Source organism: Adiantum capillus-veneris, chromosome 19 (assembly GCF_014529385.1).
Source record: "Adiantum capillus-veneris isolate H3 chromosome 19, ASM1452938v2, whole genome shotgun sequence".
In the NCBI taxonomy this organism is placed as follows: Eukaryota; Viridiplantae; Streptophyta; class Polypodiopsida; order Polypodiales; family Pteridaceae; genus Adiantum; species Adiantum capillus-veneris.
Window position 1 is genome coordinate 153,433,422 of NC_140949.1, and position 144,179 is coordinate 153,577,600.

At 43.5% G+C, this 144,179-nt stretch overlaps 1 protein-coding gene and 1 pseudogene across 1 annotated transcript; one reads left to right on the forward strand and one right to left on the reverse strand.

Moving 5' to 3' along the window:
• Nucleotides 1-22,776: 22,776 nt before the first annotated feature.
• LOC147435105 (CLP protease regulatory subunit CLPX1, mitochondrial-like) lies at nucleotides 22,777-83,514 on the reverse strand. The gene is made up of 15 exons (XM_086491456.1): nucleotides 82,380-83,514; nucleotides 68,570-68,649; nucleotides 68,359-68,462; nucleotides 68,197-68,276; nucleotides 66,466-66,516; nucleotides 66,307-66,381; nucleotides 66,146-66,223; nucleotides 25,083-25,139; nucleotides 24,926-24,996; nucleotides 24,678-24,777; nucleotides 24,406-24,510; nucleotides 24,263-24,325; nucleotides 24,051-24,173; nucleotides 23,344-23,493; nucleotides 22,777-23,119 (listed from the first exon to the last, which is right to left on the reverse strand). The coding sequence occupies exons 1-15, from the start codon at nucleotides 83,223-83,225 to the stop codon at nucleotides 23,039-23,041; spliced, it is 2,064 nt and encodes a 687-aa protein (XP_086347582.1). The 5' UTR covers nucleotides 83,226-83,514; the 3' UTR covers nucleotides 22,777-23,038.
• LOC147435106 (uncharacterized) lies at nucleotides 60,253-62,856 on the forward strand (annotated as a pseudogene).
• Nucleotides 83,515-144,179: the final 60,665 nt, after the last annotated feature.

The window sequence follows — 144,179 nt, forward strand, 5'->3', positions numbered from 1 at the left end:
ATGGAAGCTTTAAAAAATTCAACAGTAGGTGTTGAGCCGCACCAATACGCCCGATCCAAGGTGGCTCATAACAATTGGATCCGTCAATAGATTGGCCAAGGGGGCGTGTGACGACACCCCCTCTGTCAGGTGGGATCAATAGTCCTTATTAATTTTGGGGGGGGGGGGTGGATTGTTTTTGCACCATCCAATGGCGGATTAATCCCCAAGTGATCACAATTGAAGTGAAGCCCAAGTAAATTTGATGTGAACATCAAGTGATCCCCGTGTGAATCAACATGTGGTCACCTTGAGAACCCACCCATTACAAAGTAATTCTAGTGTGACTCCGACCATCCCAAAGTGATCTCCAAGTGAACACCATATGATCCCCACCCTGCTATATGATGCAATGTTCACACCGTTATCTCAAGTGGCGCGCGATAGCTTAATGGAAGAGCCATGGCCTTCGGTGAAGTAAGTGGTGGGTTCGAGTCATGGGGAGGGAATGGGAAACAATATCGAGGTTTTTGTTTTACCTGAGCCATTATAGTACCATATAGTACCTTTATTTTGTCGTTTTTAAAAAAGGGCAAATGACAAGAATCTTTCGCATATGTGTAGCTCTCTCTCTCTCTCTCTCTCTCTTTCTACATAACAATTTGTGACGAAGAATGGAAGAATTCCAAGTGCCAAGTGAGTTTATGCTTGCGGCTTCTCAAATCTATGAGAAGGTGATTTTTCAATTGCACATGAGAAGAGAAATTTCAGAAATTTTTCTAAGCACTACTGAGGTTAAACAAAGATGTCCGTTGTCACCAACTCTCTTTGGTCTATGCATCGATCAATTGGAACAAATGGTACTTGACTTTATGCAAGAAGAAGGCATTGAAGAAGTCATTATTTGCAATGCGATAATCATGCTTTTGTTATATGCAGACGATGTAGTGCTTCGAGTACACACTTTAGAAGATGCACAAAAGCTTATGGTTGTCCTTGAGAACTTTTGCTTGTATAGTGGGCTGATTGTGAATGAATCCAAAATAAAGGTTATGCTTGTGAAAAACAACCATAAGAAAAAGCCATGCATTGTGTACAACAAAGAGACACTTGAAGTTGTGAAAGCTTTAAGTACCTTGGCCTTGAGGTTCCGTCCAATCACAAGTGGCATGAATGTGCTATGTCTCATTTGGAAGCGGGAAAGAGAACATATTATGCATTTGAGAACATGTGTAATGCGAGAAACATCAAGTGTTGGGTTCTCAAGAAGTACCTTTTTGATGCATTGGTCACACCGGTTCTTCTTTATGAAGTTGAAGTGTGGGACGGGAGTATCTCAAAGTCTACTTGAAAAGAGTTTAAGAATGTCCAAAAGCGTTTTCTTACAAACTTTCTCCAAGTTAAAACACAAACACCATATATGCTCCTCCTCCTTGAGTCGGGATCTCTTCCAATTGAAGTTATGGACATGGAAAGGATTGTGGAGTACATAAATAAAGATGCATCAAAACCCCTCACATCGACTTCCTACAATTGCATGGGAAGCAAGCAAAAAAGTTTAAACGATGCATAAAAGCAAGATCTTGAGCACGAGATGGATGCAAGACATAAAGACGTGGTTTGGGATATGGGATGCATTACACTTGCTACATGATGCTTCAATTGACTCCCAAGTGAATGAAGCTTTTCTACAACGCCAATGTATTACGACTTGGGAGAAATCCGGTGGGTCACAATTCATACATTACACCACCCATATTGCCCCCAACTACAAAACCATGTTCTTTGCTGAAAGAGAAAACCATACTCACTTACATGCTTGAGCCAATTCCCTTGTCGGCAATGCGCACTATCGCATCCATTCGGCTTAGTTTCTATTCCCTTCGATGCGAGAAAGGGCGTTGGGGCAATGGAGAAGTCAAATCGATTGTGCACATTATGCTCACTGCAAGTTCAAGAGTCTGAGTACCACATACTACTAGAATGCTCAGCTTTTGGTAACATCCGAACTTACTTCTCTCACATTTTCAGCCACGACTTAGACCTACACAGTTTCCTCTCCCAGCCACAGTGTGGGCTCTTTATTGCGACTCTCATCACGACAATTTTGGAGCGTCGAGAGTCACTCATCAGTCATACACATACTACATCACATGTAACTTTGGTTCCATAGGTCATATTTGACCTCTGAGGACGATAATAAAATATCTCTCTTTTCTGACACTTGGTGGAGCTCTTCAAGAAGTGTGTTTGAAAGGGGAATGAGTGGATGATGCTTCGAAGGAATACATAGGGCAGTAAGGGTGGTCGTATGGAGCAACAAGTGGTGGCGAAACGATGAGCCGAACGTTGTGGCCATGTGGTTCTCTCTCTCTCTCTCTCTCTCTCAAGCCGTGCGAAGGCTGTGGACGGTCGCTTGCTGACCTCACTCCTATCTATAAATAGATGCACTCATGCATGTGTCGTCTTGGTCAAGCTCCTTTAGGGACACCAACGGAGGGGAGGATGCAAGGAAAGGGGCGTAGGCAAGAGGGGTGGGGTGGGGTGGGTGGGGTTCTCTCTCTCTCTCTCTCTCTCTCTCTCTCTCTCTCTCTCTCTCCATGAGCCTCAGCTCAGTCGGCTTAGATAAGGCCTGATGGAATCTGGACCTACGAACTAGCTGATGCAGGGAGGGTTGCTGTTGCGATGAGCTGCAAACAATTGAGGGCACATGCGGGAGATGCAGGATGGATGTGAGGAGGGTGGGGACGAGAGCATCTCCGGAGGGAATGTGTACTCAATTTTGAAAAAATCCAGAATGAATTGAATCTTTCGAAGATACTTGGGTCTCTCTCTCTCTCTCTCTCTCTCTCTCTCTCTCTCTCTCTCTCTCTCTCTCTCTCTCTCATAGTGCGCACATTGCACCTGACCATACGTTCGCACCCTCCACATCAAAGGGGCCCGCCACACTCTTCAGCACGTTGAAAAACGTTCTATGTTCATGCGGCGAAAAGAAGGCAAAATGACAAAATGACAAAATGACAAAATAAAATACTATGGAATCCTAAACTGCTAGGTGTGAACTAAGCAGCTACTTGGGATAGCTAGATCACAAGAGATCCAGCATCGGTTGCTGTCGGATCTCATCAATCTCCTCCATGGTCAGTAGTCTGATTGGGCGTCGTGAGTGTCGGGCCAAAGTGATCTGAATCCTCTGATGCAGCCTATGTCGATGCTGTGTAGTCCTCTGCAGTCATGGACATCTGGATCTCCCAAGCTCGGTCGCTCAGTCGATCAGTGTGCCTCTGGTGTGAGGCGACGAGCTCTGCTGTGGTAGTAGCTCCTCCGGATGTCCAGTGGCAGCTCTAAATAAGTCTGTGATCTGTCTGTGAGACTGGCTAGCCTCTCCTCTCATCAAACTCTCTCTATGTCTGTGCAGCTCGAGCAAAAACAGACCCAGGCATCTCTGACCCTCGTACCGCATGACTCTGGAGAGTGGTCCAAAGCCCTCTCTAAACAAGCAATGGAAGCAGCCTCGTATCTCGTAGTAGACGGGGCAGTGGCATGTGTAGTGCAACTCTGTCTCAGGCTCGATCTCACACAAGGGGCATGTCCTGGCCTCTGCTCGTACTCCGCTGTATCTCCCAGTCTCGATCCGCAACTGGTCTGAGATGTGCGTATCTGGCCAATAGCACATCGTATCCCATGAGACAAGTGGGTGTCTATGTATCTGGGCCTCGTCACAAAACCGTCCTTCGTAAGCTGGAGAAGATGCTCTCTGTAGAAAGCCATCTTCGTGCCCAGCTCTTGTGCTGGCTGTATCCATGTCCTCCTGGTGTCTAGCTGAGTCAGGTCCTGGCGGATGAGCCTGGTGATCTCGGACTGTGTAAGAGTCATAGAGGGTGCATCGAGTGAGTACTGGAAGGAAGGCAATATGTCTATGTTGAACCCATGCGCCTGAAACCATGATGTCATCTCCCCATACCAGCATGTTGTATCTCCCTGCATGGCTAACTCTCGAGAGGGCTCAAGTGCAAGGCGGGCATATCTGTCTATGGGAAGTTCCCACATGAAGTGTATGAAGGAGACAGATCTGGTGAGCACCTCCACCACTAGTGGAGGGGCAGCTAGCTCTGCCCAGACAAAAGCACGTGGTACTGAAGCCTTAGCTCTAATGAGCCGCGAGATCATAGAGACCAAAGGCTTCTCCATGTCCCCCCATCCATCAATGCGGCATGTCCTCCCGTAATGATCCAATGAAGGTCCCCAAATCTCAGCTCCATAAAGCAATGCAGAAGCCACCAAAGTGTCAAAGAGCCAGAGCTTCGTCCGAGGCTCCTGAAATTGAACCTGTGAACACATCCTTTCCAATCTACCTAATGCTGCATGGGCGCTGGTCAATCTAGTCTCTACTGCCCTCCTCAATGAAAATGCTGGCCCACTAAAAACCACTCCAAGGTAAGTGTAAGCATCTGTATACTCCACTGTCTCCTCACCGTATGTGAATGCGGGCGCTGACCTCCTGATCCATTGTGGGGTGGTATTAAATACCATGACCTTGGTTTTACCAAGGTTGACGGACAGACCACTTTCCTAGGCAAACCTATGCAAAGCATCCAAGTGATGTTGCATCCCCTCCGGAGAGTCGAAGATCAACACAATATCATCAGCATATAACAATAGTGGAATCCATGTCCCTGCCAGTTGTGCACCTCTATCACCATCTCTCTCAATGTAGTCACAAACCGCATCCACATACATATCAAATAGAGTAGGAGAGAGCGGGCAACCCTGCTTCACCCCAATAGTTGAGTGAACCGGTGTGGATAGACCCTCTGAGGTGCATACATGCCCCACTACTGACCTGTATAAATCCATGACCCCCCAAATGAGCTCTGTGGGTACTCCCATGTGCTATAATCTGCGCATCAATCTAGTTTTGGGTACTGTGTCAAATGCTTTGTGGAAATTGTCACCAGCGTGTGACTACTATCTATCCTTTTTGTTGATTTCTTTCTTATTATCTATTTACTTTCACTTTTTGGAAACACCCCTCGGGAAATCTAACTGTCCTGCATTGCATAGCTAGTGTGGAACTGTCCAGAGGGAGTCCAGGCCTGAGGGCAAGAGAGCACTAAGGTTGGACAAGGACTATGGTTAGCCAAGTGGGGTCATTGACTAGCCAAAGTGGAATCCTTTGCTACAGAGGCTACATTTCAGTTCTGGATGTGGCCGCAGTGTACAAAGAGGGTCGGATGACCTAGAAAGATACAATGGCAGCATCTCCTAAAATTTAGGGAACTGCTATTTTGGGACCTGAAAATGTGTTGACGTCATCACCTCCGGAATGACAAGGGGAACATTTTCTTACTCTGCCGTGAAGTCAACTAGGCAACCGGTTGGGAGATTTTTAGGCGGCAATCCCGAAACGGGAAAATGCTTGTAAATGTGCCAAGTGGCACATTCTGGTGCACTTGCCTCATGCAACAAGAAGTGGCGCTGAATTTAGGAGGGGGAGAGCCTCATTTTCAGATTTGTCACAGGTTAAGAGCTATGGAGTGCTTGCTTTCCCTCTTATGCACAGTGCGGTGCCAGGAGTGATGCCCTGCACGCTACGCACTGCCCTCTCTCTCCCCTTTGGCAGTAAGTTATGCTCCTCTAGTGGGCTTTTCATTTGACCAATGTACAGTTGTCTGGGTTCATGCCCGATTGCCGAGGCAAGAGCCTCTTGCACAGGTACTGGATTAGCTAGCGGCTAATCCCCCCGTAGGTACAGGTGGATTCGGAGAGGTTTCACGCCAGAAATCTCGTCCGATTCAAAGGGCAAGTAGCCCTACAGGTGCGGGAGCTCGAGGACTTGCTACGGATGCGACCGGCACGCGAAACGGAGCCCGAAACAGTGAATTACAGCCTGCTGTGTATTTTTGCAGGTTTAGGGTTTTGGCCCTAAACGGACCCTAATACCCCCAGGAGGTTCGGGGACGCAAGGGGACCGCTGTACAGGTGATCTGGCGCATTTTCAGGGCTGAAAACAGAGAATTCAGCGTGCTGCAGATTCTCGCCAGGTCTTGCAAAGTGCCCGTATGCGTCGGGAAAGTCAGTCAATGCGTGGGAATACTGACTGTGAAGGGTTCTAGTACAGTTATGCTGCCGAAATCGGGCTGGAACAGTGGAAATTCAGCCGAGTTTGTGCGGGGCAGCTTGTAGGGAACCACAGCGTTTATTCCCTCTTTTGAACAATAAAGAAATACCGAAAGGGGCGCCTAAGTTAGGGGCCAATCTGGTGTCCGTCTACTCATACAGGTGCAATCTAGCAGCCTGTATCCCTCTCCCCTTTGTTGTGTCTTGAAAGTACAGGTAAAATAGACGACTAATAATGGGTGAAAGCTAAATCAAGGTTTGAAGTAAAGTCTACCGCCCTTTTTGGATTGAACAGGCCGGTTTCATGGTTCCATCGACGGGATTAAATCACTTTTTCCCATAGAAGTGAGCCTTGGTCAGTTTTGGGCTTGAAGACACAGGGGATCATAGACCAGACACAGGGAATTGCAATTATGGCTGACAGACCAGATGATGTGACTGAAGAGGTTTCCTCTTCACAGGGGCAACAGACACATGAAGTGGGTGAGTTGTCAAGACCACCACAGACAGATGACGATATATTCAGGACCCAGTTGGCTACTGCTGTGGCTATGTTCACACAAGTAATGCAGAACCTGAGGCTTTTAGCCTTTCTGCAACCTCCTGTTCCGTCTCAGCAAGTTGGGTCACTGGATCATATTCAAAAGCCTGTTAAGGCTCGAGCACAGGTGATTCATACCGCACAGTCAATGGAAACACCTGTACACTTGACGGAGAACATGCAGTCTCCACAACCTATGCCTAAGGTGCAAGAACAGGTGGCTGAGATGCCAGTATTTCAAGCTCTACCAGTTCAGCCCGCCACCTTTCAGCACCCTATAGCTGGTTCTAATGGGCAGGGAAGCAACCTACAGGCTATGCAACAGGTCTTCCCACCACCTTCAGTACACCCTGGCTATTTTGGAGGTGGATCGGTATTCCAGAGCATGGCTGGTCATGCACCTGGAAATCAGTTTTACACGCCAGGAACAGTGTTTGGGGGTGCTCAAACGATGATGCCTAACCCCATGTATGGTGTCACGGGCATGCTACCAGGGTTTCAGAGCACTCAGGGCCAATTTGGGATGCCACAGGCAAATTTTGGTATGGCTGGAATTACAAATCAGCAGCCAAATATGGCATTTCCAGGTCAAGTTAATAGCGGCCAAGGAACACAGATGAACCCTAATAGTGTTCCCATGTTTCAGTCACTTCCATATGACAATTTAACGCCGCTGGAGAGGCCAACTCCGTACAAAGAAGGTGGCAAAGGTGTGACTTTCACGACCTTTTCAGGGTTTGATGACAGGAAGAAGGCTCTCTCATTCCTCCAGCAGTTTGACAAGGCCTATGCAGGGGGAAACTTTACAGAGGCTTCAAAGGTCCGCAAGGCAGCCACTTTCTTGACAGGGAATGCGGGACAATGGTGGACAACTTTATTGCTTCAAGGGCAAGCTCCGTCCACATGGATTTACTTTAAGCAGATTTTTGCAGCAGCATGGTTATCTGATGATTTCGAAGCAGATGTCATGACAGAATGGCACCAGCTAAATGCTGCAACTTGCAGAAATCTGGATGATTACAATCGGAAGTTTTGGAAAGCTCTACTTCCAGTAACTTCCTATAGGTTTGTGCCATTGACAGAACAGATTGAAAAATACTGTTGTGGCCTACCCAAAGGATTGAGAAAGTACTGTACAAAGACAAAAGTCACTACTTTGACGCAGCTCATCGAGGTAGCAAACACTGGCAATGGTTTGCTCAAGGGAGAAGATTGTGAATTTAACACTGGCGTCAAGGCAGGATCAGGCATGAAAAATTCAGCCAAGAAGCACGTTCCCAATGAGGCTCCTAAAGGGACTCAGGAGTCGGCCAACGCAGGGAAAGACAAAGCTACGGCTGAATCAGAAAAAGGACCAGCAAAGAAATGGAAAAGACGTTTTCCTCGCAAGTCAGAAGAGCAAAAGAAGGTCCTGAGGACAGAAAACAAATGCTTTATATGTGAGCAGCCTGGCCACATTGCTTACAACTGTCCTACAAAGAAAAGGCCAGCTGATTCTGATGACAAGGAAGACAAGAAAGGAAAGAAGCCCATGGCTGTTCTAGTGCCAGATATGGTGGGCGACAAGCCAAATTCAGATGCAAGTGAGCTTTGCAGAGCATGGGGAAAGGTCAAGGATCAAACAATGCTTATCTTCTTTGATCCAAGTGCCAAAGCCAACTTCATTTCCCCAGAATTGGCTTCAAAGTTGGGAATCAGACCTGAAGAGATGGGGTATACAGCAGAGGCAGGTTTGGCATGTCCTGGCCATACAGAGGCTGTGACACCCATCATTGGAAAGTTGCGTCTACATATCCAGTCCTATGTAGATGCTGAAGAATTTTACATCATGCCACTGGACGGATGTGATGTGTTGTTAGGTATTCCTTGGTTGTTTCGTGTACAGGGAATCATGGATGCCTACAACAAAAAGATCACTGTACAGAGCAGGGGAAAGACTCACATTCTGGATGTAAAGCTTAAAGGGGAGTCTATTCCTACTGTATCAGCTTCTGCTATTACTTCTGTAATGAAAAAGCATCTTTCTGCGTACTTGGTTTTTGCACGTGAAGTGTCAGATTGTGATGAATCAAATTTATCTGTGCTAGATAAAGAAAGGTCAATGTTTTTACAACAGTATAGTGACTGTTTTTCCGATTCATTACCGTCTCAATTACCGCCAGAGAGACCCGAGGACCATGCGATAGATTTGGTGCCAGGCAGTAGCCCACCAAATAAGCCTCCGTACAGGGTTAGTGCGGCTCAGCAGAAAGAGATAATGGGCCAAGTACAGGAGCTGTTAGAAAAGGGGCTGATTCAGCCCAGTTCATCTCCATTCTGTTCTCCAGTGTTGTTGGTGCAGAAAAAGGATGGCTCATGGCGTATGTGCATCGACTACCGTGCACTGAACAAGAATACCATCAAGAATAGGTTCCCTATACCTAGAATTGATGATATTATGGACAAATTAGAAGGAGCAGCTATGTTTAGCAGGATAGATCTAAAGAGTGGGTACCATCAGATCCGCATTAGATCAGAGGATGTGCACAAGACTGCTTTTAGAACAACGTTTGGCCTTTACGAATTTTTAGTGATGCCCTTTGGTCTCACAAATGCTCCTGCTACGTTCAATAGGATGATGAACAGAATTTTCCGTCCACACCAGCAGTTTGTTGGTACATTCTTTGATGACATGATAGTCTACTCAAAGAATGAAGAGGAGCATAGGCATCACTTGGCCATTGTGTTCAAAGAGCTACGCAGTCATAGGTTGCTCATCAATGCAAAGAAAAGTGAGTTTTTTCTGGAAGAGATTCACTTTCTGGGACACATTGTCTCAAAGGATGGTGTCAGAATGGATCCTGCAAAAGTTGAAGCGATCAAGTCATGGCCAAATTTGAAGACGGTGCATGATGTCCGAAGCTTTTTGGGACTATGCTCCTATTATAGAAGGTTTATCCGAAATTTCGCTGAGATTGCTTCACCTTTACATGCTCTTCAAAAGAAGGCAGTCACCTTTAGATGGACACAGAAAGAGATTTCAGCTTTCAATCTCTTAAAGGAAAAGATGACTTCAGATCCAATCATTGTGTTGCCAGATCTTAGGAAGTCATTTGTGGTCCAGTGTGATGCCTACGGTAGTAGCATTAGTGCTGTGCTAATGCAAGATGGCAGGGTAGTAGCCTATGAGAGCAGAATTTTGCAAGGGCCAGAGATGACCATGCAGGTCTATGAGAAAGAGTTACTGGCTGTGATTCATGCGCTCTTAAGTTGGAAACACTACCTGCTAGGTGCAGATTTCGTTGTCCAAACGGACCATCAGACCTTGCGATACTTCTTGACACAAACAAAGTTATCTGAGAAGCATATGCGATGGGCAAATATCTTGTCCATGTTCCATTTTTAGATTGTGCATGTGGAAGGCAAGAAGAACGTTGTGGCTGATGCCTTGTCAAGGAAGCCACAAATTTCAGCTGTGTCAATTCCTTATCATCATGAACTTGATGATATGAGAGAACAGTATGAAAATGAAGAAGATTTTGCAAGGGTCTTCGAGCAGCTATTGCAAGGACAACGTCATGTACACTATCTTCTTAAAGACGGGTTCATGATGATGCATGGCAGATTGTGTGTGACAAAGCCATTGCGACGCAAAGTTATGGAAGAAAGTCATGTCCCACCGTATGCAGGGCATCGTGGTATTGATGCTACAGTTAAAGCGGTTGAGACATTCTTCTATTGGCCTACATTGAGAAGGGATGTGGATGCCTTTGTGCGAGAATGCCTAATATGCCAAAAGGTCAAGTTTGACAGGCAAAAGGCACCAGGGTTATTGCAACCACTACCTATTCCAGATAAACCATGGAAAAGTATTGCTATGGATTTTATCTTTGATCTTCCGAGAACGCAGACAGGAAACGATGGTATTTGGACCATTATTTGCAAATTCAGCAAACAGGCTCATTTTATTCCTGTCAGGAAGAAGATAAAGCCAGATCAGATGGCACGCTTGTTTATGAGCAATATTTTCAAGTATCATGGCATGCCACAGTCGATTGTTAGCGACCGTGATCCACGCATGACAAGTTTGTTCTGGAGAGGCTTGTTTGAGAATATGGGCACCACACTCAAATTCTCTTCGTCATTTCATCCTCAAACAGATGGGCAGTCAGAAGAGGCAAATTCTACTGTCCTAGATCTGCTGAAGTGCTATGTGTCAGAGCATAAAGGAAAGTGGGAGCAGTATTTGCCATTGGTGGAGTATGCATACAATAATACAGTGCATTCATCAATTGGCAAGGCACCCTTTGAGATAGTTGAAGGTGGCAAGAAAGTTCCTCCCATACTGCATACAAAGGACAAGATATTTGAAGCAGATAAGTATGTTCAGGACATGGATGAAATGTACAAGAAGGTCAAAGTGGCCTTAGAAAGGACTCAGGCAAAGCAAAAGAAAGCAGCTGATCGTCACCGTCGTGAAGTGGTATATTCACTTGGTGATTGGGTGCTTTTACGCTTTGAAAAGGCAAGGTTAAAGAAGATGAAGGGCAAGGAAAGACTGTTTCCAAAGCTCAGCATGCGTTACTATGGGCCTTTTCAAGTATGCGACATAATCAGTGATGTTGCATATAGGCTGAAATTGCCTGACAGTTGGAAGATTCACAATGCGTTTCATGTGAGTCTTCTCAGACCCTATGTGGGTGATGTGCCAGAAGATATGCCAGCTGAAGATCAGCCGGAAGTCGAGGAACTTGACGAGATCTTGGTCCACAAAGCTACAATAGATCCGTTTCCCATGTGATCTGCCCTCCTCAATGATGGCTCTAAGTGTGAAGATATGGTCAAGAGTAGAAAAACCCCTCCTAAATCCTGCTTGCCCGGCTGCACGTATCCCCTCCCTCTCTGCCCATCTACTCAACTGCTGCTCAAGAATAGATGCGTACAACCGGGCCAATGTGTGTCCAATCATGATAGTGCGATAATTCTCAAGCTCCATAGGGTCTCCCGACTTGAAGATAGGTACAATCGTAGATAGGCTCCAAGTATTAGGCCAGCCCTCACACATGGCACGGTTAAACATAACTGCTAGAAGCTCTGCTAGTAGATCTCTGGCATGCGTGAAATGCTCAGCCACTAAGACATCATGATCATATGCTCTCCCAATCCTCATCCTGTCAATGGCCTTCCTCACCATCTCCGCGGTTAAAAAAAGCACATGTGTGGGGGCATGGATCGGAGGGTTCGGAAAGGGGGGGCTGCTCAGGAACTGTGTACAGAGATGATGCGTACTGGCCCCATGCCTCTATAGAAGTGATGCCGGGGGGCAGGGGGGTGCTCATGAAAGAGCCGTCGTGCCTCACGTGAGTACTGACTCAAGAATAGCTGGTATAGATCCTGCTCTAGGCGAGCCAAAAATGCCCTCTTCTTCAGTCGCACCAGGAGTCGGCAGTCAATCTGTGACTGTCTGTGAGTGATGTCCCCCAAAAGCACCTCTCTTTGAAGTCGACCTCTAGTGTCATGGCATTCCTCATCATACCAACTATTCTGAGGCATGCTCCCCGAACGACGTCTCTGCTCAGGCTGGTTATGTGGATATGCCTCTACTGCTGCATCATGTAGTGTCTGTGTCAGTATAGTAGTAAGCTCCTCCAGAGGTCGCCCTGGCTCCTCTGTGCACAGGCGTCTGTAGATCCCATCTATGTATATAAAGTCCGTCTTCTGTGTGAAGGTGTAGCGAGTATGGGCTGCTGCCCATGGCCTGTGTGCTACACTAAACTGAAAAGAGATGGTCAACAACACAAGAGCATGATCCACTGCCACACCAACAATCTCGGTCCAACCGTGAGATCCTGGATACTAGAGATGAGGCTCGGCTGTGCCATGACATAATCCACTGTGCTGGATGTCTGTGTGGAAAGCATGTAAAACCCCCCGCAGCGGGAAATCTCTGTAGGCCATTCAAGATGGCCAATCCATGTGCAGTCCCATGTCTATCAAGTGTCGTCCATACTCAGTGTGTTCCCCATCTTGCGATAGTCTGGATAGGCCCGTCTCTGCAACATCTAGCTCTCTCAGCATCTCCTGTGAAGTATCATAAAATATTGTTTGATGGTGGGCAGTCCGAGCATTGAAATCCTCTAGAATGATGATGTCACCATCTCTAGAGAACTCCCAAATGTCATCATCCAAAATAGAAAAGGAGGACTGTCCTCTGGGTGGTGCATAAACTCACGTACTCGGGGGAAAGTAGCAAATAGCAATGTAAAGATATCTGACTGTCTCTGCTCTCAATCTCACCAACATGTACCTAGCTTGCTCATCCTTGCGGGCTATATGTATCAATGGCTGCAACTTCTTCCTGAATAACATTGCCAGTCCTCCTGAGCCCCGCCCTCTGTGCTCTGATCGTGTCTCCTGTCTACAGGATGTCTCCCATCTATATCCACTAATGTGAGGCATAGACTGTCCAAGGGCCTGATGTGTCTCAGAGTAGAAGAGATGTCTCTTCCCGTAAAACTATCCTCAAAAGCACCCACATCAAGGCGCATATATCCATTACCATTCCATGTGGCAACTTTGAGTGTGGTCCCATAGGTCTCGCACCGTCATGGTGGCATTACCTCTCTCATATGCGCAAGCTGTGTGAGAGTGAGGTCATCTCTAAGGAATATGCCCATTTTCTTTAGTGTAGGACGTCTCTTCAAGAAGTCCTTTGCCTCCATGGATGGGAAATGGATGATTAAAGCTCTCTCTTTTGAAGTCTCCCCATTTCCTTGTGTCTTCTTCCCTACCCTCCATGCCTTTGTATGAGTAGCCTCCCTACCCATCATGCGGAGAAGTTCTGCGACTTCCCCTTCCACATCATCTCGGTCTTTTAGACCGGTTACTCTTATATGCAAAGCTCTAGTTTTCCTTCGCTGCTCTTCTTCTAGAGTCATGTTGATTATTGTGGGAGTGGAGACAGATGTGGTTTCTTTCCCTTTCCCTTTCTTAGCGACTTCTATCCATTTCTCGGCCTCATCCGACTTCTTCTATGTCTTCGTGATCACATCCATCCACGAAGACGTCTTTACCACATTCTGTTTCTCCTCCTCTTTGATCATCCATGACCTTGATTTCCTCTATCACCGAGGGCTCGAATTCCCCTTCCTCTAGTCCACTGCATGCTCTATCAGCAAGCTCTCGCTTGAGGGCTCAGACCTCTTCTTTAAGTGCTTTTGAATCCACCTTAAGTGCTTGTAGCTCTTCGTGCAAGTCCTATTTCTCCTCCTTCCATTGCGTGCCTTCATTGAGAAACATTTGAAGAAGGTTGGCCTTCTCTTTCCACCATCCCTCCGTATCTGCTTTCCATTCTTTCATCTCCTTTTCCATTTGTGCTATCCGCTTGTTTGTAAGCACAAAGGTTGCCTTCGTATGGGGCTTACACACTGGCGAAGCGCTCATGACCTCCATCACAAACACAATCTGAACTTCTGCAAGAGAGGCCAACCCATTATATCCAGATTACGCATACATCCATGTCCCGCATAATGCGCAAGAGTCTCTCTCTCTCTCTCTCTCTCTCTCTCTCTCTCTCTCTCTCTCTCTCTCTCTCTCTCTCTCTCTCTCTCTCTCTCACGGAGGCGAAGCTGCTATTGGGGGCTTCTCCAAGCATGTGCAGAGGCGATCTATATGCTGCAGGTGCGCGAGAAGAAGGCCAAAAAAGAGGTGGTTACGCACCGAGAAAGAAATAAAATTTCTTCTAAGTATGCCAGTAGTAGCTTTTTCCAAGAACCATGAAGCAACGAGGGAGACTTTACCATGCACCTACATGAAACCATCGATACCAAAGCCTCTAAGCACTTGTTTCAAGCCTATCAATGACCTACCAGTGCAAATATTGTGCCTACCAACAACTCCGAGACACTTCTAGCTCCAAAATCTAAAGGACTATCATGATTGGCCACACATTAGCCAATCTCCATTGGGCAATGTTGGTGATAGATGCAAAGTTGAGCTCCTATGCAAAGAGTGAGGTCATACAAACCCATGGGTAAACCAGCTCTCTCTACCATTGGTCACATCTTCACTTGCACAATAGAGGAGACTACATTGCTGCTTTGTGGATTTTTAGCAAAAATGACACGATGAGAGAGAGAGAGAGAGAGAGAGAGAGAGAGAGAGAGAGAGAGATTCTTAGGGCCTTTAGACCATCCTTATGGCATTAGGGGCATATACCCCCTTCATTAGCAAGTCTTAAGGCCCTAAGAATCAATCTCTCTCTCCCTCTCTCTCTCTCTCTCTCTCTCTCTCTCTCTCTCTCTCTCTCCGCCATGCAATATGGAGCGCAAATATGGGGACCCTCAATAGATGATTATAGTGGTCAGCAGGACGTTTAGATGGGTAGCAAGACATGCAAAGACCACTTCTCCATGATCTCTAGGAGGATCAAGGCTAAGACCTCGATTCCCTATGCGATCATCCAAGCACAGCTGGGCTACCCTGGTGGTGGAGGCTCTTACAAGATCAGTGGCATTCATACACATCTTATGGGGGCTCCCATGAGATCGTTATGCTCAACCCGCTTTGGAGCCCTCACGGCAGTTGAAAGCACAAGGAGATACATCATATTGGTATGCATAGATGGTAGCATGGATCGAGTTACATGATTTCTCTATGGATAGGTTCCCCCGCTTTCAGTATTCTCTCTCTCTCTCTCTCTCTCTCTCTCTCTCTCTCTCTCTCTCTCTCTCTCTCTCTCTCTCTCTCACACACACACACACACACACACACACACACACACACACGGAGAGAGGTCACTAGACTTGTACGACGGGATCTATTTCAATTGGATACCTAGAGGACATGCATACAACCTACACAAGAGCTGGGCGTGAAGATGAATATATACAGAGAGCATTTTCTCCAACTCACAGAGGATGGGTTCTTATCTAGGCCTGCTTACGTGGACACTCGCTTGTCCCACGACGTACGATGTGCTATTGGACAAATTCAAACATCATCACACCAATTGGAATCTCATCATCACACCAATTAAAGATTGAGATTGGCTGATTTCGAGGCATCTCGAGCTGTGCTAACTATGTCAAGGAGAGCCAAAGACAGAGAGCTCCACTATATATGCCACAATGTGGCATACTATGAGATACCTGACTACTTACACTACCTCTTTATAGAGGGTTTTGGGCCTCTATCTAGAGTTATAAGATACCATGATCAGAGTTATCTTGAACTTTGTCTATTGGGGATTCAACGACATTGAGAAAGTTTATTGAAGGAAAGGAGCTCACTCACCAAAGACACACCCAAACACAGAACACATTGTTCTTCCTTCCACTCACAAATTGAGCAAAGACGAGAGCAACCAGAGATACATGACATATCACTAGTAGAGGTATACTGAGTGATCGAGCAACAGAATCAAGAGACCCAAGAGCCCATGAGGCCCAAGATGAGGGCATGCTCCCATCATCGAAGGAACAGAGGATTAGGTCTATATTAGCGAGACATAGGAGACGCCCTGTGCAAGCTCTCTATAGAGGACATGGACACGATCATGCACCGTCTGATGCCAACCATCTCCAAATTCTGATATACACATCCACCATTTTGTATATGTTCACTGAGATACACACCCACCTTTTGTATGTGTACCCACGCTCTTGATGCCCACCCTTTACAGCCTCTAGTAGTGTATTTGTTCAATTAGTTTTTCTTCTTTTTATCCAAACCTCTTATCAGATTCATCATGATGTAACCCTTTGGTCTCATAGGTCATTTTGGCCTTTAGAAGACGTTAATACAACATTTCATTTCATTCCTCTCTCTCTCTCTCTCTCTCTCTCTCTCTCTCTCTCTCTGCCCCCCGCCCTGCTCCCTCGCGCCCCCTCGCCCTGCTCGCTGCCCCCCGCACCTGCCCGCGCGCCACTGTGCCCAACTGCAGCCTCGCGCGCTGCTGAGCCTCTCTCTGTGCTGCTCGCTGCTCGCGCGCGCTGCTGCCTTGCTTGCGCCCTGCCCCCCCGCCGCCCTGCACCCCCGCCTCTACCCCGCGCGCCCGTCGTCCTGCACCCCCTGCTCGCGCGCTGCCCTAGCCCCCCCAACCTCTACGCGTAGAATGTCTCCCCCCCTTTCCTACGCGTAGCATGTATTCCCTCCCTTTTTTTCTTTCACGCGTAGGACGTCCATCCTCTACGTGTAGGACGCCTTTTTTCTTTTTCTTTTTTTCTTTTTTTTTTTTTTTTTTTTTTTGCGCCCCCATTCCCCCCACTCATACTTATCCCCCCCCCCCCCCCTCTCTCTCTCTCTCTCGTAACTAACGTTTTCACCCCCGGGTCGTACCGCCTCCGCTCTACCAGTCGCCGAGACCGCTGCTAGTGTGGGTGCATACGTGCATCTAAACCCCCCCCCCTTGCGGACAGCGATCAAGCATGAGGAAGACAAACGATAAAGCCGACCCCCTAGAGGATGCGAAAATGCAAAGAGGAAATGACGAAGACCATCACCAAGTTGAACCGCAATCTCTGGGGCACAATAAACATTCTCGAAGGACGTGTGCTGATCCAAGAGGGCAAGATAAGCACGCTGGAAGACCGAGTGACGACCCAAGAGGAAGAGATCGCATCACTCAAGAAAGAACTCGTCGAAGCCCGATCAAGAAACACACTCGAAGAGGGCGAACTGCAACCCTCAGTAATTGAAGAAATCAACACGATCAAGGAACAAGTACGGGCCATCAAAGAGGGAGAAGAACAGCACAAAGAAATGACGACTTCTTGGGTGGATGTTCTTACCAAAACCCAACAGAAGGCGGACGAAGCCGAGAAATGGATCAAGGTGGCCAAGAAAGGGAAAGACAAGGAGATAACGCCCACGTCCACACCCAACAACATCATTAACCAGACACTAGAGGAGGAGCAGAGGAGAAGGGTGCGCGCTTTACATGTGAGAATTTGCGGTCTTAAAGACAAAGGCAATGTGGACGAAGAAGTAAAAGAACTCACAGCCCTGATGGGGATTCATGAGCCGACACACACAAGGGCATGGAGGGTGGGCAACATAAAGAAAAATGGAGGCAGTGGAGAAACCTCAAAAGAAAGAGCACTCATCCTCCGTTTTCCCTCCATGGAAGCAAAGAAGTCTTTCTTGAAGAAAAGACCAACTCTTAAGGAGACTGGCATCTTTCTCGGGGACGATCTCACCCTCTCGCAGATTGCCCATATCCAGGAAGTAATGCAGGAGATAAGAGCGGCAAGGGGGAAAGGCAAGATCGCTTTCTGCCGAGACGGAAAAGTAGTAATACTGGAGCGACGCTCCACATGACGGTGCGAGACTTATGGGACCACACTCAAAGTAGCTGCCTGGAATTGCAATGGATCTATGCGTCTTGATGTGGGTGCTTTTGAGAATAGCTTTACTGGAAGAGACATCATCTTCTACTCTGAGACACACCAGGCCCCGGGGCAATCCATGCCTCACATCAGTGGATATAGGTGGGAGACAGCCTACAGACAAGAGACACGCTCAGAGCACAGAGGACGGGGCTCGGGAGGAGTGGCAGTGTTATTTAGAGAGGATCTGCAGCCATTGATACATATAGCCCGCAGGGACGAGCAGGCCAGGTACATGTGGGTGTGACTGAAAGCAGAGACAGGCAGATACCTCTATCTAGCTATTTGTTACTTTCCCCCGAGTACATCAGTTTATGCACCACCTAGGGGACAATCCCCTTTCTCTATTTTGGATGATGACATATGGAAGTTCTCTAGGGACGGTGACATTATCATCCTCGGGGACTTCAATGCTACGACTGCCCATCACCAGGTAGTGTTCTATGATACTTCAGAGGAGATGCTAAGAGAGATAGATGTGGCAGATACGGGCCTTTCCAGACTATCACACGATATGGAATATACCGAGTATGGGCGACACCTGATAAACATGGGCATTGCACATGGATTGGCCATCTTGAACGGCCTACAGAGATTCCCTGCTGCGGGAGGTTTCCCATGCTTCCCACACAGACATGGAGCCAGCACGGTGGACTATGTCATGGCACAACCGAATCTCATCTCTAGTATCCAGGATCTCACAGTTGGGCCCAGACCGGTCGGGGTGGCAGTGGATCATGCTCTGGTGTCAATGACTATCTCTTTCCAATTCAGTGTAGCACACAGGCCACGAGTAGCAGCCCCTACTCGCTACACATTCACAAGGGAGACGGACTCTGTATACATGGACGGAATCTACAGACGCCTATGCACTGAGGACCCGGGGCAACCTCTGGAGAAGCTAACTACTATACTGACACAGACATTACATGAGGCAGCAAGAGAAGCATACCCACACACCCAGCCTGAGCAGAGCCGTCGATCTGGGAGCAGGCCTCAGAACAGCTGGTACGATGAGGAGTGCCGCCAGACTAGAGCCAGACTTCAGAGGGAGGTGCTGCTGGGGGACGTCACTCACAGACACACAGATGGACTTTCGACGCCTGGTGCGACGGAAGAAGAGGGCTTTTTTGGCCCGACTCGAGCAGGATCTCTATCAGCTATTCATGAGTCAAGACTCGCGTGAGGCGTGGCGGCTCTTTCATGAGCAGTTCCCCCCCCCCTGCTATTTCCTCCACAGAGACCTGGGGTCAGTACGCATCATCTCTGTACACAGTACCTGAACAGCCGCCGCTCCCCAACCCCCCCGACCCATGCCCATATACATGTGTCTTTTTCACCGCTGAGATGGTGAAGAAAGCTATTGACAGGATGAAGACTCGGAGAGCATATGATCATGAGGGCCTAGTAGCTGAGCATTTCATGCATGCCAAAGACCTACTAGCAGAGCTTCTAGCAGTTATGTTTAACCGTGCCATGTGTGAGGGCTTACCGGACACTTGGAGCCTATCTATGATCATACCTATCTTCAAATCAGGAGACCCCATGGAGCCTGGGAATTATCGCACTATTATGATCGGGCACACACTGGCACGGTTGTATGCATCCATTCTTGAGCAAGAGTAGATGGGCAGAGAGGGAAGGAATGCGTGCAACTGGGCAGGCAGGATTCAGGAGAGGCTTCTCTACTCTTGACCATATCCTAACACTCAGGGCCATCATCGAGGAAGGCAGATCTCATGGGAGACGGATCTATTGTAGCTTTGTGGACTTCCGCAAAGCTTTCGACATGGTACCCAGAGCTAGACTGATGCGCAGATTACAGGAAATGGGAGTACCCACAGAGCTCATTTGGGGGATCATGGCATTATACAGATCAGTAGTAGGGCATGTACGCACCCCGGAGGGACTCTCAATACCGGTTCACTCCACTATTGGGGTGAAGCAGGGTTGCCCGCTCTCTCCTACTCTTTTCGGTATGTATGTGGATGAGGTTTCTGACTACATTGACAGGGACGGGGATAAAGGTGCACAGTTGGCAGGGACATGGATTCCACTTTTGTTATATGCGGACGATATTGTGTTGATCTCCAAATCCCTAGAGGGAATGCAACGCCAATTGGATGCTTTGCATACGTTTGCCCACGAAAGTGGTTTGTCTGTCAACCTTGGTAAAACCAAGGTTATGGTGTTTAATACCACCCCACAATGGATTAGGAGATCGGCACCTACATTCACATACGGCCAGGAGATTGTGGAGTACACAGACGCTTACACTTACCTTGGAGTGGTTTTTACTGGACCCACATTCTCACTCAGAAGAGCAGCAGAGACCAGACTGACTAGAGCCCACGCAACATTGGGTAGATTGGAGAGGATGTGTTCACAGGTTCAATTTCAGGAACCCCGGACGAAGATTTGGCTCTTTGACACCTTGGTGGCCTCAGCATTGCTCTATGGGGCTGAGATATGGGGACCTTCATTGGATCACCACGGGAGGCCGGGTCGCACAGACGGATGGGGGAACATGGAGAAGCCTCTCGTCTCTATGATCTCGCGGCTCATTAGAGACAAGGCATCAGTACCACGGGCCATTATCCGAGCAGAGCTGCTGGCCCCCCCACTAGTGGTAGAGGCGCTCACCAGATCAGTCTCCTTCATAAACCGCACATGGGAACTTCCCAGAGACAGATACGCTCGCATTGCACTTGAGTCCTCCCGACAGTTAGCCATACAAGGAGATACAACATGCTGGTATGGGGAGATGACATCATGGTTTCAGGCGCATGGGTTCAACATAGACAGGCTGCCACCATTCCAATACTCATTGGACGCACCATCTCTCATTCTCACACAGTCGGAGATCACCAAGCTCATCCGCCAAGACCTGACCCAGCTAGACACCAGGAGGACATGGATACAACCAGCACAAGAACTGGGCACGAAGATAGCTTTCTACAGAGACCACCTTCTCCAGCTTATGGAAGATGGTTTTGTGATGAGACCCAGATACATGGATACCCACCTGTCTCATGGGATACAGTGTGCTATTGGCCATTTACACACATCGTCTCACCAGCTGCGGATTGAAACCGGGAGATATAGCGGAGTACCAGCAGAGGCCAGGACATGCCCCTTGTGTGACATGGAACCTGAGACAGAGCTGCATTATACATGCCGCTGCCCCGTCTACTACGAGATACGAGGCCGCTTCCATTGCTTGTTCAGAGAGGGTTTTGGACCACTCTCAAGAGTAATGAGATACGAAGATCCAAGATGCCTAGGTTTGTTCTTGCTCGAGCTGCGCAGACACAGAGAGAGCCTGATGAATGGCGAGGCTAACCAGTCTCAAAGACGGATTACAGACTTCTTCAGAGCAGACACGGGACAGCCGCAAGAGCCACTCCCATAGCAGAGCTCCCCCCCGTCTCACACCAGAGGCGCATTGATTGACCGAGCGATTGAACTGGGGAAATCCAGGCGCCCACGACTGCGCAGGACTACACAGCATCGATGGAGGCTACGTCAAAAGGTTCAGAGCACGTTGGCTAGGCATGCACGACGCCCGGTCAGACTACTAACCATGGAGGAAATTGATGAGATCCGCCAACGACCGATGCTAGATCTTTTGTGATTCAGCTATCCCAACTAGCCGCCCATTTTTGCTTAGTTTTTCGGCTTAGCTCACATCGACCTATCTAGAATCCCATAATATATATCTTTGTTTTGTACTGTTGATTAGGTTATTTTGTTACTCTGACTTTGTATCAGATCCACCACCTTGTAACTTTCTGGTCTCATAGGTCACTATGGCCTTTTGAAGACGTTAATATAACATTTCATTTCATTTCTCTCTCTCTCTCTCTCTCTCTCTCTCTCTCTCTCTCTCTCTCTCTCTCTCTCTCTCTCTCTCTCTCTCTCTCAAAATATATATATATATATATATATATATAAAACTGCATTTCAAAAGTTAGCTGCTTAGAGTACATATATACTCTAAGCAGTTAACTTTGGAAGTGCAAATAATGCTTTGATCAAGAAACACCAGCAATTTTATCCTTACATGCCATAGAAGTTGGAACCCAACTTTTTAAAAAATTGCTCATATAGAGACTTTGGAGCACTATGTACATGTAAAAGGCAAGAAACATATCCAACATACTTGCCCATTTAGAAGGGAGCCCCTCAAAGCTTCCATGACCCCTACACAAATACAATTACACACAGTTTTACAACAAGCAACACATAACATAGACAGCCTCCCTCACCAGAATCTTCATAAAGCAAGAGACAAACAAGTATATCAAGTAGCTCATCTCGGTGATGTTGAATTGCAAACGGTCAGAGGGTGCAGAAGGCGGACTGGGGGATCTGGCACATATCCCCCATTGCCTTGCCCTGTAACCAGGTTTGTAATTTCAACATGTCCAGTTTGCCAACCATTGCTTCATTTGATGTGCCATTTCAAGTTTGTCAAAAACCAACCTTGTGGTTCAATTGTCCAAGGTGTTTGAGACGATTAGCTTGGGGAGCTTGAAGCAATTACATCATCTTCCAAGGCGATAGGTGTTGCTTGTTGGTGAAAGAAGTTGCAAACATATCCTCAGCAACTTCATAGAGTATCAAGCACCAAAGGTGACTGAATTACTTCTGCCGGCTGATAAGACTACCAGATCAAGATATGATGATTATTGCGATAGCCATTTTTGAATGGCTCCAGCACAAACTGCAAAGCACTCTAAAGATGAAGCCAAAGTAAGAGCCTTCTCAAAACACAATGCAAATTGGAGCCTCTTTAAAATTGTGTGAAACTGTAACAATTGCTGACGCAAGGATTCCTTGAGAGATGGAACTTTATGTAGACACTATGATATTTTTCTAATTTGTACACAGGACTTCAAGATTCAAAGACCAGGAAAGCTTGTCGATTTCATCACATTCTGTGACTAAGGTAAGTATATGCAGAAAATAGGTAATCAAGCTCGTACTCTTCGCTTGACCAAAGAATGTGTTAGGATGACCACAGCCTCAATTAAACACTTATCGCCTGAGTTGATACATCTTGCTCTGCGTCAACTTCTACCTCCTCAGAAGAAGCCTTTGCCCCACCAACCTGAACAAAACAAACAGCAGTTCTCAATGTTTTTGTAATTTTTCCTGCCATAAAACTGATTATGATAATCCATACACGAGTCCATGTAAAGAATAATGTGTGAAAGCCAAATTACTTGGAAAAGCATTCACAACACCATGTGTTTGTTCAGTAGGGAGACAAATCAAAAGTTTCCTAAGCACTACCTGGCCAACACAGATATATTGATCCACACACAAACCTACCCGGCCCTGCTTTTGCATGAGATAGTTATTAAATGCACCCTTGCCCCTTAACACTTTGGCTCCATTCCCATGTTCATCAACCAAGCCCACTGACTCTTCGTCGAGAACTACAGCATCAACCTTTTCTGCAACCGTGGTGACATCAGGAACCTGAAATTTTGCGCAGATAAAAGTCTTCAGTATGAGCATCAAAACGGCACCAGACTTGTAAACTTCAGTGCCAATATGCCAACCATGCATGCACAGTGTCTGAGCACAAGATTAAAAAACACATTAAACAAGGCTTAAAAGACCGCCTTTTCGATTCCTCTCCACCGTCTCTTCCTCTTCTCCTCCTCGTGTCTACAAACAAGTCTATGAACCATGAGGTAAGAGTATGTTTGAAGGTGTGAATGACCACAGAGGATGGTGGCGTCTGTGTGCCAGGTGAGCAAAAGAAGGATACCCACACTCCCCTCCCTCTCCCGCCTCCCCCAAATTGTGTTTATGCACCAAAACATAAGATAGCTGTGTGCATGACCACACCGAGGAAGGTGGACTCCCTAATGCTGTGTGGGCAAAAGAAAAATAGCCCAAGACCAATTCCCAATTCCCCTCCCTACTCTTCCTCACGCAGGTATACTGCCCATCCTGCTGCTTCTCTCCATCCCCCTGCGCACCAACCAAAGACATTTTGTGCGGTAGGTGCATCGGTATCGCTCTATTACCTCGTACATAGCCTCCATTAGTAATTGTTCCAGAATAGATCGCAAACCACGAGCCCCAGTACTCTTCGCCAAGGCTTTTTGTGCAACTTTTTTTAATGCACCTTCTGTGTAATGTAATTTCACCTAAATGGATAAAAAGTTCCGAAAATCAGGAAAATAGCTGCAATCACATGCAGGTCTCCTGCCAAAAAACGCTTAACTACGGATCCCACATTGTTCATCGAAAACATCTTCTTGTACTGCTTCATTAACGCATTTCTGGGTTCTGTAAGAACCTGGCCAAAAGTTCACATGAATTAGAAGTCTATTTGAAGATTCTAGGAAAACCAAATCTTACTTAGGAAATGTGGCGCACCTGAACCAGCTGATCCTCGTTCAGTGCACAAAGACTAACCAGCACTGGAAATCTTCCAATAAATTCGGGTATCAACCCATATGTTATAAGATCACTGCTCTCGACCTAAAACAAGGGGTGTAAAGTTGAAACAAAATAACTCGAAAGAAAAGTGGATTCTTCTGAAATGATAGAAATAAATTATTCAAGAATGTGCCAATAGGGGCATACAAAGGATTAAATCCAATGGCTGCGTATACGAAGTGCAGCTACTTGAAAACAAGAAATCTTACAAACTGCAGGAGGGACGAAGTGAGGGCAGCATCAGTCAAACCCTGAGTCCTCATATTAGCATGCACAGGTGCACCAAACCCAATAGAGGACTTTTGCCGCCTGCAAAACAAGGCATTAAGAGGCAAAATCAAGAATTAATGAAGGTAAGTTGCCATCATACAATGTAGATTTTGGACAAGAAAGTTTGAAGGTCTGAAAAGCAGCTAAAACAGATAACACATACAATCAATCAAGGAAAGAAATTTGCCTTTCTGCAATCGTCTTCTCAAGATCTACAAAGGCTCCCCCACAAATAAAAAGGATATCCTTTGTGTCAACCTGGATACACAAACAATCCCTTCAAACTACGAAATTGAAAATGCTCTCTGATGAACACAAAGAACCTATATGATGGGAGTGTGCACCTGAATAAATTCACCACGAGGGTTCTTTCTGGCACCCTTTTCAGGAACATTTACTATCTGAAAGGGATACACAAATTGTTAACTGCATGGAGAGGTTGGCATCTGTTTGAACTTTGACTAGCATCATGGACCCAAAGTTGTCAGGTCCATTGCTGGGTATGGGATGTAGATGTACAGTAAGAAATCAAATGTAAGTGAAGAAGAAACAATCCCTATAAGGGCATTAAAGAATGACTTTAAATAAAAGCCGACATAAAAACATAATACAACGTTCATGACTGTTGGCAATCAAACATAAAAAATGATAACCATTGGAATTTGGAAATAGTGCTATGGCCCATTAGCACAAACCATGTGACAACTCATTCTGATGCGTCATAGGATGGGTGACACAGAGCAATCCTAACGAGTTGTTCCATAAGTTCTGTAAGTAAGACTAAGTAATGGAAATTCCTGATGCGTCACATGATCGGTGACGGAAGCATCGAATAAGGAATATTCAATAGTCTGAGTTAATTCCGGATTGAGTTAAGAGTTATGCGTAAGAGGCAAGCACTTGAATGAAGATGGATTCTGGGCAGCTTTGAGGAAATGCAGTATCCTTCCAAAAAAGAAAGTTGCTTTTTGGTTGTTTTCTGCAAAGTAGTTATGTTAGCATTGCATTTGTGCATGCGAGTGCATCCGAGGACGCGTGGAATGTGTGTGCCCAATAATTTACTAATAAATTTCAGGTTTTTGCGGAAGATTTTTGAAGGTCAAAAGGTCAACTGCCCACTTAATAAGTGGGAAGCCAACTACATAAAAAGCTGGCCAGAAATTAGGCCCTCCCTTTTTCCTCTATTCAAGCAGATGAAACCGATTTCTCTCTCTTTTTATCTGCAAAAAGCAGCTGCCCCTTATTTTTGCTTCCAAGAAACCCCCCAAATCAGCCCTATTCTTGTGGGGAAAAGCAACTCTACCTCCCTCTATTCTAAGTAAATCTCATCAATCGGGTAATCCTTCAGGTGTTTTGCAAATCTTGAATCTCTGGAGTACTTGATCAATCTTTTCACACATGTATCAACCTGCAATTGACATTTGTACTCTGCTCTGGCAAACTTTTCCGCCAAGAATTTGTCAAATCTTCGTTCTTTTCTTCAATTCCCGCACCGGATTTTCAATTTTTCTTTGCCTACCCACCAAAGGTGTTATCTCTGTCAGATTCTACACGAGGACCCATGTGTAATCTGGGATTCTTTATGGCTTATGCCTTGTAAGATAGAGCGATGAAGACGGGAGCGCACCCGATGCGCGATGTACGAAGGGTGGGAGAGGCTAATAAGTCCCGGGTTGGGCCACAAAGATTCTTTCACAAAAACCTACGTGTGCTGCAAAAAGGATCAAACCCACTTCTTTATGTCCTTTTGAATGGAAATATGGCTTACAATAGGAAATAGCCCATCCCCAGCATCAGCAAAACTTTTAATGTTCTTGCTCTCATGCTCAAAAGCGAAGGTCTTTTCCACATAATCTAGGACCGGTTGCATATGGTAATGCCATGGCATACCCAAGATGATATCACATCCCTCGGTGGGTGCCATCAAAAATGATTCGCAGTCCTTGTACTTGTCAATCCCAAGATTGAGCTATCCTTGCACAAGAGTTGCATTGGTAGTCAACCCCTCGAATGCCGATCCGGAAGTGTAACAAACTTGGACACCCCCAAGTCTAGAATCTGTCGCAACATGAGAGATTCACTTAAAACACTTGACAGAATCAAACCACATTTAAGTTGAATCAACACAGCCCGACGTAGTCCTGTGCCAAGAAAGATTGGCCCAAAAGACGGGTGCCCCTTCCGATATTTCTTTTTGTATTAATCTTTGAGCAAAGTACGACTCCAAAGGGTCCTCTGCTCTCAGACTCTCCGTCAAAATTCTCTACAGAGTGAGGCCCTTGGGTTCCTTTTATTCTTACAAGGGATGCCAAAAGCACTAACTCAAAAGCAATAGGCCAAAAAAGTTAAAACAGCCAACGTTGCTCACGGAAATCCGTACAAATGTGCCATGTCGGCTTTGTCAACGCAATTTACGGAAATCTGTACGTTTTGACACATCAGCAGCCAGTGCAATTCACGGCGTTCGTACAGCCAGTAGCATCCGTACAGCCAGTAGGCAGTTCGTTTTTTAATGTCCTAGTGTCCCAAGGGCCCCGTCGGCTATAAGTTAGAACACTTCTAAGGTCATGCCACGTCATCAATTTGTGACATACCCCCCCTGTTGAAAGAACCGTAATCGCCCTCGATTACGTGTAAGGTGCAGCGGAAGTGAATGTTGAACTTTGCTCAAGATGAGTGCTCCGAACTGTGCTCAAGGTTCCTTTTACTTACGGAAGGGAGAGCCTTCCGTTCCTTTAGTGAGAGAGTGCAATGATCACAAACAAAGTGGTAAACATTGTGAATGAAGGTGCATGAGACTGAGAGATAGAGAGAGAAGAATACGACACCAGAATGTTGTCAAACCCACCTCTGAAGGCCCAATCTCTATGGCGAGAGCGGTCTACTATTGATTGCACAAATCTCTACAATGCTTTGGACTTGCCGACGATGTCAACGACGATGAGGACGACAACAAGACAAGCTGAAATCTGAAAACGCTAATGGCTGAAATCTGCAAATCTTTATCTGCTGAATTCTAACTCTATGTCAGTGACAACGGCATTGACGACGACGCGCTGAAAATGCAGATGCTGAAATCTTCGTTTTCCGGGCTGAATCTGCAAACTTGGCTGATCTAACCGTGCGGCGAGAATCTGCTGCAGGAAGGTGAGATCTACAAGGTTCGGGCCTTCTACTGCGGGATCTGACTGCTGCAAACTGAAAACGTTGATGCTTCTGGGGGTTCTGTCGCGAAGGAACTGCAAAACACCCGGCTGATGTGCTGCTCCAAAAACGCTAGGCTTGATTTGGGAGTCTGTTGCACAAACGCTAGGTACCTGCTAAGTCTGTTGTCACCAAGCTGCTGCAAATGCAAAACGCTAGGCTGATTTGCAAAGCTGAAAACGCTAGGTTGGTTCTTGAAGCAAAAACGCTATGGTATCTGCTTGGGGGGGGGGGGGGGGGGGGGGGGGGGGGGGGGTTGAGAAGGTGCACTGCCGGATGTCTGGTCCCTACTGCCTCTTCTGCCAGAGAGTGCTAGCGCTAGGGTTTCTTATATACTTGCTTAGGCAATTTGCCCTACCCAGTTTCCCAACAAAAGTCACTTAAAAATAATAAGTGAAAAATGGCTAAAATAGGGAAAATAGGTTTTCTGCACTGTAAAATGCTCCTGATGGAATCTGATGCCAGAACACTTCCTAGGCTAGATTGACTAAACTGAATTGAACTCTAGTCATGAAGTAGCTTGTCCACGTATACATAGGGTTAGATGTGCACGTGATATTACACTTACAAAGCAAACAGAGGCCATAAACCAGTTTAGTAGACACTAACTCTAAGTATCGACGCACTAGACACGACACATCTAGCACTTGTACAAAGACGACAGTCACATGACATCACATCCAAATCAAATCAATCACATAAAGATCATTCCAAATCTCAAGCCATGACTGCCACCAACGTATTTAGTAATCGCATATAGATCCATTCCGAACCTCACTGATGTCGGATTAACTAATCCTTATTGCGATCATGTCTAAAGAGATTCTCAAGACCAAAATGTTGCAGTCATTTCGTCTTTAAGTCCTTGCACTCAAACAAATCACATGAGAGAGTACTCATCGTTCAGGTTCAATTTCGGGAAATCCCATTTTCATCATTCATAAAGTCATACTGCAGAATACTGTCAGCACATCAATATCCCTGAAATCCAAAGGAAAATCAATGACTCTATTCCATCCAGGTAATCTGTGACAAAGGAGCGGAGTGATCTGTGACAAAGGAGCGGAGTGACTCCCCTCTTGTGCAGTCTTGTCTGCACCAGATACAACCTTGCTGATCCATGGGACTTTCCGAGTAGACACCATAGTTACCAAGGAACGCCTGTGTATGGCTCTGGAACGTCGGAACGCCATTCCGACAGGCGAGGATGGCATGGAACGTCCTAGAACGGACAGGCGTTCCAACAGACACTGGCAAACCGGAACAGACAAGCCGGAACGGGAGGAACGGCAGGATTCAGGCCAACGGACTCATTTCCGGCCAACGATCAACTACAAGCGTCATTGCAAGATGTGGGTTTTCAAATCCAATGACAAGGATGTGAAGTTTGACAACTACACAGGACGAAACGATATCTCCAAGGCACTGTCTTCCATCGGGTAGTTTGAAGTTGCTTTTGCCAACAGGACTTCACCAAAAAATCCAAGTTGCATCATGTTGGGATGCATCTCAAGTAGACAACAAGCAACTGGTGGTTAGCCAAGATTTTGGAAGGTACACAAGTCAGAACGTGGGCTCAATTCAAAGCTGAATTTTATGAACAATTTCTTCCGCCCGACTTTGAGAAGGACATTCGGAAGAAAATAAGACTGGCTCGCCCAGAAGGAACATGAGAAAGTCATGGCTTATGTTGACAAGTTTTGGTCGGTTTTTGAAAGTTACGCCTTTCATGAAGATTTCCGACGACGAAAAGATGTGAAAGTTCGAAGCATGCCTTCAACCACCGCTTCGGAAGAGCATGAAGGTGTACCCACACGACACCCTTCAGCTGATGATGGAGTCGGCAATCATTGCCGAGTATCTAGATTCCACTGGTATCCCCAGACGGATGGAACATAGCACGTACCGTGCAAGACAAAGAGCCGGTAAAAAGCATCCCCCAATGGACCCGGATCAGCCTACGAGCCAGAGGGTACCGGAAAACAGCTCAAGTATCTCACGCCGAATCAAGTACAAACCTTCAAAGAGCAAGGAAGGTGCTTCTATTGCGGTGAGAAAGGACACATGAAGACCGACTTCCCTGTTTGACAGCAACGGCAAGAACAAGCATCTTAGAAGAAGGAACCCACTCCACCGAGCTTGAATTCCATTCATGATGTGCAAAGGAATATAGAAATTGAGAAAGGGAAGCGTCAACTCCTTAAATATTGGGCATCTGTGAATAACCAACGGGTGTTGATCCTCTACGACCTTGAACCTACGACAACTTCACTTCACTCTAAACTGCAGAACGCTTGGGCCTTACACCGGCTCAGCTTGGAACTCCAGTCACTTCCGGATCGGCAGTCGAGGGGTTGACCACCAATGCAACTCCCGTGCAAGGACAACTCAATCTTCGGATTGGCGAGTACAAGGACCACAAATGCTTTTTGATGGCACCCATCGAGGGATGTGATGTCATATTGGGTATGCCATGGCACTACCATATGCAACCGGTCCCAAATTATGTAGAAAAGACCCTTGCTTTTGAGCATGAGGGCGAGAACATTAAAATTTTTGTTGATGCAGGGGATTGGCTATTCCCTACGCCATATCTCCATTAAGAAGGAAATAAAGAAGTGTGTTTCTCCTTAATTGATTTTCGCACGTGAAAAAGATAAAACTAATGAAGGTTCGCTCTCTAGTTTGGAAATTAAATGTTTTCAATTTCTTGAAAAGTGAAAAAACCGTTTCACGTATAATATACGGGACAAGCTACCTCCGGAACGTCCGGAAGATCCATCACATTGATCTCGTACCAGGTAGCTCTCCCCCAAACCAACCCCCTTACAGGGTTAGTCTTGCTCAGTAAGAGGAAATTTTGAAGCAAGTCAACGAGCTTCTGGAAAGAGGTCTAGTACGACCAAGTACTTCGCCCTACTGCTCTCCAGTTCTACTAGTGCAAAAGAAAGATGGCACGTTTTGAATGTGCACAACTTACCAATCTCTAAACAAGATCACTATCAAGAATCGCTTTCCGATTCCTTGAATTTATGATATTCTAGATAAATTGCAAGGTGCAAGCATCTTTAGTTGAATTGTAACAAACTTGGACACTCCAAGTCAAGATTCTACCGCGACACAGCAGAGATTCACTTCAAAACAATTCACAATTCACACTTGATTCCAACACTGCCCGGCGTAGTTCCGAGCCTAGAGATATCGGCCCCAAAGACTGACGCCCTTTCGGTATTTCTTTTTGTATTAATCTGTGTTCAAAGTACAAGAGAGTGAAAGGGTGCTCACTCTCAGACTCTGCGTCCAAATGCTCTGAGAAGTGAGGCCCTGCCCACTTATTTATTGGTTACAAGGGATGCCCAAAAGCAGAGCCCCAAAATCAAAAGCTCTTAAGCTTTTCAAAATAAAGCAATTTATCCCCAAAAGCTGTCAACTCAGCCATCGTAATTTTCAGCCAGCGCTAAAGCAGGAATTCCGTACACTGTCAACGTAAAAAGCGAAAATCCGTACGGCGGGCCACGTCAACATGAAATGCGGCAGAAAATCCGAGACTGCCACGTCAGCCTATCTCCGCGTTTTACGGGCCTGTCCAGCCAATGTGAGTGTGTCCATGCATGCCACGTCACCAATTTGTGACATACCCCCCTCTTGAAAGCATTGTAATTGCCCTCGATTACGCCTACAAAACAGACAGAGGCCATAAACTGTCTTAGCAAACACTGACTATTAGTACCGACGCACTAGGAACAACATATCTAGACATGTACCAATCGACAGTCACATCACAAGACATCACATGACAAATCACGTTCAAAAATCATTCCAAATCTCACACCGTGATTAATCGGCAATGTATTTAGCAATCGCATCTAGATCCAATCGGGACCTGACAGATGCTCGATTAACTAATCCATATTGCAATCATGTCTAGAGAGATTTATGAGAACGAAATGCTGCAGTCATTTCGTCTATCAGTTCCTGCACTCAAACAAGTCAAGTACAAATCAATCAGTATCATTTTCATTATCGGGAATTCAAGTTCATAAAGTCATACAGCAGAATATTGTCAGCTCAACAGTATCCCTGAAACCCAAAGGGACATCAGTGACTCTATACCAAATCAAAGTATCGGGGCAATCTCTGTCGACAAAGGAGCGGAGTGACTCCCCTCTTGTGCAAACCCGCTGCACTAGATTCGCCCATGCTGAAATCGGGGTTCTATTGGAGTAGAGTATGCTAAACCGAATGCTTCAAGGTAAAGTTTCACAATCTGAGGATTATCAACTAGGTCCTCCTCCTCCATCCACTTCGCATCCAATGCGGGATAGTTCTTGAATTTAACCAAGAACCGCCTTATCACTTTACCTTCTATCTTTCTATCTTTATGTGCCAGTACTTGTTCTGGAACGAGTATCTTCTCGCTTTCCTCCACTTCGGGTTGCTCATCTGGCTCCCCATCATCGGGTACATCGCCTTTAAAAGACTTCAAGAGACTCACATGATAAGCATTGTGAATTCTCCAAGTATCGGGCAGCTTCAATCTAAAAGAGACATCATTTATCTTTTCTTGTATCTGGAAAGGTCCATAGTATCTCATGTTCAGCTTTGAAAAAAGCCGCTCCTTTCTCTTTTTCTTTCTCAGACGTGCCTTCTCAAACCGTAAGAGCACCCAATCGTTCTCCTTTGCTTTCAAATCGCGACGATTTCAATCTGCTACCTTTTTGTGTCTTTCCTAATATTTCTATAAAGCCTCCCGGACCTTGGCAAAAGCAATGTCCAAGTCCCTCATGTACTGGTCGGCTTCAAAAATCTTACCTTTCGTGCTTAAGAAGGGTGGAACCTTCGGAGCACCTTCACTAATCTCAAATGGCGCCTTCCCCATCGAAGAGTGAATCGTGTTATTGTAGGCAAATTCCACCAAAGGTAAAAACCTTTCCCATTGAGTCTTTTGATCCGAAATGTAAGACTTCAATAAATCTAGTACGACTGAATTTGCAATCTCAGATTGCCAATCTGTCTGCAGGTGGAAAGATGACGAGAACTGCAACCGTGTGCCAATGTTCTCCCAAATAGCCTTCCAAAACAAACTCGTGAATCGGGGATCTCTATCAGAGACAATTGTCTCAGGCATGCCATGTAATCTGAATATCTGGGCAATGAACAGTCTCGCTAAGTGATCCGGCTTGACTATTTTCTTCACTGGTATGAAATGAGCTTGCTTGCTAAATCTGTCAATAGCAGTCTAGATACCATCGTGCCCACTCTTTGTCTTCGGGAGATCAAAAATGAAATCCATAGCAATACTTTCCCAGGGGCGGGTGGGAATGGGTAAAGGCTGTAACAATCCCTACGCTTTATGCCTGTCAAACTTGACCTTCTGGCATACCAAGCAACTCCGTACAAAATCATCCACGTCCTTCTTGAGTCTCCGCCAAAAGAAGTTTCGCTCCACACCTTTCAAGGTGGTGTCAATGCCGCGGTGACCCGTAAATAGTGGACAGTGGCATTCCGTTAGAACTTTTCCCTCAACGGCTGTGTAATGCACAACATCATTTTCTTCATCAAGCAACCATCCCGAATGGAATATTCCGCTACTACCTCCCCATTCTGTATTCGACCGAATACATCTGCAAAATCTAGATCTGTGGCGTTGATCGACCATGTCCTCGAAGCTTCTATGATGTATCGCGGAAATAGCCAAGACCAACGGCTTCCAGGACAAAGCATCTGCCACCAAGTTCTTCTGTCCCTGCACATGGATAATCTGGAAGTGAAAATGTGACAAGATGTTCGCCCACCGCATCTGCTTTTCTGATAGCTTTTCTGATAGCTGCTTCTGTGACAAGAAGTAGCGTAAACTCTAGTGATCTGAGAAGACCGTAAAATCGGCTCCGAGTAGGTAATGTCGCCACTGAGTAAGAGCATGGATAATCGCCAAAAGCTCTTTCTCATATATCTGTGGTGCTATCAATTCCGGCCTTGAAAACAATCGGCTCTCATAGGCAATGACATGGCCTTCTTGCATTAAGACCGCACCCAGACTACGACTACAAGCATCACAATATACTTTGAATAACTTCTGCAAATCCGGCAAAGTCAAAATCGGTCCTGTAGTCAATTTCTCTTTCAATGTCTGAAAGGCAATCACCTCTGTGGGTCCCAACGAGAAAGGAACTCCTTTCTGCAAAGGGGAAGCAACCTCTGCAAACTTTCTAATGAACCGCCAGTAGTACGAACATAAGCCCAAGAAACTTCAGTGACATTCTTCAAATCGGGCCAATCTCGTATAGTCTCAATCTTGGCCGGGTCCATCTGCACTCCTGCTGCTGCTGAGACAATGTGTCCCAAAAAGTGTATCTCGGGTAGGAAAATTTCACTTTTCTTTGCATTAATCACCAACTTGTGATCTCGTAATGCCTGAAAGACCTGTAACAAATGTTCTCTATGTTATGCCTCATCCTTGGGGAAGACAATATTGTCATCAAAGAAAGTGCCAACAAAAGATCTGTACTCTCTGAAAAATCCTGTCCATCATTTGGTTAAAGGTCGTTGGAGCAGTGGTAAGGCCAAAAGGCATCACCAAAAATTCAAATAAACCGAAGGTTGTCCGAAAAGCTGTCTTGTAGACATCTCCCGGCACGATTCGGATTTGACGATATCCGCTCTTCAAATCGATCCTGCTGAAACAAGAGGATCCCTGTAGTCGGTCAAGAATATCATCAATCCTCAGAATCGGAAATCTATTCTTGATGGTGATTTTATTGAGAGCTCTATAATCAATGCACATTCTCCAAGATGCGTCTTTCTTCAAAACCAACAACACCGGAGAGCAGTAAGGTGAAGTACTCGGCTGGATAAGACCCTTTTCCAAGAGGTCTCTCACTTGGTTCATAATCTCTTCATTCTGGGCTTGGTTAACACCGTAAGGTGGCCGGTTCAGTGGTGTGCTTCCAGGTATCATATCAATGGTATGATCCTCAGGACGAGCTGGTGGCAGGCCCTCAGAAAAGCAATCGGCATGAGTGTGGAGAAAATCTTGGCGTTCTTTATCAAGTTTAGACATATTTGTCCTATGTTCATCATTCAACTCTTTCAAAAAGATCGAGTAAACAAACAAACTGGATTTCATTAATTTCGAAACGACCGAAGCCGATACAATAGGGACAGACTCACCCTTCAGTTTCACATCAAGTACAATGTTTCGGCCCTTTTCAGTAGTCAATGTCGCTTTCTTAGCCCGATAATATGTGAGTGCGCGTGTTCGGAAGCGTGAGAGAGAGAGAGAGAGAGAGAGAGAGAGAGAGAGAGAGAGAGAGAGAGAGAGAGAGAGATGGTGAAGAGGGGGCAATCAACCTCCCATGACTACCATGAGCAGAACACCCAATACACAATGACCATGTGTGATCTCTGTGAGATGAGATGTAGAAGTGGGTATCTCCCTGGCCCCATAAATAGGTGCCCAAGGGCAGGTAGGGCACGGCCTCATAAAGATCCCCACGACCCAGCAGAAAAATAATTTATAAAAATATATATGCGGACACCAGGACAAAAATAGGCGGCCGGTCCCAAACTCGGGCGGCCAGACCAGGAGAAACCTAGGCTATGGGTGGCCAGAGCAAAGCGCAAACATTCATTCCGCTGCACCTTACATGTGCGGCTAGTATGTCTCCGGGCTGCGAACTGTGCTGAAGGTTCCTTTTGTTCTTATGGAAGGGAGAGCCTTCCGTTCTTAATGAGAGCATGCTATGATCACAAACAAAGTGAATGGACACTGTGCGTGCAAGTGTATGAGACTGAGACATAGAGAGAGAAGAGAGATACGACACCAGAGACGTTGTAAAACCCTCCTCCGAAGGCCCCACTCTCGTCGGCAAGAGTGGTCTACTTATGATTGCACAAACTGGTACAAATGGTATGCATGAGACTGATGCAAGTCTACGCTATGTTGACGACTACAAACGGGATGACAAGGCCGACACTAGGGCTGAAATCTGCAATCTTGTATCTGCTGTCCAAAAACGCTATGGCTGAAATCTGCAATTAGTCCAAAAACGCTGATTTTGGGGGCTGTTTCTGTGGGTCTTTGTCGCTGAAATTCTGCAGGTTTAGGGCTGAAAACTGATGGTCTTTCCGGGCTAAATTTGCTACTCTTCTAGGGGCTAAACTTACAGGTAATCATGGCTGAAAAACGCTACACTGCTGTGGCTGAAAACGCTGCAAATCTGCAAACGCTTTGATCTGCAAAAACGCTAGGGAAAGCTCTGCAAAAACACTAGGTATGGGAGTTTGCTGAAAACGCTAGGTCTAAGTTCCTGCTGGCGATGGATGCTGATGCAAAACGCTAGGCAAGGCTTGATGCGGTGAAGATCTCCTTGAAGAGAAAACGCTTGGGAGAAAGATGCTCTTGCTTGGAGGGGAAGTCCACCAAGGTCTTGCTTGAGAAGTTGCCTGCTGATCTTGGCTCCTATTGCCTCTTCTGCCAGAAAGTGCTAACTCTGGTTTGCTTATATACAAACTTACTCAATTTGCCCTACCTACTTTCCAACAAAAGTCACTTAAAAATAATAAGTGAAAAATGTCAAAAATAGGGTGGTTTGCTTATATACAAACTTACTCAATTTGCCCTACCTACTTTCCAACAAAAGCCACTTAAAAATAATAAGTGAAAGTTGTCAAAAATAGGGAAAATAGGTTAAATGCATTGGAAAATTCCCCTGAAGGATTCTTATGGGAATGCTTATGATCATGCTGTGTGCAACCAGAGGATATGCATCTACACTAAGTGACTGGGCATGCACGGTCTACGAATAGACTCACAAAAGTGCCAGATCACTTCTAATCTAGACTGACTGGATTGACTGAACCCTGATCATGCTGTAGCTTGTCCACGACACATTGGGTTGGATGCGTCACGTGACATCCCCTCCTTTTCAAAGTGAGGTACTGGTACCGAACTGTATGGCGTCAAGGGAGATCGCCAATAACATTCGGAATCCTGGAAAAGACTAATCGCCGGCCCACTCTGATGTGTGGATCGTGCGGTACTTGAACTTCATAAAGGTCTACATTGCTTGCTTCTTTGGGCCGCGCCGAAAGCGACACAAAGTCTTCTGAGTCTCCTTCCTTGCTTCAACTTCATCTAGCTTCATGCTTCTTTCTTCTTCAAGAATCTCCATTGCTGAAAATTCATGAAACCATTTCCAACACAAAACCATGAACATACCCATTCCATGTAAAGTGAATGGAAAAAATCTTGTCTTCCTCAAAGACTGTGCATGCAATGTAGATGAACTTGAGAAAAGAGTCGCAAGAACTCTTTCATGTGTTGGTCGCTCTTTTCTTTGATGGCTTTGTTCTGGCGATCAAATTCTGCTTGTCTTGCTTTGTTCTCTCAATCAAATTTGGCTTGACTTTCTTTTTCCTCCAAGTCGTACTGACGCTCTATGGCTGCCATTCCTTCTTCGTATTCACGATATATGGCTGCCCTTCGTTCTTCGTAGGCCTTTCTTTCTGCTTCTCTTTCTGCTCTTCTTTCTTCGCGTTCTAACTGTCTTTCCATAAACAATTGCTTCAACTCCTCCATAGGAGTTAGTGCAATCCTTGGCGTAGATGGGGAAGGGGGAGGGTCGGAAAAACCTCCTGGTGGGGAAAATTCTTCTTCGCCTCTCTCATGCTCACCACTTCCAAGCGAAGTATCCATTCCGCTTCGAGTGATAACCATCCACTGAAGTCGTGGGTTCTTGTGGGTTCTTGTGGTCTTGGGTTCTTAAGTTCACAAGGAACTTGGGTTCTTGCGGGTCTTGAGGTTCTTGAGGTTTTCTTTCGCTTGCAAACCGTGTTCGAGAAGGATCTTTTCTTCACCCGAGTTCTACTCTTTTCTACGGGCGCACCCCTTGGCGGCCTTGCGCTCACACCAAGGTTGCTTTTTCCCACCTCACGTCGATTGGCCGGCCGCTAAGTGCACGGTCCGCTCTCAATGAGTAAAAAGAGACACAAGGGGAGGTTGACAAGCCCTTCCTTCTTGGGATTCCTGTCACTCTTCAAAAACACGATTAGGAATCGACGCGCCCAAGCGAACTTGTGTTCGTGCGACCGCAACAGGCAAAAAAAAAAATTCTTGTGATTCTTGTGGTTCTTTCCTTGAGTGATACAGAACACTGCCAAAGCTCTGATACCAATGTTAGATGCAGCGAAATGAATGTTTGCGCTTTGCTCAAGATGAGTGCTCCGAACTGTGCTCAAGGTTCCTTTTGTTCTTATGGAAGGGAGAGCCTTCCGTTCTTAATGAGAGAATGCTATGATCACAAACAAAGTAAATGGACACTGTGCGTGCAAGTGTATGAGACTGAGAGATAGAGAGAGAAGAGAGATACGACACCAGAGACGTTGTAAACCCCTCCTCCGAAGGCCCCACTCTCGTCAGCGAGAGTGGTCTACTTATGATTGCACAAACTGGTACAAACGGTATGCATGAGACTGATGCAAGTCTAGGCTATGTTGACGACTACGACGGGGATGACGAGGCCGACACTAGGGCTGAAATCTGCAATCTTGTATCTGCTGTCCAAAAACGCTATGGCTGAAATCTGCGACTAATCCAAAAATGCTGATTTTGGGGGCTGTTTCTGTGGGTCTTTGTCGCTGAAATTCTGCAAGTTTAGGGCTAAAAACTGATGGTCTTTCCGGGCTGAATCTGCTACTCTTCTAGGGGCTGAACTTGAAGGTAATCATGGCTGAAAAACGATGCACTGCTGTGGCTGAAAACGTTGTAAATCTGCAAACGCTTTGATCTGCAAAAACGCTAGGGAAAGCTCTGCAAAAACACTAGGTATGGGAGTTTGCAGAAAACGCTAGGTCTGAGTTCCTGTTGGCGATGGATGCTGATGCAAAACGCTAGGCAAGGCTTGATGCGGTGAAGATCTCCTTGAAGAGAAAACGCTAGGGAGAAAGATGGTCTTGCTTGGAGGGAAAGTCCACCAAGGTCTTGCTTGAGAAGTTGCCTGCTGAGCTTGGCTCCTGTTGCCTCTTCTGCCAGAAAGTGCTAACTCTGGTTTGCTTATATACAAACTTACTCAATTTGCCCTACCTACTTTCCAACAAAAGTCACTTAAAAATAATAAGTGAAAAATGTCAAAAATAGGGAAAATAGGTTAAATGCATTGGAAAATTCCCCTGAAGGATTCTGTTGGGAATGCTTATGATCATGCTGTGTGCAACCAGAGGATATGCATCTACACTAAGTGATTCGGCATGCACGGTCTACGAATAGACTCACAAAAGTGCCAGATCACTTCTAATCTAGACTGATTGGACTGACTGAACCGTGATCATGCTGTAGCTTGTCCACGGACACATTGGGTTGGATGTGTCACGTGACATCACAAGTATGCCCTGGACCTGTGAAGCAGCAGAGTGATGTAAATATAACATCCCCTCTCAGCACCGGATGCTGAACAAACCGCGTTAAGCCGAAGATGTGAGGCAAATGATAAAGATGTGTGCTGCGATGTCCACTAAAGGACAATACTCCATGAGTGTAGTAGCAGTCTGGGGTGTCCCGACAGCCAAGAAATCTCCATGGTAAGTGCCATCACTAGCAGTGTAGCAAACTGCTAAACTCCGCCGATACAGGGTGAAGATACTGTGTGAAGGTCCCGAACTAAGTGTGAAAACAACTTCTTGTCTGAAAGAAGTGTCAATAGACCTGCAAGTGTCCTGCGCAATAGGATCTGTGGTGTCTGTAGTCAAACCATCTGGAGAAAATGGAGAAGCCCAAGAACTGTCACGAGAATGCACGGAAGCCTGTCAATGCATGAATCTGCAACCCAGTGTGGCCAGGTGGCTAAGCTGTGTAAAACTCCAGCAAGGCAAGATATAGTAATTTGCGCAATAAACTCCCTTCGAATCAAGGAAGGCCAGACTAAGCAGTCTGCACTGTAGAAGCTACTGTAAGCTGCAGCAGTCACCGGTAGACCGCACGAACCACCACCGGATGGTGTCCTATCAGTAGGTAGGGTAATCCAAGATGAGGGGAAAGCCAGACTCAACAGTCTGCGCTGTGAAGGACCTCTGAGAAGAGGAAAGGCCAGACCAATCTGTCTGCACCGTCTTGCCTGTATCTCCTACCTCCAATCCTCCGGTGTCAACCAAAACAAAATCCGCGCCAACAACGCCACCAAACCGCAACTCGGTGTGGCTCTCATGTGAATGAGTTGGGAGTGGCCTACTACCCGGGTTGGGAGATAAGCTAGCTATAAGGTTACCAAGAGTGAGTGTAAGCAACTCTAAAGGTAGCAATCCAAATGATAAGGAGTCTAGAAGAGCAACTACACTACCATCCAAGCCAATCTCCGGGTGACTCCGGATGTAGTCGCGTCACGATGCCTCATCTTCCGCATCTAGCGGGTAAACTATCCAAGAGAGTCCAAAGCACTGAAGTCCCAGTCCAGTCTGTAGATCCAAGCAATGAACCTGTCCAACAAGAGATCCAAGTTCCTCTCCCAAAGTCCATCTAGATGCTCTGTGTAAGCACGTGATCTGACGTGTCGAGGTCAGGTGGTAAGTGTCTGTCCACCCAAGGTGTTGGTGCCTTCTCTAGGAATGTCTGAATCCCATTCGCCATGAGCATGCCATATCTCGTGTGAACTTGTTGCTAAATTGGCATTATCTTACAGAAAAATAATTCTAAATGAATAATTGGATTTATAAGTGAGAGGGTTTTCTCGCTTGGAACACCAAGGAAAAATAATTCTAAATGAATTATTGGAATTTTAAGTGAGAGGGCTTTTCTCACTGGAGACATCCGAGTACAGAGTATTCCTACTGCGTCATTTAAAGTAATGACGGGAACACTGAGAACGGGAATATCTGTAAGGCCACCAGCAACGGGTACTTCTGATGCGTCACATCGGATGGGTAACAGGGAGCATCGGAAAGAAGTATCCGACCATCCGGGAACGGACATCTCTGATGCGTCATAGAATGGGTGACATAGAGCATCGTGAAGGAGATTGTACCGTAAGTTCGGTAGGAAAGGACTAGGTGATGGGTATTTCTAATGCGTCACAAGGTGGGTGACGGGTGCATCGGAAAGGGAATATCCATAGTCGGGAGGAAATTCCGAACTGTGTTAGAATTGTGCACAAGGAAAAAGCAAGCACTTGAATGAAGATGGGTTCAGAGAAAACTTTGAGGAAAAACAAATGCTTTTTGAGAAAGCGGGATTGCCTTTCGGGAAAGCAGATGCTTTCTTGCGAGGAAGTCTATGTCTGCATTGCAACTGTGCATGTGATTGCATCCAGGGACGCCTGGGAAGTGTTGTGAAAGCATTGTTTTTAACTTATAAGGTTTTATTGAGTTTTTGGACAGATTCAGACCATTTTTAAAGGTGACCGACCGCCCACTTGATAAGTGGGCAGCCATATGATAAATAAGGCAACAGATCAGCCAGCGTTTTCTCTCTCTTTTTCTGGCAAAGCAGCGGGAAAAAAAAAAACGGCCGCGATCTCTATGCGAGCAGCTATTCGTGCCCGTGGCTAGGAGCTATAAAAGCATCACATGCCCTTACTCAGAGAGGAGGACCAATCTTTGCAAGGAGGAGATGCTACTGCAAATTTCAGCCGTAAAGAAGACGTTGCAGGTGATGCCCATGGCTACCCCAAGTGTACCAGATGTCGCCAAGACCCAGTGCGCGAGTTCCCTCGCGAAGAAGTGCCTACGGAGCGTGTTTTCGTAGACGAGGCTGATTTATGAGAAGGAACCGCTGAACACACCTCTTTTGTGTGTAGGATTGGAAGAGAGGATTTTCTATGGAGAGATCTCTTCCGGGGAAATGCATTTCGAGAACGGAGTTGTTTTTCGAGCGTCGAGACTTTGAAGGTAACGATTTTCATGTTATGAACTCTGAGTAATTGTTTGCAGGTGTACTTCCTCTTAGTGAGGGAGTAGGAGCAGAGGAAGGTATGAGCCTCTGCAAGAGAAAAGCGCTATGAGGAACTAGAGCCAGATCAGCCCAGGGGTTTCGTACCCGAGTTTGGGAAGTAGATGCACGGATCGGAGAGAGGTAGTCTCTCAAGTTGCGATCCGGAAGTTGGGATTCCCAAGTAAGGACTTCGTGTCCGGGAAAGCAGAGTTGTTCTGCGGGAAGAGGACTCTGGAAATACAGTTCTAAAAGAGAGTTGCAGGGATGTCATGCTCTGAGTCTCGAAGGTGAGATCCAGAGGCGAGAACCTTGATTCTCGAGGAATTGGAATAAGGAACGGAAGTTCCTTGGAATAGGGTTTTGCCCTAGAAATCGGAAGCTAAGGCTTCCAAGAACCATCAAGTCTTATTCTAGAACGAACGTGGTAATACGTTCGGTTCAAGTGCTTGTATAGACTTCTCCTCAGTAATAAAGATACTATTACAGGGGGGGGGGACCAGCCCATCTTCTGGTCCCCAGTACTGTGTCGATCTTCTCACTCCCTATCTCTCTCCCTTTATCTATTTCTCTCTATATACTCTGGCTTCAATATTAAGTGATAAATTTTATTTATCCGAGTATATTTTATATTGCTATACGCTCCCGTTTGTGACAGTGGAATCAGAGCATAGTCTCCTCTCTTTCTTTGTAAAGGAGGACGACACTGGGAAGATACGGGAAGAAGCCATGACAAGCCAAGAGAGAAGCTTGCAGAGTTGGAAATTTTTTTCTCTCTGCAAGAAGTCGACACAAGGCTTGGGATTCTCTGAGAAGGCGACAAGAGCATGATGCTCAAGAACCTAGAGAATCCAAGGAGCGGAATGCTCGAGATTCTTCAGAATCCAGAAAATATCCATGAACGTCAATCCAAAACTATAGCCATGAAATCCCATCATTCGGGGAAGGATATGAAGGTCTCTAGACCTAGGAACACTTCCAGTCAAGTTTGATACCTTTGACAGAAGGGAAGATGCCCTGAAAGCTACCGCTTTGATTCGACAAGTTTGAAGTTGCCTTTGCAAACGGCAATTTCTGAAAAAGCGTCGAAGATGAGGCATGTGATTAAACACCTCAAGGGGATTGCAAGTACTTGGTGGTATACCAAAGCTCTGCAAGGAACTTACAACAAGACTTGGATTCAATTCAAGGCTGAATTTTTCGACAAATTTTTTTCCTCTACACTTTGAGGAAGGCATCCAAGAAGATTGGGATGGGTTTGCCCAATAGGAACACGAGTGAGTCAAAGCAAGTAGTGGTTCACTCTTGCCAAGGTAGCTCCACTCTCGATCCTCTCTGAGGAAGGAAAGATGAAGAAATTCAACAAAGGACTTTTGCCCGAATTTTGTAGACGCATCTGCAAAATACTTTGCAGCAAATGGTAGAGTCAACAATAAAAGCTGAAAGTGTACACCTTGGTGTACATAGAATCCAATCCCCGTAGTGGGACGGGAATCATTGAACACAGAAAGTTTGGAGTAAGGGAATTCAATCTAACTCCTGAGTTCTTGAATAGAAGACCCTCAAACTTTAAGTGAGAGGGCAGGTTTTCAATCAAAGTTACATCTTTGAGGAAATCATAAAGTGCATTGTGCTTGTTTGCTCTTTTGCACAAGATATGGTTATGTCTAACCGGGACTACCACTCTTGAGTGTTTATGAGAGCAGGATCAAACTGAAACATTGTTTTCTGAGATGAATTGGTTTGCTTAACTAGCCGGAAGGTCAACTATTGATCTGGTATCCGATAATTCTCGAACAGATTACCTGCTACTGCGGGTAGGAAATTATGAAGGAACCACTCTGAGCTTTCAAGCAAAGAAAAGCTTTCATGAAGCTTGAGTACTCTTTAAGCCCACCTACACAGTAAGGGAAGATATGGTAGTGCTTTTTGCACAAGTGAATGAACACTCTCTTTAGGAGGGAAGGAACAAGCAACGACTACGGCCTGTGCTTGAGGAATCCAAGGATTAAAATCCTAGATTATTTGATGAGTGGGTTTTGCTCTAAGATCGAGCCAAGTGATCATCAAGTTGAGCGTCTTCGCTCTAAGGATCTTATGAAGGGAAGGTAATTTCCCAGGTTCACCGAAACTTTAACACAGCTTAAGAATTATGTACACTTTTGAGTACATGGGATAACACATGAAGATGCAGACCTATGCCAAGGAACTCGACGAGAGTTTGTTATACTCTCTTGAGCGCCTTTTTGCGTGCAAGAATATTTCGACATGAGAATCTCTATTTGAGATGTAATTGGTAGAAGGAATTTGAGTTTCTCTACGGAGAAGAGGTTTTCCGATGGTCGTTGATCATTGAGTATGCTATGTGCTTTTACCATTACAGTAGCAACTTTTGGTTACGGTATATGTTTCTCCATGAGCAGGTCAAGTAGCATTTACACGCTGCTGGAATAAATTTGAACTATTTTGTTCGTAAGAAAATAATTTGCAAACCGTTTCAAAATGGTAAGGATTACAAATGGGAGAATATCCCTGAGAATCAATGAGGGTTCCCTCTATTGTGAACCGGGTTTGAACGTACGTTCAGAAAATGCTATGGCTAGAATCCTATCTGCCTGAGATTTTGCAAATCGTCATTGATGCTCGCAAGGTGAATCATTTTTTATGATTTTGTAAGGAAGAGACGCTAATGGGCGTCGGGAAATCACTGCTGGTGGTAATAACTCGCAGGAGGAAATGATTGGAAGGAAGTGCTGTCGTGCACAAAGAATCTTCGGATTGGAACCGTCCGCCTACGTTGAGCGACGCCCCGGAACAAGAACCTTCTTTAAGGTGATCCCAATTTGTGAAAGAAAGACATCGAGCTTAATGCTCTATGACTTGGGCATTCCCTATGTGGGAGGACACAAGAGGTTTAATACTCTCTAGGCTAACAGCGCAGGATTATGCGCAAGGACAGATACCTAGATTGATTTCTAGGAAGATTATTCTTCTCGAATTTAAGAAGACGGAATCAAGTTAACAGAGTCTCGGATAAGGAAACTTTGGATCAGAACAATTGGTCTACCCAAAGCAAAGGCCCAGAATAAGAACTTACTTTGGTAAGATGACACGCTTTGTCTGCCACAGGAAGATTCACATGAGCTTAATGCTCTCGACATGCCCTATGCGGGAGGACAGAAGAGGTTTAATATACTCAGGACTAATAGCGCAAGGTTATGCGCAAGGACATAAACCTAGATTGATTTCTAGGAGGTTTATTCTTCTCGGAATTGAGAAGGTGGAATTGCGTTAACAGATTCTCGGATGAGGAAACTTCCAATCTGTTGGAAAGACGCGAATGACGAGTTCTTACATGGCTCGTAACTTAAATGAAAGGTGAAGGATATCCTCGAGGTCCTAGAAGAAAGACATGAACCGGTAAGGTAAGTATTGAATTATTGAATTATTGAATTTTTGTTTAATTTAATTTTTAAGTTCTCTTTTAAAAAAGGACTAGCTCAACTCACCTTTGAGCAAGATTTGGAATCTTTCCAGTTTCTCCCCGGCAATTCAGTTGGACCTCTACGGTTGAGGACAACTGTTTATAACTGAGAGGGATGTTGCTAAATTGGCTTTATATTACAGAAAAATAATTCTAAATAAATAATTCAGTTGGACCTCTACGGTTGAGGACAACTGTTTATAACTGAGAGGGATGTTGCTAAATTGGCTTTATATTACAGAAAAATAATTCTAAATAAATTATAGGATTTATAAGTGAGAGGGTTTTCTCGCTTGGAACACCAAGGAAAAATAATTCTAAATGAATTATTGGAATTTTAAGTGAGAGGGCTTTTCTCACTGGAGACATCCGAGTACAGAGTATTCCTAGTGCGTCATTTAAAGTAATGACGGGAACACTGAGAACGGGAATATCTGTAAGGCCACCAGCAACAGGTACTTCTGATGCGTCACATCGGATGGGTGACAAGGAGCATCGGAAAGAAGTATTAGACCATCCGGGAACAGACATCTCTGATGCGTCATAGGATAGGTGACACAGAGCATCGTGAAGGAGATTGTACCGTAAGTTCGGTAGGAAAGGACTAGGTGATGGGTATTCCTGATGCGTCACAAGGTGGGTGATGGGTGCATCGGAAAGGGAATATCCATAGTCGGGAGGAAATTCCGAACTATGTTGGAATTGTGCACAAGGAAAAAACAAGCACTTGAATGAAGATGGGTTCAGAGAAAACTTTGAGGAAAAACAGATGCTTTTTGAGAAAGCGGGATTGCCTTTCAGGAAAGCAAATGCTTTCTCGCGAGGAAGTCTATGTCTGCATTGCAACTGTGCATGTGACTGCATCCAGGGACGCCTAGGAAGTGCTGTGAAAGCATTGTTTTTAACTTATAAGGTTTTATTGAGTTTTTGGACAGATTCGTACCATTTTTAAAGGTGACCGACCGCCCACTTAATAAGTGGGCAGCCATATGATAAATAAGGCAATAGATCAGCCAGCGTTTTCTCTCTCTTTTTCTGGCAGAGCAGCGAAAAAAAAAAAACGAAAAAAAAAAAATTTAAAAAAAAAAAAAAACGGCCGCGATCTCTATGCGAGCAGCTATTCGTGCCCGTGGCTAGGAGCTATAAAAGCATCACATGCCCTTACTCAGAGAGGAGGACCAATCTTTGCAAGGAGGAGATGTTGCTGCAAATTTCAGCCGTAAAGAAGACGTTGCAGGTGATGCCCATGGCTACCCCAATTGTACCAGATGTCGCCAAGACCCAGTGCGCGAGTTCCCTCGCGAAGAAGTGCCTACGGAGCGTGTTTCCATCGCGACAAGCTGCTGTTTTTCTCTGATTTCAGCCCCTAAACGTCGTAGACGAGGCTGATTTATGAGAAGGAACTGCAGAACACACCTCTTTTGTGTGTACGATTGGAAGAGAGGATTTTCTATGGAGAGATCTCTTCCGGGGAATTGCTTTTCGAGAACGGAGTTGCGTTTCAAGCGTCGAGACTTTGAAGGTAACGATTTTCATGTTATGAACACTGAGTATATGTTTCCAAGTGTACTTCCTCTTAGTGAGGGAGTAGGAGCAGAGGAAGGTATGAGCCTCTGCAAGAGAAAAGCGCTCTGAGGAACTAGAGCCAGATCAGCCCAGGGGTTTCGTACCCGAGTTTGGGAAGTAGATGCACGGATCGGAGAGAGGTAGTCTCTCAAGTTGCGATCCGGAAGTTGGGATTCCCAAGTAAGGACTTCGTGTCCGAGAAAGGAGAGTTGTTCTGCGGGAAGAGGACTCTGGAAATACAGTTCTAAAAGAGAGTTGCAGGGATGTCATGCTCTGAGTCTCGAAGGTGAGATCCAGAGGCGAGAACCTTGATTCTCGAGGAATTGGAATAAGGAACGGAAGTTCCTTGGAATAGGGTTTTGCCCTAGAAATCGGAAGCTAAGGCTTCCAAGAACCATCAAGTCTTATTCTAGAACGAACGTGGTAATACGTTCGGTTCAAGTGCTTGTATAGACTTCTCCTCAGTAATAAAGATACTATTACAGGGGGGGGGACCAGCCCATCTTCTGGTCCCCAGTACTGTGTCGATCTTCTCACTCCCTATCTCTCTCCCTTTATCTATTTCTCTCTATATACTCTGGCTTCAATATTAAGTGATAAATTTTATTTATCCGAGTATATTTTATATTGCTATGCGCTCCCGTTTGTGACAGAACTCCTCTTATGAGTGCAAAGGTGTGTCCATTGCAAACAACAGGTCACCACCCCCTCCTGAGTGTGCAACGGCCGAATGATAGCTGGAGTGAATGGATCCTCCAAGGATCTGACGCCCATGAATGATCAAGCCGATGTCACGTGACACATCCCAACCCTATGTGTCCATGGAAAAACTACAGCATAACAGGGTTTAGTCAGTCCAATCAGTCTAGATTAGAAGTGATCTGGCACTTTTGTGAGTCTGTTCGTAGACAGTGCATGCCCAGTCACTTAGCATAGATGCATATCCTCTGGTTGCACACAGCATGATCATCAGTATTCCCATCAAAATCCATTAGAATCAGTTAGGGGATTTTTCCGGTGCATTTAGCCTATTTTCCCTATTTTTGACATTTTTCACTTATTATTTTTAAGTGACTTTCCAACAAAAGTAGGTAGGGCAATTTTGCTAAGTTAATATATAAGCAAACCCAAGTTAGCACTAAATGGCAGAAGAGGCAGCAGGAGCTCCCCGCTCAATAGGCATCTTCTGAGCAAGAACCCCGCAGTACCCCCAACCTTGGCGTTTCCTCTCCCATCAGCCTAGCGTTTTTGGTCTTCATCCTCACCCCCCTCAAGCCTTGGCGATTTCAGCCTTGCAGTCCTCGCCAGCAATCCTAGACCCCTAGCGTTTTTACTAACGCTACAAGCAGCCCAACGTTTTCCATTTTCAGCCCTTCTTGGCAGCAAATGGTTCAGCGTTTTCAGCATTCCATACAGCAGCAGATTCAGCCCTAGATTCATGCAGAAGATCCCCATTTCAGCCCTCAAAAACACAGCCAAAACAAAGTTTTCAGCCACCCCAAAACAGTCCCAGATTTTCAGCCATAGCGTTTTTATGGACAGCGGATAGAAGACCGCAGATTTCAGCCCTAGTGTCGGCCTCGTCATCCCCGTCGTAGTCGTCAACATAGCCTAGACTTGCATCAGTCTCATGCATACCGTTTGTACCAGTTTGTGCAATCATAAGTAGACCACTCTCGCTGACGAGAGTGGGGCCTTCGGAGGAGGGGTTTACAACGTCTCTGGTGTCGTATCTCTCTTCTCTCTCTATCTCTTAGTCTCATACACTTGCACGCACAGTGTCCTATCACTTTGTTTGTGATCATAGCATTCTCTCATTAAGAACGGAAGGCTCTCCCTTCCATAAGAACAAAAGGAACCTTGAGCACAGTTCGGAGCACTCATCTTGAGCAAAGCGCAAACATTCATTCCGCTGCAACTAGCAGCCGATGTCGACGATACCGTGTACTGCAGCAGTCACTGAGAGACCGCACGGACCACCACCGGATGGTGTCTTGGCAAGAGGTAACTTTATCCTTTGTGAAAAACACAAGCCATGTGGCTGCTGTCCACCCAGAAACGCAACTGCGAGGTGAAGAAAATGCTGCTGTCCAGTGATTTACAGCGTGCTCGTACGCTCCTGGCATGGTCCGGAGCAGTGCAGAGGAGTATGGGAAGGGTGGTGAATCACTGTCACTATCCAGATGGGCTGAAAACACAGAAAACAGCAAGGGGCAATGGCTGAAATCTGATGAAGACGGAGAGGATTCTCGCCGGCAATGCACCAGATGCAAAGCCGGGTAGGTGGTGGCGAGATCCGGGGTCCAGAAGCTGAGCGCTGCCCTCCTGCTGCAGAAACGCAGATCAATTTGCAGCCCACTTTTGCTGCACTTTTTTGGCACCAAAACCCTTCTATTTACTGAAAAAACAAAAGCTTGATGGATACCCTAGGTGCCCAGCAACTTGTGGAAGGTGTCAACGACACAAAGTGACGAATAAAACCGTCGAAATGGGCTGAAAACCCAAAAACGCAGATGAAGGTCAAAAACGCAAATGGAGGAGGGGCATTTCCGGTGACGAAACTGTCCCAGAAGTGTAGCGCTAGGTAGCAGGGAATCCAGCAAATCTGATTGTTTCTTGCAAAAAATGCAAGTTGAGGTAAGGTCCTTCGCGACAGAAATGGCTCTCGTTTCTGCGCTTGCCTGGCTGATGTAAAAACGCTGGCAGATCTGGCTCCAATTGCAAAAAACATTGGCAGATCCAACCCTTGGGAGAAGAATCTGATGCGATGTAGCGCCTCAGAATAGGCGGAGCCTGAAGCTGTTGATACCATGTGATGGCGACTGATACCATGTGAGAGTGCGCGAGAGAGAGAGAGAGAGAGAGAGAGAGAGAGAGAGAGAGAGAGAGAGAGAGAGAGAGAGAGTATAGACACAAACGCCACCATGAGCAGAAGACCCAATACACAATGACGAGATGTGTGATCTCTGTGAGATGAGATGTGGAAGTCCCTGGCCCCATAAATAGGTGCCCAAGGGGAGGCAAGGCAAGGCCTGATAAAAATCCCCACGACCCAACAGAAAAATGATATATGGAAATATATGTGGACGCCCGGACAAAAATGGGCCGCCGGCCCCAAACTCGGGCGGCCGGACCAGGAGAAACCTAGGCTATGGGTGGCCAGCCTAGAGACATACTAGCCGTACAAGTATGCCCTAGACCTGTGATGTAGCAGAGTTGTGTAAATCTAACATGATCAACCACAGCGTTGTTCTTATGGTATCAAGGGACTCCTAGGAGGACATCACAACCTTCCAAGGGCATTATGTAGAAGTCCTCGTGTCCCAAATACCGCTGACAATGCAACCGAAGTTTGCCAATGACAGGCGTAATGGCCACGTCCCTGCCGGGTGTCGCTCGAACTGCCTCTGCTTGTGGTCCCATCCGATCGGGTGTAATCTCGAGCCGCGCCGCCAATTCAGGTGAAATGAAGTTGCCCTTGGCTCCTCCATCAATGAAAATCAGGGCTTCTTGATCTTTCACTTTGCCCCAAGCTCGGCAAAGTTCTGTACTTTCATCAATCGTGCTTGGGTCAGTACCCATGCAATCTGTAACCACGTTCCTCAGCTGCTTTCGAACTGTCTGGCCTGTCTTCATTTTGTTCTTGTTGTGCCAGTTTAGAACACTTCGCAAAGATGTGCCCATGTTCCCCGCATCCAAAACACTTCCCCTCTTTGATGTAGTTGGCCCTCTCTCAAAGAGTGAGCCGGGGTCGTGAATCCTTATCTTTCTTTTCTTAGGGGCTCTTTTTCTTTCTACTTTCATTATTAGAAGTCTGTCCGGTTCTCCGAGTCAAGATCTCATTTGTGGGGTAAGTCAGCTTGCCTGAATGTATGGCAAAACCCCGTTTCGCATAACCCATCAATTCTTGAATAGAATCTGACTTTTGTTCTAAGCAGTGATCTCAGATCTCTGTAGGAAGTCCGCAGCAAAACCGCTCAATCTGTTCTTTAAACGAGATCTTCTTAAATGAAGAAGCTGGTAGAAAAGAGCCCCAACATCTCTCGCAATATGCGTCCAGAGAATCTCTCTTGGTCATCCAAAGGTGATTCCAAGCAGTTCGTATATCTCGTTCGTACTCCCGAGTCAGGCAAGAAGAAATAAAAAGCCTTTTGAATTTCAACCATTTAACCGGATCTTCCTTGTTCAGTAGAAGGGTGGACCATCATGTTCGAGCGTTTCCCTTGAAGAAAGAGGTAGCCCTCCGAATCTTGGAGTGCTCTTAATAATGCCCTCCAAAGAAAGCTATGTCAAACTGCTGTATGAAGGCCAAAGCCCTCGAAGCATCTCGGAATCCAGAAAAAGTGTCAAACTTAATTGACTGTTCACCTTCTTTAAATTCTCTAACTTTCTTGCTTTTATCTTTGAGGAACTCATATTGGTTGGCTTTATAGAAATGCTTCTTCTTTGCGTAAAATGTGTGATCGTCGGAGTCAACTATCTAAGGATGAGTCCTTTGTAGAACTGTCAGAAACTGGGCAAAACTTAGGCTTCTTTGCCTTTTTCTTGCCCTTTCCGAAGCTTTGCTTTTTGCTTCGCTTTTTCCCTTTTCTGTCTTCTTCGCTCGAGTTAGCAGAGCTAGAAGAACTGTCAAGAGAAGAAGAAGAAGAACCGGATACTCCTTCAAATCGCACACGCTTCTTCTGCTTTCTTGCCGATGCAAAGGTAGATTGACGATCGAAATAACCCAGAAAGTCGGTTCCTTTCTTCCGCTTTTTGTCGTGCTTTTTGTCTTTGTTGTTCGCGTCAAAAAGCTGACGAATCCGTGCATCAACCACCTCTTCCAGTTCTTGCTCTGTAAACATCCTCGGAGCAGGAGGTTTCTTTAGTGCCGGTTTGATGGGTGCCTCTATGGCCTTCTGCCTGTCACAAACTGCTGACGTGTCAAAGCCCTGAAGAAGGGAGTCAACTTGCAGATGTCGGGCGAGGGGCCTGAACCCTAAGAAGAAGAAGTCCTACCAACTTATGGGGACCCCGTCCGATGGGACCCCAAGTGACATAAAGGAAATAAAGTAGGACCCACACACACACACACACACACACACACAAAATGACATAGCAAATTTTCAAAAATTACACTGGCTGATGACAAGGCAGGCTGTACGGATTTCCGTAAATTACGTTGGCAGCTTTTTGGCATTGCTTTTGGGACCAGAAGCTTTTGAGTTTGAAGGCTTTTCATGTAAACTGCTTTTCATAGGCCAAGGGCCTTTAAATATGTGCTAAGGGCTCATTCTCTTGCATGCTTCTTGGAGAAGGTGCAGAGTCTGGAGTACCGGCTTGTACTCTCTTGATGCAATATAAAGAAATACCGAAAGGCGCGCTAAGGTTTGGGGCCAATACTGTAAGGTGCAGTGGAATGAATGTTGTATTTTCTGAAGATTAGTGATCTTTATTGCTCAAGGTTCCTTTTAGTTCTTAGGGAAGGAGAGAGCCTTCCGACTTATGGAGAGTGCTATGATCACGAACAAAGTGAGTGGATATTGTGCGTGCAAGTGAATGAGACTGAGAGAAGGAGAGAAAAGAGATACGACACCCGAGAGGTTGTAAAACCCTCCTCCGAAGGCCCCACTCTCGTCGGCGAGAGTGGTCTACTTATGATTGCACAAAGTTGTACAATGCGTATGCAATGGACTGATGCAACTTGGACTATGCCGATGACGACGACGGTGATGACGACGACGACTTTAGGGCTGAAATCTGTGGTCTTCTATCTGCTGAAATTCGGGGCTGTTTCGGTGGCTGAAAATGACTCTTTTATTGTTGTCTTGAGGTCTGAAAAGGGTGAATTTGTCGGGGGTCATGCTGATGGCAAAAGCGCTGAGGAATTGTACCTGTCAAGTTGCGTTTTTAGGGCTGGTTTGTACCTGCTGAAAACGCTGCAAGGGCTGAGGTATCCATGCTGAGAAAACGCTACAAAAGCGCTGAAAGGGCTGGTTGTCTAGCGTTAGTAAAACCGCTAATGGCTGGGCTGTGTTTGTCGCGGGGAAAACGCTAGGCAAGAGGCTTTATGGAAATGGCTTGCTGTAGGGGAAAAATGCCAAGGAGATGGAGCGGATGGCGATGCTAAGGCTTGAAAAACGCTAGGGGTGCTGAGGGGGGGTACTGCTGAGAAGTTGCTTGTTGAGCGGGAAGCTCCTGCTGCCTCTTCTGCCAGAAAGTGCTAACTTGGGTTTGCTTATATATTAACTTTAGCAAAATTGCCCTACCTACTTTTGTTGGAAAGTCACTTAAAAATAATAAGTAAAAATAACCAAAAATAGGGAAAATAGGCTAAATGCACTCAAAAATTCCCCTGACTGAATCTGATGGATTCTGAAGGGAATATTGATGATCATGCTGTGTGCAACCGGATCTGATGGATTGAAGGGAATACTGATGATCATGTTGTGTACAACCGGAGGTTATGCATCCATGCTAAGTGACTGGGCATACACGGTCTACGAATAGACTCACAAAAGTGCCAGATCACTGCTAATCTAAACTGACTGGACTGAGGGGAACACTGCTATGGTGTAGCTTGTCCACGGACACATAGGGTTGGGATGTGTCACGTGACATCCCCTCCTTTTCAAAGTGAGGTATTGGTACCGAACTGTATGGCGTTGAGGGAGATCACCAATAGCATCCGGAATCCTGGAAGGGACTCTTCACAGGCCCACCTTGATGTGTGGGTCGTGCGGTACTTGAACTTCATAAAGGTCTGCAACGCTTGCTTCTTTGGGCCGCGCCGAAAGCGACACAAAGCCTTCTGTGGCTCCTTCGATGCTTCAACTTCGTCTTGAGACCTGCTTCTTCCGTCTTCAAGAATCTCCATGGCTGAAAATTCCTGAAACCATCTCCAACACAAAACCATGAACATACCCATTCCATGTAAAGTGAAGGAAAAAAATCTTGTCTTCTCTAAAGACTGTGTATGCAATGTAGATGAACAAATAGACGGAGTGACAACCCGTTCATCAAATACATGCAAACAATGAGATCGAATCTTTTCTGTTTGATCGAAATCAATCAACTGTGGCAGATCAAAATGGAAATGCCCATGCTTGGTGCTCATACTATCATGTGCTCGTTCGAAAACTGTGTCATGCCAAGGAAGAGACATGGAATGTGACTTCCTTACATACAAACTATTCAACTTTTCATGAAAAAACCGCATACATTCGTGCTCATCCATGAGAGAAACGTGCTCAACGTACAATATGTCATGCCTAGGAAAAGGGATCACATAACGATGTTGACTAAAATACAGGAAACCGTCACGAATGAAACACTCGAACAATGTGTACGTATCAATCATGTGAACACATAATACTTCCTGTGAGGGTTCTTTGGACCAAGGCTCGAGAGCCAAGATCGCTTCTTCGGGATCTATCGAATCTTCTTGTGGGAGATCTGTGGACCTCGACTCGAAAGCCAAAATCGGATCTTCGCGATTGATCGAATCTACAATGAGGTTTGCTTCGCTAGAAAAAGCATCCACTAACACATCATCCTTTTGAACAACCACATCATCTTCATGCAATTCATCATGCTTGTGAGAAATCACATCTTGATCATGCAAATCATCATGTTTGTCTTTATCATCCAAATCATGGTCAATCAAATCATCATGCAAATCAATATCATTCAATTCCTCATCATGCTTCATACAATCATGTAAATCTAGTGTATCATGCTTTGGAGAAGAAGAGACTGAGAGAGTCTCCTTCTCCGGAATCCTTGCAATCTTGTCCTGCATATTAGCAATGAGAGATGGAGAATGAGCAATGTCCTCTCCATGAATAACAATCGGAGAATTACTGTCGGCACTGAGAGTTATAGTGTTAGCCGCAAATTTCATAAGAGCGTCATTATCACGAAACCATCGAATGCCCAAATCATATCACATCCCGAGAGAGGAGAAACAACAGATCTTCTAGTGAAGGTTGAAGGCAATCTGTTGAATTGCAAACAACACATCAAGGCACTCCTCCGTGATGAGAGCGTCCATACCAGGACGAAAGCCAGAGACCTCGATAGGAGATCTCCGACTAACTTCGAGGGGGGCTCTCTCAACAAGAGAGGAGCTGATCACATCATGCATACTACCTGGGTCAAACAATATGACAAAACGGTGCCCCGACGTACGACCATAACATTTAATGAGAGAATCATCAATGGGAGGGTCCTGAGAAACTTGGGACACACTCGTGTTATCATTCATTGCATTGACAGAGGAAGGGGTATTGTGGGTTCTTTAGATTCATTCGACTCAAGCTTAGGACATGTTCGTTTTATGTGACCCTTAATGTGACAATGAAAACAACGACCTTCCTTAGAATAAGTGCTTTGTTCTTCCGAAGTGATGTATCCTCCTACAATACCTTGTGCTACCTTTTCATCTGGAGTAAGCTTAGGTTTAGCAATTGTGTTAGCCTTACCCTTAGATTCATTGGAAGAATTCTTTGTTGAGAGACTGTTGGAAGATTGGTTAGAAGAGTTATCATTCTTACCGTTCTGAGGGTTCTGAGAAGTTTGTGAGGTACTTGTGGAAGTCTTGTTCTCCTTAGGCTTTCCCTTGTTGTGCTTCATCTCTTGTGTGAGAGCAATCGCTACTGCCTTGTTGAGATCGATTGGATCGAGTACCTCGATATCGTACTTGATATACTCGTCCAATCCAAAGAGAAAAGCCTCTTTGCGCTCATCATCCGATTTTCGCAATTGAGTGCCTAGCTGCAAAACACGATTAGAAAAAGACATGACCGGCATACCATTTTGCTTGAGAGAGCGCCAATCGTCTTTCAATCGTGCGAGGTACTGAGGTGGCATAAACCACGCCTTGAGCTTGTCTTGGAAATCCGCCCAATCGAAGGAAAGGGGTGTGAAATCGTCGGCTGCCTCTAGGTGCGCGGCTAGCTGTGCCTCTTGCCATGCGTGGTACCAATTGATGGCATCACCGGCAAGGTACATAGCTGCCATCAAAACTTTGCTATTTCCTGTCTTCTTAGTTGTCGCAAAATAAGCATTAAATTGATGCAACCAAGAATGAATAACTGTAGCATCCATCTTACCGTCATACTTACTGAAAGTCAACTTCTCTGTGACTGGACGGTTGGAATCCGCATCGTGGCTTGCGCCACTTCATGAACTCCAACGATCTTTGGGTGATTCGGTCTTCGAGGCTAGCACGTGGAAAATAAATTCTTGAGTCCATAGCTCCCTTTGAGCTTCACGCTTGGCGTCCTTTTCTGCTTTTCGTTCATTTCGTTCGTCGCGCTCGCGTTCGAAAGCAAGGCGATTGGCTTCTTGTTGTGCCAGCGCAACTCGATTCGCTTCTATGGTAAGGCGAGTCGCTTCTTGTTGTTGTAGTGCGTTTCTTTCATTTCGTTCATCGTAAGGCGAGTCGTTTCTTGTTGTGCCAGCTTCATGTCCATCATTGACTTGACCATCATCTCCATGGGAGTTAGAACAACTCGTGGTGTAGATGGCGAAGGGGGAGGGTTGGAAAAATCTCCGGGTGGGGAGAATCCTTAGTCGCCTCTCTCATGCTCATCACCTGTATGCGAAGTATCCATTCCGCTTCAGGTGACGACCATGCACTAGGATCTTTGGTTCTTAAGTTCACGAGGGTCTTGGTTCTTGGGTTCTTGAGGTTCTTGGTTCTTGAGGATCTTGAGGTTCTTGAAGTTCTTGAGGGTTTCTTTCGCTTGCAAATCGCGTTGAGAAGGATCTTCTCTTCACCCGAGTTCTACTCCTTTCTGCGGGCTCACCCCTTGGCGGCCTTGCGCTCACACCAAGGTTGCTTTTTCCCACCTCACATCGATTGGCCGGCCGCTAAGTGCACGGTCCGCTCTCAATAAGTAAAAAGAGACACAAGGGGAGGCTGGACAAGCCCTTCTTTCTTGGGATTCCTGTCACTCTTCAACAAAACACGATTAGGAAGCGACACGCCCAAGCGAACTTGGGTTCGTGCGACCGCAACAAGCAAAAAAAAATTCTTGTGGTTCTTGTGGTTCTTTCCTTGAGTAATGCAGAACACTTGCAAAGCTCTGATACCAATGTAAGGTGCAGCGGAATGAATGTTGTATTTTGTCAAGATTAGTGATTCTTATTGCTCAAGGTTCCTTTTAGTTCTTAGGGAAGGAGAGAGCCTTCCGACTTATGGAGAATGCTATGATCACGAACAAAGTGAGTGGATATTGTGCGTGCAAGTGAATGAGACTGAGAGAAGGAGAGAAAAGAGATACGACACCCGAGAGGTTGTAAAACCCTCCTCCGAAGGCCCCACTCTCGTCGGCGAGAGTGGTCTACTTATGATTGCACAAAGTGGTACAATGCGTATGCAATGGACTGATGCAACTTGGACTATGCCGATGACGACGACGGTGATGACGACGACGACTTTAGGGCTGAAATATGTGGTCTTCTATCTGCTGAAATTCGGGGCTGTTTCGGTGGCTGAAAATGACTGTTTTACTGCTGTCTTAAGGGCTGAAAAGGGTGAATTTGTCGGGGGTCATGCTGATGGCAAAAACGCTGAGGAATTGTACCTGTCAGGCTGCGTTTTTAGGGCTGGTTTGTACCTGCTGAAAACGCTGCAAGGGCTGAGGTATCCATGCTGAGAAAACGCTACAAAAACACTGAAAGGGCTGGTTGTCTAGCGTTAGTAAAAACGCTAATGGCTGGGCTGTGTTTGTCGCGGGAAAAACGCCAAGCAAGAGGCTTTATGGCGATGGCTTGCTGTAGGGGCAAAACGCCAAGGAGATGGAGTGGATGGCGATGCTAAGGCTTGAAAAACGCTAGGGGTGCTGAGGGGGGGGGATACTGCTGAGAAGTTGCCTGTTGAGCAGGAAGCTCCTGCTGCCTCTTCTGCCAGAAAGTGCTAACTTGGGTTTGCTTATATATTAACTTAGCAAAATTGCCCTACCTACTTTTGTTGGAAAGTCACTTAAAAATAATAAGTGAAAATAACCAAAAATAGGGAAAATAGGCTAAATGCACTGAAAATTTCCCCTGACTGAATTTGATGGATTCTGAAGGGAATACTGATGATCATGCTGTGTGCAACCGGATCTGATGGATTCTGAAGGGAACACTGATGATCATGTTGTGTGCAACAGAAGGATATGCATCTATGATAAGTGACTGGGCATGCACGGTCTACGAATAGACTCACAAAAGTGCCAGATCACTGCTAATCTAAACTGACTGGACTGACAAGAACCCTGCTATGGTGTAGCTTGTCCACGGACACATAGGGTTGGGATGTGTCACGTGACAAATACTCTCTTGGGTGGAATTCCGCCACACCGTGTCGCGTGTCGTCTCTCTCTCAATTCAGTTATTATGAAGTGCTAAAAGTTTGTTCAGTCTGTTCTTTTCTATTGGCACGTGGTGCCCGTCTTGTCACTGCCACTGGGTGTGCACTTCTTCGAAGGATTGATGAGTCAAAAAATTTGCAAATTTCAGATCCTTCGCAATGTTGATCATCATCTTTGATGCGTCGTCAACCAATTGTCGACGTTCCATGTCTTCAATCTTTGCCTGAGTAGGCTGAGGTGGGCCGTACTCTTCGTGAGAACCTTCTTCGTGATCTCTTCCCACATCCCCAGATGCAAAAGAAGTCGATTGCTCTCTGTTGGAATCCATAAGTGTCGCGAGAAAAGGATCGGATTTCCCGATAGAAGAGAAATCGGCCGCGCTCTGATACCACTGTAACAAACTTGGACACTCCAAGTCAAGATTCTACCGCGACACAGCAGAGATTCACTTCAAAACAATTCACAATTCACACTTGATTCGACACGGCCCGCCGTAGTTCTGTGCCTAGAGACATTGGTCCCAAAGACTGACGCCCCTTTTGGTATTTCTTTTTGTATTAATCTGTGTTCAAAGTACAAGAGAGTGGGAGGGTGCTCACTCTCAAACTCTGCATCCAGATGCTCTGAGAAGTGAGGCCCTGCCCACTTATTTATTGGTTACAAGGGATGCCCAAAAGCAAAGCCCCAAAATCAAAAGCTCCTAAACTTTTCAAAATAAAGCAATTCATCCCCAAAAGCTGTCAAATCAGCCATCGTAATTTTCAGCCAGCGCTAAAGCAGGAATTTCGTACACTGTCAGAAATCCGTACGGCGGGCCACGTCAGCATGAAATGCGGCGGAAAATCCAGGATTGCCATGTCAGGCTATCTCCGCGTTTTACGGGCCTGTCTAGCCAATGTGAGTGTGTCCACGCATGCCACGTCACTAGTTTGTGACACGCATTGACTTAAAGAGCGGGTATCATCAGATACGCATAGCCCCTGAGGATGTCCATAAGACTGCCTTCCGTACAACCTTTGGACTTTATGGATTTTTGGTAATGCCTTGCGGCTTGACCAATGCTCATGCCGCATTCAAACGAATGATGGATCAAATTTTCAGTCCACACTGAGCTTTTACAGGAGTGTTTTTTGATGACATACTCGTCTTTTCAAAGACTAAGTAGGAACATCGGAAATACTTGGACATAGTGTTTCAGGAATTGCGAAAGCATGAGTTGCATGTGAATGCAAAGAAGAGTGAGTTCTTTCTCACTGAAACACACTATCTGGGCCATATAGTCTCACACAACCAAGTGAGTATGGATCTCGCAAAGATCCCGGTCGTACAAGATTGGCCAAGCCCCACTACGAACATGACGTACGTAGCTTTTGGGATTGTGTTCCTACTATCGGAGGTTTATCCAAGGCTTTGCTCACTTCCAAAGTTATATCCAACGACCCAGACTTCTCCTTCATTTGGAGTAACTTATAAAACGGAGAGAATGAATATCCCTATTCTATTCGGGATGCTTACCTCTATCACCACCAAGCAATTTGTGTGGCGGAACCTTTGAGAAAGAAAATCGTGGAAGAAGCACATGCTTCACCTTATGCGGGTCATCGGGGAATTCTCCATACAACTTTAGCATTGGAAGGTATTTCTTTTGGCCAAAGCCTTATAGCAGACATTGATCGATATGTCAGGGAATATTTGGTTTGCCAAAAGGTAAAGTACGATCGGCATAAGACGCCTGGGTTACTCCAACCTTTGCATGTGCCTGATCAACCCTGGGAGAGTATTGCCATGGATTTTATTATGAATCTCCCAAAGACTCAGACTCGAAATGATGCAATCTAGACCATTGTGGACAAATTTAGCAAGCAAGCTCATTTTATTCCAGTCAAGAAAACGATCAAAGCGGATCATATGGCTAGGACTTTTCTAGCACAGATCTTTAAGCATCATGGGATGCCCAAGTATGGGGTACCCAGCTATAAAAAATGCTAAAATATCCCCAGAAGATGGAATCTTTTATTTCAACGTTGTGTTTGAAGGGTAGGGAGAGATTAGACGTGTGGCGGCTACCAATTTTGGAAGTTGCTATAGCATGCTGTGTTCGTGGCGATATTGTATGGGCAGGTGCGTGGTCATGGCAGTACAATATGGCCAGTTGCGTGGTTTATTTGGTGATAGCGCGCCATTGCGAGGCAGCTGCCATCGCACCTGCAGCGAGTATGGGGTAGTAGGGGACGGCACAACAGCCTATCCTGAGCCGTTTGCAGAGACCAGAGGACGGCCAAGCAGCCTGTCCTGAGGCGTGACTTTCGTTCGCATTTGCCATCCCAACTGCAGCGAGCAGAGGGCGGGGCAGCAGGCTGTAAAGTCACGCATTCGCCATCCCAACTGCAGCGAGCAGAGGGCGAGGCAACAGCCTACCCTGAGGCGTCACCTTTTTGGTTGCACCCGCCATCCCACCTGCAGCGAGCACAGGGCGGGGCAGCAGCCTGTGGTGAGCCGTCACCTTCTCGGTTGTACCCGACATCCGAGCTGCAGGGAGCAGACGACGGCAGCAGCCTGTGGTGAGCTGTGACGTGTTTCGTTGCAGCCGTGGACGACGGCAGCAGCAAATTCCGGTCTGCTGCAGTGGTTGAGGATAGCAGTAGATATCCGTCGACGACGACAGCCCGCTGCTGAATGTGGATTGTTGCGGTGCTTGAGGACGACAGAAACCTGTTTGCTGCAACAGTGCACCACGACACCTAGGTATGTACATAGTGTATAGTGTTGTATGTCTTTGTATTGGAAAATAGAAGTGGTCTTTTTTTGCTTTCGTTGTCGCCGTGTGTATGTACGTTTACATGTCGTAGTTTAGTGGGTTATATCTTTAGGATTGTTGTGAAATGGCAAGGATGAAGCATCTTGCGAGGTCACGAGACGCACAACCCTCTAGTTCAAAGAGACCTCGAGGGGGCCTAGGCTCTCGGAAGAAGAGAGAATGGTGCGTACCGAAGGCAGCAAACCCAAAAAGATGCTCGAGCTGAGCATAACGGTGTCTACAGGCAATAGTGATGTGGGCGGCACCATCTTCCACCTCCACTTTCAGATGGTTGTTCGGATCATGGCGACTTCGATTATTGCAGTGAGCAAGAAAATAAAGCAGTACCTAGGATGGGATATTCATAGTCCCGTCGGAGCGAATATTCTCTGTCGTGCCCTCAAGCAAAAGAACATGCACACCTTTCATGGTATGCTGGGATATTGTATGAAAGACATGGATCAACCACATTATCAGAACTTCTCGCATAATGTAACAGTTGATGACATCAACAAGGGATTTGAACTATACACACAGTATGGGACAAATAAGCTAAAAATAGAGTTTGTCTGACGCATGCGAATATTTTTTATCGTGCACTTATGTATTGGAAATTCCACTTGAAGCACCCAATTGCTAACAACTTTTTATCAACGTTGCACCATATGCTAAAGTCTGGCAAGTACTACCCGTCTTCCTCATGGATAACACCTTTTCAGGGCCGTGCAATGCCGTTGAAAAAGATCAAAGCATTATGGCAGACCATGATTTTCCCTTCTTCTACAACATATCAAGATGTGATTGATATTTTTGTTCTTGACGAGGCTTACACGAACGCGCAGCCTCGCATCGACTGGTTTCTGAGAAGATCGCAAGAAACCCACAGGTAGAGATTGCTTTCTTCTCGTTAACATTAGTTGTGCTGTAATGGTAAATGTCACCGCTAACATTGTTAATGTTTTGCAACCTGCTGTCAGCGATGAAGGGAAAACTGCAGTTGCCTATCCGACAGATGGTCATGAAGGACTAGTCGACAATCCTTCAACTTTTAAAGGAAAAGAGAAAGTTGTTGTGCTGGACAGTGAGGAGGAAGAGAATGCATCTCTTCGCGCAGATGCTTGTGAGGGATTCATCGGCAACTCTTCAACTGTAAAGGCAAAGAAAAAATTGTTGTGCTGGACAGTGAGGACGAAGAGGATGCACCTCTCTACGCAGACTTCATCCCACTCCTCACTAGACGAGGAGTCACTACTATTGCTAGTTAAAATGATGTATATAATATGTTACAATCACTTTCCCGACGGCTAGTATTGTTGCGTTTCTCTCTGAAAGATTTCTTGATGTTTTGCAGGGTCGATGGAGCAATCTAGCCCTCGGGATAGTGCAAACACACAGCCACCGGAACCGCCAGCATTGGACGATGATGCAACACTCGATAGACTGCATGACGTGCTCCTACAAATGTGGCGCCAGCTGCGTGGAGACACTCCCGAAGACTCGACTACTCTCCGCACTTTCATTCATAATTATGTAGATAACTTAAAAAATATGATTAGTGAGTACCAAGTGAATGTAACAAACGTGCAAATCTCCTAACTGCAAGAGCAAATACAATGCTTGCACACCAAGGTCACGTCATTGAAGGTGCAGCTTAACAGACTTAATGCAATTGTAACCAGGTTAAATAATATTACCAATAAATTTTACCATTGATACACTTTGTAACTCTGTTTGTCACAACTTGTACTCTCCTCTTGTTTCGTTAAGCATTCTATATGTGTTTTTGATCTCTTCTGCAGATGTTCTATAGCATAGGTTATTTTTTACCAGTAAATTAATGTATATGTTTTCCGTTCTGAATCTCTTTTTCTGCTTGTGCTTTTTCCTTGCGGGTGTCCGATGCGGATGGAACCCGCCTCTTATTTCGCCTTTACCCTCAAATACGTTTCACCTTATGTAGATGCCAAAGAATCTTGGAAGTAATGAATTTCTTTTCTACTCTCCCAGTATATTGTGAGTGATCGAGATCCTCGCATGACAAGAAACTTTTGGCGTGCCTTGTTTAATAACCTTTGCACGAAGTTGAATTTTTCTTCTGCATATCATCCTCAAACGGATAGGCAGAGTGAGATCGCTAATTCGAGCGTATTGGATATGCTGAAATCTTATATGTCAAAAAGACAGTCTGACCGGGAGAAGTATTTGCCCCTTGTCGAGTACGCATATAACAATACCGTACATTCGTCTACGGGGAAAGCACCTTTTGAGATTCTTTATGGTAAGCCTTTGCTTCCACCGATCCTTGTCACTAAGGATAAAAGTTTTGCACCAGATGAGTTCATCCGAGATTTAAACACAGCCTACGAGCAAGTTAAGAGAGCCATCTTGGGCTCTCAGGAAAAACATAAGAAGGTTGTGGACAAGCACAGAAGGAATCTGGACTTAACAGTCGGTTAATGAGTCTTACTCAAGTTTGAGAAGGCGAGACTAAAGAAATAAGAGACTCATAAAGGGAAGGTGGTAAAACTTGCCAATCGTTATTATGGGCCGTTTAAGATAATTGACCAAGTGAACGATGTGATGTTACAATTAGATTTACCATCTAATTGGAAGATCCACAATGCTTTCCATGTTAGTTTACTCCGGCCATATGTGGACCGCGCCTCTAAGTCAGCCTATTGCTGAGGAACCTCCTGAGGTTGAGGAAACGGAAGAAATACTCCAACCGGAGCACATCATTCATCATCGGGAGCAGCCACTCAAGTCCGGGAAGATTACACAGAAGTATTTGGTAAAGTTCAAGAAGTATTCTACTCTAGACGCTCAGTGGATGACCGAGCAAGAACTAGCATCTTATCCTGAGATTCTGGAAGGATATGTACAAGCACTACAGTTGAGGACAACTGTTTAGAAGCCAGAGGGATGTTGCTAAATAGACTATTTTCTTATTTTCTTGAGTAATTCCTTTTTATTGAAATTAGGATATTTAAATGATGCACTTGAACCGTAAGGTTAGGTACTATAGCTCTACGGGAATTATTAAAAGCCATCAACAACAAACCATAGTAACAGGGAATGGCCGTTTTCAGGTCTCCGTTCCCCGTTCCCTTTCCAAGTTCCCGTTCCGAATCCCCGTTCCATGTTTCAAACGTGAGTACCCGTAACAGGGAATGGCATTTTGTTCCGCATTCCCGTTCCGGTTTCCCGTTCCGGTTTCCCGTTCCTGGTAAACAACTCTGATGTGTCATATGATAGGTGATATTAAGCATCGGGAAGGAGTTGTGCCGTTCGTTCGGTAGGAGAGATCGGTAAACGGATATTCTTAATGCGTCACGTGATGGGTGACGGGAGCATCGGAAAGGAATACTCCGTTGGTCTAGCAGGAAACCCGAACTGGAAAAAGGAATACGCGTAAAGACGTAAGCACAAGAATAAAGATGGGTGAGAAGCTTTTTTTGAAAAGCGGAATAGTTTTAAGCGTTTTCTGAGAAGGGCAGATGCTCTCCCACGAGGAATCAGTGTTTGCATTGCATCTGAGCTTGAGAACTGCATCCGGGGACACCTGGAATGTGATTGCATAGCATAACTTTTTCAGCTCGCTGCGTTTTATGGAGTTTTGTCCAGGTTCACATTTTTTTGAAGAAGTGACCGGCCGCCCACTTAAACTAAAGCAAGAATTCGTTAAAAAAAACACCTGCGATCCTCTGTTCGGCTGCAATAACAGCCAGCGCAAAACTTTCTCTCTCCTCTCTCTAGCTGCCAGCGCCAAACCCCACTCTCTCTCCTCTCTAGCTGCTGGCCGCCAGCCCTCACTCTCTCTCTGCTATCCTTGGTGGGGTTCGGACCGGCTATTACTACCGGTCCTCAGAGCCTATAAAAGCAACACTCGCCCCACTCTCTCGGATACAGATGCCAGCGCTAGCTTGGAAGAGATTCTGCCGGAAATGAGATGCAAGTGATCGCGAGACTATGCAGCACGGAGGTCGTTTTTCCGTGCAAGGAGCGACTCGTATCAATTGTGAATTCGCCATACGAATTGTTGTCTCGTGTTTGTGCATTTGCAGGTACTCCATCCTCCCATCTAAATAGCAGTGCTACACCCCCCTACCATTTTGAAGTACCTTGGCATGTGTTCCTCCTGCATGCTGACTCCCACTGGAATCCCTCTACTCGTGGTAGCCCTCTCTCTAGGCTCTGATATCTCCTCTCTCTAGGCTCTGATATCTCTTTTTTTGGGCAGGAAAAGTGGCTGTATACTCGTACAAAAGAGACCCCCGCAGATGCTCAATGGCCTATCGCTCAGAGGATGTACAATAGCAGGATAGCAATGTGAGGGCTATGTAGATATCAAGGTGGCTTGTATGAGGAATGCAAAATGAACCATTAGGGAGTTTTGTCACAATTGTGTTTACATTTGTTTCCGTATTTATGGTTACAAAACTCGGTACCATTGAGCGTGATACTCCATGACCTTTCTCAAAGGGCCAACTCCCTCTCTACAAAGGCGATGGTATCTCCCTTCCCTCACACTGAGCAAGCGTCACCAGACAACAAGCTCCTTTCATTATCCCAAAGGCAAAGTCTGCATGTATAGTCAATCCTCCTCCATCACCCATGTAGCTCTCCAAGCATGTGATGACAAAAGCCGGCCTAGAGTCCTTATAGCATGTGACAATGTAGCACTGCAACAAGACAAGCTATGTGAAGTATAGGACGCAATTACCATAATAATGCATTGTTGTGACGAGTGGATGGGATGGATCACTCCATGTCCACCTAGAAAATAGCTATTGTGGATCACAGTTCATGACCCTCATACATGTGGGAGCTGTGAGAAGGGGATGATAGATCATGTCCATGGTATGAAAGCCATGGCCAACCATTAAGGTCCCTTGTCTTATATTCCACCTCAAGTGTGGCATGGATGATGGATGACACATAGCAGACCGAAAAGCAGAGAAAAAAGGACAGCGGACAAAGACCATGCGAGCTCAAATACATCGCATAAAGGACAACCGAAAAACGTAAGCTTTAAACCTGAAAGAGGCTGAAACAAACTAAAACTATTGGCAAAAATAAATCATGCATCTGCGACTCACCGAACCCTCAAGTATTTTGAGAAGAGCCTGCTGGACACCTTCTCCTGAGACATCTCTGCTGATGTTGATACTTTCAGACTGCACAGTAAAATGTATGAGTTGCCTGTCTTCTCATCGGTTTCTCATTGTCAAATTCAATAAGATCTCATAATCCCACTCACTTTCTTTGTTATTTTGTCAACCTCATCAATATACACAATGCCTTGCTGTGCCATGGGAACATTGAACTCAGCAACCTGTTTTCAAAGCTGCTAGTCAGAGGAAAAACCCATTAAGAAGAAGATTCTCAATTTCAAACAGATTCCTTTGCTGAGACCAACCATCAAAAGCTTGTACAGGATGGATTCCACATCCTCACCAACATAGCCTGCCTGTAAGAGACATTCACAGAAGTTACTGTACGCCACCTTTGAAGACAGTGAAGACCATACAACTTATTTCTTCCAGCAAACTGAATCAATAATGCATGTAATAACATTCAAGTACAAAAAAGCATTAAGCTAGTTCCTTACCAACATTCAATATCAAGGTTCGTTTCCTTTAACACTAGGTTTGTGGTTGAGCCATTTAGGTGGCTTGTAACCTCATTCTATAAAATTGGCAACAAGACCTGACTATTTTTCAAGAAACCATGAATATAGGATATCATTGACATCCTATGACATTGAGAAACATATTAGTCTACCATTTTTGTCAAAAACGTGCAAAATAAAACATTATTTTTTCTAAAAGTAGAAAAAAGGCACAAACCCGGCTTTTAAATTTGACACCGTACACAATTTTGAGGCCTAAAACAAGTTGACAAACTTAGTATACGCATAGATGTCCAAGAATTTTTTTAAGGGAAAATTACTAAGATACCCTCTAATTTGTGGAAATTCCAAATACCCCTCAAATTTCAAATACCCCCAATATTTTGTCATAAATTCCCAAAATGCCCTTAAAATTTTCCAAAATTCCCAAAATACTCCTAGTTGTTAGATTAAATTTCTCCAAAGATAAAAAAAATTCTAGCTTTTTATAAGAAGAATAAATGTGTATCAATACAAGATGCTAAAACTAGCATTTGAGTTGGTTATGTAGGCTTTGGAGATGAGTCGCTTCATTTTCTTTTAACATAATTGCCTTTTTTGCGAGGTAATTTGTGACAAATTACATGCCAAGCACTCAAAAACGGATCCACATTAGAAAATCTTGAACAATCCACCAAAGATAGATACGAGGGGAACTTCTGAAATTTGAGGGGTATTTGGTAATTTTCCCTTTTTTTAAATATTTTCAATGTACTTTGAAGATTTTTGAAGGGTCTACATGAGATATCAAATTTTGAGCAATTTTTGCTCAATTGTACCTAAAAGATGAGCACTAGAAATTGGTAATTCTCGTATCAACCTATGTATATCTACTTTTTTATCAACTCTCTATATGCCTTGGGAACAAACCCCTGAAAGGTTTTGATGAAGTTTTTTGTGGTCCATGAGAACAAGAATTTGCACAATAGTTGCTTATAGCCACAAAAGTGGCTCGTGTTCACACAACCCTAACGTTAATAGATGGGATAAGCTGAACATAATAAGCTCTCAAAAGTGTGCACCAACCATTTGATTTTCTAAAGCTGAAGCACGGTTTTTTCCTATGAAGCTGCCAAGCATACAAGACATCCAAAAAATGGGAGCCAAATCCAAAGTGTGCAAACATAAGATCATCCTCAGCTCCGCCTGCCAATTCAAAGTCCTAACTGCGTCTTACTCCTATCCACTGGTGCAAAAGTCAGTCAACGATGACTATTGCTCAATTTGTTGATATTGCAACAGTAGAGCATGACAAAACTTAAAGCCCAAATCTAGCATGGATGCATGTGTGCCACAGATTTTATGTGGTAAGGGCAATGTTCCTTGGCCTTTATGCAGTAGAGAGAGTTCCAAAAGGTGAAGGTGCGTAAGCAAGAGGGGCCCCTGTGTGTGTGCACGCAACATGCACATGCGTCTGTGCAAGGGTTTTTTTTCTTTCTTTTTTTTTCGTGGGGGGGGGGGTTGTGAGTGATAAAATACCTGGGTAAGAGTTGTAGCATCTGCGATGACGAAAGGAACATTTACTAGCTTTGCTAGAGTTTTGGCCAGAAGAGTTTTTCCTGTACCAAAATGACTCCCTTGTTAGTATGGAGGAAAAAAAGAGAGGTGTAGTACATAATAAGTAAGTTTAAACTGTCTGACCGGACCCTGTGGGACCAATTAAAAGAACATTGCTTTTCTCCAGTTCTACAAGATCATCATCGTCCTCTTCATCATCAGATAAGCAACCACCTAGATTATCCACCCTGCAAAGACATAGTACACAGATAAGCTTTAATCCTCTGTCATAGTAACATCCAAGTTATGTGACGGGAATTGGTTGCTTGACATGATACAAAATACAGCTTCTTACTCAGCAGACTCAAATTTTGTTCTTTGCAAAGTCTCACAATATATGCGCTTATAATGATTATAAACTGCAACAGAAAGCACCTGCAAGGTCAAAAAAGCAGCTTTCAACTGGACGAATCCAAGATACACAAAGCCAGCAGCACCTTCTAGCATAAAACTGAGCTGGTCAAAAGCAATACAATTGGCAAAAACAGATGCTAAATTCCACCTAACAAAATCTGCATGCTCTAAACAAATGCCAGGTTATGAAGGTGTATAGCTTGAACAGACCCCTTAACATAAAAAGGCGGGTTAATAATCAAGACCTTAATGCGACTCCCGTTCTTAAACCAAACTAAAGTCCCACAGATATCAGAAACTGCCACCATTACAAGCCTTGTTCCGAAACAAATTTTTAAGGGAAAATTACCAAAATGCCCCTGAAATTTGTGGAAATACCCAAAATACCCCTCAAATTTCAAAAATTCCCAAAATACCCCTCATAATCAGCAAATTTTGTCAAAAATTCCCAAAATACCCTTAAGTTTTACCAAAATACCCCTTACCAATCTCGCAAACATCTCTCTAGGCATTATACTTGTCAATTTTTGGTAGCATTATTGGTTCCTCCACAAAGGAAGATAATCAAACTACCAGTTTTTAGGGTATTGTGAGCTCATCAAATGAAACAGTTCACTATTTGCAGACACAAACACCACTATTTGTGAGCTCATTGGTAGAAATTTTGGTCTAAGGCACTTGATAGATCTGTATTATCAAAAAGAGGATTGCAGACACAAACACCACCATTTGTAAGCTCATTGGTAGAAATTCTTGTCTAAGGCACTTAAAGATAGATCTGTATTATCAAAAAGAGGAAATTATGCCAAAAGTGGAGTAATCCATCCAAAATTGGTACAAAGGTATTTTAGAAATTTTTTAAAGGGTATTTTGGATAATTTTCCCCTTTTTACATTATGCAAGTGTCAAAAAACCTGAAACAACTGACCACAATAAATTTCACCAGAGAAACTCCTACTTAAGCTCATAGCCTGATAAACCTTAATGAAGTAAGGAAAAGCCCATAATACTGACTGTACTACATCATGCCCATTATAAGAGAAATTTATGGGATCAACCTTACTAAAAGAGTTGGAAGACTTTGACAAATAAAAGGAGGAGTTGAGTTGCCAGCGGATAGATTGTTGTCCTTGACATAAACCAGCCTCTCATGAATAAAGACCTCCTATTTGCAACCCATCACGATAGAACTCGTTTGATACAAGGCTTGCTTTGAGACTTTAGCATTGGAAGCGTGCTTCTCTCTCTTTCCTTTTTTACACCCCCCTTTCATTGCTAATCCTACAAGCATTCCATTACTTGCTCGAAGTCATTCAGCCTTCAATTACTTGCTTCAAAGTCATTATGTTGTTTTGGAGGCCACCTCCTGAGTTTCCTATCTAGATCTAGTAAGTGAGGGCTGCTTTGTGGCTGTGCCCCGCTTTGTGAGGCTTTACTAGTTCCCAAGCATCATGAGGAGTCTCTAGATCTTGTCCAGTTTAGCCACTTGTGGCTAATTTGTAGAAGGCGCCCTATTTTTGTCCAGAAGCTTTCTATTATACCACATTGCTTGGTTGTGGGGTACATAGAGGGTCTTTTGTGCAAAGTGTCATTGGCAGTAATAAGCCTTTGGTATATCAAAGGTAAGTTTCAACATGGGAGAACATCCATTCTCAGTTTCACTTTTAGATAGTGTACTTGAAGGGCGAGAAGAATATGGTTGCAAATGCTTTGTCTTGCAAGCCACTAGATATCCGATGTTACATTAGTGCATCATTAAGGTGTCACCTGCGCACTTCCCTTGCGCTACGTGGACACGCTTCTACCATAGTCTAGCATCAGTCTTAGCGTAGGACGTAGATGATAGCCTGGCACCTTGTGAGCCTCTAGTAGGACGTGCATGCCTAGGCCGGTCGCACTTGCATACCCTCTCTTGCACACTACAATCATATCAGCATGAGCGTTTTCTACCGTGTGAACCACTTCTTATAGGCCATTTATTTATAAGTGACTTTTGGAATTCTTTTTAAAAATCATGAGTTTGTTGGAAAACTAGGTAGGGCAAATTGCTAAAGAGCTATAAAAGAAACCCTTGGGCACTCAGTAGAAGCAGGACACAGAAGGGCAGACATCCGTAGCAGAGCAAGTAGGTGAAGGAGTACGAGCGGAAGTGCGACGCAAGAGAGTGCCAGAAGAAGAGCATGACGATATGGTGAACTCGCTCTACTGTAATGTGTAGAGCATAGTGAGTTCTTATTAGGTTTTTACAAAAGAATATGTGTACATACCTGGCGGCCCGCCCACTTACCTGGGCGACCACATTGGGCTTTATACCCCAACAACCTCCCACTTAAAGTCCAATGTGGTACTTTAAGTGTGAGAGAAGCTACTATACAAGCTAATATACAAGAGATGTAGGGAAGTGATGTACTACCCTACACCTAACTGCTTGCGAAAATGCGCAAAGCTCTCTGAGGGAAGTCCTTTTGTAAGTAGATCAGCAGGATTTTCTGTGGTGTGAACTTTGACAAGCTGAAGTTGCTTATCCTCGAGCATTTCCCTGATGAAATGATACTTCACATCCACATGCTTTGTCTTTGAGTGATAAACTGGATTGCGAGCCAATTGTATAGCACTTTGACTATCACAATATAACACAAGCATCTCTTCTTTGATTCCCAAATCTGTTACTAGTCGATTAAGCCAAATTGATTCTTTGCATGCCTCTGATGCTGCAACATATTCAGCCTCTGTAGTAGACTGAGTAACACAATCTTGTAATCTAGAACGCCATGATACTGCTCCACCAGCCAATGTAAAGACATACCCTGACGTAGACCTTCGGTTGTCTAAGTCACCTGCATAATCTGAGTCTGTAAAACCCTTTACACTTAGCTCCTGACTCCCATAGCATATACGCATACTCTTTGTAGCTTTCAGGTATCTCAATATTCCTTTCACTGCCTCCCAATGTTTCTTGCCTGGGTTTGACATGTATCGACTTACTACTCCCACTGCAAATGCAATGTCTCGGCGAGTAGCAATCATTGCATACATCAAACTACCCACTGCAGACGCATATGGAATCTTATCCATTTCAGCCTGTTCTTCCTCAGACACAGGACAATCTTGTTTGCTAAGTTTCACATATGGTGGCAATGGAACACTCAGTGCCTTTCTCTTCTCCATATTGAAACGTTGCAAAACCTTGTCAATATACTCTGTTTGAGATAACCAAATCAACTTCTTTGATCTGTCTCTCTCAATGCACATACCAAGTATATGACTTGCCTCACCCATGTCTTTCATGTCAAACGATTTTGCCATCTTTGACTTCAAAGCTGAAATTTCTTCCAAGTGCTTGCCAGCAATCAACATGTCATCCACATACAAAATAAGGATCAACCAACTACCATCCTTAGCCTTCTTTGTATATAGACAGTGATCGAACTCACTACGTTTGTAGCCTTGAGAAAGCATAAACTTGTGGAATTTATGGTACCATGCCCTCGGTGATTGTTTTAAGCCATAAAGACTCTTTAACAACTGGCATACCCAATCTTCCTTGCCTTCTCAACAAACCCTTATGGCTGCTGCATGTAAATTTCCACATCTAAATCACCATGCAAGAACGCTGTCTTGACATCCATTTGGTGCAACACCAAATCTAATATGGCAACCAATGCAAGAAAGCATCTCAATGTAGTCATCTTGACCACCGGAGAGAAGACTTCATCAAAGTCAATGCCTTTTTCTTGCTTAAAGCCCTTGGCAACAAGCCTTGCTTTGTACTTTGGCTGACTATCATGAGCGGTGATCTTATACCTGTAAACCCATTTACAAGGTAGAGCCTTTTTGCCCTGTGGTAATTTAACTAGCTTCCATGTCTTGTTTTTATGCAGAGCTGTCATCTCTGACTACATGGCCAATTGCCAATTCCCGGAGTCCTTCATTTGCACTGCTTCCTTGTAACATGAAGGCTCATTGCAATCAGTCAACATGACATAGTTCATAGATGGAACAAACCTATCAGAAGGTCGCGTGACACGTCCAGATCTATGCACAATAGGTGGCTCAGGCTCAGCCACAACCTGTGGTTCCACTCTATCTTGTCCTTGCTCCTCTTGAGCCCTGACATTTTGTCTTGCACGTGCAGGTCCATCTTCTTGGAAGACAACTCTTCTAATCTCCTCAACCCTCTCTGGTTTAGAATGATATTTGGATTCATTAAAGTGAACATCATTGCTGCGGACAACCTTTCTGGATTCGGGATCCCAAAGTCTGTACCCCATCTCACCAGAATTACCATAGCCTAGAAAGATGCACTTTCTACTCTTTGGCTCAAGTTTGTTCCTAAATTCCTTTGGAACGTGAGTATATGCCTCACAGCCAAAGACTCTGAGATGCTTGTATGAGGGCATTTTGCCTGACCATACCATCTCTGGCACTGAATCCTTCTGCAAAACCTTGCTAGGAGATCTATTTACAAGATGAACAGCTGTTGATACAGCTTCAGCCCAAAACCCATTTGGCAGCTGTGCATTAGACAACATACTTCTGACCTTCTCTTGTATGGTCCTATTCATCCTCTCAGCAACACCATTTTGAGGAGGATTGTAAGGAGCAGTAAGTTCACGTTTTATACCTTTTGACTCACAAAAGTCCTGAAAGGCCTTTGAAACATACTCTCCACCATTGTCAGTGCGTAAGCATTTAAGCTTCTTGCCACTCTGATTCTCCACAAGTGTCACAAACGTTTTGAAAACACTAAACGCTTCATCCTTGTGCTTGAGAAAGTAAACCCATACTTTCCTCGAGTAATCATCTATAAATGTCATAAAGTAAGAAGCTCCCCCTAGAGATAGGTTAGGTATAGGTCCACACAAATCACTATGAACAAGTGCCAACTGTGTATCTCTTCTACTGCTTCTATGCTTATGTGGCTGCTGTGTTTGCTTACCATACAGACAATGTTCACAGAATTCAAAATCATTAAATGAAAAGCCAGGCAAATAACCAGAACGAGACAAGATTTCCATTCCCTTCTTGGACATATGTCCTAACCGGCTATGCCACAAAGAAACGTTCGGCTGCTCGGTTACATTGATTACATTTTTAGAGACATTTGATACATAAATCATGTAAAGTCCTCCAGACTTTACTCCATGTGCTACTGTCATAGAACCCTTGGATATCTTCCACATGTTCTGTCCAAAAGTGGTGACGTAGCCAGCATCATCAAGTAAACCTGTGCTGATCAAGCTCTTTGTAATTGCGGGAACATGTCTCACATTCTTCAGCGTGAAAGAAGAGCCATTCTGAAACTTCAATTGAACATCTCCAACACCTAAGATCTCACATGTCTGCCCATTGCCTAGCCGAACATGATCTTTAGTGGTCACATAAGAGGTAAACCACTCCTTGTTTGGAGACACATGAAGTGATGCCCTGAGTCTATAATCCAGTCACTCAGTGCATTTCCATCAGATGCTGTAAGAAGAGCTGAGTCCATTGTATTCTTCAAGAAGTAGATGTCTCCTGACACTAGACTGTCATCCTCTGCAACAGTGTTTGTCACATTTATTTCTTGAATCTTCACTGAGGACTTGTTCTTCTCACCATGGTCTTCAGCTTTCTCTTTGCCTTTTTCTGCTTTCCATTCTCTGCAGTCTCTTTTCATGTGACCCTTCTTGCCACAATGGTAGCATTCTATGTCACTCTTGCCTTTAGCACTGCGGGACTTGCTACGAGACTGATTCCTCTTTCCACCTTTGTACTTTTCTTTGGTCCTTCCCCTGACAACTAAGGCTATTTCTTTGCCTTTGTCCATTGTCTTTCTATTGGTTTCTTCAGTAAGCAGACTTCCTTCTACACCTGCTATGTTCAAACCATCTGGAGGTGCAGAATTACTCAAAGCTGTGCGAAAAGTGTCCCAACTTTCCGGCAATGTGATCAACAGGAACATAGCTCTAACAGGTTCATCAAACTTGACACCTTGAGTTGACAACTGACTATAGATTGTGTTGAATTCATTCAAATGATTGGACATAGGTGTCTCTTCTTTCATCTTTAAGTCAACAAGCTTCTTAAGCCAGTATACCTGTGAAGCTGCACTCTGCTTCTCATAAAGGTCACTCAGCTTTAACCATGCTTGATAAGCCGACATCTCGTCTGCTACATTGAAGTAAACGCTTTCTGCCAAAGTAAGCATAATGGTAGAAAGTGCCAATTCATCCATTTCGCTCCATTCATCTTCGTCCATATCTTCTGGTTTTATCCCCTTGAGCTTTATAGGTTTTATCTGCTTCTTTTGTACCAACACGTGCCAAATCTGCTTCTTCCACAATGGGAAATTGGTTCTATCCAGCTTCTTGATATTGTAAAGAGCAGTGTCCTGTGATCTAGCCATAGCTACGCTTCACAGTAGTTTACTTTCCTGGGAAAAATTCGGCAGAGTTTCCCCTGTAAACTGACCTCTGAACCAATATCAACCTGTCAAATGAACCAAGAAAGCTTCAGATTCTGCAGAAATTTTGACAGAGTCTCCTTTGTAAAATGACTCTGGTGTACTAAAAACAGACCAAAAAACAGCTCAAAAAACCACTGTCTCTCTAACACTGTAAGCTATGGGTAAACCTGTCCTGCACCTGTATTGTCTCTGACTGTCCTGTCACTGTCCTGTAAGCATAGACTGCAACAATGCCTCAACGGCAGTAAAGCAAAGATGCAATCCCAACTGTCTAACTCACAGTCAATACATCCTAGCTGCCTATCTAAGGGTGCTCGAGGGATCGCTCCAAGACCTGTATCACCGAAAGGATCTCAACATTCGAGAATCCCCCAGCTCAATAAAACCTCACTCGACCCTCAACAAAGGCTGCAGTAAATCTAACAGTACATAGACTTCCCACAAAGTCATACATCCACAAATTTCCCACTATATGCTGTAACCGCTGCAGCGGTTCTTTGCTGCGTGACTCACAGCCAGCAAACCCTCAACAGACATACATCATCTCTGACAATACATCCCATGTGGAAGTACCTGCAATGTCAGGATGAAATCTCGAATATCAAGCAGCAAACACAAGCTACTTGATGAACTAGTGGATGTCGCCTACAGTCTGTGTGTAGATGCGCCCGTGTCGTATGTGACACGCCTCCAAGAACTGTGAGCCGTCCTTCGATGTGTAGACAGCGACAAATCAACACTCTGGGAGTGTCGATATCCTCAGCACCTACAGTCGTAGGCCGAAAACCCCAAATTTGCAGAGTCGGATCTGCACCCGTCGAGACCACGTAGTCGAAAATGGCTTGCGCAGACCTTTGTTGAAGCCGAACGGTGGCCGAGATGACCTCAGAATGAAATTCTGACAACACCAAGCCCTTCGGGCTTACCCACGAGATTTGGGGCCGTATCTTCGCCTGTCGAATTTCACTCCAATCTGAGTTGGTGACTCTAGCCTCCTGCAGTGCTGCCCCGAGCCTCGATCTGAGCTTTGATACCAGTTGAAGGAGTACAAGCGGAAGTGCGACGCGAGAGAGAGTGCGAGAAGAAGAGCACGACGATATAGTGAACTCGCTCTACTGTAATGTGTAGAGCATAGTGAGTTCTTATTAGGTTTTTACAAAAGAATATGTGTACATACCTGGCGGCCCGCCCACTTACCTGGGCGACCACATTGGGCTTTATACCCCAATAGTAGGCACCCACAGATCCCAGCGTTTTCTCAAGGATCAACCCAGCGTTTTCAGCCTCCAACAATCAGCGTTTTCAGCCATCAGCCACCAGCGTTTTCAGTTTCAGCCCTTAGCCTCGCGAGAACTCGCTCCCACCTTGTTGCAAATCCTCGCCAAATTCCCCATCTACACCCAGATCAGCCCAGCGTTTTCAGAATTCAGCAGATCAGCCAGCAATTTCAGATTTCAGCCAGCGTTTTTGCATCAGTCCTAGCCCAACGAAGGGTTGCAAATCCAAGCCGCAGTATCGCCGCAATAGCAAATCCCCAGCAAAGCATCTAGCGTTTTCAGTTTTCAACCTTGACGCCGTCGTCATCCCTAACCTCTTTTGCATTCGCATTCGCATGTAGCGTGCATCCATTTCCCTCGTCATTGAGCCTTTGGAAAGGACTCCGGAACCAAACCTCAATCCATCGGCACCGGTAATGTTTTCACCACAATCAGTGTTAGGGGAACAGCTCTTGCTACAACAAGCAGAGTCAGCACTATCTGGTATAGAGCCCAGGCTGATATTCGGCAATCGTAGTAAGGCTGGACAGTGACCCTTACACGGTGTTTGCATCGCCAGCAGCACCCACAGCACTCGTAGTACCATCAGTCCTTGGTTTCGGAGGAATCTGCATTGGTTTGTGCATCCACAGCATCAGAAGAATTCATCAGTCAGAATCAGAAGTAGAATAGAAGTTCGGCAGTTGTGCCTACAGGGGAGAGCATTGGAGGGATAATAAGTTGAGGTTGACCGGGGATGTCACGTGCGCACTTCACTTGCGCTACGTGGACTAGCATCAATCTTAGCGTAGGACCTAGCTTGACACCTTGTGAGCCTCTAGTAGGACGTGCATGACCAGGTCGGTCACACTTGCATAGTACATACCCTCTCGTGCACACTACAATCATTTCAACATGAGCATTTTCTACCATGTGAACCAGCTCTTATAGGTCATTATTTATAAGGGACTTTTGGAATTCTTTTTAAAAATCATGAGTTTTTTGGAAAAGTAGGTAGGGCAAATTGCTAAAGAGCTATAAAAGAAACCATTGGGCACTCAGTAAAAGCAAAAGAAGCAAGACACAAAAGGGCAGGCACCCGCAACAAAGCAGGCGGGCACCCACAGGTCCTAGTGCTTTCTCAAGGATCAACCCAACGTTTTCAGCCTCCAACAATCAAAGTTTTCAGTCATCAACCACCAGCGTTTTCAGTTTCAGCCCTTAGCCTCGCGAGAATACATTCCCACCTGGTTGCAGATCCTCGCCAGATTCCCCATCTACACCGAGATCAGCCTAGCGTTTTCAGAATTCAGCAGATCAGCCAGCGTTTTCAGATTTCAATCCTAGCCCGGCGAAGCGATTGCAGATCCAAGCCGCAGTATCGCCGCAGTAGCAGATCCCCAACAGAGCATTTAGTCGTTGACATCGTTATCGTCATCCTCATCGTCATCACAGATCCCTATCTTGACGACGACACCTTCGTCACCATCGTCATCGTAGTCCCAGACTTGACGACGACACCATCGTCACAGTCACCATCGTCCTCGTCATCGACATCATTGTCATTGATATAGACTAGCAGTGCCCGTCATCGACATCACTGTCTTCGACACAGAACCCATCGTCGACATCTTTGTCTTCGACATAGACTCCTTTAGTACCTCAGTAGCATCAATACCCTTCATCATCAGTAGCATCAATACCCATTAGCATCAGCATCATTGTAGTAGCATTGTGCAAGAATAAAGAAAGTACTTGCTCTGGCAATAGAGCAAGCTCTTGAGGGTTGGGACCCGACATCCCTGTGTCGTCTCTTTTTATATACCTTCATAAGTTCAGAATAGTCTGAACTCACGAATTATAAGAGGGACTAAAGCACTCATAAAACTATAAAAGCAAGGGACACAAGAAAAGAAAGAAAAAACAAAAATAAACAAATAAACAAACTAAACCAATTCGTTTGCTACGAAACAAAACTAGATAAAACAAAACATTATTAACTTTAAAAAGTTTTTAGAAAAGGCATTCGTAAAATAAGTTGACGCAACTTACTTGGCTTAAAATAAGTACTCAACTTTACGCAAAAAAGGATAAGACATCTTAAAAACTTAATCCTAAAAATCAAACTTCACACAACAACTTCTAAAGGAACACATTCTTAAGTCCTCAAGTAAGCTAAATATGAAATCGAAAAATGAATACTACTACAAACCTACGAAGAGCAAAGATCCAAACTTGACAATATGTGACCTCAACTTCATTGCTTGTCCAAACAGGAAGAATAAGATTATCACCTTTATCATACATAGCTTGGACAATTGCTATGACATCCCTACTCACATTGTCAATGCCCAAGAGTAGGTGCAGGTTTGTATAGAGGTCATTCATGCTTTCAACGTACTCTACAAAACCAACGAGCTGAGTCTCTTTTTCTCTCTCTTGTCTCTCTCTTTCTTTCAGTTCTCTTCCGCTGCACCTGACACGAGGCTTCGATAAATACGATGACAGAATGCTACATACCCGAGATTGGTGAGATATTCGATCAAGTATTGAGTGGGGAGACACTTTCACGATATTCACTCAAGGAAAGTAATTTGATGCAAAAAACCATGTGTGTTACATGGGGTTTGAGACCAAAGGTGCTGACGGAATGTCATATTTAGGCATCGAGGAATAGAGGCGACACTCAAGGCAATTGGCAGTTACTTCTATTGGCCTTGGCGCAAGCAAGATGTAGACGAGTTTCTGCATACTTGTTTGGTATGTCAAAACGTCAAGTATGATAGGCACGAAACGAGGACTCCTACAGCCTTTTCCTATTCAAAACGCACCAAGGGAGAGTATTGTCACGTGCACATCTAACCCTATGCGCATGTGGACAAGCTATCTCAGGTCTAGGGTTCAGGCCACCTTAGGAAGTGTTATGGCACCTTTGTGAGCCTGCGCGCAGGCCGTGCAGGTCCAGGCACTTAGAGTAGTTGCATATCCTCTGGTTGCACACAACATAATCATCAGCATGACATTCAGTATCCATCATGAGCATTTTACAGTGCATAGAACCCATTTTCCCCAATTATTCAATTTTCACTTATTATTTAATAAGTTACTTTGTTGCGAAACTGAGTAGGGCAAATTTGCTGAGTGACTATATAAGAAACCTAGCACTAACAGAAGAGACAGCAGAAGTTCCACCAACTTGCAGTGCACCTTCTCAGCAAGACCGACAGGAGACCTAGCGTTTTCAACCAACAGAAGCAGAACAACGTAGCGTTTTCATCAACAGATCAAGCCTAGCGTGCTACAGATTCAGCCTAGCGTTTTTCAATTTGCAGACTCGGCCTACCGTTTGCAGATCCCGGCGTCAGATCAGCCCAAGCACATCAGTGTTTTCAGTTTTCAGCACTTAGACACAACAGATCCAGCCCCTAGCCTCGCATATCTCACCTACCCGCAGCAGATCCTCGCCGTACCGTCAGTTCAGCCAACGTTTTTAGATTCAGCCCACTGTCCGCAGATTTCAGCATCTGCGTTTTCAGCGCATCGTCGTCGCGTCGCCACCATCACCATCCTCACCACCACAGTGTCAGAATTCAGAAGAAGTCGGCATTTTTTGCAAATTTCAGCTTTTCAGCCCTAGCGTTTTCAGATTTCAGCCCGTCATCATTGTCGTTGGCAAGTCCATTGCATCTAGACCATTGTACCAGATTTGTGCAATCAATAGCATAGACCTCTCTCGCCATAGAGAGGGGGGACCCTTTGAGGGGGGTTTGAGAACCGTCTGGTGTCGTATTCTTCTCTCTCTCTCTCTCTCTCTCTCTCTCTCTCTCTCTCTCTCAGCACCTTCATTCACAGTGTCATTCACTTTGTTTGTGATCATTGCACTCTCTCACTAAAGGAACGGAAGGCTCTCCCTTCCGTAAGTAAAAGGAACCCTTGAGCACAGTTCGGAGCACTCATCTTGAGCAAAGTTCAACATTCACTTCCGTTGCACCTTACAAGTATAGCTATGGATTTTATCTTTGATCTTCCCAAGACTCTGAGTGTGCATAATGCCATTTGGACTATAGTGGAAAATTTCAGCAAGAAGACTCACTTCATAACCAGTGAAGAAAACATCGAACGTCGATCACCTAGCAAAGCTGTTTGTCTTGCATATTTTTTGCTTACATGGGATGCCTATATCTTTTGTGTTAGATAGAGACCCACATTTACGAGTTTGTGTTGGAGAGCAGTGTGTGAGAATGTAGGTGTCAAATAAATCTCAATTGGAGAAACATTTTTCGTTGGTGGAGTTTGCTTACAACGAAATTGTTCATACTTCGACAAGGAAGGCACCATGTGAGATTGTTGAGGATGGCAAAGAAGGTTTCTTGTATCTTGTGCACCAAAAAAAAGATACTCCACGTAGATCACTTTGTACAGGATCTCGCCGCCGCTTTTGCCAAGGTTAAGAAGGCTTTGCACAACTCTCAAGAACGGCACAACATACAAGCATCGACACATTGTATAGTTGAAGGAAGATAATTGGGTGCTTCTTTGGTTTGAGAAGGCACACCTGACAAAGAAGGAAGCTTTTGCAAAGCTAAGTATGAGATACTAAGGGCCCTTCCAAATTTCAAATAAGATCAACGAGATATCCTTTCAACTAAAGTTGCCAAATACTTGGAGGATTCTGCAAATACTTGGAGTATTCACAATGCTTTCCATGGGAGTCTACTAGAGGTGAAGTGCCAATGTAGCAACCTGAGGTAGAAGAAATCAAGGAGATTCTTACCTGAGCGGATCCTAGCACACAAGGAAAGAAAAGTGAAGGGAAAGCTGGTCCGGAAATACTTGGTCAAGTTCAAGAATTACCGTGCTCTTGATGCAAAGTGGATAGAGGAGAGGGACTTCGCAGAACTGCTCAGATACTAGAGCCTTCCCGAGGCTTTTGGTTTAGTTGCGACTATTCCACAGGGTTAAATCTGGTGAGCCACTTCACTCTTTTTTCACAGATTGCCACAGTTCAAATAGAGGTTCTTTCCTCACTACGTGGAATGAATCTATGTATGATTCCTTTGTAGCTGAGAGTGTTGCTCTCTGCCAACATGCTCCTTTTCCATACTTTGAATCTGTGCCTGTCATGTCATGATTTTCTCATGCCATAGAGAGAGAGAGAGAGAGAGAGAATTCCTGGCATGAGAAAGAGAGAGAGAGAATTCCGCAAAAAAAAGCTTGACATTGCACCAATAAACTCTGCCTTGTTGGATACAAAAGGGCACTCATTCGACCTCAGATGCATTTTCTACCTACCAAAGAACAAAATATTCAAGGACATACAAAAATTAGATAAGTCTAATAAGCCTCACATATAACACCTAAAACAAAAGCCCATGCACCAGCGACAGAAAAAAAGTAAAAATCAAGATTGGAACGCATTTTATAGGAACCTCTTCCAAGTCTTAAAAGTCTCACAATCTCCTGCGAGCTCTTACATGTGGGTAAAAATTTGTAAGAATCCAGCAACTTGCTGTGTGTAGATAACAAAAGTATGTTATTTTCTGATAAAGCTAAGAGCTCCTCTGCTAGCATCCATTGAAACTTTTTGCGAATAAACATAGCTTAATAATCACAATGCGCTGTATTACCAGTTTAAAACGGTATATGTCTACTCTTTTCTTCCTTTACACCTAAGAAGGCAACAGAGGAGAAAAGAAGAGTCTTCACTCTATTTATTCACAGATAGTTCCACATTAGCCTTCTTTTAGCAGACCACCAATCCCTAACTGTTTGTTTTAACCTCGTGCTTCCATCCTAGCAACCTTAAAACCATCGTTTCTTAGTTAATGAAATATTTTTTTCCAAGAACTTGATTTTGTAACTAGGATTTGAACACTTACAGATGTAGATCCTTAAAAACAAAGGACACCTATGTCGATTCACAATCAAAAAGCAAAAGGTGACACCGTGATCACCCAGCTCTTGTAAGATCAAAGTTCAACAAAAAAGAAATCACTAAGCAAGCTCCAAAATTTGAGGCCTGCAAAAAACAGAGCACATACACCCACCTTTTTTGCCTTCTCCTGACCAACGACATATTTGTCCAGAGCAGCACACAATTCACGCGGAGTTGGAAGATCCTTTCCAGTGTTGCAACCTTCCCAACCATCCTTGGCACCTGCTCCATTGCAACCGGCTGGGCCTCCTGAGCCACCACCGCCGCCGCCACCACCAAGCTGCATGCGCAAAAGACTGCTTGCTGGGAAGATAGTATTGGATCCCTGTTGTGCAGTAACTGCTGGAATACGTGTGCCCCCTGAGCCCGGTTGCCAGTGCGGAGTGTCCTCAGGAGGCCTCCTTGAATAGAAAGGCACAGTTTCAACCATATCACCACCCTCATAAGATTGTGCCCCTCTATTTCTGCGTCCCCTTGAAAGCTCAAAACTTTTAGATGCACCCCTCTGGGCATCTGTATACATAAAGTCTGCTTCATTGGAAGTAAGGGAAGGATGCACAAAAATCTTCCCTGGTGGTAAGATTTGAGGCCATCTTACATCCTTTCGAATGGGGGGCTTGCATTCATGCTCCTGAGAAGGCTCTACACCCCCCAAGGCAACCCCTCCCATGTCTTCATTCACTGAACGCTTTGTTTTTGCATCGCGCTCATCTGCATTGGGGCCATCCGTACCACCATCCTTATCAGATGATGAGTTGAATGGTGAACAATGAAATTTGCAAGGGCTCTGCAGTAAGGATGGATGGTGCCTTGCTGTTGAGGGTTCATTGTCTATGTGCATCGCCAAAGAAATGCCATAGCTGGAGCTTGTAAAACCAGAGCTCATGTTGAGAGCAGATGCAGCAGGCCTGCCATGAGAGACTATATCACTCAGCTTCTTTAAACAAGCTGCAGCCATGGAAACTCAGGCTACCTTAAATGCTAATTCGAATGTGCCTCAGACGTGATACTTGTGCTGAGATGAAACCGCTGTTCCATGAACCGAAAAATTATATGAGTAAAAATTGTCGTCATTATCTGGCGAGAGCGTTCAAGGGTTGCGAGTTATGTACATATGGGCGAGCAGGAAAAGGCAAAGGGAGGGCTGGGGGCGGACGAACGACACTGCCCACCATCGCAGCCCGCAGCTTTGTGCATGGGCATCATCAAGATGAGAAAACCTCGATCCAGCGTATGTGGGTTGTATATATAGCCTAAATGCCTCTGAATTTCTAAACACAAGTGAACATCATATGTGAAGGACAAACCCACTCCTACTGCCACTGATAATGCATTGGAATGTTGAGCCTTAGATTAAGATTTAATGACCTTATCTTAGTGTGTTCTTTGGCTATTATTTCAACCACATCGATCATCATGCCTCCACAATAGAGGATGACCGATGTGGCATGTTGAAGATGGCTTGGGGTTAGACATGTTTGGGTCATTTCAATTAATATGACAAGGCTCTTATGCAAGTTGCCCCCTTCTCCTTAACTTGCTTGAATTTTGATAAAGGTATATTAACTTCATTGTTTCTAAGTTTCGTTCAAGGGAGTTTAGATTTGAGTGGTAATTGCGCAGACACTTACAACTAGCCACATTGTTTATGCCATAATAACCATTGACCAATGAAGTTAAGTAGAAGATTATCTTTATGCACCTAGGACCTCTAAGAAGAATGCCACTTCGTGGGCTAGGCTTATTCAAGTTCATCGATAGCACTATGGACACATCCTCTTATGTATGGCATGGGAAAACCTTTGGGCTCCAAAATAGCTTAGACTTGTGAAGAAACCTAAAAGTTCATGCTCTCAATGAAGACCATTATTATATAACATGAAAAAGTCAATATAGCCTCTCAAGCGTTTATCATTTTGTTGTTCTTTGTGAAGTAGTTTAAGTTTTATGCAACCTCACAATTTTGGGCAGCATATTACACAAATATGATCTATAGCCAATTTATAAGGTGTGATTTATATTGGATAAGCAAAATATGTATCCAAACAAAGAAGAGTGATTTTAATGGAAAAAGTTGAAATCTTATGCGCTCCATGACTACACATTGTGGCTACTATAGGCCTTTAAGAAAGGGTGTGGGCCCATTTCACATGTGTTGTAAGTCTCCATAACAAGCATACGCTTCTAAGTTTCACTCTCAAACTAATATCTCACTTTGTTCACCTGTAAGCTCATGCTTCTTTGTATTCAATTTAATGTATTATGTTATAATATCTATCCAATAGTTTAGAAGAAAAAACAGAAGGGAAAACTAAGATTGCAGCATGGGAAAGGTTGGCTAGAGCAAAATTTCTTGCATGAAGTTAAAGTCAAGTTAGTGTTACACATGAAGAAGATGCTTAGGGTCAATTTTTTGTGCTAGTAAGTTGTAATTCTACTAGTTTTTTCAAGCATTCAATTTGGCTATTGTTTATAATTATAGAGATATAGTTATTATGTTAATTCCCCAAAACTAATTTAGATTATGTATTTGTTTGTCATGTAATCTTTTTATAAGTGAAAGTTCATTTTATTCATTGTGTTGGGAGCTTAAGAGAAAAGTAAACCATTTATTCTAATTTTGGAGTATGCAATTAGGTCTCCCCAATCTCAGAAAAATAAAAATTCTTTCAAAACATATTAAGTGCATAAGTGAAGGGTGAGTTTAGGAAATGAAAAGACAAATGAAGGTGGAAAGTCAAAAGAACTTTTGTGTCTATATAAACAGGTGTTTCTCTTCTCCTTCATTTTTTCTTTAGCGTTTTCTTCTCTTATCTTTAGCATTTTCCTCCCTCCCTCTCTCTCCCTCTCTCTCTCTCTCTCGCAATGTTGTATCCATCCTTCTCAGCTAATATTGTTGCAAATCTATATGCTTCATCATTGCCTGTTGTTACCGGCTATAGACTAACACATGGTTTTTCTTGTTGTTGAGGGTAATCTTTGAATTAGGAATACCTTTTAATTTTTTTGAATCTTGTTAGCAGCAAGCTAACTCGGATGCCATTTTCTGGAGCTCTCATTGTAAAAACATTTATTTTGATAAATCGAGAATATTGTAACTCCTATTTTACGGATAAACTTTGTAATTGATGAGCCAAGGCTACAAGCTTCCAGATTGTATCAACCTGTCTTTACTTAGAGCTCCCAGATTATTAGTTTTGACCACCAAAAACCTTGTCTAAGGTATAAAAGCCAAATTTTGTAAGTTATTTTCAAGTTTTGGATAATGAAATACACAGCATGAGCTAACGGCGCTCACTTCTCTCCTTCTCGCGCTTCCTACTCCCTCTTCGGTTGTCACATTGCAATCGTGTCTATTGCGTTGCAGCCGCCCGCAGGTAAGAGCTCTATGCGTTGACGTAATCATTTCACGATATTTCGTAGCTTTTGGCATCGCCGATCCGTGGCCTAATTTCATCATAAGTAGGAATTTACACTTCAAAATAAAAAACTAAGCATAGGCGGAGTATTGGGGCATCATTACTAAGCATTTAGATGCATTTTGGGTCGAAAACGACTAGGTCAAAAATCCACTGCTGTTAATAATCGTGATTTTTGCACTTGACCTAAAGTGGGATTTGAGACCATAAGCATGTGTGCTTAGGTCTTGTCCTAGAAGTTTCGTTACAATTAGATGCCATTTGATGTTGTAACGGATGTGATTTGTTTGCTGATGAGCGATTGGCTTTTGGTGATTACAGTCACTTGAGTGTAGCTTGAGTTAGATGCGAGTTGTTTGTTGTTTTCCGAGAGATTGACAACCTCTTGTAGCCTCTATGCACTAGTCGAGTCAACTTCGTCCCATGGATTGACAATTTAATTGTGGTTCTCGCTAAATCTGCAATAAAATGAGTGAGGTTAGACACTCGTCCCACATTTGGCGCCACTGCCGGGACTGAAGAGACCTAAACTAGAGAAAAACACGAGCGTCTTGTGAAGTTATCCTTTAACTTCCTCTAGGATCTTTTAGAGTAAAAACTTTCTGTTTAGAAACCGCATAGCTTAAGATTGTCGTCTTTTGTTGTGTAGAGGTACCTTGGAAGTAATCGTACTTGCTGAGTACCTTTAGGATTGTAAAACTATGATAGGATTTTGAGAATGATTGATGGATGAGAGAAGTCTTAAGATCAAGGCTCACAGAACCATAAAAAACAAGAAAAACGAGTGTTTGTGGACACTTTCCACAACCCCATTGCAATAGAACAACCATCTTGGTTAACTAGAAAGATCCACAAGCACCCAAACCAAGCCATGATCTCTATTGGTGATCGTTAGATCTATGTCACAGGACTCGGAACGGGACCAACTGCCAGGAGACCGGGAGTTGAACCAAATAGACGTGTCAGACTAGCTGATTTTTAGAAATGGGTCAGAAAATACAGTGGATTTGGGGATCCCTATAACCACTTAGCAATCTTTAAGCAAGTGCTAAGAGCAGAACGCATATTCAATTTCCATACTCAATTCGAGGGGTTTGGAATGACATTAGAAGGAAAAGCATTAACATGGTTCCAAAACATTCCACCAAGGTCGATCATGGATTTAAATACATTAGCTCAAGGATTTGTCGCTGTTTGTTCCAAAACAGGGATCAAACACAATACGGTAGCTCAAATCTATAGCTTTAAATAGAAACAAGGTGAGTCTGTTAGGGATTGTGCAACTCGAATGAAACAATACATTGCCAGATGCCCAGAGACTAGAGATACCTGCAGAAGAACGACAAGTATCATTGTTTCTAGAGGGACTGCTAAACAAAGAACTTCATGCTATATTGTATAGCAAGAAGCATATAACCCTAGAAGAGTGTGTGTCAGATGCTAGTGATTTAGGAGACAATTGTGATATTTCAATGTAGAAGATGTCCCTAAAGATAACCAAAGTGAGAAAACAGCATCCACTAAACCAGCTCAAGTGGGAACGGCTGCTGCAGCGCCACTTTCAACCATAGAAGACATGCTCAAAAGGATGAATGACATGATGAATAACATGCAAAAAGCACCTATGAGAAGACCAGGACGAGGGATACCTCAACAGGGACAACCAAGCCACAAAAATGGTGTGCAATCGAGGGTAAATGGACCAACCATGAGACCAATGAGTGCTATTACCGTCCAAAGTATGATGGGAATGTTCAATACGTGCCTATTGGGCCACAAGGACAACCCATTGTACAGATATCAGCCTAATATGACCCCAGCTCAAAGACCACCGATGGGTATGGAAAGACCTCAACCCGTGTTGGGTCAACAACCTTCATATATGGGACATAATGCAGTGCCTGTAAAGTACATGCACCCAGAGGGAGTCATAGATGAACAAGCACTAGTGCCTGTTACATCCTATGCTGAGCTTAGTCAATCTACAGTAATGGTAGAAGGAGATTGGTATAATTCACATCCACCACCAATGGAAGAACCTGTGACTTATGCTACACCACAGCTTGCACCAATGTACTATGTGGCTAATCAAGGTGTCAGACCTCCTATGATAAGACCCATGATTAAGCCAAGAACTGGAAACTGTCATCATAACTGTGGTGCAGATGATCATTGGAAAATTGAATGCCCAGAGCCTGAAAAGAACTTCAAGCCAGTTGAAGCTTATTGTATACAATGTTGCAAAAAGGGAGGACACTTCGTGGAAGATGGTCCAAAAAATCCCTTAAACAAGGGTAAAACAGTAGTGAACGTAGTCCAGGTGATACCTAGTAGCTCATTTGAGATTGAACCGATTGTTCCAATCAAGGTAATCACCAAAGCCCAGGCTAAGAAAAAGAAACATAACTCTGATGATTCAGAAAATACAAAAAAATCCTCTCAAAAGACCAAACCAAGCAGAAACAAAAGGTATGAGATGAGGAAATAGAAACAAAGTACTGAAATCGAGGAGAAAGCAAAGAAGCTATTCCAGGAAAAGGTGAAAGAAACTGGAAGCAAAATCAAGGAAACCACCGTGAATTCTGGAGGATCAATTTTGGTTGACAAAATTTTTGAGTCTATTAATGCAGCCTTGGAAGCCTACCAAGTGGGACTTAAAGCAAGCCAAAACATGGAAAACAAATGGAAAAACTATCCTTCTCCAAACATGGAAGCAGCTAAGCTTGAAGCTTATCAAAATTTGGTAAGAATCACGCAAGAGTTGCTGGAAAAACAAAAACCCAAGTTCGAAAGTATGGCAAAACTTGAGGAGCTTGTGGTAAGAGACAATAAAGAAAAATCCAAAATGGTGGTAGAATCCCACCTTGAAACAAAAAAGGCAGAACTTATAGAGCCGAACATCGAAGATGCCTTAGACGAAATTCCACTCGTAGAAGAAGACTGGCTGGGACACTTATGGAAAAAAGAGAGATCAATGATGGGAGCCTAACTCTGAAGTCAGCTCCTATAGAGGAAGTATGGTTAGACAATCTACCTCCTGATATGGACATGGATGTACAATCCTTGTATGGGGATTGTGGATCTGAAGCTTCGGGGATGTCTAAACCATTGACCTTGAAAAAACTACCCTCTTACTTGGGAGATAACGAAGATGAATCCATAGTGTGTAAAACCACTCAAGTAAAAAGAGGGAACAAACCCTAGAAGTAGACAACATTTATTCAATCATGTCTACCCCCATCCAATGCACTCTTCCTTTGGGATAACTATTGAAATTAGGCCATATCTATGGAATGATCTATAGAAAACCCTAGAGAAGGTGGGAATAACAAGTTTAATCGCAAAAAATTTGGGAAAATTGAAACACGAAGTGGACAACAAAGAGATTCGATATGTTCCAATGAACAAAGTTGGAGAATACTACGAAGGGGAAGAAGGAAACACAACTCTTTCAGTGAACTATAATGACATAGAAACCATGGCAATACTGGATAGTGGGGTAGGCATAGCCATAGCCATGAAAGCGGTATGGGAATCCTGGGGATAACCAGTCATTAGACAAACTCGAATGGAATTGCAAATGGTTGATGGACACATCGAAAGACCGTTAGGACTATTTGAAAAAGTGATAGTTAATTCCTGTGGGATTGAATATCAACACACTTTTGCCATAGTAGACTTTGGAAAGAAACTCAATTACGAAATCATATTGGGAAGACCTTTCATGCAACAAGTACAACTCATTCAAGATTGGAAAAACAATTACCTGTACTTGAAGCAAGTGGGATCAATAACAAGGGTTAATCTAAAGGATCACACTTATAAAGATGTCATGAAAATGCCCATACAAGAATTCAATTCATTCTCTTCAGCCAAAACTAAGCTTCCATCTTGGTTGAACAAAGACACTCCTATTTGGATGTGTGGACCTTCAAAAAATGGAAGCTTAAAACGAGAAGAATGTATTTAGAAAGGGATTGCACAGACGAAGCCTATGTACCTGAACCCTTTCCCGAGCATTTTTTTGAGCCATTTGAATGGACTCAAATTTTAGCGACGATGGATGTATGTGTAAATACGTCTATGACTACTCAATTTTGCAACGAGGACGGCTATGACATAATTCCCATACAAATGATCTCAACCCTCCACATTGAAGACAAAATTAAGGAACCCAAGGACTTGATGAAATCTCAACAAGTCTTTTCAGACCTCTACTATGATGCAACAGATGAGTTAGAAGAACACTCAGCTACCTCAAATGATTCGGGGTCGAAAAAAGAACATGTGAGAGCTAAGTTACTTATGAAAGGAGAGGAGGAAAAGTTTTTTGACTTTCCTAACCAGAAACCAAGAAGACAGAAATGGTATAGACGAAAAAGAGACACTAGAAATTTGAAAGCTAGACCTATGTCATCAGTCTCTAGTAGAACACAGTTCCTGATGCAGATAGATGCACATGATTGTGTCAAGGACAAAATCACTGGCAAATATCCATCAAACAAAAATCTAGAAATCTCAAAAATGTCAAGAAAAACGAGAAAGGAAACTCAAGCAAAATCTAAAAACCAGGAAAAGGATTCAACCATGACAAGAATCGAACGAAAAAAAAAAATCAAGAGTTGAAAAAAGCTCTAAAGGAGATATATACAACTGAAATGGAAACCATTGAAGAAGAGGGTAAAGATGTAATGAGTGTTCCATCCCATTACAAGAAATATACTCTCCAAGATCAAAGAATCACAGTCAAACAACCTGTTAGAGAACTACGAAAACAGGGCGAGTCCTACGAAGGGCCTGAAAATGCAAAAAGATAGATTTGGCCGAAAGAGGAGAAGAGCCTAGACCAGTCTACATTGCAAATGACCTTACGAAATGAGAAGAAGGGCTTTTGTTATGCTTACTGAAAGAATACCGAGACATTTTTGCTTGGTCTTACAAGGATCTCAAGGGTGTTGATCCAGAAATCTGTCAACATACCATACCCATGAGAGATGATGCAAAACCAAGTAGACAAAAGCCATACACATACAATGAAATATTTGTTAGGAAGATCAAAGAAGAGATTGAAAAGCTAAGGGAGGCTGAATTCATTTATGAAATTGAACACATAGATTGGGTGTCTTCAATTGTGGTAGTACCCAAGAAAAATGGAAAACTACGGGTGTGTGTCAACCTCAAGAAAGTGAACGCAACTACCATTAGAGACAACTTTCCTCTTCCATTCACTGAGCATGTTTTAGAACGAATTGTAGGAAAAGAAGCTTACAGCTTTTTAGATGGCTTTTCGAGATACAATCAACTTTTGGTTTGACCCAAAAGATCATCATAAAACTGCTTTTGCAACGGAATGGGGTAATTTTGCCTATCGGGTTATGCCTTTTGGGTTAACTAATGCCCCTACCACCTTTCAAATATTGATGAGCCATGCTTTTAAAGAATATCTTAGGAAATTATTGGAAGTATATATGGATGATCTATCGTACATTGATCAATCGGAGCTGATCATTTTGAACACCTCAAAAGGGTATTCGAAAAATGTAGACTTTATAAGATTTGCTTAAATCCTGGGAAGTGCACATTCATGGAGAGACAAGGAAAAATTCTTGGACATATAGTGTCTAAAAATGGCATAGCTACTGATATGGACAAAATTCATGTTATTGATGATTTGCCTAGGCCGACAACAGTCAAGGGGGTTCAAGCCTTCATGGAGCATTGTGGATATTACAAACGGTTCATTTATATGTACGCTATAATTGCAATGTGCATGTATAGCTTGATTACACACTTTGAATGGACTGAGACGTGTGAAGAATCCTTCATAAATCTTAAGCAAGCTCTCACTTCAGCTCCAATATTGAAAGCACCAGATTGGAATAAGATATTTCACATACATGTAGACGCTTCCAATTTTGTCATCAGGTGTATATTAGCTCAACGAAAAAATTGATTTTCCTATTTCTTATGCTAGCCAACAATTGAATATGGCAAAAAAGAATCATACCACCACCGAAAGGGAAGGATTAGGAATGATCTATGCCGTAAAAAAGTATAGACATTACATAGTAGCAAACAAATTTGTGTTCTTTGTGGACCACCAAGCTTTATTGTACTTGGTCAACAAGCCATGCAACAAAGGAAGAATAGTGAGATGGTTCATCATTCTTCTGGAATTTGATTTCACTGTAGTTATGAAAAAGGGCACTACTCACCAAAGAGCAGATCATTTATGTAGGATTGTTTCAGGGGAACCACCTAAAGGAGTAGATGATGATTTACCAGATGCCTATCTGTTCTTCATGGAAATGATACCTTGATGGTCGAAAAATATGGTATCATTGATAACCACAACTCAAGTGGATTCGCAAATACCACTTCCTGTTACAATCGGATTAATTGAGCAATCCGCTACGTATCAATTGCTAGCTGGAAGGTTTTACAAAAGAAATTGGGATGGAATATTGCCTTATGCATCAATCCTGAGGAGATAACCCAATACCTAAGTCAAGCGCATATTACCATAGTAGGACTTCACTTTGCAGAAGATCAAACTATGCGACGGATCTTAAGACTTGGAGTATTTTGGCCAACTATGAGGAATGATGTTCATTCTTTTGTGAAAATTATCCTCAGTGTAGAAAACAAACACCCATACCTCATGTAACATTGTTCCAAATGTCGCATGTTCCTAAGTGGAGCAACTATCTAGTTACTTACTTATCAAGCCGAACATTTCCTGAGAATATGAGTAAACGCCGTCAAAGAGCAATTGAAACTAAAGCAAGAGATTATGCTCTTATTGGAAACCAATTGTATCGGAGAGGTAAGGACCAACATCTGCGTCTTTGTGCAAATGAAGACGAATATATTTCAATTATAGAACATACACATGCTGGACTAGGTGGAGGTCACTTTTCTAGTGAGACCACTGTAAGAGAAATCTTAAGGGTAGGCATATGGTGGCCAACACTTTTTGCAGATGCCAAAGAATATGTTAGGAGATGAGATGGTTGTCAATGAGCAAAAATGCCAACACGTGTAAATAGCATGCCCTTAAGACCAATGATGGGAGCTAGAGCTTTCACAAAATGGGGTATAGATTTTGTTGGGCCAATATAGCCACCTGCGTATAGAACCCAAGCTCAATATATCATTGTAGCTACGGACTACTTGACCAAGTGGGTTGAGGCTAAGACAACTCAAAAGAATGATGCCAGAACCACCGCAACATTCTTATATGAGTGTGTTCACAAGGTATGGACTGCCAATAGAAATTGATAGTGATAGGGGAACTCATTTCCTCAATGAGGTAATTGAGTATCTGCTTAATGAATTTATGTTCATCCATAACAAATCAGCTCCCTATCACCCATAAGCAAACGGACAAGCTGAGCATACAAATAAAATTCTTAGCTTGGTATTGACCAAAGTGGTTAATTTAGGAAGGACAGACTGAGAAATGAATCTCCATGCAGCTCTATGGGCTTATCGAGTTTCATTCACAACGGCTTTAAATGCTACACCCTTTAACCTTGTTTATGGTCTTGATGCCATACTGCCAATAGAGTTTCTATTGCCGACACTAAGGGTAGCTAAGAATCTTGAGTGGAATGGGCATGAATTGTCAGAGAGACTTGAATATTTAGAGAAGCTAGATGAGCAAAGGCTAACTGCTGTAGCTCACATCTATGCACAAAAGCGAAAACAAAAACAGTTTTTTGATTTCCATCTAATTACAAAAATCTTCAAAAAAGGGGACTTAGCTTTAGTCTATTCCCTTAAGCAACACATTCCCAAGTTTAAGAAAAAGGGAAACGAACCATTTATCATTGAAGATGTATCTACAAGTGGACCAGTTAAGTTGTCCACCCTAGATGGTGAACCAATGGCTAATTGGATTAGTGGATGTCGTTTAAAGAAGTACAATTTGCCACTAACCAATGAATTGCTAGAAAGAATGCATGCAGCTAAGCAAAGGAATATAAAACGACAGCATGTTATTGATGAAGCCCAAGAAGAAGCTCGGCTTCGAGTACTCAAAAGAAAAGCTTCTCTCAAGAATCAACAAATACCTATTCCCGTCAACACTCTAGAAGCAGATGACCGACAATGGGAATTGCAGAAAGATACAGTGTCAATAGATGATGAATGGTTAGATGGAATGGACCTTGGCATTAAAGTACAGCTCAACAATCATAGCACAAATGCATTGGTCGATACAGGAGCTCGAGTAAATGCAATCAGTTATTCCACGTACAAGAAAGCAACAAGTCAGTCTTTGACAGCAAGAATAACAACTATCAAAGGATGCAACAAGAACCAACACCAACTTTGGGAGTAGTCAACTTAAATGTGATAGTACATGGATGCTCATGTCCTCATCAGTTTGTATGTTTACCTGATGAACACATGAATGAGAATGATTCTCTGGAATCTCATGGATGCGGACGTACAAGGCAGTACTAGATTGGGATACAAATCAGCTCAAGCTATCACCTAAAGGCATGCAACTCATTGTTCCAATTGCACCAAGCAAGGAGGAGTGGAAAGGGAGTAATCAGTAGAGCAAACAACAAAGCAATCAATCTTGTCCATCCTATCGACAAGCAAATGCTCCAAGTAGCATGCAAGGAGTCATGTAAATTTGGGTACCAAAAGCACAGCTTAAGGACAACCTGATTCAAATCTGGCTGCCCAAAACATCATCGACAATACCAAAGACGATTCCAAAGATCACAACACAGAGATGAGCATCTTCGAGCAAGGAACCTAACACGAAATGGATTTGGAAGAAAAAGGAGCACTTATTTTCTCCGCAAACTGTAAAACCGATCAAGCAATGGAGAGTTAAGTCCCAGAAAACTCAACCACACCATTCTGCACAAATCAAACCAAGATATCGATGGCGTGAAAAAGCTCGGCAACCACCATTATTGATACCACCAGCTCAGGAAATCAGCATGCTAAAGCATCCTGATGGTACAATCAAGCAGAGAGCACACAAGCTACAAGATTTGCTCTTTGGAAGACAACATCAGAAAGCCTCGACATCAGAAACCCTTGAGTTAATACTCAAGAACCAACTCTTGCTCAACATAATGGTTTGAACTGCATAGATCTTCAAAGCATGATAGTCAACCCATGCACACAGTCATCCTGGAGTACGCCATCTAGGAGGGGTGGAAAGGCACTAAGAAATTAAGAGCAATGTTTGAAGAGAGAGAAAAAAGTTTGAGATTAACGTGTGATTTCTTATAGAGTTACCTAATATAAATCATCAACCGGAGAATTTAACTGATAATATCTTCCCGATGAGTGTAAATAGTGTATATACTATCAAAAAATCATTAAAAAATAGTATTTTTTGGTTATTTTTCATCATTTTTCTTGATATTGAGACTTAAGAAATAGAGAAATCCAACAAAAAATAGTCAAGGTGTGTTGTCCAATGGATTTTCTTAATTATTGGATTTTTACTTTGCTTTTTTAGCGTATTTTGTTATTTTCTTTGATTTTTTCAATAAACAGGTCAAAAATTAATAATAAATAGCAAAGCAGCTCAGATAAAGAAATTGAAGATACGATGATGATTAGAAAGACAAGGCGGACTCGCACAAAAAATTTCAATCAAATCGGCAGATGGAAGGGGGAAGCCTAAATTAGGCGGCCGACCTTCTTTTGCAGAATTCTTGTAGAATGAGCTACAAGAATCCGATTGGGGAAATTTTTGAGTCTTAGATTTCACGGCCTAGTAGGACTAACAAAGGAATTTGGGGAAAAATGGGTCGGGAAGATACCCAAGGTAGGTTAAAATCACCTCATTTCCACTTGTTGCCTTTGGAGAGAGAGCTTTTTGACCTTCTTCGTGTGCATTTTCTGGAGTCCACAGTTGTCTGTTTTCAGCGCCGTTTCACACGAGACATGAGGGATAAGTTTTATACTTATCAATGATCCATTCTATACGACCGGTAGCTAGTCTAAACCCCTAAAAAATACCCTAGAATCCGAGCAGTGCACGAAGACCTACGACCAAAAATCGACCATAGCGGCTTGTCAGCTCAACCAAATCATATGAGACTTGAACTGTAGCATGCCCAACATAATAGAACACTTCTATATCAATAGTTGACCATTCGGCAAGGGTCGAAGGGGTCGAAGTAGAAAAGCTAGGTTTTTGGCAGATGTAAGAATTGGATTCTGACTCCACAGATAGCTTATATACAAGGCCTATACACAATCTCATTATTATCTCACACCCTAGCTAGATCCTATATCTAAGGTAACTTCCAATATATATATATATATATATATATATATATATATATATATATATATATAATATTCTATGTATTTTTTATATTTTTCTTATATTTCTTTTTAATAGCTATTAGGAAGGAATCAAATCCTAGTAGGACACTAGCGTGCATAATTTTTAAAGATACACCTATTTTAATGCATTATTGCAAGCATGATTACAAAACTTTGTCAAGGAGCAATGTTGTTAACCCTCACGACTCACGGACACCCTATCACCTACGAGATGGACGTTGTAACTTACGGCGGACATTGTATTATTTATTTGGTAGAGTCAGGTACCGGGCTTGTCGGTCCAATAGGAAAAGAGTAAGAGTGATCGCCGATGAGAGGCGCACTCTAACTGGAACATTCAAGGGATTAGTTGGCTAAGCATGAGCGCCCAAGTGTGAATGGGGCGAGCTCATATAAAAGTCAACTAAACCTAAAATTCACTCATTCTCTCATTTGTGCAATAGAAGAGTGCTCTTGCTCCATCTCCATCCCCATCTTCTTCTTCTTCACCTCCTTGTGTGTGTGTGTGTGTGTGTATATGTGTGTGTGTGTGTGTGAGAGAGAGAGAGAGAGAGAGAGTGTGTGGACGATCGAGCATTATGAAGGCACGACGGCGGTGAAGCAGTTGAGCGCGGCATAGCGGCGTCTCCTTCTTCTTCGCGGCGAGGAATCCTCCACGAAGCAAGCGTAGAGCGGTGAGTGACACACGATCGCCTTCTTTGAGCTTACTAGTTTAGGCTTGTTGTGTGCTTGGAGCCATTTGTGGCTCGCACACGGTGTATCGGCAAGTTCCTTGCATTGACACGTGCGACATACGCGCATATTTTTGACGCCGTTGCCGGGGAATGCCATACACCAAGCTCGAGTAGCACTCTGTGCTTCTCCGTGGTGCAATTTCAATTATAGGAAAGGTAGGGAAGGAGTGTGTGTGTGTGTGTTGAGAAGAGGGATTTGGTGTTATACTGTGTGTTTTTTTATATTAATGGAGTTTTCAAAGGTTCTGTGTTTATTCTCTGTGTATTAAGGTAGTTAGTTTTCTTTGTTAATAGAGATTTCAAAGGTTCTGTGTTTATTCTCTGTGTATTAAGGTAGTTAGTTTTTTGTGTACAGTAAGTAGGAAGTAGATTAGTGAGAGTTAATAGAGTGTGTTAGTGTGTAAGAGTAGGTATATTAGTTAGAAGTAGGTAGATAGAGTGTGTGTGCTCTCTCGCAGGCCGCGGTGACCTTATCCTTAAATAAAAATAAAAATAATAAATAAATAAATAAATAAATAATTTTTAAAAAAATAAAAAAATTAAAGGTAGAACCGGGATCAGGAATATCTCCCAGACCCAAGCCCAAGCTCACGCTCAGGCCTAGGCCTCAGTCGCCTTTAAAAAAACGAATTTTAGCTTCACATGTAGCTAAAAATCGATATTTTGAGGACCAACGGAACGTCAGATGCTCGAAAATTGTGTTGTAAAGCACACAGCGACCCTCTAAGTGATACGCTCATTTTGAGCTATCATACACTTTAATCAAAAAAATCAAACATTAAAAAATATTAAAAACGTAAAAAACACGAGTGAAAACGGACGCTTAAAAAAGTAAGCGGTTAACCTTCGAGGTTATTTGCCGACGTTTGTAGGGTGCCAAAAGCACATGCATCTGCGCTCTGGTCGTGTACTAGAGACGGAGCAACTAGAGAGAATTTCGACTTACACGATACCTACTTTAGGTTCTGGACCCTCGGCGGGGACCCAGGGTAGTACAAACCAAGAACCGAACATAGCGGCCAGTGACTCTTCCTCTGACTACGACATCATGGAGGGTTTCCCAATGCCTAATCCCGATAGCTCGAGCCAAGACATGCATGCCATGGGTCCTCGATCCGGGCCGAGTGTGCTTAGCCGCCTGAAGGAAACCTTTAGTAGAGCCACTCGCTCCGAACATGGAGCTAATGATGTAAATGAGGGGGGTGGGGAAGTAAATTCTCCATTCATGACCAACATAGACCCTATATCATTAGAGAATGTACAAGTGAATACTTCATTCACTGCACCTCCTGACTCTTCAGAGTTATTTCCCTCCGAGGTCATATTACCCGATGGTAGAAGCCTTGCTGAAGTGCAAGAGGTTGAGCGATATATCCTTGCAGCGAGGGAAAAGGAAGTCGAGAGCTTACGCAAGGCGGAGCAACGAAGAGAGTTAAAAGCGAAAGCTCCTATGTCAATATCCTTGCTAAGAGAGCAATCAAGTGCTCCTGATTTAGCAACCGCTAAGGGCCAACCCCTAGAAAGCAACATTGAATCTAGCTCAAAGGACACCCCTAGCACCTCAATCCTAGATGGAGTGTTCTTAAATGAGAACTGGGAGTACGAATTACAAACAGAGACTCTGACCGACCTATACACAGGTCACACCTATCACGTGGGTTGGTTAGATGTCCTACAATCCACAATGGGTGCTACTAGTGTGGAGGATCAACAACAAAGAGTTTGTGAGGTCATCCATAGGGTCATTGAGTTAGAGAGACAGAACAAGGGGATCAACATGCCTTCAACGGGTCTCATGAGATTCTTAGATACAGGAAAGGCTAAAAAACCGACCTTATCGCAAATGGAGACTCCCTCGGTAAGTCCGATGGATCCTCCATATGTTTTTTCTCCAGGGGTCTCAGTGCAATCTGAGCCCACAAGTGATAGCTTCACATTTCCAAGTCTAGCCCATCTTTCCCTTGATGACACCACGGTTACCATGCCTACCCCAATGATGGGCATGCCGAGAAACACGCCATGGACCTCATTTGTTAGTAAAGCACCGCTACATGGTAGCTCAATGCCTGTAATAGTACCTACAAGTGCGTACCAATCGTATGCACCTATGGGTCATCACACTCATGTAGTCCCTACCCCTCCCATTGTTTCAACTACCTATACTCCACAACCACAATACACAAGTTCTTATTTCCATGGGACTATACCGGCTAGCATTAGCATGTCACATCCGACATCTGCTATGCCTAGGGCCACCCATATGAACTATGGACCACCACATGGCACAACATCGTACCCAACATGGAACCCAAGGGCTTCCTATGCGCCAAGCCCAATGCCAATACCTACTCCACATGTAGTCTCTGGAGCGCCTTCACCCACGGTGCCTACTCACTTAGGTGACTTGGCAACATTTGCTCAAGCTATTGGTCGATCTATTGCTGAGAATATGCGTAACGCTCTTGATAGAGAGCCTAGAAGTAAGGCAGTACAAATAGCCAAGCTCACACAAAAATTTAGTGGAGACGGGGATGTGAGAAAGCATATCGAAGTGTTTGAACAAATATGCGATTCTCTAGGAGAACACAATGACCTACATAAGAGCACTACTTTAAGCCTAACCTTAAGTGGAAAGGCTGGGGATTGGTATAGAACCCTAAGGGTGGAAGAAAAAACGATTTACCCTACTCTTAGGAGACTGTTCTTAAAAGAATACATACGAGAGGGAGTGCTTTGGGGTGTAGCCTCTCAACTCCAAAAAGCCCAACGAGAGGAAGGAGAATCGGTGAGAGACTTTATAAGTCGCTTGAAGCATTTGAATTCTCGTTGTAATTCAAATGAGCGCTTCAACAATAACCAATTGCTTGATACATTCATTAGGGGATTACGACATGAGGATATCTACAATGGCTTAGTCATTAGAGGTATCACCACTTGGGAAGCAGTCACCACCAATGCGATCCAATTGGAGGATAATTTAATGATTCAAGGAGAAAGAGTGTCTGTTGAGTCTAAATCTATTAGCTCACATGCATCGGGGCATCAACCAATGACCCTAAAGCCTATTGCTAAGGAGCCAAAGATATCTGAGATGACTTTAGCAGATCTCACCAAGGCTATTCAAGAGAGTCTTAGAGACAATCGTGCTCCGCAGAACAATCATATGTATCCAAGAAGGGAGCAACAATGGTGCTCAGTATGCTATGGACTGCATAGTACCAGTGAATGCCCTACTTTTAGAGTAAAATTCAATGGGAACTGCAATGCATGTGGAAGGTATGGTCATCAAGCTAAGGATTACATAGTATTTAAGTGTGCGATGGTCAATAGACCAACCTTAGCATGGACAGACACACCTCGAGTGCCTGCCTTGATGCCGGCCCCACCTCTTGAACAAACAGCACAACACATGGTCCCTAGGGCCCAAAATGTTGTTCAAACAACACCCTTACCACCTCCAGTGCTAGGACAGCAACCACCACATCCGAGAATCACTTCTGTGAATCAAGTGGGTTGTGAGTCATCTATTTCTTGTTTGTAAGGCTATGAGGAAAATATAGATCCTAATATCACCTATGAGATGGCTGTGCTTGAAGAAAGTCCACAATACTACATGGAGGACTATTGGGGACAAGTCAAACCTGTATATCAAGTAGCTGCTCTTGCGGCAAGAGGCCAAAATATCAATTACACTGCTAAGAGACCACCTCTTCAATGCTATGAGTGTGGAGGTCCACATCGTGTAGCTGAGTGTCCTATTAGGATACAAAAGAACGCCACACTAATGCAAACCAATCAAGCGAGCACGTCTACAATGCCGATACTCATGTGTAATCGATGTGGCATAGATCATTTGATTGCCCAATGTCCAAATAATCCAATGCACCGAAGATCACGCCATTAAACTTGATTGAAGTTACCGAGGAGCCATCACCAAGTGCAACAGTGGTACCAGTAAACGTACTCACATGATCGATGCTTCAAAAACAAAATTATATTCTTGAGGAAAGAGACACGGCATCAATTTCCCAATCTCAGAAAAAGAAGAAAACACGAAGAAAGAGATCGCAAAAAGCAGCGAAGTCAGACCCCAGTTCAAAGACCAACATAGGGACTGGTGACGACCCCGTATATATGAACGACGCTGAAGAAGATTCTGATTCAGGTGAAACCATGGAGACCAAAATGACCACTAACATAGAAACCAACAAGGAAGATCTTCATGAGCCACAATGGCCAGGATCCAAAAAGAAGATAGGAACTTACCCAAACCCTACAGAGGAGATTGAGCGAGTCAAGCAATTAAGGATTTTGGTAGAAGATACCCAAAGGGATCAAGAACCAGCACCTAGGAAGATCCAGATTACAGACACCGTGTTCCCTACGCAACAACAACCTCACCAAGTCCATAGACCCTTGGACATACCTAGTGTCATCCAAGAAGAAAGTGACTTAAAGTCATGGGAAAGTGGACGTACTCACTTCTTGATGGAAAGAATGTTTACAGAGGGACTACCTGATCCTATCGAAGAAATGGAGATTCCATCTTCCCCATGTCAAGGGACTCAAGGCCAAAAGGTGCCGTCAAACATTGCCAAATTGATGGATTTCATGTCTTCAGAAGTTAGAACCACCATCATGTCCAAACTATATAAAGACCCCGAGCTAGTCTCAACTCTTCGAGCCTTCCTCAATGGAGAACTGAAGTTTGGGCTACCACAATTTGCACAGATGGATGGAGCTGGGGAGATGCCAATAGAGGAGGAACACTTAGATCCACAACCCAACCTAGATGAGAACCTTGTTATAGAAATACATGTTAACAAGTTGGGACAATACTTTGAGGGTGATGAATCCAATGCGACCATACCAATCACTACTAAGGGATTAACTGTGAAGGGAATCCTTGATGGTGGCGCTGGGGTTAGCATTGTGACTAAAAATTGTTGGGAAACTATGGGAAAACCTCACCTTGAGACCACAACCATAGTAGTGAAGATGGCCAATGGGTCTATTGTTAAAACTATTGGGATGCTAGAAGATCTCAAGATCAAGGTCTTTGGACATAAAATAAAAGTTACCTTCATTGTTATGGATTTCTCCAAGCACACTATGGCATCGGAGATGATCTTAGGAAGTCCTTTCATGAGGGAAGCAAAAATGGTGCATGACTGGTCTAAAAACCATGTCTACCTGCAGTTCCAAGATTCTGTCATTCGAGTGGATCTTGTGACGGGTCAAGCACATCCTCTAGGAAACAGGTTTATAATTGATCATAGATCTGACACCACAGTTCACTCGGCCCCATTGCAGTATTGTTACACGTGTAGAGCGGACACTGATGTTGGGGGAGATTCTCCTTATATGGATGTTTTACCTGGGATGACTGAGTCGGACAATGTGGATTGGGTCCACCTAGTAGCAACCATAGACACTTGGGGAAATAGGGGGACGACCTGGGTAACACTAGAGGGGGATGAAATACCACCACTGGTACCCTTAAATATGCTATAAGCAATGCATATAGCTTCTGACAAGACTCATCTTGATATAACGAAGAAAACTTACAAGTGGGTCCCTAAAGCTTCTTTAGCGACCATAGCTAGTGTTAAAAAACAAAAGCCTTATAAGAAACGTACCACTCGCTCCAAGAAAAGTAAAAAAACTTGGCGTTGGATTCCTAAACAACTATTAAAAGCCCAAGGCTACTATGAAGGAAATGATCAAATTTGGGTGCCAAAACGTAGATTGTGTTCTTACTTGTCACCTGACCCATGTGAGCCCAATCCTGTAGCTCCAAAAAAAATCGACGATAACGGAAAGAAAAAAATCACAGAATGCTACACACCCACTCCAGAGCTAATTTGGGTACCATAGAAAGAACAATTTGTTCCACCTAGCTCAGGAAGGGGGGAGTCCCATGAAGCTTCTAGCTCCTCATGTAATGAATCCATAGAGGTAAAATATTCTCCACAACCTCCACCTACAATAGTGGACCTCATGAAGCTACAAAGGAATCCACACCTCCCAGTGTTCAAGAATCACCTGATGAACCACTTCAAGTTCAATCCTGGGAGAGTACCTTACCACCCTTGCAACTTGACGAGGCACCTAAGGTAAGAGAAAACTACTGGAAAAAATCCTCACCTATTACCAACTGGAACGATTGGTTTCAAAGGGTGACAAGCTCATTTCAAACGATATGATCTACCCAAGGAAGGGGGGAGTGTTTGCTGACAATCGTCATTCACTCATTTCCCTCTCAACCTTCCTCCCTGACCTCTCAATCTCCCAATCTTAGGGAATGTACATATAAAGCTTTATACTCACAAAAAACAAAAATAATAAAGAGCAAGAGCAATTAGCAAACGAGTATGCACAATAAAAGTCAAAACATTGACCCAGACCTACACATTCACATCCGGTACACTGAAACAGAAACCTATGTCATAGGACACCATTGATCCTCATCACTCGAGTGATGGAGGGTAGGTAGGATTATTACAATAGGAGTGTTTCTGTTTTAGAGTTGAGTGATTAGCAAAGTTCCTTTTTCCCACTGATGTGCCTCCTAGAGGTATTCTTTGTGTTTCTTAGTGTGTACAGGAACATGTTGCTGTGGTTAGGATTTGGACCTTCATGGAATCTTTCTCTCGTTCACACTTCAGATCAAGCGCGACCATCAACACAAACAGGTGTTTCTTGTCCATTAGCATTGCCCCTTATCTTTTTTGCATCTATGATTGTCTGCTTTGATTGTGATTGGTAGCATAATATCCAGCACATTTGTTTAGTATCAAACATTAAATTCAATGTAGTTTTTTGTCATAATCACTTGTCTAGGTTTAAAAATCAAGCACTCCGACTAAGCTAGTTTGACCAAGTTAGGTGTTACAGATCTTCTCTTAATACCATGGGGAATGCCTTCCTAATAATCAATGGTTACTTAGGTTCTTAATCCGATTTAGGCAGCATTGTGTGAAATGTACTAGGGCTTTCTAGTGGGCTTGACCCTATTGACCTTTAGCTTAAGTATTATAAAGGGAGTTTACTTGTGTGATGAGCCTGGGGAGGTGTATCAGTGTTATATGACCCCCCAAAGTTACAAAATTAAAATGCTGAAAATGAACAAAAAAAAAATTCAAAGTGCCACATTGTAAAATCTTAAGATGGAAGAGAAATCTCAGCTTGATTGGGTACTTCACTCACATGTATCGCCTATGGTACTAGAGCCCTAGAGGTTCCCAGTGTGGGCGCTTTTCCTTGAAAAGCAAAAAACCCAAGGCATACAAAATAAGCACACACATCAAAATTGAATCACTGTGAAAAGACTTTGGGGGGTCAAAGAAAAGGTAATCAGTCAGGCGATGATTTCATGAGAAATTCCTTTTATCGTAGCTTAACTACAAGGTCTTCTAGATATAGCCTCTAGTCAGCCCTCAAACATGAAATAATTAGCTCTCGCAATTAAACAACTTAATTGACCAGAGAAAATTAAGAAGCTTACCCATGGTATTAATAGTCGATCTCTAGTGCCTTTCGACCGTTAAATTAGCGACCCCAGACTTGTTTAATTTTTTACCTTTACATCTGTTTATGCATTTGATTATATTGCAATTTAATGTTTATTGTTGACAAATTGTCTAAAATTCTGTTACCAATCAATTTGTATGCCTAAAATTGCATATGATTTTTTATTGCTTATGAGAATGCAACTACTGTGCCAATGTTGTTTGATTTTGCAGTGACTGAAGAAGGCTAAGGACATTCATCTCAAATGCTCTTCCACCTCGACCAACGAGCTTCAACTCAATAGCTTCCGAGGACGGAATCTACATCAGGAAGGGGGGCATGTTAACCCTCACGGCTCACGGACACCCTATCACCTACGAGACGGACGTTTTAACCTACGGCGGACATTGTATTATTTATTTGGTAGAGTCAGGTACCGGGCTTGTCGGTTCAATAGGAAAAGGGTAAGAGTGATCGCCGATGAGAGGCGCACTCTAACTGGAACATTCAAGGGATTAGTTGGCTAAGCATGGGCGCCCAAGTGTGAATGGAGCGAGCTCATATAAAAGTCAACTAAACCTAAAATCCACTCATTCTCTCATTTGTGCAATAGAAGAGTGCTCTTGCTCCATCTCCATCTCCATCTTCTTCTTCTTCACCTCCTTGTGTGTGTGTGTGTGTGTGTGTGTGTGTGAGAGAGAGAGAGAGAGAGAGAGAGAGAGAGAGAGTGGGCGATCGAGCATTACGAAGGCACGACGGCGGTGAAGCGGTTGAGCGCGGCGTAGCGGCGTCTCCTTCTTCTTCGCGGCGAGGAATCCTCCACGAAGCAAGCGTAGAGCGGTGAGTGACACACCATCGCCTTCTTTGAGCTTACTAGTTTAGGCTTGTTGTGTGCTTGGAGCCATTTGTGGCTCGCACACGGTGTATCGGTAAGTTCCTTGCATTGACACGTGCGACATACGCGCACAAATGTCATGCTTTCATATTGCATGAGGTGTCCATAGGAATCAAATGAAAGTCTATGCTAGGGGGACCACAAGAAGACTTTTGCTGCCAGAAATGTATCCTAATTTGATGATTTTTTAACACAAAGTTCCAATCCGAATTGGAAAAAGTATATAAAATGGGAGTCGTAGCTTATGAGCTGAATTTTCTGTCCCTATTTTTACTTTTTTATTTGTAGCCACGGTTGAGGAGATATGATCAAAATACTAGACCCCAGTCTACCCACATCATGCAGGGACAACTCATTTCAAACTTCCAGTTCCTGTTCACACTGGCTCTTCTCTTTCTTGTGTAACCCTTGGGGGTTCCCTTCACCTATAAAAGGGGACCTCTTCTTCCTTGTAAACCATTCATGATATGAATTCAAGAGGGAGTGAGAGTAATAATGCTTAATTATACTTAGCCATAAACATAAGCCTAAGCCTACACTTACTCCTAGAGGAAAACTAGTCAATCTTGTAAGCTATCCTTGGAAGATAATCTCTAATCAAAGAAGGACTTGAACTTGGTGTATCAATCAAGGTTTGAAGTCTTCCCTCTTCTTGTCTCTCCGTAAAAAATGGTGGATAATTCTCGAAGGGTTTGTCAAGTAAGATGTGTTCTACTTTGATATTTTGTTGTTTCTTGTTGTTTTCTTTTTCTGCATCTCTAATCCAACATATATGTCTAATTTCATCTTATCTCTCTCACTCTTAGAAACTCATTCTCTTTACAAATTCTAGGTTCTCCTTGCTACAGGTACATCTCTCCCCGCAGTATTCTTATTGCCTACGCATAAGAATAGGGCTTTCCTTCATTTTGCACATACTAGAGTTATTCTAAATGAATAATCCACATGATGTGAATTTCTATCGCTTCCACTCTGTGCAATTAACGTATGGATTAGCCGTAAAATACACTTTCAACAATGTATAGTATTTCTCTTTGGCCCAGAAAGGCTCAATGAAATACTTCTTTCACTTGACTATAACTTTTCTTTTGATGTAAGTGTAGTTATCTTGCTATGAACCAAGAGGATTTGTACACACAATTAATCCCAATCACTAGATTATGGTAAGCACAAAATTACAATTCCAAAGAACAATTCGTAGCATGTTTGGCCGGAAAAGATTGAACGGCATTAACTCATCTATTAACCCTTTCATATTACCCATGATACAATACGACCATAGCCTTGATGTTTTCGGGCATGAGGTGCGACATGTACAAAGGCTTGATGCACACCTGTAGGTATTGTTGGGGGCATTGTGCTATTAGGCAGCGGTGCAGTGCTAGCAAACGAGGTCCAAGGTGTACTTTTTGTACTCATCACCGGAGTAGATATCGTAGCCGTAGTGTCTCCGAGAGACAGATGAGCTAGATTTGGAAAAGTAAAACTACTACTTGTGGGTTCAAACTGTACCGAAACTCCAGGCGACACAATATATGAAGTGTCCATTGGACTCACTAAAGGAGTTTCCATTTGTGATAGTGCTGACTGTCTGGCCTTGCCCGTATCCAAGAATCTCATAAGGCCTGTTGAAGGAATGTTAATCCCTTGGTTTTGCCTCTCCGATTTGATGATGCTATGGATGACATTGCAGACCATCTGTGGCTGCTCCTCTAGACTTGTGACACTAGAAGTAGATTGTACAACTTCTAACCAATCTATATGGTATGTGTAACTCGTATACGGGTCCATCAAGGTTTCAGTTTGTAGCTCATATTCCCAATTTTCATTGAGAAATAACCCTTCTAGGCCCGGTGTACTAGAGGTTTCCCTTGAGGTGGAAGCATTGTTATTCCCCACAGTTTGACCCACATTGCCTACTAACTCACGAGCACTCAATTTCTTGATTGCTATGCCTGTTGTCCCAGGGGTCTTTTCCTTCATGGCTTGGTGTTGTTCTAGGAAACTGTCCATTTCCCTCTCCCTAGCCACTTTCATATAGCACTCAACTTCTTGCACCTCCAGAAGAATCCTACCATCGAGTAGTAGAACTTCAAGGGGTTATTTCTTTGCAGGGTCTTCCATGAAAGTAGGGGACAGGATATCGAGGTGGACACTCTTAGGGAGTATAGACTCCCTCTGAGATACCAAAGGCGAATCTACCTCTCCCTCACCTTGGTTAACTTCACTAGCTGTAGGTTCAGAGTGAGTAGCTCTACTAAAGGTTTCTATAAAGCGACTAAACACACTAGATCCAGGCTGTGGAGCCCAGACAAGTACGTTTTTATTTACTTGCTTGGGGTTTGGTGTAGGATTCCCTTCCATAATATCATAGTCAGATGAAGAGTCACTAGCTGCTATGTTTGTGTCTTGGGTTGTACTACCTTGCGTCCCCGCCGAGGGCCCAGAACCTAAGGTAGGTGGGTATTGAGAGCCCGCGTAAGTCAAAGTGCTTGTTAGTTGCTCGGCCTCTAGCACACGACCAAAACATAGATGCATGTGCCTTTGGCACCCTACAAGCATCGACGAATACCCTCGAGGGTTAACCGCTTGATTTTTCGAGCGTTTTGTATCCTGTTTTACTCGCTTTTTGATTTTTTTTAATGTCTTTTTACGATCGGTTTTTGGATTAGAGTGCGTGATAGCTTGAAATGAGCGTATCGCTCAGGGGGTCATGGTGTGCTTTATAGTACAACGTTTGGCTACCCGAAGCTCCGATGATCGTCAAAAGGGTCGATTTTTACTTAGGCGTGAGGCTAAAATAAGTAAGTCCAAAGGGTGACTGAGGCCTGAGCCTGGGCTTGGGCTTGGGCTTGGGGAATGTTCCCAATCTTTGTCCTTCCTTTTCAATAAATTAAATAAATATTTATTTATTTATTATTTATTTTTGGAGAATAAGGTCGTAGCGATCATGTCGCGCTCGCGCACACACACACCTAACCTACCTACTTGCAACTAATAGAGCTATTGTTTAACGTAGTACTACATCAACTAAATAACTAACAAATCTACTTATTGCACCTTATTGATCTAACATTATAGATCCAATACCTTAAAATCTAACACCTTATCAACAAAAAACAGTACACTGCAGCAAAAAAAATTGACATTTTATTAACAGAAAATAGTACACTGTAGCAATAACAAAGTTCACAAATCCTTCTCAACAGCCACACACCTTCTTTCTCTACCTTTTCTACATCTCACATTGCACCACAAAGCAACATAGAGTGCTATTCGAGCTTAGTGCAAGGCATCTCCCCGGCAACGGCGCCAAAAATGTGCACATCTATCGTACGTGTCAAAGCAAGGGACTTGCCGTACACTGTGTGCGAGAGCCACAAATGGCTGCAAGCACACAACCAGATTAATCTAGCAAGCTCAAGAGAGCAAGGGTGTGTCATTCACCGCCCTACGCTCGCCTTCGTGAAGGATTCCTTGCCGCGAAGAAAAGGGAGCTACCGCCGTGCCGCGCTCAACCACCTCGCCGTTGCTGTGCCGTCGCAATGCTCGATCATACACTCTCCCTCCCTCTCTCTCTCTCTCTCACACACACACTCTCCCTCCCTCTCTCTCTCTCTCACACACATATACACACACACACAAGGAGATGAAGAAGAAGATGGAGATGGAGCAAGAGCATTCTTCAATTGCACAAATGAGAGAACGAGTGATTTTTAGGTTTAGGTGACTTTTATATGAACTCGCCTATTCACACTTGGGTGCCCATGCTTAGCCAACTAACCCTTGAATGTTCTAGTTAGAGTGCGCCTCTCATCGGCGATCACTCTTACCCTTTTCCTATTGGACCGACAAGCCCGGACCATGACAACTAGAAGTGGATGCCGGTGATTAACATGCATCAAAAAAACCTACTCGTCGATGTTGATGTTGACTCCAATGGCGATGTCGATGTCGAAAGCGATGCCAAGAGTGCCAAAAAAGTGTGTGTGTGTGTGTGTAGAAAGAACACACCACCGAGACTCTCACTCTTGCTCCTGTGTATGTCATGAGGGAAGCGAGAAAAATCTCTCCCGCTACTCTCTTTGAATGTTGAAGAACGTGTGTGTGTGTGTGTGTGTATGTGTTGAGTACACACATACGTCTTTGGCGACTTTCTCCCTCTCTATGGCACAGTAGAAAGCCCAAGTTTGCCAATGTTCTCTATCTCTGTAGCATTGTAGAGATTCAAAAATCCACATGACTATGTTTTTCTTTCTTATAGTGCTACTTGCAAGGCTTCACAATAACGTTTAAAAAAACTGCTCTCCAGTGCTATGGTAAAAGCATCCAAAAGTCGCTCTACTTGTAGGTAATAATCACCTTGCAGTATTGCCAACAACAAGCTTCCAACATTCCCTTCAATTTGCTCTCAAACTTTTGAATATTTTCCACAAAGCTATTGAAAATGTACCATGTTGTTATAAAACACTTCTTTGCAGAGTGTCAAGCTCCTATATGCACACTAAGGGTCAAAGTTTCTCATTTCAAAGTCCGTGCACATGCCACCAAAGTCAGGAAGAACTACCGTGGCTCTGATACCACCTGTGAGTGTATGTGGGTGCGCATGCGAGGTGTAGTGCAATGCAATAGAGACTGTTGGAATTAGGGTTGCAGGGAAACATACATAGCTTGGAGAAGATAAAGAAGCTCAAGGCACACAACAAAGAGTAGTATTACTTAGTGTGCAATGGAAAGATAACTTAACCCTAGAGTGATGGGTGTATATACAATGCACGGGGGAAAAAACCTCCTAGTGAGGCGAAAAAATACCCCAGTGGTCCTAAGTGTGTTCACACACACATCACTACCACATGTGGATTTTCAAGCCCTGGTTCAGTTTAGTTTGAACCCGTGGGAATATGCTATATGGAATGCAGTAACATCTACAGTCTATATGTGTAGATTGCATCGAGTTTGCATGGCAAGTTTTAGATCTTTATATATGTAAGGTCTTGTTTTACAAATCAGAACAAGAATATAGCGTGGCTTAATTTTGCTTGGTGTAAATCTCTGTTTTCTCTCTCTCTCTCTCTCTCTCTCTCTCTCTCTCTCTCTCTCTCTCTCTCTCTCTCTCTCTCTCTCTCTCTCTCTCTCTCTCTCTTCTCTATCACCTTCACGTTGCTCTGCATGCTCAAGCAACCATGGCTCCCCATCATCATCATCCCCCTTAGCTTCACAGTCCCTTCATGTTGTATTAGAGCCCACGTGCTCCAAGAACTGCAAGCATATCAAAAGGTACACTCAGGTTGGCGTTGGTGGTGGTGGCTTAGCATATTGACATGTTGCCTTAGGTTTGGCTATAGGTGATGGCACCAAGATTAGCTCAGGCAGCAAGAGGGCATTTCAACACGTTGTGTGCTGTAGAGCCAAAGTTGGTGTGGCTGGGTTAAGGCGCTCTTGCATACTGCGTTCTAAAATGCCACTACAAAGTGGGTAATATTCTACGCGTTTAAAATGTCGACAGGAAAGCAGTTCTAAGATAAGCTTATCGATAGCTTTGTCCAGCCTCTCAAAATGTTGTTTGCAACAACTTGTAGGCATTTTTGGTGGCCATTGAGGTGCATGTTGAAACGTTGTCCAACCACAAGCTTGACGACAATAGTGGTGACGAGCTTCTCAAACCATGTTGCAAAGGTGGTGGTGAAAATCGATCAACGCACCATTGTGCTTGGTTAAATCAAGCCTTAGGGTTTGCAAACACTCTCAAAAGGTAACTTCTAGTTTGTGAGTGGCTATAAAGAACCTTCAATTGCAGGCATAATCCTCAATAGGTGGTCATCAAATCCTTTTAAAGATTTAAGTATGGCGTCCAAATTCAACAAGTTCGATGGATCCAAATCTAGATTGATACACCAAAGGAAGCAAGTTTGGATTGGTCTCTTTCAGCTTGTTTTGGTTTTTTTGGTAGTATTCAGTCTAATTGTCCTAGCCAAAAGTCATGTTTTTGTCATTTCTTATGTTGTCATAGGTCTGTTATGGTTTTGTCATGCCAAAATTTTGTATGAGTTATGGACACTGCCACCAAAAAAAAAAAAGTGATAAGACCTACCATTTATGTTTGGTTTTGAGTTCTTGTTGTCTCACTTTGATTGTTCTCCAAGGGAAGTGCACACACACACCTATGTTGTTGTCAAGGGGGGGATTCTACTCATAGTTTCAGGTGATTGAACTCTATCATGGTCTATACCAAGACCATTGTCTGTAATTTGGGCTTGAGGGGGATTGTTGGGTTTTCAAGCCCTAGTTTAGTTTAGTTTGAACCCCGTGGGAACATGCCATAGGGCATGCGGTTACATCTGCAATCTGTATGTGGAGATTGCATCGAGTTTGCATGGCAAGTTTTAGATCTTTATATATGTAAGGTTTTACAAATCAAAACAAGAATATAGTGTGGCTTATTTTTGCTTGGTGTCGATCTCTATTCTCTCTCTCTCTCTCTCTCTCTCTCTCTCTCTCTCTCTCTCTCTCTCTCTCTCACCTTCACGTTGCTTTGCACGCTCAAGCAACCATGGCTGCCCATTGTTGTCATCCCCCTTAGCTTTTTAGTCCACCTAATGTATAGGATGTTCATGCCCTGAGTGCATGATAAATCCACAAAGGGGGGTAAGCCCAAAACTTTGCGAAAAGCTTCAAACTTCCCATGAGGCAATGCCTTTGTGAAAAAATATGCAAGGTTGTCTTGTGTTGGTCTCCTATTGAGAGTCTCTCCGTGACATAATGTTAATGCACCTCAATGTGCTTTGTGTGAGCATGAAAAATTGGTTTCCTCTCAACTACCAATGCACTCTGACTGTCAATGTAGATGATGTTGGGAGTGTCCTGTTCAACACCCAAATCGGTCATAAGGTGTTTGAGCCACACACACTCAATTGTAGGTGTGAAGAATGCCTTGTCCTCAGCCTCACAACTAGAAGTGGCCACATTAGGCTTCTTCTTGCTCAACCATGATATGCATGAACTACCAAGCATGAAACAAAAACCACTTGTGGACACTCATGTGTCAAATCAACCTGGCCAATTTGAGTCCAAAAAAGCATGTAAATCTGGAGGCAATGATCCCCCCTTGGGATAAAACAAGCCAAGATGAAGAGTTCCACTCAAGTAGAGAAAAATCCTCTTGACTGTTTGCCAATGCTTAGACCCTAGGCTATGCATAAATCTGATGACCTGTGAGACGGCAAACTGGATATCCGACTTGTATTGCATACATAAATAAGGCATCTAGCATCAGTTTGGTAAAGAGTGACATTAAGAAAATTGCCACCATCATGAAGAATCGACTTCAAACCTATTTCCATGGGAGTAGGTTTGCAGTCCTCAAGTCGAAACTTACATAGGTGTGTCACTATGTAACTTGTTTGACACAAGGCAATACCACCATCACACTCCTTAAATTGTATGCCCAAGTAATGATGCAACAGCCCCAAATCTTTCATCTTGAAAGGAGCATTCAAATTAGCCTTAAATAATCACCAACATAAAGAACAAAGATGAGAAGTACATCACCCTCACGCTTTACATACAAAGTGCTTTTCGTTGGACTGTTACAAAAGCCTTGTTTAACCAAATGAGTATCAACTTTCTCATACCAAGCACAAGGAGATTGCTTTGATTGATACAAAGGTTTCTTACATTTGCATACTTTATCTTCTTGCGCTTTAATGACAAAAAGGTTGAGGCTACGTCACATAAACTTCCTCAAATATGTCACCATTTAAGAAAGTAGTGTCAATATCTGATATATGTACATCTTATCTAAAATGAGCTACCAATGCACATAGAGAACACACAGTCGTCGTACGACAAGTGGGAGCAAAAGCCTCTTCATAATCTATGCCTTTCTTCTATGCATGACTTGCAACAAGTCGAGCCTTATAGCGATCAATCTCACCATCCGGCTTACATTTCAACTCGTAAACCCACTTTGTACCAATCTCCTTTTTGTAAGGAGGAAAATCACATAAAGTTCATGTGTCATTTTCTAAAAGTGCATCATATTCTAATTGCACGGTAGCCATCCATTTTTTTGAATTATGTGCTTCATCAAAAGAGAGAGGTTCCTCTACATCACATAAGCTAGAAACAACCAAAGCATAACAACTAGACAAAGGTACATCCAATTTACTGTCACGCAAAGTATGCACCAGTCATTTTGGCATACCTCTAGCTTACTCATTCTCAGCTCTTTCCACATCAAGAACATCATGTACATCTATATTAGTAATAAGCTGATATGTGGCATTTTTTGAAACCCCCATACGGTGTAGATTTGCCTCATTTGAATTTACATTCAAATTTTCACCACTGAAAAGAGGCAATAAACTGTCATCTTCCACAAACACAACATCTTGTGAAACCAAGATACACTTTGTTTGCGGATGGTACAACCTGTAACCTTTGCTTTCAGTACTATAACCAACAAAAATGTATTTAACAGCCTTATCATCCATTTTTTAACGCTACGTTTAGGGAACCAAAGCATAAGCCTAACAACCATAAATGTGCATGTGATCAATAGATGGCCTTCTATCATGTCATGCTTCATATGGAGTCATAGATTGCAAAGCTATCATAGGACACCTGTTAAGTACATAAGTAGCACACATGATGGCCTCAAGCCAAAACAAATGTGGAAAAGCGTTACTCTTCACCATACATCGTGCCATCTCCGTAAGCGACTTGTTGTTTTCTTTCAGCAACACCATTTTGCTGAGGTGTATACGTCACTGTGCATTGATGTTTTATCCCACAACTAGCTAGAAATGCATTAAACCCGTGAGACATATACTCCCCCCCTCGATGTGGATGGAGGGTGCCCATAGTACATTTAGAGATATTTTCAGCCATAGCTAAAACTTGCTTCAAGCACATAAACACTTCGGACTTAGCTTTCAGCGGATACACCCATGCGATGCCTAGAGTAATCATCAATGAAAGTAACCAAGTAAAGGTAATTTCCCAAGAACAGAGTTTGCATAGGCCCACAAACATCACTATGCACAAGTTGCAATATTTTTGTGGCCCTAACTGAACCATCCTTTGGAAACTTTGAATGCTGCAAATTACCCAAAATAAAACCTTCACAAGCATGCTTCATAGGTGCTTCAAAATGTGGCAAAGAAGCAACCTGTAGATATGAGTACCCCTAGACCACTGACCCCCATCCTTCAGACACTATCCGAGACCAGAGAGACTAGGGATAGCATGAGAGATATAGACGGTCAGATCTTGCATATAGTAGGTCGATCTCCACGAGGGGTTGCATATTATGTTGACACTTATGATCACCCCTTTGTGAGGCTAGCCACCCCGCAGCGCATGATGTCTACACCTAGGCAGATTGTGAGAGCCTACCAATAGGCCGATAGAGCCGTTTTTATTGATGAGATCGGACAGCAATATCTCTTGATTGAGACCCTTGATTTTGATGACATTGAGTGAGCACACCCAGATGACAGCTTAGACACACAGACACATCCTAGGCTAGTGGAGCTTCAGAGAGTTGAGCAGACCGTGACCTATCTAGATGAGCTTGGTTGTAGGTACAGACGCCTGACAAGTAGTGGATCCAGAGATCCTTCAGCCCGCCTTCTTGCATATTTGATAGGAGATCCACGTGAGCGAGTTTATAGGGATGTCTATCATGCAGTATATGTTTTGACTATAGGTCTACCCTACTACCCTCGACTTAGACATGATGATTTATGTTTACCCAAAACGACCATGCTAGCTCCACAGCTACCAAGAGCTCCGAGTCCTTGAGAGACACCACTAGAGAGATCACCTCCTAGGCTTCTTTTGTCACGTTGTATTCTACCACCTTGGGAGATGCCAGATGAGGATGATAGTGTGCCACGAGAGATAGCACCAGCACCTAGCCTACCACCACAGGTAGATCCCCTAAGACTAGAGCCCAGTCAGAGTATTGTTAGGGAGCCTACACCACCTACCACACTTATCCACGAGACTTCCACCACACAACGAGAGATCTCACAGAGTCATAGAGTGAGTGACTCCGATGGCTTTGTTATAGATGAGACCACTCTAGAGATTCTAGCTGTCCACACAACGAGAGATCTCACAGAGTCATAGAGTGAGTGACTCCGATGTCTTTGTTATAGATGAGACCACTCTAGAGATTCTAGCTGTCCTTGAGCATCCTTGTTTAGATCTGACGACCTCATAGAGGCCCTTAGAGATAGCTGTCAAGCTAGAGCCATCTACGAGAGTAGATTCCCCTATGAGAGAAGATGCAGAGCCGACAACATCGCTATCCCACTCTTTTAGCTTGCATAGCGGTGTCATAGCCAGTGAGTCACAGAGAGAGCATCCACCACATATAGATGTTGCCCTAGTGCCATCTACGAGTGCCGATTCACGATCAGATCACCCGATTGATCGGAGACCAGCCACGAGCTGTACTTTTCTAGATCAGGTTCCTAGATACCACATTACTGACACCACAGAGATAGAGGTTACACCACAGATACATGGACGTACATGGACTAGAGTGACCTCTACTGACACCCTATGTAGGGATACGATAGAGCCTGCTAGACTTGTTAGGAGGCCATGTACACAAGCATCTCAGCCATGAATAGGGCCTTCTCTAGGCAGAGGCTCTGCGACGATGGTAGTGCCACTGAGGAGCAACACACGATAGATCAGGCACGTAGCTCTCCACGTAGAGCTTCCAGGACAACCCAACAGGTATTTGTTCCCCGTGACGAGATACATGCTAGATTTTTACCTTGTGATGACACGATCATATTTCTAAAGAGCCATATGACCGACGATGGACTTTCACATGGTTGGCTCACATCTAGACGGTCACTTGAGGCACATGATTACTTTGAGGGACAAAGACATGTTTGGGTACCTAGGCCATGAGCGGTAGCACACCCAGCACATACAAGATCATATCCTAGAGCGAGATCTCCACGAGCCAGATGTCGAGAGATGAGACTACCCCTAGAGAGGTCGGTACCTTCACAACAGATAGTATGTCCTAGAGCTAGATGCACAAGTAGACATGCTAGGAGAGCTCAGACTGAAATCCCTACGAGAGCGCGAGCATTGCAGATTTGGCTACCGAAGAGCCTTCCACAGAGTATTCGAGTAGAGGCTGATGCCCCCCCTACGCCCATTCCTTGTGCTGTTGAGCAGACTTTACATATGGAGCTAGGTGTTAGCCACCCCTTGACTATTAGATATCGAGCTAAGAGATTGCAGATCATGCTTCATGGTGAGAGCTCTCTCTTGACTCCTAGTTGCACGAGATTTGAGATTTGTACACATTGATATGTGCACTAGATTTATGTGCATATACCAGAGGCACTTTTTTCCCTTTTGGGTTTTTTCCCTCTGGATATCCAGGTTTTAGACCCTAGCTTAGATGTTTTATTTTATTATTCTGTTACTTTTGTTATTTTATCTTGCTGCTGACATACCTCTTGGAGGTACATTGCTTTTGTTGATCTTTTGATGCAGCACGTAGACAGACATTAGCTTGCCCATGGGGATTGGACGACCATGTAGACATGATGTATCTCCAGACACGAGGAGCTTCCATGACATCGACCTCTTCATCGAGCCCATACATAGGTGTACTCCTTCCTATGCTATATGGTTTTGTACATTTATATTTGTTGATTGTGGCTTCTTCTTGGTTTGATTAAGTGCATTCAATTATGTTTTGTTATCTGCCATTAAAGATGTATAAACTTGTCCTTTGTTTAGTTAATTGACTTAGAGTTTAGTTTTATTGATGAGCCTTGAGGTTAGGAGGCCGCGACTTTAGGTTAACTCATTTACTTGACTACTAGTCCTAGTTGGTAAAATTATTTGAGTGTTTGAAACCTTAGGAGTGTTTTAAGCATAGAGAGGCTTTCTCACCCAAACAACAAAGAAAACTAGTGAAAATACAAAGGAAATGGAAGAAAAACAAAAGTGCCACAAGTGTAAAAGCTTAAGCTAGAAGAGAAATCCTTGCTTGATTTCTTACTTCATGCACCTATGGTACTAGAGCCCTAGAGGTTCCCAGTGTGGGTGCTTTTCTTTGAGAAGCAAAAAGCCCAGGGTATACAAATAAGCACACACGTCAAATGATTTTTCAAAATGTGAAAAATAACAAATGAAAAGCAAGAAAAATGAAATGAGAAAGACTTCCATTGAGCTTCAAGTAAAAAAAATTCAAGCTTTTGTTTCGAGTTGTGAGAGTTAGTCAGCTAATCTATGACAGACATAATTAGGGAATCTTGCATTGGGATAAATTTACTAACTTAGCTAGTACTAGAGTAAATGTTTTAACCCTTAGTCATAGCTAACTAATTGATAGACTCATTCATAAGTCCAAAACTCTTGATTAATTAATTTTTGCAAGTGCAATTTATTTTTCCTTAATGGCAGTGTAACATTTCATAATTCTTTGCATTTACTCATTACTACATGTGCTTTGCCTTTTCCTTATGCCTTATCACCATATATTTGAGTTTCCTACCTCATCCACCTTTTTCTTTTTGCAGGCACATTCTTTCTCAAGCATCTACCACGACATGGCTTTGTCAGGGACGACAAAGCTTCGGAAGGGGAGAGTGTTGACGGGCGAGCATCAACGACATGCATTATGCTTCCATTGGTGTGTACACATATGTGTATGCATATATTTTTTGTATTTACGGGCTCCACAGTGGGTTCCAAGTTGTACATTGATGATTAGATGAGCCTAGATACCTGCAACATGTTATACATTTTTTGGCCGGCCGCCCATTTTTAAAAAGCCCTTGTATATAAGTCAATTCACAAGATGTGAAAGGGCATTCTTAGAGAAGAGAGTGTAAGGGAGTGTGGAGAAGAAGAAGAGGAGTGGCTATGGAGCTTGGATTTTCCACATCATATGTAGTAGTCATTGGGATTAATGGAAGCTAAGTTCTCTCTACTTTCTCTTGTCTTTCAAGCTTATGTGTGTTAATGGTGTATGATTAGTGTTAATCTTCTCTTCTCTCTCAAGTTTTCCCTCTTGTTTGAGCATTCTTGCTTCACACGTGTGCTAGATTAGAGTGTGTGTGTACGTGGGCTGCATACATTTCTCTTATTAAGCTTCTTTGTGTATACTTAATGTGTGATTAGAGTGTGTGTGCTTGAGATTAGAGCAAAGGGATACACCATTGTCTGCATGATTAGAGAGTTAGAGTGTAGATTGAGAGTGTGTGTGCATAGATCTTGCTTCATCGGCTTTTCCTCTTCTCCTCTCTTGCTTTACCCCTCTTCCTAGAGTCCTCATTCCGTTACATTAGGTGCCTCCATGCACTAGCCGGGTTCCGATCCACCGGATTGACATTATGTCGGTGGGTTGTGCGCTGTGCTATGACCACCAACATACACCCATGTTTAGTTCCGTATACACCTAAGAAAAATGGTATTGCTGAAATAAAAAATAGGTTGCTTACAAAGATGGCACCATGTATGGTTAAGAGTCAAGCTTCACCACATTCGTTTTGGCTTGAGACCATCACGTGTGCTACTTATGTACTCAACAAGTATGATACGAAAGCTTTGCAGTTATGATTTCATATGAAGCATGGCACAAAGCCTTCTATTGATCACATGCGCGTTTTGGGTTGTTTAGCTTATGCTTTGGTGCTACAAACACAACATAAAAAATTGGATGATAAAACTGTTAAATGCATTTTTGTTGGTTATAATATAGAAAGCAAAGGTTGCAGGTTGTACCATTTGCAAACAAAGGGTATCTTGTTTTTACGAAATGTTGTTTTTGTGGAAGATTCTATTCAGCCCTTGTTGTCATGTACTAGAGACATTAATGTAAGCTTGTGCGCGTCTATCACACGTGTCAATGCAAGGAACTTGCCGATACACTATGTGCGAGCCATGGCTCCAAGCACACAACTAGCCTAAATTGGTAAGCTCAAAGATGGCGATGGTGTGTCACTCACTGCTCTACGCTTGCTGTTGTGGAGGATTCCTCGCCGTGAAGAAAAAGGAGCCGTAGCTGCGCCGCGCTCAGCCACTTCACTGCTGCCATGCCGTCGTCGCAATGCTCGATCGCACTCTCTCTCTCTCTCACGCATACACACATACACACACAAGGAGATGAAGAAGAAGATGATGGAGATGGAGCAAGAGCCCTCTTCAATTGCACAAATGAGAGAATGAGTGAATTTTAGGTTTAGTTGACTTTTATATGAGCTCCCCCCATTCACACTTGGGCGCCCATGTTTAGCCAACTAATCCCTTGTATGTTCCAGTTAGATTGCGCCTCTCATCGGCGATCTCTCTTACCCTTTTCCTATTGGACCGACAAGTCCAATACCTGACTCTACCAAATAAATAATATGGCGTCCGTCTTAGGTGATAGGAATGTGTGTGAGGGTTAACATGCCCCCTTCCTGATGTAGATTTCGTCCTCGGAAGCTATTGAGTTGAAGCTCGTTCGTCGAGGTGGAAGAGCATTTGAGATGAATGTCCTTAGCCTTCTTCAGTCACTGCAAAATCAAACAACATTGGCACAGTGTTAACCCTCACGGCACACGGACACCCATCACCTACGACGGACGTGTATTATGTATGATTTAGAGTCAGGTACCGGGCTTGTCGGACCAATAGGGAAAGGTAGAGTGATCGCCGATGAGAGGCGCACTTTAACTTGGACATTCAAGGGATTAGTTGGTTAAGCATGGGCGCCCAAGTGTGAATGGGGTGAGCTCCTATAAAAGCCAACTAAACCTAATTTTTACTCATTCTCTCATTTGTGCAATTGAAGAGTGCTCTTGCTCCATCTCCATCTTCTTCTTCTTCACCTCCTTGTGTGTGTGTGTGAGAGAGAGAGAGAGAGAGAGAGGGAGAGTGTGTGTGCGATCGAGCATTACGAAGGCACGACGGCGGCGAAGCGGTTGAGCGCGGCACGACTGCAGCTTCTTCTTCATCGCGGCGAGGAATCCACCACGAAGGCGAGCGTAGAGCGGTGAGTGACACACCCTTTGTTTTCTTTAGCTTGCTAGTTTAGGCTTGTTGTGTGCTTGGAGCCGTTTGTGGCTCGCATACGGTGTATTGGCAAGTCCCTTGCTTCGACAGTGCGGCAAGGAGCGCACATTTTTGGCCCGTTGCCGGGGATATGCCCTACACTAAGCTCGGTTAGCACTTTACGCTTCCTTGTGGTGCAATTTGTATCATAGGAAAGGCAGGGAAGGGGTGTGTGGAGATTTCTGTTTTTTGCGTTTTCTACATTTGTTGTCAAGTTTCAATTTCTGCAATTTTCTGCGTTTCTGTCAATTTTCTGCAATTTCTGCGTTTTTTCTGCAATTTCTGCATTTTCTGCGTTTTTTCTGCATTTTCTGCAGTTTCTGCATTTCTGCATTTTCCAATTTCTGCGTTTTTCTGTAGAAAAAAAAAAAGGAAAAAAAAAATTTTGGAAAAAAAAAAAAAAAGTTAAAAATTTCGGAAATTAAAAACGCGAGCGAGTGGGCGGCGATATTTTTCGAAAATAAAAAACACGACTCTTAAAACGTACGGGTTGGTTTGTATAAAAGGTAGATCGGGATCATTTTCCCAAGCCCAAGCCCAAGCCCAGGCCCAGGCCTCAGTCCTCAGTCTTATGATATATACTAGACTCACTCTTATATATATACCCTACTCCCTCAAGAGAGAATGAGAGCATGTGGGACAAGTCCTCCACTCTCCTCCTTTCTCTTCCCACTTGCACCCTTAGACTTTCTAGTTTGGGCCTAGTTCCCTACTCGAAATTGACAGTTTTAGGGATTCCTGGGGCATAGAGTGACCAAACGGAGGGCTGTAAAGCACGGCACGACCCTCTGACCGATACGCTCGTTTTGAGCTATCACACGGCCCATTCCACGACACGCTCAAAAAAATCTAGCAAAAAAACAAACAAAAAACACGCTAAAAACTAGTCACAAGGCCTCCTAGAGCAGCTTTTTGACACCTTAGGGTATCAAAAGCACATGCACTTACGCTCTGGGCGGGTGCTAGAACACAAGCATATTGAGGGTGCCTCTGTTCATACGGACACCCATTACCCATCCACGATAAGCTCTAGACCCTCAGCAGGGACACAAGGTAGCACCACCCAAGACCCTAAAATAGCCGCTAGTGATTCCTCCTCCGACTCAGAAATCATGGAAGCATACCCTACCCAAAACACTGAGAGAGAAGGCCATGCACCTCCCGAAGCTCCACAGCCTAGTACTAGTATGTTTAGCCGTTTCATGGAAACATTAGGTAGAGCTACTCGCTCGGAACCTGATGCAGATGAAGCACGCGAAGGGGGTGGGGAAGTGGACTCTCCTTTCACATCGCACGTGGACCCCACACCCCCAAAGAGTGTCCATGTGGATATCCTACCAACTTCTTACCAAGAAGGCCCTGTTGAGCTGCCTCCTTCAGAAGTTCCCTCTAGAGTACCGTTGGTGGCAAGTAAAACCACGGGGAGCAACATTGCTTCTACCTCACAAGAAACCGTTAACACGTCGACTCTAGAAGGATGGTTCATTAATGATCATTGGACATACGACCTCCACACTGAGGTGTTGACGGATCTACACTCTGGCCACGCCTACCATGTAGGATGGATAGAGATTGTACAATCCACCTCTAGTGCCACGAGCATCGAAGATCAACAGAAAATGATCTGTAATGTTATCCATGGCATTATTCAATCAGAAAGGCAAAACCGAGGGGTAAATATACTCTCAACTGGCCCCATGAGATTTTTGGATACGAGTAAGGCTCAACAGCCTACTCTATCACAAATGGAGACTCCTCTAATGAGTCCCATGGACCCATCTTACGTCATTTCACCTGGTGTCTCTATGCAATCTGAGCCTCCGAGCGACAACTTTAGCTTCCCTAACTTGGCTCAACCCTCTATTAAGGAAAACACAGTGCTCACTCCAGGGATAAGCCTGACAGAGAATGTACCGATGACATCTACGGTTAGCGCAGTGCCACTACCTAGTGTCGTAGTACCTAATATGGGGCCTCGACCATATGTGCCTCTAGCCCCTTATGCACACATGGCCCCCACAGCTCCAATTGTACCACTTGCTTATGCTCCTCGAGCGCCGCTCCCTAGCCCTTATCCGAGTGGACCTATGCCCGGTTATGTTCCATATCCTGCATCATCCACACATATGCCAAGACCGGTACCCGTTCCTCTTCCACATATGATTCCAAGAGTACCTCCACCGGCCCTACCTCCTCACATAGGTGACTTGGCAGCGTTTGCTCAAACCATAGGTCGATCTATCGCCGAAAATATGCGTCATGCATCTGATAGAGAGCCTAGAAGTAAGGCAGTACAAATTGCCAAACTCACGCAAAAATTCAATGGGGACGAAGATGCTAGGAAACACATTGAAGTGTTTGAACAAGTATGTGATTCCTTAGGGGAACGCAACGAACTACATAAGTGCAATGCCTTAAGCTTGACATTAAGTGGGAAGGCTGGAGATTGGTATAGGACCCTAAGGGTGGACGAGAAAACAATCTACCCTACCCTTCGAAGGTTGTTTCTAAAGGAGTACATACGAGAAGGTGTGCTTTGGGGTGTAGCATCTCAGCTACAGAAGGCCGAACGTAAGGAAGGAGAGTCAGTAAGGGACTTCATTAGTCGTCTAAAGCACTTAAACTCTCGTTGCCCTGTAAATGAGCGCTTCAACAATAACCAACTGCTTGATCGATTCATTCGAGGGTTGAGGAATGAAGGAATCTATAATGGACTAGTGATTAGAGGTATCACAACCTGGGAAGATGTCACTGCCAATGCAATCCAATTAGAGGACAACTTGATGATAGCAGGCATGAGGGTGTCTACTGACACGAGATCCACTAGCTCACAAGCCATTGAGTATGAACCCATGACTGCAAAGCCCATTGCCAATGAGCCAAAGGTATTTGAGACATTCTTGACAGACCTCACCAAGGCAATCCAAGAGTCTCTTAAGGATAATCGACCCCCTCAAAATAGTCACATGTATCCAAGAAGGGAGCAACAATGGTGTTCCATTTGCTTAGGTCCACATAGCACTAGTGAGTGCCCTACGTTTAGAGTAAAATTTAATGGAACTTGCAACGCATGTGGTAGGTATGGTCACCAAGCTAAGGATTGTTTAATGATCAAACGTATGATGGCAAATAGACCACCTGTAGCCTGGACGGATGCGCCTCGAGCTCCTGTATTGATGCCTACTCCACCCGTTGAGCAACTACCGCAACACATGGTCCCTAGATCTCAAAATGTTGTACAAGCTACACCGTTACCACCTCCTGTGCTAGGACCGCAGCCCCCGCATCCAAGAGTCGCCCCTATGAACCAAGTGGGTTGCGAGCCATCAAATGCTTATGCAGATGGTTGTGAGGAGGAAATAGACACTAGTATTGCCTACGGACTTGATACATTGGAAGAATGTCCTATATACTACATGGAAGATTGTTGGGGACAAGTCAAGCCGGTTTATCAAGCTGCTGCTCTCGCATCCAGAGGTCAAAATATCAACACCCAGGCTAGGAGGCCACCTCTTCAATGCTACGAGTGTGGTGGACCACATCGAGTAGCGGAGTGCCCTATTAGGCTGCAAAAGAATGCTGCACAGATGCAAGTGAATCAAGGGAGCACGTCTGCAATGCCAATACTCACATGTAATCGTTGTGGCATAGATCACTTGATTGCCCAATGCCCCTATAACCCAAATGCGCCTAAAATCACACCCCTGAATTTGGTCGAAATTGCTACTGTGACATCACCAATACCACCCGTCGCACCCGCTTATGCGATTACACGGTCCATGCTTCAAGGGCCAGGACATATCCTCGAAGAGAGAGATACCGCGTCAGTTATCCAAGCAAAGAAAAAGAAGACACGAAGGAAGAAGTCGCAGAATACGGAAAATTCAAAGCCAAGTTCCAAAACAAACATAGGAACAGGAGATGACCCCGTGTATATGAATGACCTCGAGGATGATTCAGATTCAGTCGAGACAATGGAGACTAGAACCAATACCACAAAGGGAAAGACCGACAAAGAAAACCGTAACATGGAACCAAATGAAAACCGAATAAGAGAAAATCATAAAGAGCTTCTGAAAACACCACAAGTGTTTCCAAATCCAATCCAAGACCCCCAAGATAAACCGCAGGGGCAAAAAGGGAAAAATCATAAAAAGAAGATTGGGACGTACCCAAACCCAGTAGACGAGATTAAGCAGGTGAAACATCTAAGAGATTTAGTGGAGGAGACTCAAAGGAAACTGGAACCAGAACCCATGCAGGTCAAAATTCATGACACAGTGTTTCCCACGCAAGTTCATCCACCCCACATGAACCATAGACCGTTAGCCATATCTAGTATCATCCAAGAAGGGAGTGAGGACAGGACATCAGAAAGTGAGCATACACCCTTCTTGTTGGAAAGGATGTTTAACGAAGGAATACCTGATCCCATTGAGGAATATGAGATTCCATCCTCACCAGTTCCTAGTCAAGGACCTACACCCTGCAAAACGCCAATGAATGTTGCCAAACTAGTGGACTTCATGTCTTGTGAGGTCCGAACCACGATCATAGCAAAGCTGTATGGAGATCCTGAGTTATTCCTTGCACTTCGAGCATTCCTTAACGGAGAGCTACGAACGGGATTACCGCAGTTTGCGCAACCAAATAGGCCTGACTCGATTATGATTGATGAGGAAAATCATGTGCAATCACTTGACTTAGATGGACACGAGTCTGTGATCGAGGTACCCATTAACGAATTAGGGCAGTATTTTGAAGGCGACGAGTCTAATGCGACCCTACCCATCACTACCAAGGGATTAACTATAAAGGGAATTCTTGATGGTGGTGCGGGAGTTAGCATCGTTACAAAAGATTGTTGGGAATCCATGGGAAAACCCCGCCTCAGTGTTACTAACATTGTGGTAAAGATGGCAAATGGTACCATAGCCAAACCTATGGGGATGCTCAAGGATCTTAAGATCAAAGTTCTAGGATACAAGGTGCGACATACGTTCATTGTAATGGATTTCTCTAAACACCTTATGTCATATGAAATGATTTTAGGACGACCATTCATGAGGGAAGCACAAATGGTTCACGATTGGTCTAAAAATCATGTCTATTTGCAATTCCAAGACTCTGTCCTTAGAGTGAATTTGGTGACTGGTAAGGTACACCCCTTAGGGAGTAAAACCATTATTGATCATCGCTCTGACACCACAGTTCACTCAGCCCCACTACAATATTGTTACACTTGTAAGAAGGATACAGACATTGGCCAAGATTCTCCTTACATGGATGTGTTACCGGGTATGACGGAATCAGACAATGTAGACTGGGTCCACCTAGCATCAACCATAGACACTTGGGGAAATAGGGGGACGACCTGGGTAACACCTGAGGGGGATGAAATGCCTATACCCTTAAATATGCTACAAGCAATGCATATCGCTTCCAACAAGACTCATCCTAATGTAACGAAGAAAACATACAAGTGGGTCCCTAAAGCTTCTTTAGTGACCATAGCTAGTGCTAAAAAACGGAAACCTAGTAAGAACCGTACCACTCACTCCAAGAAATGTAAAGAAACGCTGCGTTGGATTCCTAAACGACTATTGGAAGCCCAAGGATACTATGAAGGAAATGATCAAATCTGGGTGCCCAAACGTAAAGTGTACTCTTACCTGTCACCTGGCCCATGTAAACCCAATCCCGTAGCTCCAAAACGAATCAATGATCATGGAAAGAAAAAAATCACAGAATGCTACACACCCGCTCCCGAGCTAGTTTGGGTACCAAAGAAAGAACGATTTGTTCCACCTAGCTCAGGAAGGGGGGAGTCCCATGAAGATTCTAGCTCATCATGTAATACATCCATAGAGGTAAAAGCTTCTACACAGCCTCCATCTATAGTAGTGGACCTCCATGAAGCTACAAAAGAATCCACACCTCCCAGTGTTCAAGAATCACCTGATGAACCACTTCAAGTTCGATCCTGGGAGAGTACCTTACCACCCTTGCAACTTGACGAGGCACCTAGGGTAATAGAAAACTACTGGCAAAAATCCTCACCTATTACCAACTGGAACAATTGGTTTCAAAGGGTGACAAGCTCATTTCAAACGGTATGATCTACCCAAGGAAGGGGGGAGTGTTTGCTGACATCCATTATTCACTTGTTTCCCTCTCAACCTTTTTCCCTGACCTCTCAATCTCCAATCTTAGGGAATGTACATATAAAGCTTTATACTCACAAAAAAAAAAAAAAAAAAAGAGCAAGAGCAATTAGCAAACGAGTATGCACATTAAAAGTCAAAACATTGACTCAGACCTACACATGTCACATCTGGTACAGTGAAACAGAAACCTATGTCATAAAACACCTTTGATCCTCATCACTTGAGTGATGGAGGGTAGGTAAGATTAGTACGATAGGAGTGTTTTTGTTTTAGAGTTGAGTGATTAGCAAAGTTCTCTTTTCCCACTGATGTGCCTCCTAGAGGTATTGTTTGTGTTTCATAGTGTGTACAGGAGCGTGTTGCTATTGATAGGATTTGGACCTTCATGGAACCTTTCTCTCGTTCACACTTCAAATCAAGCACGACCATCGACACAAACAGGTGTTTCTTGTCCATTAGCATTGCCCTTATCTTTTTTGCATCCATGTTTGTCTGCTTTGATTGTCATTGGTAGCATAATATTCAGCGCATTGGCTTAGTATCCAACATTTAATTCAATGTAATCTTTTGTCATAGTCACTTGTCTAGGTTTAAAAATCAAGCAGTCCGACTAAGCTAGTTTGACCAAGCTAGGTATTAGAAATCTTCTCTTAATACCATGGGGAATGCCTTCCTAATAAGCAATGGTTACTTAGGTTCTTAATCCGATTTAGGCAGCATTGTTTGAAATGTACTAGGGCTTTCTAGTGGGCTTAACCCTATCGACCTTTAGCTTAAGTATTATAAAGGGAGTTTACTAATGTGATGAGCCTGGGGAATGTAACAGTGTTATATGACCCCCCAAAGTTACAAAATTAAAATGATGAAAATGAACAAACAAAAAATCAAAGTGCCACAATGTAAAATTTTAAGCTGGAAGAGAAATCTCAGCTTGATTTGGTACTTCACTCACATGTATCGCCTATGGTACTAGAGCCCTAGAGGTTCCCAGTGTGGGCGCTTTTCCTTGAAAAGCAAAAAACCCAAGGCATACAAAATAAGCACACACATCATAATTGAATCAATGTGAAAAGACCTTGGGGGGTCAAAGAAAAAGTAATCAGTCAGGCGATGATTTCATGAGAAATTCCTTTTATGGTAGCTTAACTACAAGGTTTTCTAGATATAGCCTCTAGTCAGCCCTTGAACATGAATACTTGGCTCTCACGATTAAACAACTTAATTGACCACAGAAAATTAAGAAGCTTACCCATGGTATTAATATTCGATCTCTAGTGCTTTTCGACCGTCAAATTAGCGACCCCAGACTTGTTTAATTTTTTGCCTTTACATCAGTTTATGCCTTTGATTACATTGCAATTTAATGTTCATTGCTAACAAATTGTTTGAAATTCTTTTACCAATCAATGTGTCTACCTAAAACTGCATATGCTTTTTAAGAGAATGCCATTACTGTGCCAATGTTGTTTGATTTTGCAGTGACTGAAGAAGGCTAAGGACATTCATCTCAAATGCTCTTCCACCTCGACGAACCAGCTTCAACTCAATAGCTTCCGAGGACGGAATCTACATCAGGAAGGGGGGCATGTTAACCCTCACGGCACACGGACACCCATCACCTACGACGGACGTGTATTATGTATGATTTAGAGTCAGGTACCGGGCTTGTCGGACCAATAGGGAAAGGTAGAGTGATCGCCGATGAGAGGCGCACTTTAACTTGGACATTCAAGGGATTAGTTGGTTAAGCATGGGCGCCCAAGTGTGAATGGGGTGAGCTCCTATAAAAGCCAACTAAACCTAATTTTTACTCATTCTCTCATTTGTGCAATTGAAGAGTGCTCTTGCTCCATCTCCATCTTCTTCTTCTTCACCTCCTTGTGTGTGTGTGTGTGAGAGAGAGAGAGAGAGGGAGAGTGTGTGTGCGATCGAGCATTACGAAGGCACGACGGCGGCGAAGCGGTTGAGCGCGGCACGACTGCAGCTTCTTCTTCATCGCGGCGAGGAATCCACCACGAAGGCGAGCGTAGAGCGGTGAGTGACACACCCTTTGTTTTCTTTAGCTTGCTAGTTTAGGCTTGTTGTGTGCTTGGAGCCGTTTGTGGCTCGCATACGGTGTATTGGCAAGTCCCTTGCTTCGACAGTGCGGCAAGGAGCGCACACACAGTAATTGCATTCTCATATACAATTAAAAAGCACATGCAGTTGTAGGCAGACAATTTGATTTTAAACAGAATTTTAAACAGTTTGTCAGCAATAAACATTAAATTGCAATATAATCAAACGCATAAACAGTTGTAAAGGGCAAAAATAAACAAGTCTGGGGTCGCTAATTTAATGGTCGAAAGGCACTAAAGATCGACTATTAATACCATGGGGAAGCTTCTCAATTTTCTCTAGTCAATTAAGTTGTTTAATCGTGAGAGCCAAGTATTTCATGTCCGAGGGCTGAATAGAGGGTATACCTAGAAGAATTTGTAGTTAAGCTACGATAAAAGGAATTGCTCATGAAATCATCGCCCGACTTATTTCCTTTTCTTTGACCCCCCAAAATCTTTTCACATTGTTTCAATTTTGATGTGTGCTTATTTTGGATGCCGTGGGTTTTTTTCTTTTCAAGGAAAAGCACCCACACTGGGAACCTCTAGGGCTCTAGTACCATAGGCGATACATGTGAGTGGAGTACCAAATCAAGCTGAGGTTTCTCTTCCAGCTTAAGATTTTACATTGTGGAACTTTGATTTTTTTCGTTTGTTTGTTTTTCAGCATTTTAATTTTGTAACTTTGGGGGGTCATATAACACTATTATCCTCCCCAGGCTCATCACACTAATAAACTCCCTTTATAATACTTAAGCTAAAGGTCAATAGGGACTAAGCCCACTAGAAAGCCCTAGTACATTGCACACAATGCTGCCTAAATCGGATTAAGAACCTAAGTAACCATAGATTATCAGGAAGGCATTCCCCATGGTACTAAGAGAAGATCTCTAACGCCTAGCTTGGTCAAACTAGCTTAGTCGGATTGCTTGATTTTTTAACCTAGACAAGTGATTATGACAAAAAATTACATTGAATTTAATGTTGGATACTAAGCAAATGCGATGAATATTATGCTACCAATCACAATTAAAGCAGACAAGCATGGATGCAAAGAAGATAAGGGACAATGCTAATGGACAAAAAATGCTTGTTTGTTGATGATCATGCTTGGTTTGAAGAGTGAATGAGAGAGAGATTCCATGAAGGTCCAAATCCTAACCATAGCAACACGTTCATGTACACACGAGGAAACACAAAGAATACCTCTAGGAGGCACTTCAGTGGGAAGAAAGAACTTTGCTAATTACTAAACTCTAAAACAGAAACACTCCTAGCGTACTAATCTAACCTACTCTCAATCACTCGAGTGATGATGATCAAAGGTGTTTTATGACATAGGTTTTTGTTTCAGTGTACCGGATGTGAATGTGTAGGCCTGGGTCAATGTTTTGACTTTTATTGTGCATAATCGTTTGCTAATTGCTCTTGCTCTTTATTATTATTATTTTTTGTGAGTATAAGGCTTTATATATACATTCGCTAAGATTGGGAGATTGAGAGATCAGGGAGGAAGGTTGAGAGGGAAATAATTCAATAGGCTGACGTGAATGAAGACTTCCCCCCTTCCTGGGGTAGGTCATACTGTTTGAAATGTGCTCGTCACCCTTTGAAACCAAGTGTTCCAGTTAGTAATAGGTGAGGATTTTTGCCAATAGTTTTCTATTACCTTAGGTGCCTCATCGAGCTGCAAGGGTGGTAAGGTACTCTCCCAGGATCGAACTTGAAGTGGTTCATCAGGTGATTCTTGAACACTGGTTGTAGGTGGAGGCTGTGGAGAAGCTTTTACCTCTATGGATGCATTACATGAGGAGCTAGAAGCTTCATGGGATCCCTCCCTTCTTGAGCTAGGTGGAACAAATCGTTCTTTCTAAGGTATCCAAACTAGCTCGAGAGCAGGTGTGTAACATTCTGTGATTTTTTTCTTTTCGCGATTGTTAAGTCGTTTTGGAGCTACATGATTGGGCTCACATGGGTCAGGTGACAAGTAAGAACACAATCTACGTTTTGGCACCCAGATTTGATCATTTCCTTGATAGTAGCCTTGGGATTCCAATAGTCGTTTAGGAATCCGCCGCCATGTTTCCTTACATTTTTTGGGCGAGTGGGACGTTTCTTACAAGGCTTGTGTTTTTTAGCACTAGCTATGGTCGCTAAAGAAGCTTTAGGGACCCACTTGTATGTTTTCTTCGTTATATTAGGATGAGGCTTGTCAGAAGCTATATGCATTGCTTGTAGCATATTTAAGGGCATGGGCATTTCATCGCCCTCATGTGTTACCCAGGTCATCCCCCTGTTTCCCCAAGTGTCTATGCTTGCTGCTAGGTGGACCCAATACACATTGTTCGACTCAGTCATCCCAGGTAGTACATCCATATAAGGAGAATCTTTCCCAACATCAGTGTCCGCTTTACATATGTAACAATACTGCAGTGGGGCCGACTGAACTGTGGTGTCAGATCTATGATCAATTATAAACCTGTTTCCTAGGGGATGTGCTCGACCAGTTACAAGATCCACTCGAATGACAGAATCTTGGAACTGCAGAAGACATGGTTTTTAGACCAGTCATGCATCATTTTTGCTTCCCTCATGAAAGGACGTCCTAAGATCATCTCATATGCCATAGTGTGCTTGGAGAAAACCATAACAATGAAGGTAACTCTTAGTTTATGTCCAAAGACCTTGATCTTGAGATCTTCTAGCATCCCAATAGGTTTAACAATGGACCCAGTCGCAAGGTGAGGTCTTCACATAGTTTCCCATCAATTTTTAGTCACAATGCTAACCCCAACGCCACCATCAAGGATTCCCTTCACAGTTAATCCCTTAGTAGTGATTGGTATGGTCGCATTGGATTCATCACCCTCAAATTATTGTCCCAACTTGTTAACATGTATTTCTATAACAAGGTTCTCATCTAGGTCGGGTTGTGGATCTAAGTGTTCCTCCTCTATTGGCATCTCCCCAGCTCCATCCCTCTGTGCAAATTGTGGTAGCCCAAACTTCAGTTCTCCATTGAGGAAGGCTCTAAGAGCTGAGACTAGCTCAGGGTCTTTATATAGTTTGGACATGATGGTGGTTCTAACTTTTGAAGACATGAAATCCATCAATTTGGCAATGTTTAACAACACCTTTTGGGCTTCAGTCCCTTGATGTGGGGAAGATGGGACTCCATTTCTTTGATCAGATCAGGTAGTCCCTCTATAAACATTCTTTCCATCAAGAAGTGAGTACACCCACTTTCCCATGGCTTTAAGTCACTTTCTTCTTGGATGACACTAGGTTTGACTAAGGGTCTATGGACTTGGTGAGGTTGTTGTTGCGTACGGAACACGGTATCTGTAATCTGGATCTGCCTAGGTGCTGGTTCTAGATCCCTTTGGGTATCTTCTACCAAACTCCTTCATTGCTTGACTCGCTCAATCTCCTCTGTAGGGTTTGGATAAGTTCCTATCTTCTTCTTGGATCTTGGCCATTGTGGCTCATGAAGATCTTCCTTGTTGGTTTCTATCTTAGTGGTTGTTTTGGTTTCCATGGTTTCACCTGAATCAAAATCCTCTTGAGCGTCGTTCATACATACGGGGTCGTCACCAGTCCCTATGTTGGTCTTTGAACTGGGGTCTGACTGCGCTGCTTTTTGCGATCTCTTCCTTCGAGTTTTCTTCTTCTTCTGAGATTGGGCAATTGATGCCGTGTCTCTTTCCTCAAGAATATAATTTTGTTTTTGGAGCATCGATCGTGTGAGTACGTTTATTGGTACCACAGGTGTACTTTGTGATGGCTCCTCGGTAACCTCAATCAAGTTTAATGGCATGATCTTCGGTGCATTTGGATTATTTGGACATTGGGCAATCAAATGATCTATGCCACATTGATTACACATGAGTATTGGCATTGTAGACGTGCTCGCTTGATTGGTTTGCATTAGTGTGGCGTTCTTCTGTAGCCTAATAGGACACTCGGCTACATGATGTGGACCTCCACACTCATAGCATTGAAGAGGTGGTCTGTTAGCATTGTAATTGATATTTTGGCCTCTTGTAGCAATAGCAGCTACTTGATAGACAGGTTTGACTTGTCCCCAATAGTCCTCCATGTAATATTGTGAACTTTCTTCAAGTGCATCCATCCCATAGGCAATATTAGGGTCTATATCTTCCTCATAGCCTTCCAAGCAAGCAATAGATGACTCACAACCCACTTGATTCACAGAAGTGATTAATGTGGTGGTTGCGGTCCTAGCACTGGAGGTGGTAAGGGTGTTGTTTGAAAAACATTTTGGGCCCTAGGGACCATGTGTTGTGTTGTTTGTTCAAGAGGTGGGGCCGGCATCAATGCAGGCACTCGAGGTGTGTCTGTCCATGCTAAGGTTGGTCTATTGGCCATCGCGTGCTTAAATACTATGCAATCCTTAGCTTGATGACCATACCTCCCACAGGCATTGGAATTCCCATTGAATTTTACTGTAAAAGTAGGGCATTCACTGGTACTATGCGTTCCATAGCATACTGAGCACCATTGTTGCTTCCTTCTTGGATACATATGATTGTTTTGCGGAGCACGATTGTCTTTAAGACTCTCTTGAATGGCCTTGGTGAGATCTGTTAAACTCATCTCAGATATCTTTGGCTCCTTAGCAATAGGTTTTAGGGTCATTGACTGATGCCCCCATGCTTGCGAGCTAATAGATTTAGGCTCAATAGACACTCTTTCTCCTTGAATCATTAAATTATCCTGCAATTGGATCGCATTGGTTGTGACTGCTTCCCAAGTGGTGATACCTTTAATGACTAGGCCATTGTAGATATCCTCATGTCGTAATCCCCTAATGAATCTATCAAGCAACTGATCATTGTTGAAGCACTCATTTGGATTACAACGAGAATTCAGGCTTTCTGGAGCTGAGAGGCTACACCCCAAAGCACTCCCTCTTGTATGTATTCTTTTAAGAATAGTCTCCTAAGTGTAGGATAAATCGCTTTTTCTTCTATCCTTAGGGTTCTATACGAATTCCCAGCCTTTCCACTTAAGGTTAGGCTTAAAGCATTACTCTTATGCAGGTCATTGTGTTCTCCTAGAGAATCGCATATTTGTTCAAACACTTTGATATGCTTTCTCATATCCCTGTCTCCGCTAAATTTTTGTGTGAGCTTGGCTATTTGTACTTCCTTACTTCTAGGCTCTCTATCAGGCGTGTTATGCATATTCTCAGCAATAGATGGACCAATAGCTTGAGCAAATGTTGCCAAGTAACCTAAGTGAGCAGGCACCATGGGTGAAGGTGCTCCAGAGACTACATGTGGAGTAGGTATTGGCATTGGGCTTGGCGCATAGGAAGCCCTTGGGTTCCATGTTGGGTACGGTGTTGTGCCATGTGGCGGCCCAAAGTTCATATGTGTGGCCCTAGGCATAATAGACATCGGATGTGACATGCTAATGCTAGCTAGTTTGGTCCCATGGAAATAAAAGCTTGGGTGTTGTGTTTGTGGAGCATAGGTAGTTGAAACAATGGGAGGGGTAGGGACTACATGAGTACGAAGACCCATGGGTGTATACGATTGGTGCACACTTATAGGTATTGCTGTAGGCATTGAGCTACCATGTAGTGGTGGTTTACTAACAAATGAGGTCCATGGCGTGTTTCTTGGCATGCCCATCATTGGGGTAGGCATGGTAGCCGTGGTGTCATCAAGGGAAAGATAAGCTAGACTTTGAAAGGTAAAGCTTTCACTCGTGGGCTCAAATTGCACTGAGACCCCTGGCAAAACAACATATGGAGGATCCATCGGACTTACCGAGGGATTCTCCATTTGCGATAAGGTCGGTTGTTTAGCCTTCCTTGTATCCAAGAATCTCATGATACCTGTTGAAGGCATGTGGATCCCCTTGTTCTGTCTCCCTAACTCAATGACCCTATGGATGACCTCACAAACTCTTTGTTGTTGATCCTTCACACTAGTAGCACCCATTGTGGATTGTAGGACATCTAACCAAACCACGTGATAGGTGTGACCTGTGTATAGTTCGGTTAGAGTTTCTGTTTGTAGTTCGTACTCCCAGTTATCATTTAAGAACTCTCCATCTAGGATTGAGGTGCTAGGGGTGTCCTTTGAACTAGATGCAATGTGGATCTCTATGGGTTGACCCTTAGTGGTTGCTAAGTTAGGAGCACTCGATTGCTCTCCTAGCAAGGACATTGACATAGGAGATTTCACTTTTAACTCTCTTCGTTGCTTTGCCTTGTGTAAGCTCTCAATTTCCTTTTCCCTAGCTGCAAGGATATACCACTCAACCTCTTTCACTTCGGGAAGGCTTCTACCATCAGGTAATATAATCTCGGAGGCGAATAGCTCTAAAGAGTCTGGGGGTGCAGTGAATGAAGTATTCACGTGCACACTCTCTAAGGGAATAGGCTCTACGTTGGTCATGAATGGCAAATTTACTTCCCCACCCCTCTCATTTACATCATTAGCTCCATGTTCAGAGCGAGTGGCTCTACTAAAAGTTTCCTTCAAGCGGCTAAGCATGCTCGGCCCGGACCGTGGACCCATGGCATGCATGTCTTGGCTTGAGCTTAGGCATTGGGAAACCCTCCAGGACGTCGTAGTCAGAGGAAGAGTCACTAGCCGCTATGTTTGGGTCTTGGTTTGTACTACCTTGGGTCCCCGTCGAGGGCCCGAAACCTAAGGTAGGTGGATAATGAGAACTCGCGTAAGTCAAAATTCTCTCTAGTTGCTCCGTCTCTAGCACACGACCAGAGCGCAGATGCATGTGCCTTTGGCACCCTACAAGCGTCAACGAATAACCTCGAAGGTTAACCATTTACTTTTTTACGCGTCTGTTTTCACTCATTTTTTATGTTTTTTAATGTTTGGTTTTTTGATTAAAGTGTGTGATAGCTGAAACAAGCATATCACTGAGAAGGTCATGGTGTGCTTTACAACACAACGTTCGGTTACCTGAACCTTTGTTGGTCCTCAAAATAGTCGATTTTTAGCTATGTGTGAGGCTAAAATACGTAATTTTAAAGGGCGACTAAGGCCTGAGCCTGAGCGTGAGCTTGGGCTTAGGTCTGGGAGATATTCTTGATCCCGGTCCTATCTTTAAAATTTTTAAATTTTTAAAATTTTAAATTTTAAATTTTTTTTTGGGATAAGGTCGCCGTGGCCGCGCTGTGCGTGCGAGCATACACACACTCTACGTACCTACTTACAACTAGTACACCTACTGTTACACACCAACACACTTCATTAGCTCTAACAGATCTACTTCCTACTTACTGTACTTTACACAGAACTAACATTATGGATCTACAACCTTAATACTAACACCTTATCACAGAGAAAACACAGTACCTTTCAAAATTTCATTAACAAAGAAATACACAAGAGCAAAACAAACTCCTTCTTCTCAACACACACACCTTCCTTCCCTACCTTTCCTACAATTGAAATTACACCACAAAGAAGCACATAGTGCCATTCAAGCTTAGTGTATGGCATTCCCCGGCAGCGGTGCCAAAAATGTGCACGTCTATCGCACCTGTCAATGCAAGGAACTTGCTGATACACTGTGTGCGAGCCACAAATGGCTCCAAGCACACAACTAGCCTAAACTAGTAAGCTCAAATATGGCGATGGTGTGTCACTTAATGCTCTACGCTTGTTGTCATGGAGGATTCCTCGCTGCAAAGAAGAAGGAGCCGCCACTACGTCGCGCTCAACCGCTTCACCACTGCCGTGCCATCGTCACAATGCTTGATCACACACTCTCTCTCTCTCTGTCACGCATACACACACACACACACACACACACAAGGAGATGAAGAAGAAGAAGATGGAGATGGAGCAAGAGCCCTATTCAATTGCACAAATAAGAGAATGAGTGAATTTTAGGTTTAGTTGACTTTTAAATGAGCTCGCCCCATTCACACTTGGGCGCCCATGCTTAGCCAACTAATCCCTTGAATGTTCCAGTTAGAGTGAGCCTCTCATCGGCAATCACTCTTACCCTTTTCCTATTGGACCGACAAGCCCGGTACCTAACTCTACCAAATAAATAATACGATGTCCGTCTTAGGTGATAGGAATGTGTGTGAGGGTTAACAAAGCTCACATGACATTTATGACAATTTATTGCCTCTTTTCAAAGGTGGATATTTGGATGTAAATGGGGGTTTCAATAAATGGTACGAATCAGTCTATTACTTATGCAGATGTACATGATGTGGAAAGGACTGAGAATGAGCAGGCTAGAGGTATGCCAAAATGGCTGGTGTGTACTTTGCGTGAGAGGAAATTGGATGCACCTTTGTCTAGTCGTACTCGTTCAGGTTCTTGCCATCCATCATATGCATCATACTGTTATGCTTTGGCTATTCCTAGTTTATATGATGTAGAGGAACCTCTATCTTTTGATGAAGCATAGAATTTTGAAAATTGGATGGCTGCCATGCAATCAGAATATGTCGCATTTATAGAAAATGACACATAAACTTTATGTGATTTTCCTCCTGGAAAAAAGGGCATTGGTACAAGGTGGGTTTACAAGTTGAAACATAAGCCGAATGGTGAGACTGATCGCTATAAGGCTTGACTTGTTGCAAAAGGTTATGCACAATAGAGAGGCATAGATTATGAAGAGAATTTTGCTTCCAATTGTTGTATGACTACTAAGTGTTTTCTAGTTGCATTTTAGATGGGATGTACATCAATTAGATATTGATACTGCTTTCTGAATGGTGACATATTTGAGGAAGTTTATGTAACATAGCATCGCGGCTTTGTTATTAAAGGGAAGGAAGATAAAGTATGCAAATGTAAAAAAGCTTTGTATCGGTTGAAGCAATCTCCTCGTGCTTTATATGAGAAAGTTGACACTCATTTGTTTAAACGAGGCTTTGGTAACAATCCAACGGAAAGCACTTTGTATGTAAAGCGAGAGTGATGTACTTCTTATCGTCATTCTTTATGTCAATGATTTGCTGATCATTGGACCCAATGAGACACATATTGTTGAATTTAAGGCTGATTTGAATGCTACTTTCAAGGAAAGATTTGGGGATGTTGCATCATTACTTGGGCATATAGTTTATGGAGTGTGATGGTGGCATTGCCTTGTGTCAAACAAGTTACATAGAGACATACCTATGTAAGTTTGGACATGTCCTTGCAAACTTATTGCTACTGCCATGGAAACGGGTTTGGAGTCGAGTGTTCATGATGCTGGTGATCCTGCCAATGTCACTCTTTACCAAACTGCTATTGGATTCCTTATTTATTTATGCAATACAAGGCCCAATATTGAGTTTGTAGTCTCACAGGTCAGCAAATTTATGCATAGCCCACGGTCTAAGCACCGGCAGGTTGTCAAGAGGAACTTTTTCTACTTGAGTGGCTCTTTACATCTTGGCTTGTTTTATCCCAAGGGGGGATCATTGCTGCTAGATTTACATGCTTTTTCGGACTCAGAGTGGTCCCCAAGGAGTCCATTGTGTAAAAATTGCATATAGCACATGCGAACAAGAGGTATTTAAATAATCCCTTACTTGTATATTTTCAAGGATTATACATGCCCCTTATGTATGCATTTTTGTAAAAAAACTAGTCCTAATGTATGAAATTTTTCACTTTCTCAAATAAAAAACCCTTTATGTAAACACATTCTTTTGTAAATGTACCTAATTATAAATCCCTTATTTTGTTCGCACGTGCTATCGTACATATTTCCTAATGGACGCCCGGGGTATTAGGTTGGTTGTTTTAATGTGCGAGTGACTACAAGTGGTTTTTGTTTCACGCTCGGCAGTTCATGCATATCATGGTTGAGCAAGAAGCAGCCTACTATGGCCACTTCCAGTTGTGAGGTTGAGGACAAGGCATTATTCCCAGCTATGATTGAGTGTGTATGGCTCAGACGCCTTATGGCTGATTTGGGTGTTGGCCAGGACACTTCCAACATCATCTACACTGATAGTCAGAGTGCATTGGTAGCTGCAAGGAACCCAGTTTTTCATACTCGCACAAAGCACATTGTGGTGCATTGTCACTATGTTAGGGATAGACTCTCAACAAGAGAGATCAACTTGGTTTATGTGCCAACACATAACAACCTTACAGATCTGTTCACAAAGGCATTGCCTTGTGATGAGAAGTTTGAAGATTATTGCAAAGCTTTGGGCTTACTCCCCTTTGTGAATTGATCATGCACTTAGGGCATTGCACTTACCTATACATTATGTGTGCACCACATCACTCCCAGGGGGGATTTGTTGCCATATACATGTGGTAGTGATGTGTGCGAACACACTTAGGACCGCTGGGGCATTTTTTTTGTCATTAGGAGGTTTTCCCCCTTGTGCATTGTATATATGCCCATCACTCTAGGGCTAAATCATCTTTCCATTGCACTATTACTCCTCACATTCTCTCGTCTAAATTACCTAAATAGGATTGGGATATTCTGGTTGGTCTTCATGCAAGTTGCAATGAGACTAAAATTGCATTGCTGCTTAAAGAGATGGAATCAATGATTATGCACGAGGAAGATGACATGGATACTTTCTTTGCTGGTATCAAGGATATAAATTAGCAACTCATTTTTGCAAGCGAAGTCATTAAAGACAATTCCCTTGTGCAGACTGTTCTTGATGCATTCTCAGATTCCTATCAAACTTTAGCTAGTACTTGGAGACTTATGACCCAAGGAAATCCTTATGTTGTCAAGCTTGATATATTATACACATTGCTGTTTGCAGGAGTCACTTTCAAGAAAAATTAGGGCTACACAAGATGTAGTTTAATAGGCTTTTATTGTTGCTCAAAGAAAAGGTGGTAACAACAATGTAGCCACTTCTCATGGTTCTTTCGCGAGCTCATATTTGAGTTTTGTCCCTAATTTTGATTATTGGCTCTTTGTATGCGTAAATATAGTAATATCACATTGAAATGACTTAAATTTGAAATCAATAGCTCAAAAACAATGCCCATAATTATCATATGATCATCCTGCTAGGCTAATATATACTCTGCCTCCCCTCCTCATAAATGGAGTGCTCATGGATGATAGGTGACTACTAGGGTGTTTTATGCATGGACATAAACATTTTGCCTATGCATGGCTATGATTGGTCCCACCATGTAGTTGAGATCAATGCTGTTCAAGGAAACATGCTGTGCAAGATAAGGGTCTTAAGCATTTTGCTCAATGCTTCTTGAGGTTTCCTGGAGGTGCTTACCGAATAAGATTTTGCAATTGGCATGCCCTTTTCTTGATTGTAGGCTTTAGCTTGGTAGGTACCTTGGGTTGTGAGATCCATGTAGCTGGGCTCTTGGAGTGTTTTCTTTTGTGGTGGTTGTTGGTGGAAATAGAAGCATTGTGATGGGCTTGTGTGATCGTAGCTGGATTTTGTTTCTTCCACCATACCCATCTTGTATGTTGACTTTGTTTTATTGAGATTTTTGATGGGAAGGTGGTTGGTTGGTTGGGCCATTGCTTAGTTATCCAAATATATCGGGTGTTGTGATGGAGAAGCTTCTTAGGTACCGAAACTTGCATGTGCTTGCATGCATCTCTTGAGTGGCTTGGTTAGTTCGTGTAACTAGGTTGTTGGCTAGTCAAATTGTCTTGTATATGGATAATCGCTTGGGAAAAATGCAAATGTGCATTTTCCCTATTGTGTTTGTGCAATGAATTATCTCCCCAATTTGGAAAATTAATTGCGTAAGTCAAACCCAAGTTTTTTCAAGGATTATCTTTTTGGCTAACTTATCATCTAATAGGATATAAAGAAAGTGCTTATATGGAATATTTTGAACGGTAACATCAATATATTGGGTGTTGTGCTGGAGAAGATTCTTAGGTACCCAAACTTGCCTGGTGCTTGCATGCATCTCTTGAGTGGCCCGGTTAGTTCGTGTAACTAGGTTGTTGGCTAGTCAAATTGTCTTGTATATGGATAATCACTTGGGCAAAATGCAAATGTGCATTTTTCCTATTGTGTTTTGCTTGCAATGAATCATCTCCCCAATTTGGAACTGCATTGAAGTTCAAATCCAAGTTTTTTAAAGATTATATTTTTGGCTAACTTATCATCTAATAGGATATAAAGCAAGTGCATATATGGAATATCTTGAATTGTAACGTCAATATTAACCTTCCCAATTGTGTAGAACACAAAATGATTGGTCGTTTAAAGAATCATTTTGTATGGTTTTATTTGTTCAGTGGTCATCCGAAATAAGTGGTGTAGTTTATAGCATTTTCCCTAGCTCTAGTATCAACAAGTGGCCTTTCTTGATGACTTGTTGAAGAACCAATTTGGGTTTTGACATCCAACAATCTTGTATGGAATCAAGCAAGGTAATGGTCTCCGTTGGTACTAGCTTTGGTCACATTAGCTATTTGTGCTTGAGAATCCAAAGTCTTGCTTCCTCTTGAGCTTGTTCAAGCACTTGCTACTTATTAAGCTTTCATTCCTTGGTTGCATGCAACCTGCTTAACATCTCCTCATCTAGTGGCAAGTGGTATTTTTTTTGTCAACCATTACCTCCCCATCTACAGTGGCAAGCTATACTATCACACTATGAGATGAATCTTCAATTACAAATGGTCCATTGCCCATTTTCAAAAACTTTGGAATGTGGTGTTTTAATGAGCATATCAAAACAAGGTCTCCTTTTTGAACTCCTTGGTCCATACTTTGGAATCAATGAATTATTTTTGCTTTTGTTTCAACATATATATGTGAGCAATGGTTAGTAATTTTTTTTTTAAAGCTACTCAAGCTTATCTATTCTGGTTGAAAGTCCATGGCCATCCCATTCAAGAGTTTTGGCTACCCACAGTGTTGGACTTAGAACCTCCATAGGAAGTATTGCATCTAATCCAAAAATTAACTTGAATGGCATTAATTTTAGAGTAGTTTTGCAAGACACTCGATGTGTCCACAATGCATAATGTAGTTGCGCTTCCCAATTAGTTGTCCCATGCTAACAATCCTCATGAGAATAGAGCTCATAATTTTATTAGTGTGTTCAACTTGTCCATTAGCTTGGCGGTGATAAGGGGCTGACTTATTGTGTATCACCATGAATTTATTCATTAAATATTCAACTACTTCAAAAAAGAAATGAGTCCCTCAATCACTAACAATATCTATAGGTAGACTATAGCACCTATATACATCCTCATATAGGAATTGCATTATGATGCATGCAACATTTTTCTTGATTTCTTTGACTTCCATCCATTTCATCAAGTAATCGGTAGCAATGATGGTATATTGGGCCTATGTTTGGTAAGCTGGTGGGTGATTCGATCCTAAAAAATCTATTCACCACTTAAAAAAATCTCGGGGTCCCATCATTGGCCATACGACATATGATCTCTTTGTTGAGGTATTCTGGCTCTTTGGCAAGCATCACACCGTTTTACACACTCTTAAGCATCTGAGTTTAGCATGAGCCACCATATTCCTATAGCCATGATTGATCAAGCAGTGGTTGCTATTGAGAAATATCCTCCTACTAATCTTGCATGTGCTTACTTGAGTATCGGAATGTAATTGAATGCACTTGCACAAAAGATGTTGGTCTTATACTCTTATATACAATTGATTTCCAATTAAAGCATAGCTTTGAGATTTTACTTCAATTGCTCTCCCACATATTTTTCTCATTTTGTATGGAAGTGTCTGATTTGAGAAGTACTCTACCAAATGTTTGCTCTACAAGGGTGATGACATCACTTAGAATAGAGTAACATGTGGTATATGACTCATTTTTGACAATGCTTGCAGATATCTATGAATGCTGCTGCATCTAATATCATAGAAGGCCAATAGACTTCTAACAATTTGAGCCTTTCCACAGTCTGATCTCTTGCACAATGAAGACATGCTACATTTTTTTGAGAATATTTTAGATAATCAAATTGTTCATGAGATTCTATGCCCCCAAAATGAAAATTCTCTCTAGTGTCCTTTTGTATAGTTGTCCTACCATTATATGATGCATGGTAGTTTTCCCTATCAATTTGGGTATGATGGATAAAGGAACATCCAGATCCAATTGCACAATTGTCATTAATTCAACTCTCTATTCCAACCATCTAGGGATTAGTTCCACTAAAAATAGATAAGCATTTGATAGATTATCATTAACCCCTATCGCCAATATTACTCTCAATAAATGGTCAGCTCTCACATGATTTTTTTCTTTCTTAACAATTTGTCAAACTTAAGCAGAATGATGAACCACCTAACAATTCATCCCATGTTACCGAGCTTATTTTTATTAGATAGAGAAGGGCTTGGTGATCCACAAAAACTGTGAACTTGTTCGCTAGCAGATATTTCCTGAATTTCTTCATAGCATATATATGTCTCTTTTAGTGTTTGTGTAGTTCTTCTCAACTATTTAAGTTGTTTCCTAGCATAACAAATTGGAAAATTCGCGGTTCCCTCACCTTGTTGCGCCAATATGCATCCAATGGCAAAGTGTGAAGCATCCACATGAACATGGAATAAATTGCTCTAGTCGAATGCCTTCAAAATGGGTGTAGACGTTAAGGCATTCTTTAGCTTCTGAAATGATATCTCACACTTATCTGTCCAATTGAAATTGTTGATCAGGCCATATAGGGGTTTTGCAACAGTCACAACATGTATGTAAATCAACGATAATATGTGAAATGTGCCATGAATGATTGTACTTCTCTTGTTGTGGTTGGTCTTGCCAACTTGATACAGGACTTGATTTTCTCAATATCCACAAATATCCCATTTTTTGACACCATATGTTCCATATTTTCATTGGCTTACCATAAAGACACATTTCTCAGAATTTAACCAAATCCTATAACAACAATATTTCTAAAAAAATGTAATATTGAGATGTTTAATACGATTTTCTTGTATAAGGAAGAATAACAACAGAGGTCATTCATGTATACTTCTAAGAATATTCATAAATATTCTCTAAAGGAATGACTCATTAATCTTTGGAATGTGGCCAGAGCATTGGTCAGTCCAAAAGACATAACATGGTAGGAAAAAACTCCCCATTCCATAGCAAAAGCTATTTGATGTTGATCACAAGCATGCATCATCAATTGGTTGTATCCAAATAATCCATCCAAGAAACAATAAGCCTCTTTTCTCGCTACTCTTTCCAATACTTGTTTTGATATAGGTAGGAGATGTTGTCTCTTATGGTTGCTAAGTTCACATTTTCTGAGATTCACACACACTCTCGGTTTGCGATTCTTTCTGGGCAATACCACATTTCATGATACCCAATCTGTGTGTTCAATTTTATAAATGAATCTGATTCTCTAACTTTTTCTATGTCTTCCTTGTTTTTTCTAGCAAAGGGTTCATTGTACTTGTGTGGCCTTTGACTTATCGGTTTTTCATCCTTGCTCATGGGTAGGATCTACCCCTTTCAAATCCTGTATGACCAAATAAACATTCTATCAAAAATTTGATAAGAGTATCCTCTTTTTCTTGAGTTGGATAAGTGGCTATGTAAGCTAGTTTTGGTGTTTCTCTAGGAAGAGCTAGCTTTGCATTTTCACATCCATCATAATATTTTCTTAGATCTTGTAGCTCTCACAAAGGCTGTTGTACCACGATTCTCGTATTTTGGAGGGTATCTTTCTTATAATG

Bases quoted from the DNA above. Each gene is read 5' to 3' on its own strand.
- LOC147435105 (XM_086491456.1), bottom strand. From the start codon at position 83,225: ATGGCTGCAGCTTGTTTAAAGAAGCTGAGTGATATAGTCTCTCATGGC. The intron at 68,650-82,379 runs GTGGGTGTATGT...TTGACCTTGCAG, and splicing joins GTCAGGAGAAGGCAAAAAAG to GTGCTTTCTGTTGCAGTTTA. The intron at 66,382-66,465 runs GTTGGTCTCAGC...CTTTGAAAACAG, and splicing joins TCCTGTACAAGCTTTTGATG to GTTGCTGAGTTCAATGTTCC.